At 41.7% G+C, this 144179-nt stretch overlaps 2 protein-coding genes across 3 annotated transcripts; one reads left to right on the top strand and one right to left on the bottom strand.

Annotated features, from left to right (window-relative positions):
- The first annotated feature begins 27192 nt into the window (after nucleotides 1–27192).
- On the top strand, nucleotides 27193–51475 carry TXNDC5 (thioredoxin domain containing 5). 2 transcript variants are annotated; one of them, XM_050312606.1, is made up of 10 exons: nucleotides 27193–27446; nucleotides 31713–31862; nucleotides 34558–34663; nucleotides 35967–36063; nucleotides 37935–38050; nucleotides 40269–40355; nucleotides 43278–43418; nucleotides 46217–46302; nucleotides 49096–49225; nucleotides 49782–51475. In XM_050312606.1, the coding sequence occupies exons 1-10, from the start codon at nucleotides 27235–27237 to the stop codon at nucleotides 49902–49904; spliced, it is 1248 nt and encodes a 415-aa protein (XP_050168563.1). In that variant the 5' UTR covers nucleotides 27193–27234; the 3' UTR covers nucleotides 49905–51475. The 2 variants fall into 2 exon arrangements, with proteins under 2 accessions (XP_050168563.1, XP_050168653.1); XM_050312696.1 differs by having other exon boundaries at nucleotides 27227–27446; nucleotides 46220–46302.
- A 357-nt stretch (nucleotides 51476–51832) lies between these two features.
- Nucleotides 51833–138666, bottom strand: BMP6 (bone morphogenetic protein 6). The gene is made up of 7 exons (XM_050312492.1): nucleotides 138237–138666; nucleotides 76974–77166; nucleotides 63744–63892; nucleotides 62677–62874; nucleotides 55164–55240; nucleotides 52837–52947; nucleotides 51833–52745 (listed from the first exon to the last, which is right to left on the bottom strand). The coding sequence occupies exons 1-7, from the start codon at nucleotides 138664–138666 to the stop codon at nucleotides 52596–52598; spliced, it is 1308 nt and encodes a 435-aa protein (XP_050168449.1). The 3' UTR covers nucleotides 51833–52595.
- Nucleotides 138667–144179: the final 5513 nt, after the last annotated feature.

Raw genomic sequence — 144179 nt, 5'->3', positions numbered from 1 at the left:
TTAACCAGTGCTCTCCCAAACTAGGATATGCAAATATGCCTCTTGCTGCAACATGTTCTAGAATATGCACAGCACTTTTCAGTAGCTTTACCTCTGGGAAATTTAGTTCCGGATTGCTCGAGGCCATAGGAAGTCCTTTATTAGTGGACCCAAGTTTGTCCTTTCCAGATGTTTTTAGCCCTCATTAAATAAATTCCGGTTCCTGAAAATCCTCTCTCCAGATGGCTCTAAATATGTTCCAATATTTACTCTGTCAACTAGAAAGCTTCTAAGCTGAATTACATAAATGGGAAATACCGTGCATCCTTCCAATGCACTGATTTGAAAGAAATTTAACATAATTTAGAAATTGTTTATCAATGTTTAAAATTGTAAAGTAGAATTACAGTAGTACACCTAGATAGCAGCTTCATTCAAACAGCTAATTAGCTTTGGGAATCCTAAGGATGAACTATCCTTTAAACTGTCAAAGTCTTAAGGGTTCAAAATTTTTTTCAGAATAAACAGCCTGCAATGCATTGCAATGGTGGAAACATTTTCTGGAATCAAGAAGCACTTGGAGCCTATAGGACTTTGATATTTATGTCCTGGGCAAGGTTAGAGTTGCTCGTTGTATTGGCCAGTGTAATGAATTTGTTGTCTAGGGTACCTTGAGTGCAGAATACAAATACTGCACAGATACCTAGTGTAAGACAGTATCTTTCTCCCATTTTGTTTAATGCTTTTTTGTGTATCCATGTATCCAGGAGAAGTGGGCCTAAACACTGACTGTTATCTCTGTTTGTGGAAAAAAAAAAAATATATATAGACATATTAAAAAAGTGAGGTGACCAGGATGCATTGTGTTTTGAAACTTTCTTGTGGCTGTGACTTGCAGATGACACAGCAAGTGCAATTTCCTTAAAAACAGCTAGAATTTTATGTAATAAAACTGTCTAATTATTGACTTGCTTCTTAGCCAGATGATGAAGTAGGGAGGAAACAGACAGTGCATCCCACTATAGCAGGTTGTTGTAGTGTTGGTGTTTGCAACTGAGGTGGTCACCATCAGCACAGGGTCACAAAAATGCAAAATCTTTCTTCAGTTGGTTTTTAGAGGATGCAAGTCCCAGAGAACTGTGTGGTGGTCAAACTGGAGCATGGAAAGTCATAGCAGAGTTTTTGCATGCTGCCTCTTTGTCCCTTGAAGCCTCCCCTTTAAAAGAAATAGTAGTCCCCTCTTCATACCCTTCCCAGGTCCAATTTTGCTTTTATCGAAAATTAAATTGAAATTCAAAAACTTAGTTGAATTTTTGCCATTATCTTCAGTCAAAATAAAAAAAGGCTCGAGAAAGAGACCCTGTCGTTACGAGTTTCAGTCCTCATTATATTTTCCCTGTTGACACATAACGGGACTAAGACCACATACCTCTGCAAGGAGGTTATCCAGTAGCTATTGAATTAGTGCTACTGTAGGTCATTGCCTCAGTATGCTCCCTTTGCAAAGGCTGCCATAAAGAGAAACTTAAGCTGAAAACTATTTCCAATTATTTTCACACGGTAAGGAATTATTCTTCATATATGATGTGATTTCCACGTGCACCTTCCTTCTGCTTTCAAGTTCCCAGGCTGGTTTGTCCCACAGAATCCAATAAAGAAAGTGTAATTTCTCCCTAGGGTCTTTTCTGGTCATGTTTGATATCACTTAACATAATGAGCTTTTTACTCTCACATCATAAAAGGTTTTGTTTGAAATTTCTTTTTTTTTCTTCCTTCAACAAAAAGTGTTGCTTACATCCCTTCTAAGGAATGCTCTGAGTTATGTGAAATGTGGACATGTTGTCTGGGCCAACCTCTTATCTGTGCCAGATTCAAAAAGTCTGGTTCAGTACAGTGGCTTAGACTGCATGTTTTTATTGTGTTTTGTTTCTTTTAAAAATATGTATGTATGTGTCCTGTTAAAAAACATTGCTGCCCCCGTCTGGGAACAATGCAACACTCACATCATTTCCTGAAAGAATAGAGTTGGAAGGCAATTATCTACTCAGCAAACAGGCTAAAAGAACAGTTCCTGATATTCTTCTCAAATATTTCAACTTCCCAGGAATCCGGAAAAAATAATTCCATGAGACGGTGTTGTGAATGAAGGTATGACATTTCAGTTTCCTTCACTTGGAATCAGACATCCAGAGGTAATAAATTACCATGCACTTGGCACTGTTGGGAGTGGGGTCTGGCTGTGGCAAATTGTTTTTTCTTCAGAGCAGGAACAATGAAGTGCTTTTACATCCCTTGTCCGGTGACAGGCAAGGCTTCTTTCTTAATAGACTTTCATTAGCAATCACATAGGTTACACATAGAAGAAACAGGAACCTGACAGCAAAGTACCTTGAATCAAATTTATTTAGAAAGGGGAAAGTATAAAATGTGCTATAACAGGAAAATAGATGGGTAAAAAAATGAGTGGTGTAAAAGCACGTTTACCTCTTTCTCATGCGTCTCAATGAATGCAATTTTTACTGACATTATCCTGGTCCCATTTCTGTCACTCTGAAATTACTACATCTGCTGTCCATATTAATTTTTTGTTTTGGTTTGGTTTATTACTGCAAAGGAAGGAAGAGTGAATACATGGAAGAGGATTCAGATACTGCCTTCACAGGTTCTTTGTCAACGTAATCTTCAGTTTACACATTAATTTGTGATTGAATAGTTCTTAGAGGGGATTGCAATTTGGATTGTATGATAGACATTACATTGGCATATAAAAAAAGTGAAGTGCTGCTCCTGGGAAAAGAATTGATGCTCTGGATCTCCGAACAACTCACTTTAGGTATTTAATAATCAAACAAATGGAAAATACATCTGGTAAGTGTGTTTGAATCCAAAGTGAAGCATTTTAGCAAGGTAGCACGAAGAATCTTGCACTATTAAATTTGTGATGTCATAGCAAGAAAACAGCAAGTCAGTGTAAATCAAACATCAAATAGTATTAAACCAGAAGCTCTTAATTGAGCTTGCCCTCATTCTTGCATCTGGGTGGAGTTCGAAGAAAATACTCTTAAAAGGTATATATATATATACTTTATATACTCTAAAAAGTATAGATTCCATTTAATTGATTAAGAAGAGAAATAGTGAGAATATATATATCATATATATATATATATACACACGTATATATTCAAAACTAGCTTTTTTCAAGCATCTAAAATTGGAAAGCATCTCATCAGTAATGAGGTCCAATATCTTTCAGCATGTTTTTTCACGGCTCATGATATGTTTCGTGAACATCAGACTGTCTGGTACTGCCTGTAAAGGGTAGATAGTAAGACCATCCTGTCTTTTACACAAAATGTCACAGTGGCTTTGCACATGAATCAAAAATAATAAAGTTTAAAATTATTTTATTGTTAATAGATCTTTTTTTTCCTACCTGACAGCCCTCGATGCATAAACAGGCATATATAAAGGTGAACTTCTTATTTTCATTTCACTTTCTCTGCTCTTGGCTCATGGTAAAGAGGTGATGAGCTACTAGTTTTCACAATTGTTTTAGTAGAGCCCAACAGGCTCCACCTCCCATCAAATGGCCTCATAGTTGCCACTGGTGATAGGATTCAAGCCTGGCATAGGACTTGATGCTCTGCTTTACACCGGTGCTGTCCCTTTGGCTTCTTTTCAGCTCATTGCTGTGTTGGCAATATAATCCTAAAGAAGTAAAAGGCAGTAAATTATTTCTTTTACTGGAATTAGTGGCTGTTAAGTCAGTAACAGATGTTTAACTGAAAGGTCAGATAATTTACAATGAGAAACATTATTTCTGTTGCCACCTTTCACAATTAGAAGTATGTAGCTTGCCTACCTAATACTCAAAGTGTTTGTGGCCCCATGCAATTATCTAAAACCTGGCCTAAGAATTAGACCCTCACTCCATTATAGGATCATAAAGAACAAAGAGGGGAAAAAACACTCCCAGAGAGTCGAGTAAAGCAATCTAAAAGTCAGTATGTCTTGGTGTTCTATAATATCTATATTGATGTTTTGCTAAGCCCTTTGATCAGAGAAATTGAACTGAGCAGTAAACAGCTAAAGATTAGATAAGAAGACACAAAAAGGGTTCAGCTTGCTTGTAAACAACATGTATTTTAGTATATATCATCTAGAAACCTTAGACAATTTATTATTTACATTTTTTAAAACATGGAATTTATTAGAGAAGTGTGGAATTTATTATCTGTTATTTTAACATCTAGAGAAAACAGGGTTGCCATCTTTTCTTACTGGACTTAATTGAGTCATGAAAGCTCCAAATTTATTTTCCATAAAATTGAAAGAGAAAGAAAATGTCTTAAATTGTGTTTCTTGCCAACAGGTAACTATATTGTGCATCCAAGGGTAGTAGGGGGGGTTTTGTGGGATTGGTTTTGAGGTGCTTTTTTCCTAAGCATGTTAGTGGAATAACTATATTTTGTGATAAGTACAACATCTTGCTTCCGAGAGCATTTGTGTAACTTATGTGTAACTAAGGAAAAGGAGTAAACCAAAACTGTAGAGATAGGAGTACTACACAGATAGATAAAGCATTTGCAGTTATATTATTTTCCCATATTTCTTGCTATTAAGTGCTATAAACAGAGAAAGGATGAAAGCTAATACACATTCAGAAAAAAAAAACAAAAACATTTCTTTTGCCTATCAGATGGATATTCATTTAATTTTTAGATCGGTGGTTGAGCCAGCGTTTAAAATAATTATTTTTTAAAAAAAAAATCAGAATAAAAATTGACTTTCTGGGGGCTGTTGTGTTGTCAACCGGTGGCCGGACACTCAGGCAGACTTTCCCCAATTAGCAGGTTGCGTGCCTGTTCTGGTTGGCCAACTTCGCTGTTTATGCGTCCTACACGTTACCGCAGTCGAGACTCAAAACAGTAAACACCTCAGAACACCAAAAGTGCCAAAAGCCACCTTATTTTTGTTGTTATTTTCTGTAATTATACCTGGGAGGACTGGGGAGTTTTAGCACACTTTTTCCCTCACTTTTTTTTTTCTCTTTTTTATGGCTTGGTTTTTGCATTTCATAAACCCTTGGCAATGGGTACAACAGCTGCCTTTGGACTTGCATGAGACAAGGTCCTCTGGGACACGTAGGTTTCCAGCAATGATCAGTTCCCTTCTTTCACCATGTCATGTGTTGGTGATGAGACCAAGAGAGCTGACATCATGTGTACAGACTCCTTACCTGATGTGGGACTCACCCTCAAGAGCTGTTTCCCAAGAGTCACGTTCACTTCTGTGATTTTCCTCCTCTGGCTTCTGTTTTGTCCTTGGCTTCTTGGTGAGCAATGATGCCCTGTGAACTCTAGCATTTGTCATTACCAAGCTTGTCCCTGAATGTGCTTTTCCTCAACAAGCCTGTATTAAGAGTTGTACAGTTTCTTTTTTTTTTTTCCCCTCTGCTTTTTTTCTTTCTTTAACACGAAAAGGTCAGTTTGGTTTACTTTATGGTAGAAGGTCTAACACTTTATAACGGAAAAGGTGGATGCAAGTTGTTTTCATAGAGTTTAAGTGAGGTTAAGAGGGTTCCCCCAAGGTTTGTGCTGGTGCTTTCTAATGTTTGATTTGGAGGAAGGCACAAGCAGTGGGATGGTAAAATCAACACATGCCCCAAAAATTACTCAGTTACATTTACAAAAGGAGGTGAAGGAAATGTGGAAGGACCTAACAAACATCAGGCAATCTGACACAATGATGGAGCTACAACTGCAGTGTAATGTAATTTAGAGAACAATGTTGACCATTTATATATAGTAGATATTAATTCACTGAAACCAGCTGGGAAAAAGATACAGATGTGGCTGTGAGGAACTGAATGAAAAGATCTTTCCATGCACTGTTGGCTGAAAAGCAAATAGATATACATGGGAAGTTAGGTAGTATTAAGAGAAGAACAAAGAGCAGTACTATAAATAATGTAGTACCTTGATCTATAGTGTGTAATCACATGAACTACTAAATACATTCTGCTTCATCTCAGAAGGGGTATGATTGAGAAGGGAAAAGGACAGTGAAAATCAAATGAAATTTGGAGAAGTATGTATGTAAGGGAGAAACTTTTAGAGGTCTGAAGTGGCAGTCTTCAATACAGTAAATAGTACAGAGAAAGTAAATCATACATCTATTCACATCTCTTTATTATCCAAGAGTAGACAGAAAAGGGATTAAATCTATTTGACTTTTAATACTGAGTAAAGAAATTGGGTTTTTTATATAAACAGAATAATTTGTAGTCCACACTACAGGTTGCCGTTGACCAACTGCTTTGTAGGTGAACTTTCCAGGAAAAATTTTCTCACTTCATCAGAGGATTTCACTTAGGAAACTTTCTGTTGGCTTTCTTGGGTAAATTTCATTGTGACCTTTTCCAACTCTTGAATATTTATCCTTTGCATAACACTTTCTAACACAGAGCAAGGCATCTTATCAGACACTAATCTTTAGGTATGTGTTTTCCATCTATTTCACACTTTATGTTATGTAACAATTGCTATGTAATTCTTATTAGTTAAGGAACTCTAGGAATGCATTAACAAAAATCTCCCGTGTTTTACTGAAAGTGCCATGGGGTGCTATGTAGTGCTTTGACTTGGGGATGAGAGAGAGAGAGAGGACATGCTTTTATTAGGAAAATACAAAGAATGTCATTTTTTCCTGTAAATCAAATACATCCATGCCACTGGAATGACTTTCATGGCTTTAAAATAAATTTACTATGCAAAGGTATTGAAAGGCAAGGTGGCTACTGTCTGTGGCAAACTTGTTGTTCTTGCTTATTAAAAGTTCACTATAAATAAGCTTCCTATCTAAATAGTTTTGCTTTATGTGGAATTTAATAGTCCAGCAGCATGTTTGCCTACAGCTAGTTTTGCTTCTAGGTTTTCTGAAGTGTAATCTTGATTTCTTTTAACACATTTGGAATAGTTGTGTGCTTCTGTGGGGACTGACTTTTGAAGTGTCTGTTGGAGAGAAAGATTGGCTTCTGACTGTGAAAGAAGGGCATGTGGCTGTGGACACCTTGCAGATGAGGAAATTGTGAGGCTTTTCTGGTACTGGCCCAAGAAAAGCAGGATTGCTGTCCTTAGGATTGGTATAAGGAGCATCAAGAAAGCTGAGCTAGGCTTTCCTTTTACCACTGTAATGGTAGTGCTGAACTAACACTAAGGCCCAATTCAAATTAAGTCTTTTCTGGCCAATAGTAAGCTATGACCAAGGAGAAAATACAAACGTCCCCTCCTAAAAAAAAACCAAAAAACAAACAAACAACAACAACAACAAAAAAAAAAAAAAAAAAAAAAGCACACAGAGCAAACCCCACCAACCCCTCTGTCAAAAAGCAGCAACCCCCGTCCTCCAAGTCCCATCTCACGTTCCTGAATCTGATCACGTACTTCTGCTTCAGCACATAAGAGAATTCCATGAGAATTTAAAACTTCAGTCTTGAGCTTCCCACAGGGCAGCTGGCTTAGGCTCCTTCACAGAGCCAGGGTAAACCATAGGTGATGGAAGGTTTTCCAGTTAGCACTGGCATACTCCACAAAGCAGGGAAGGTATAGAAACAGATATAAATTAATAACTAAAAATAACCCACTTTCACCAGTAACAACAGAGAAAATACTTTCCATGCTATGTAAGTAATATATCAGCATTTAAGCTGATTAAAATTTGATAAACTACTAACTTCCATGTTTTCTGATAGGAAGGCTGGGGCCTGAGATAAAGCAGTGTCATGCCGGGAAGGACAAACACCCTAGCATCCAATAACTTTTAAAGCATTTATTTTGTTAAGACTGATCCCCATTTCCTTTGTAACTCTTTGTTTATTAATGAGTTGACTCATCCAAAGTCCAGCAGCTTGTTTCCACACCAGAGAGATGGAATTGCACCTCTGCCAAGTGGAGTCAGAGGCAGAGATAACAGCCAGCAACAACAATAGTCTTCCCTGGTCCCTTTGCCAAGAACAATTGGCAGAAAGGACTCGAGGAGTAACTTATCACCAGCGTGCGGAGAGGCTGAAGCTCTGGAAGCACAGGGTTTGCTGCTTGCCTGCCACAGATAAACAGCAGGATGCAACCAAGAGCCAGGCATGCTTTGCAGGCTTCACTTGGTGGAGGAGGAGGCAGCAGGCACCCATTAGTTAATGTGGTAGCCAGCCAGTTATTTTAAGTAGTCTACTAAGAGTATCAGGCTAATGCAGCAAGCTTTTTTTCAAGTGCCAAAGCCATACTGACAAAACCCTGAAGACAGTTCAGTGTTGAGGTAAGTATTGCTCATGAATGCACACATATTATGGAGTTGGTTGAGGTCTTCTCAGTTGAAGTGCTGTGTTTTTAAAAGTGAGATCCCGTATGATGGGTGATGTGAAATGAGCTCACAACAGTTTGCATTTGACAGTTCAACCTGTTTCTCTCCAGTCTTACTCTGCAAAATTGTGATCACTTTTCATATCAATGCTGCTGTGTTTGATCTGGATGACTCTTTTGCTCGAGAGTTAAAAAAATAGGATCACCTGAGGCAATTTCTCTTACAAAAACTGTTTCAAAATTTGACCTCGTGACTGCATTGTGGTTCTTTCTAAGAGAAGGTCCCTCTGCTAGCTAGTCAGAGAAACTCAGACAACACAAATATGATAACTCTTAAGTTAAAGCTGTACAGCTGATATTTACATGGCTTTTTGGACAAAGAAGATATCCTATTAAACAGCATTTTAAATCTAATTTAAACATCCATAAAGATAAATTTGTATGTGCCCCAAAACTCATCATGATTAATGAAACTACTCAATATGTTTAATTTAACCAAAGAATATAGCAAGTTTTGGAGGTTTAGAGTGGGCAGCAGTGGGAAATTGTATGTTAAGGATTGTCCACCAAAGCTGGCCTTTATACTGCTAAACTCACTTCAGATTAAAGAGAAACTAGAGCCTATTATTTTGTTCTGGATCTTTTATACACCTTAAACCAAATTTGCTTCTTGATCTGACTCAGTGTCAGAAACCACCTTTCTAGTCTGGCTTGGTAGAGATTATTTTCTCTTATTCTTTCCTCTTCCCAATCTATACAGCTAGATTGTATTGAGATCCTTTCACTTCTTTTTCTGCATAGCTATCTTTTCCATAACTTCATCCAAATCTCTCATTTGAGCTTTGATTTTACCATGTGTTGCTCTTAAGCTCTTGCAACATGCCAGTGTCACAGAGGCACATGCTTCCCCCTAAAACAGGTGTTCAATTCAAGCAATTTATTAATTTCATCATGCCACTTCTCACTTCAGATCTCAGAGCTGACATTCATGCACTGTCATATCCAATTTAGGGCTCTAGGTCCTTCAACACAAAGACACAAAATTACTGCTGATTTTTAAACTTTAAATTTCCTGGTATTTTGAATTCTAAAGTTAGGCTTTACTGAACCATTAACATTATTTTTGTTTCACAGCAGAAAGGACGGGGGTAAAAAACAACATAAAGATGGCTTGCAATAAAATTTTTCATAACCACTAGACCAAGATACGAGAAAGTTACTGATTTCTGAGGTATGAGTTCAGGGTGGGAAAATAATGACTTCCTGTGAATCAACAATATTATTATAAAATTTGAACATTCCAAATGTACTTATACTGTAATCTTTGTCCATGAGCCCATTGCAGCCTCCTGTCTTCTCACTCCCACTTTATCCTATCACATCTAAAGTTAGACTGTTAGCTCTAAAGGAAGAGATCACACCTTTCACATATCTCTTTCTTTTTTTTTTGTTTTTAAGAGTTTAGCCCATTTTTGTTTGCTCTATAAATAACTAATAGCTAGTGTGGTGCCAGGAAAGGAAACAAAAAAGCTACATTAGATCACAGGGCAAAATAAAAAAACCAACAAACTTAAAAATAAATATTTCCTTTACAGAATGCAACCACTCTTGGAAGAAATCAACGCATCCAGTGTTCTGTGAATTAAATCCACATTTTTACTGTAGCAGCCCTGTTCCTGACTAAAGAGGCTGCCATGCAAGGGCATTTGGGGTACCTAAATGATGAGGCACAGTAGTGCTATGGGCTGGCAGCCACCTTGCAAGTCGCTGGCAGGCAGTGGCTGCGGGGCCAAGGCTAGAGATGCTCTCTGGGCTGCCAGAACTCCCCATGGGGATCAGCAGTGACCCCCACCTTCAACTACTTGTTGTGGTGCCCTTCTGTTGTGCTGGGTGTTTGCCAGCAGGGTTAGTGCTCCAGTGGGCTCTGTCAGATGAAGGTGTGCACAGCTGTGCCAGCATAAGAGGAAAGGGAGGAGCAGAGAGAAGGAGTGGTGTGTCAGGAGCTGCTCACGTCTTCATTTCTACTTTCATCAGCAAGGTAAGCAGTGACTGAGTGTCTCTTTGTTCCCAGTGTTAGCCCAGAGTCAACATGTCACCAACTTTAATGACTTTAAAAACCCATTGATACTCATTACCCTTAAGGTATTGGGGTGTTCAGCCCATAATCTTACCTCATGTGTTTCTAAGCATTCAGCCATACAAGCCTTAGCGGTGCTGCAACTTGATTGTCATTTGATGTAAAACAACTAATTTTATTTATGATGTGCTATATTGATTTGATTTGCCTTGAGTTTTCACTGTGCCTCTTTCCTTCCCATCTAATACCTACTTAAGCTTCCTTTTTGTGGCATCATACTAACTTTGCCTAAGATTCAGTTCTGCTTTTCATTCAGATTCTAGGGATTTTCACAAGGATTTGAGGAAGCTGGAACATGGCTTTCCATCTTAGAAAGGTGTTATCTAATTTTTTTAAGTGTTGTAGATTTCTTATCTTATCAGTAGCAAAATATAGATAAGGAACATGAACCACACTGGATTCCCAAGACAAATGTAGGAAGTGAGGAAGTTAAACACCTTCTCATGAGGTCAGAAGGGAGTGTTGTCATAAATATCATTTTAGAAAAACATCAAAACGTATGGCTACCTTAGGTGCAGGCAGGACTCTGACTGAGTAGAAGCATGCTTGGAGCTCCAAAATGCTTTTGCAAGCTTTCTGACCTGGAAATGCCACAAAACACCAGTCAGTCCCGAGTGACAGTAGGAAGGAGACCACAAGAGAAATTGTGTTTCAGGATGGAAGAGATTTGGCATTATGGTGCCAAGGCCATCAGTGTTCTCCACTGCAGTTGTGATTACCAATATCTTGGACAGTAGTTTATAATATCTCCATCTATACCGTCAAGATACATTTGGTACCTGATAGCTCTTTTTATCCTCTCACAGATGACTGTGCTGTATTCACACCACAACAATCTTGAAGAGCTTGAGAAACTCTTCTCATCACTCCTAACACTGGCAGCATCCCAGCATTTCACTTTCAGGTGAATGTTACCAGTGAATCTTCTACTGGCACCCTCAGCTTCTTCTCCGAGTGTCTTCCACATGTACCTCAGAGGACTCTTAACAGTCAGCTCATCTTTCTTCACACCCTTTCTCACCACAAATTAGTTAAGACAATACCCAAAGTGTTTAACTGGTAGCTACACCAGATAGTAGCTTTCTATTTTTTTATAGAGTAAGTGACTCTAGAAGTTGGGTAACGTTTCAGCTGCCATCTCACTTCCTTTCTACACAGGCAGACACAGTTGTTTGTGGTTTTTCTCCCCTCCCTGCTGTGTTAATCTACTAACACCTGGGAAATGCACCTGTAGGCATTTCTGAGGCTGAGGAGCAAACAGCACTAAACACACTCACTGCGCTGGCTGGGAAAGGGCACATGATGTTACTTCAAAATAGCATTTGAAAGTGGCAAAGGCAAATAAGCCTTCCTCAAGCTACAGGTCAAGTTGAGGACTATTCTAATTTAATCCAGCTCTGTAGGATCTGTCCCCTAAAGAATCCAAACAGACCAGAAACCTAGAGATCTACAGAGAGTGCTTAACTTCTCAATAAGTATTGCTATTCTGAGCTGCCTGTGCACAATTCCCTCCTATTAATAACTAAATACACTCACAAAAAAGCAATTTTCTTTCTTGATTAGGAGGACACCAAAGGCTTCCCCAGAGTTTGAGACATGGTGCATGCACAGCACCAGGAGAGCCCCCAGCAAAAGAAAACCATGTGTGGGATGGCAGCTTGATTAGGAGAGATGGTTCAGAAGATGGTGACTGGAAGCTGCTGAAACATCAGCTTGAATTTGGCTTCATTTCACGGAGCTTTGCCTTTAGTTCAGGGAAGGCTCCAGTTCAGAAACCATGAGTAGTCCAGAATTAGGAAGGATACTATTTTAGAGAGTTAAAAAGTGTTTAGTTATTGTCATTGGCTGTGCAGGGCTCAGCACAAGAGTAACTTGTCTATATGGTTCAAAGAAATGTGTAATCTAGTGCCCTGACAAGATGTGGGAGGCCAGTGTCATGGTTACATTTCTGATACTGGCTGTAAGCACTTGCTATGGTACCTGAGCATGCAAGGAGGAGAGATACAAACCTCAAACATCTCCCTCTCCTCTGAAGAGATGAGATCCCTGATATTAGGACTGCATTTACAAGGCTCTCTTGAAAATGCCCATTGTGGGTAGGTGAGGGCTGCATGCTCTTCCCAGGCTGTCTCATGGAGTGGAAGGGAGTAAGTCTATTTCCTTGAAGGAGCTCCTGGAAGAGTAAGGGAGAAGATGCTACTTTGATTTCTCTGCAGGTGTTCTTCTGGGACACTGCTGCAAAATTCAGTGTCTGTGATCCTTCATCTCTCTTTCCCAGAGTATAAAAGGAGACTATGATTTTTCCAACTCTTGAAGCAGCTTTCAGTAACTAGCATTTGAAAACACATTAAAGATTAAAAATAATTGCAGGAAAGACTGTTACTTAATATTTAGTTTTATCCTTTATGGAAATTAACTTTTGTGGCCAGTGCTTTGCTGTCTTGAATATTAATACAATTGTGGCATATCTCTATGTATTTATAGAGTTATATATATAGTTAGTTAAATATTGGGATATACATCAATATACCCAAATAAGTATTCTGCTGAAGTCCATTAAATGAGATATTCCAGGTGCCTGATAATTAAAAATATTCCATTAATTTAAATACATGCACTTGTCTGAAAAATTTTAATTAGCTTAAAACCAGCTGATTGAAGCTCCATATGACCCTCTGTATTCTTTGCTACTTTAAGAACATTTGTGCTGTTTGCAAACTTTACCACCTTAGAATTCTTTTTTTCTAGGCCATTATTTTAAAAGCCCTATCTGGAAGCTCTGCAATGTTAACACTCCCCAGCTATCCATGTCTTACCAGTGGTTTATACTGCTTATTGTTTGCACTACAGCCTGTAATAGTATGCATGGCTCTGGCCATGGACTTTGACACGTCTGTGACACATGCTGAACATATGCATAAGTGCAGGAGGAGGCCTCTGTCTGTCCACCATTCCTCTCTACTGACTGTCATGGCTTTGAGTTTTTTCTCAGCTCTTCTTTGATTTCTAATTCAAGACAACATTTTTTGTCTTCTTCTCTCAGTGCTAGTGCCTTCCATGACCACTGAGAACACATTCTGTCAAGGTGTTTTTCAAAATTTTAGTGTATTTTGTAAACTAATCCCTTTCTCCTTTTCCTCTCTATTTCTTTGACAAAGTTAGAAAATCCAGTTCCTTAAGGTATGAGGCACATCAGACAGGTGTCTGGTGAGAATGGCTATAAACATGCACTGTTGCACAATATTACCATGTAAAATGAACAGTTTACACCTCAGGTCCATTTGCTTCAGTGGGATTCCAGGCATGTCAGTATAAGAAATGTGACATGCAATGTGACATCTAAATCCCCACCTCCTTCTTTGCAGTGTCTCATTATGGACAACAGCTGAAGGTGTAAGCAGCTAAAGACACTGTGGTCCTTCTAGACATGGGAGTGACACATGGTGTCACTTGGTGTGCCCTCCAGCCTTGTAGAAGCTTGAACAAAATAAATCTCAAATTTATGACTCTGTTTACCACCAGTAGTAATTGTTGTAATTGTAGTCCAAGAGTAGAAGGTGCTATGTTAGAGTATCTGAAGTGGTAAGTCTCCTTTCACTGTCAGATGCGGAGCATGCAAAGGCTTGGAAGAGTGACTCACTGTAATAAAGCCAATAACATGTGTTGACTTATGGAGTTCTATTAAAGAACTGCACTTCCTTTTTCTGCTATCTGAACTTTATCCACAAACAGAGGTCCCAAACCAGATGTCGTCGTGGCAGAGATGATAGTAGTAATTGCAGATATTACCAAGCTTATTTTTTAGCATGATTTCTCATAATTACATCATAAAAGTCCATGTTTTCATCTTTCCCAACATGGTAGGGATGTCCAAGCAGAGTTGTTTAACAGCTGTAATCTCACAGTAGTTTGAGCATAAGGAACAGGAAACACAAACTTAAAAGAAGAATAAAGCAAAAGTTAATAATATGCTGGAGTGCTCAATAAAACATACTTGCTATTTATATCTCTTGTCTGAAGTAATTTGCAAGTATTCAAAAATTAATCCTCACATCACTCATGTGGATTGAGTATAAATTTCTTTTCAGAGAAGTAAAAGTGCAGACTTGTCACTGCGCAGTGGCTCATCAGAAAGGTCTTGAGCTTATTGTGTCCCACCAAAGCTGGCAGCACTAGAGTCTGTGGTTTGGATATTTTAGCTGATGGTGACTGAGGTAAGCTTGTGCAGACAGTTCTTATCCTCTGAGAGTGCTAGAGGCTTGAGGCAGCTGTCTGTCAGTCATACGCTGCCAATAAAAGATCCACTTTAAAAGCAGGATCTTCCATTAAGAAATAACTTAAACAAGCTTTATGTACACAGCCTTATCCAAAGAACCCCAGATTGCCCCCACTTTGAGATAACAGAGAAAGAAACCTTAGCCAGGACCACATCTGGGTGGATGAAACAAACTCCTGTGTCATAGGTGCTGCCTGCTCAAGGAGGATCTGCTTTGCATCAAACAGGATCCAGAGCCTGTAAACACATGGGATGGATGGCTTATGCATGCATTGAGGTACAGCCAAAAAGTCCTTCTCTTCTGATAGTATGGGCAAAATGGTTTTTCCAGGCAGCCTTAATCCAGATCCATCTCATTCACACAGGGAGGAAAAAAGTGGTTTCAAGGATTCTTTTATGCCCTGTCATTTTAATGCGGTCAATCCAAAGTCTGAGATTCCTTTTTTTGATGAAAGCTTCTTCAGGTCCTAGAATCAGGTATATATTTCCATCACATGAATCTCTAAGTAGAAATACTCCTTTCACATAAGCCTTAATGGTAAATATCACTTCTTCACAGTTTTCACTGCAACACATTGAAGTACATTAGGTACTCTCTAGGCAGGAGACACAGTTCTGTCTTTTGCTTAAATTATTTCAAGTTTACACTAGAATTCATATAAAACATATGTAGAATGAATTTATTATATCTGAACTCACTGTCACACTGACTAAATGTTAAGTGAACAAGTGCTGCATTTTAACCCCAGGTTTCTTCTCCCTCATGCCCCTACCCAAAACATGTTTAAACTTCACCTGTTATTGTCCTAATGTTTGCAGAGCACAGTGTAAAACTCTGAGGTAGTGGCTCAAAGTCAGTTTTTCAAAAGATTTTAATCCTTCTTGAAGATAGTTTTGCAATTTGGATAAAAAATATATCTGTTTCGCAGGGCATCTTCCTGGTGTGAGAGTAAAGGTACTTTGCTTTTTTTTCTATAGGGTGAGACACACACCTGGTTTGTTCTTCCTCATGTGTCCCATGCCAGCAGGAATGGCTGTTAAATGCCTACGTTGCGTTAGTTCAGTGATATGATCTGTTTGCTGTCAGGGACTCTGCATGAAAAGCAAGTGGTTTCTGTTGTTTGAAGAGGTTGCGAGTTCTGTAGTGTAAAAGAAAGTCAGACCCTGAGGCAATTGCTGGTTTTGAGTACATGAAATCATTGATCAGTACAATTAATGCAAGTTCAGTAGGCAATATGTGAGGATCAATTAATTTTTAATTTTATAAAAACAGAGCAAAATTCTCCCCTTTCCCCTTTTCAAGCAGAAAGTTTCATAGTGGAATAGGTGGAAAAAAAGGTATTTAGCTGGAATGTTTGTAGAGAACGAAGCTTCAGAGACGTGTTTGCTGGTGGCTGGCTGCCTTGGAGAGGAATCTTATGACCTTCAACAGAGCATGACAGTAGCCCCTGGTGAAGGGTTTTCAGTTCAGGCTGGGCTTCATAGAAACAGGAGTTTTGGTGGTTTATGCCACTGGCTGAATGTTCCCAAGCTACTCTTGGTACCTCCTTGTATCCTGATCGAATGTCATGTTATTCTGCATGAGAAGGAAGAAGAAAATAAACTGTTCAAAGGTTGGTGATACGATATTCTGAGCCATCAGGAACTTCTATTGCTCCAGACTCTTTGCAAGCTACTGCTGTTTTCCTGCAGGATTCTGCATTGGAGTCTATGTGCCTCAGTGACAACTTCTAACTGTATGGATAACTGGTTGTCTTTCCTTCATTTTCAAAATATTTCTCATCTCTCTTGAGGAAGAATTTGTTGACGTGAATCTAAGTGGGAAGAGAAAGAGAAGTTAACTATGAAATTCTGGAAGAGCTGCCCTTGTGTGTTTGATTGCATAAGAGTTTATATAAAATCTAAGTTGTTCAAAACTTATAGAACTGTAACTGTGTAATGATATTATTTTAATTTTTCTACTTGCAGAGTTTTACCTAATTGTGTTCAAGCTCACAACAAGGGAAAATATTTATTTAATACTTTCTAGCAGAAGGCACACATACTGTCTGTGTATCTTGGCAAGATGGCAATCAAGGAAGGGTTTGGTTTTTATCACATAGACTGAGCTTTCACAGAAAAACTAGCATGTTTAGTTTTGTTAAACTGCTTGAGGTACCTCAGCTTTTCATTGAGAACATCAGCACGGAAAATTAATTTCTCCCTGGCTGAATGCCTAAAGCTACAGTCAATGATTTAGTCGTATTTGCCCAAGGGTTAGATCAGAAATAAAGGGACCTAATACTTTTCTAGAAAACTAAATGCACTAGAAAGATGATCATGTTTCATGAGTTAAGATTAAATTCTGTTCACAAAAAGAGTAACTTTTCTCATTAAGAACGATGGTTTCAAAATCCCTGATAGCTAAAGCGGTTTAGAGCAAACTGAAGTGGCAAGGACATGGCTAATGTAACCAAAATAGAAGACTCTGGTTAGGAACAATTTGGACACATAAGGAGAATGACAGAGAAGCTGATGAAACTGCACTGGTTACAGGACTCCCAAAAACCCTCCAAAGATCCTACTACAGAGCCTCTTCCCACCTTATGAAGGAGAAGTAGTAATAAATTTGTTGAAGACAATGCTTAACATGCATCATGTTTTGATGTCTTTCTTCATCAAGCAGATCATTCAGGGCAAGTTAGAAAGAGCTAATTTGGCTAAAACATTGTCTACCAAATTAGTTATATCTAATCACTGGTTTTTTGCAGTCCTATCATGTTCTCTTTTTCTACAGAAATACACTTATAGCCATTTCCAAACAGTTTGTAGATATCTCTCTGTGTTCAGGGCAATGATGGCACGTTTCTTTGCTAGGTTTGGCCTGCTTGATGACTTCATCTTGTTTGAAGAATTGTTTTTCTTAAGATTTGTGACCTTGTTATTTCCCATTCCTTCTCTCTTTTCCTATCTTCTTGGTCCGTGGGTGCTTCCCTTTTCTTGGTTTCTAGGGAAAAGTCCCAACATGTTCTCTTTGGCCATCTCACTGTGTAATCAAACACTTCCTGAGCACTTTTGAAGCTTCTGAACACCATTCTTTACTCCCTAAGTTAGGGCATGATCTCTTGTTTTAAAACCCAGTACTTTTTATTTGACTTTGATGAAGTGTCCAGCTTACCAAGAAATTGGCATCCTCTAAAATATATGCCACTTTGATGACCTTTACCTTACCTGCCGTGAACAAAACTACCAACAAAAAGGTGTAAGTATTGACAGCCCCTTCTGAGAGCTCCTCTCACTGCAGACTGATTGCTCCCTGGTACGTAATATTTTGCAGTGCAGAGCAGGGTATGCTCTGCGGTCCCTGTTTCACACGGGAGACTCAGGTGGGATCTCCCAGCCAGAGTAGTTTACAGCTGCTCTCATGCTCTTAAGAAGAGCAAGCTTGAAGGGATTGAAGTGCACATAAGGAAGGCATTTGTGTTTAAATCCTAATCAGCTAACCCCCATTTAAAAGGTTGGCTATTTTCTTTATTTTTTAACCTTTCTACATTCCTCTTTTCTTCTGTGAAACCAAAAGTACTGCATTTGACATCAGCTGTTACAGGGAAAAAAGTTAATTAGTGCTCCAAAACCCAAATTAGAGTATGTGACATGCAGAAACTATAAAACAAACATTAAGTAATGGCAACCCCGTCAGTTAGAATTACAGCCTTTCATAGTTTTGGGTCTTCTTTACTAAAGAGACGTGATGTCGCAGTTCATAAGAGAAAAATGAAGGTGAAAAAAATTGCTCGTATTTAGTCCCCTCAGTTGCATCTGCCTTTGAAAGAGTAACATCAGAGTCCAACATTTCTTTGGGTGGATATTGGAGTATGCTGGTCATGAGCCACCAGAAGGGTGCAGGGCAGATCAGGGAGTAAGTGCTGATTAAGAAATAATTAAAACCAATTTTCTTGCTTTAGAGCATGTGGAGCTGGCCAAGAACTATGAGTGAGTGAGTAACTCTGTCTACATACATGTTTTCCAGTTTATTTTTCCTAATCTTGATTCACCTTTTGGATATCTCAGGATATTTTAAAATTCTCCTCATGCCTGCAGCCTGTTTCTTGAGCTTCAGGTTGGTTTTATTTGTGGTATGTGGAGAAATCATAGGGGCTCTGTAATGTGTCAAATATCACAATGGACCAGCATTCGTTATGGCAGATAAAAGCAGCTGCAGGTTACTTAAGAGGGTGTGTGCAGTGTAATGGAAGAGAATTTGACCATGGAAAAAAATAGCCTCCAGTATTCCATCATTAAGAGGAATACATTAAAGCAGCTGCAGAATTAATAGCAGGAAATTCTTTCTTTATGATCCATGAAGTCTTCAATCTATATTATCCTATTCTTCCTAACAACTTCTAATTGCACAAGTGAATTTCCCTGCTTATTAATTTTGCCACATAGTGATTTACAATTCAGAGTAAATTGCCTGAAAACAAAATTCTGTTTCATTTGACTGAACCATAAGAATCAGAGGACCATGGACTGAGTAGCATTCCCACCAATTATATATTCCTTTACTGCAAACAGTGGAGAGAGCAACTATTGAAACCAGGGTTTGTGGCTATGGTGGTCAGAGTCCCACAGAGATAGTGGTCGGCTGACACAATGAGCATACATGTCCTCCAGAAAAAAGACCACTCACTTGCCATGAGACTGCTCTTTCCCTACTGCTGTGCCATTTGCTAGGCTGACAAACTCGTAAGATCTTGTGGGTGGCAAAATGATGTCATTTTACTCAACAGCTTGTAGTAATTTCCACTCCTAACCCTTCATGAGAGGTACAAATTACCAAAGAAAAAGGGCTATAAGCTTACAGATGGCAGTATCGCTTTTCTTTTCCATTGAGATCACAATATCCTTCTTTCTAGCTGAATGACAATTGGGCTGTCACTAAAATTACATAATGCTATGTCCCCTGAGGGGTTGTAGTTTGGGATTCAAAGGACAGCTGTCAAAATACGGCATGCTCTATTCTAAGCTTTAAAAGTCTCTTAGGGGGTTGTACATACATGTTTGTCTTTTTATTTTTTGTTCTATTTTTTGTGTATTGTAGGTAGAGTTAATAACAAGATGTAATGAGACAACTACATTTACAAGGTAGGTTAAATAATACATATAAGATACAAATGGCACACTAAAATAACTAGTGTTTACTGTAAATTATGGAAACCAAAATCAGGACTTACACAAATGGCAGCACTATAATGGCCCAGTGGATTTTGGTAGCCTATACTGAAACAGGCTTTTTTCTTTATTTTGTATGCTATCACATCATACAATATGTTTTTCCAGGTTTTGTCTGGTATCTTGAAGTCAACTGTGCTCTAATAGCATTCACTGCTGTACACTGAGTGCCTGCAAATTATTATGAACAAACATTAAATCTCAGAGTCTCAGTACAGTCTTGGAACGTGATTGGAAGGGAAAACTCATGTCGTTTTAGAAGATTTCTGAAAAATTTCACCAAACAAGAAGGAAAAAAAAAAAATAAAGAGGAGGGGGGGAAGAGGAAAAATATTGGGAAAAGCATCTTGGTTTGGGTAATTGTACTGGTTTAGCCCCGGTGGATGGCTGCCCCCACACAGCTTCTTGGTCACTCTCCCTGAATGGAATAGGAGAGAAAATCAGAAGGCTCAAAATCAGAAAACTCATGGGTTGAGATAAGGACAGTTTATTTTGTAAAGCAAAATATATGCACAAGCAAAGCAAAATAAGAAATTCATTCACGACTTACAATTGGCAGGAAAATGTTCAGCTATCCTAAAAAAGCTGGGCTCCATCTTGTGTAATGGTGACCTGGGGAGACGAATGCCATAGCTCTGAACTTCCCTCTTCTCCTTCTTTCTCCCTCATTGATGACTTTTATTGACAAGCAAAACATCATGTGGTGTTGTCATATCCCTCTGGTCAGTTGAGGTCGGCTGACTGAACCTGACCTACTAGAGCAGGCGGTTCTACATTCTCCCAGTCCTTGTGACTTGGGTGGTGTGACTGGACCACTTGCAGGTGAGGACCAAGGGAAAAATGTTGTCAACTACCTCAGCCATGGCTACCATGTCTAAGGTAACCAGGTCTCCTGTTTCCTTCTGAAAGAGTCCCACATTTTCCCTAGTCTTCATTTTATCACCAACACACCTATACAATCTTTTTGTGTTATTGCCCTTGATGTCCCTGGACAAATTTAATTCTATCCTAACCTGATTCCTGGTCTGTTTGGAAATGTTTTCTATACTTCTCCCAGGCTACCTCTCCCTGCTTCCACTCTCTGCAGGCTTTCTTTTTGTGTTTTAGTTTGTCCAGGAGCATCTTGTTCATCAGTGCAGGCCTCTGAGTGTTTTTATCTGATTTCCTCTTTATTGGGATGCATCACCACCGAGCTTGGAGGAGGTGATCCTTTAATGAATGTTAACCAGCTTTCTTGGGCCCCTCTTCCTTACAGAGTTTTGTCCCATGGTATTCCACCAGACAGATGCTTGGAGAGGCCAAAATGTGCCCTCCTGAAGGCCAGGGGAGTGAGCTTGCTGTGCGCCCTCCTTGCTGCTCTAAGGAACTCCACCATTTCATGGTCACTGCAGCCCAGGCTGCTCTTGAGTTTCATATTCCCCACCAATCCCTCCTTATTGGTGAGAACAAGGTCCAGCATAGCACCACTCCTCGTTGGCACCTCTGTTATCAACACATTCCAGGAACCTCCCAGATTGTCTGTGCCCTCCTGTGATGTCCTTTCAACAGATGTTGGGGTTGCTGAAGCTCCCGTGAGGACCTGGACTTCTGAAGGTGAGGCTGCTCCTAGCTGTCTACAGAGGGCCTCATCTACTCTGTTCTCCTGGTTGGGTGGCCTGTAGCAGACCCCCACTATAATGTCACCTGTCCCTGCCTTCCCTTTAATCCTGATGCATAAGGTTTTTGTTGGCTCTTCATCTGGCTCTAGCAAAGTCCTTGAAACAGGGGAAAATATAAGGGAGAAATGGAAAGCTGAGAAAAATTGAGCAACCAAGATGCTTCTGAGGATCATTTTCCCCATCTGCAAATAGCCCTATATTTCTTGAATATAGATGTATATTCAAGAAATAAGTGTGACAGAGAGGTCTGTGTGAATCAGTGCACCTGTTTCTGAACTCTGTCAAGCAGGGCAGTCTCTTGCTATAGATTGCTTTGGTTTCCAGCAAGAAAATCACATTTATAAAACCCCAGACAAACTGAATGTGTGCATAATATCACCTTTTGAGGTCAGAGTCACAGAAGGGAAGTAATTGTCTGTGACATGAATGGAAAAGGAAACATCTGCAAAATAGTCAAATTCTTAGTTTAGATGTTAGTCCTGTTTTAGAGTTGCATTTAATGTTGGGGTTTAAGACAACCTAGATGTAAAAGTGTTAGAACACATTTGCTGCTTGGCTGTGTGGGAATGGATGAGAAGATGAATGATTGTTTTTATTTGCCAGTCTGGTCTGTGCAGGAGATTTGTGGGATGGTACTCAGGCATGAATGGGAGCTGTTGGCTTGTTTAGTCTAGCAGAACAAAGGCTGAGAAAGGATGCCACTGCTACCTCTAAATACTGTCAGAGGCGAAAAGAGTATTTCATTGAAAGGACAATGCTGGCACAAGAATGTCATGATATGAACGAGTTATAAATAAATATAGTCTGACTATGAAAAAAGTTCATAATCCTAAGAGAGGAACTAACTTTCAGAATGGTGTAGGCAAAAAAACCCAAACTGTCATATTTTTTAAAATAGAGCTAAGACAGTTTACAGATAGGATTGTACAATATTATTATCTGGCAGAATGAGGACTAAAACCCATCCACTCTGAGGTCTTTTCTAGTCCTAGGCTCCCTTGGTCCTACAAAACATTTACATCAGACCTATGCAATGCACGGCCTCCCTGAGTACATTCTGCCCACCAAGGACTTTCTTTGGCCAAGCACAACATGTCAATAAATAACTTGTTTGTCCTGTTTCCCCTCTGATAGCCAAAGCATCCACCAGGAATAAGCTGGTCCTTCTTAACCAGAAGGAGATGGTTGCATGGGGAGTTAAGAGGAGATGGGCTAGGTTTGGGGTATCAGGATTATTTTTCTGCAAAGATTTTGAGATAGACTATGCTTCCAGAACTGAGAGGAAGGACCTTGGGAGACGCTGTACATGCACGGAGGCTGTAGGATTCACTGGGAATCATAATCATCTGGGACTGTTGACACCCAAGGACGAGTCCCTCTTGCTCATAAATAGTCCAGGCTACTTGCTGTGTATTGGCAATTTTCTCTTGGTTAGGAGGTTAGTTTAGATCACTTGTTGCAAACGTCAGCCACCACTTGCAGCTTTTTTTTTTTTTTATGCTTTTTCCCCTAGATGTATGTTGTCACTCAGAATGAGCTGCTGTGAACTCTGATCAGTGAGGAGCAATTGCAGCAAGTATAAGCAGTTGCTGTTAGTGACTCTGTTTGCCCGAGGTCCTGCCTTCTCAGCTGCTCCATAGTGTTTACCCTGGGACAGACATCTGGGAAGTTCAGCTCCTGGATGTCAGTCGTTTTCATCTGGGAGGAAACCCTGGCTGATGAGCTGACTATCTTTGGGAACACATCTGGGGCACAGGAGGCAGAGGCTGCCTGGCTGGAGAAGCAAGAGGACAAGTGATGTTGGTGTGTTGTACTGGGATATAGTATGTGTGCAGAATAAGGGTAAGAGGATTACAAGGTGGAAAATTATAACAAGGGTGAGGGAAGAGGGTCTTTGTGACTGGCTGAAGTCATATTTATCTGCATATCACCCTATGTCTGATGTGCCTTCACCTTATGTGATGGGACATGGGTATTGCTTGGGTTGTTTTAAACCTTTGTGGGTGTTCTGCCAAGTGGCCTTGGAGAGACAGCAGTTGCCACTAGGCTACTGCAAAGCTCCTTCAGCTGTTCTTCTCCCCATTCTTACTGTATTCCCAACACTGTTGATAGAAATAGGAGGATGAGAGCTAAAGAAAAAATTTATTAGCTCTAAAGGCAGAGAGAGCTGGGAGCTGGAGTGAGGTGGTGGACAAATTAGCTGAATTTTAATCAAGATGCAAATCATCAAGTAAGAAACACTGACTTACATAAGCAGTATTAATCCTATTAACCCTTTATGGAGAGGAAAGAGGTATTCCCAGAGAAAGATTTATTCTTATTGGCAGTTTTGGTCTAGCATTACTTTTTGCTAATTGACAAGAGCTTAACTGTAACCTGTACCTGTTCATCCTAGGAATGTTGAACTATTATACTCATGTTTCTACTGAAAGTGGTGCTGTATTTCCATCCTTTTTATGTGGCATGTATCTTAGATGGAAGACTTAAATTCACATGCTCACTAAAAAATATTTCAAAATAGCTTTTAATTAGTCTATTTTTAATTAAGGCGAAGGGATCTTTAATTTAAAAGTCTATTTTTAAATGTACTAAATGTACAGAGAAAAAAAGCAGACCAAAAATACACTCAGGGAAAAGAAACCAGCTTGCTTAATGAGAGGAGGTACTTTCTGTGGTTAGATGGCTCACCTGGTTGTATCAGGTCACTGTTCTCCCAGGTCTGAGAATTAGTCATTCTCACTCTCTGATACTGCCTTTTTGTTTAGGGGGTTTGTCGGATTATTTTTTTTTTTTTAATATGCTGAAGAGGGGAAATAACCTGCACTTGTCTTTTTTTTTATTATTTTTTTAATTCATGAAGAGTCAATCACTTAGTTCAAAGACCCTACTGCTTTGTACTTAAGGTTACTGATATGTATTTAAATTCTGATGATTAGCTACTCTTCTGGACACTCTAGGTTTGTCTTTTTTTTTTTTTTTTTTAAGCTTGCCAATAAGTGTAGTTTTAAGTTTTTGTAGTTGTTTCATGTATACCTCATAAAGAATTTTGAAAGCCTAGTTTTGAAGCAGAAAATAGCTTCTGAAAGTAATGTAAAGTTTTTGAAGAAAAGAGATCTCTAATCTTAATTTTTAGGTTTGGTTTGTTGTTTTGTTTTGTTTTGTTTTTTTAAATAAGTGATTCTTGTTGGCTCTAAGAATGGCCTTTGAAAAGATACTGTAGCATAAAAGTATGCTGAGTGACCAGAGTCAGCATAGGCTCTAAGCTGAAACCAGTCCAGGAAACGAGGTGGGTATTGCACCATGAGTACATGGGCAGCCCAGCCAGGTCCTTCCTTGTGTTAATCCTGTGGAACAGGCGATGTTAGAGTGAAGCATTCAGAGAGGAGATAATGTGGGGAGGGAGTCTGGAGGATGCAGTTTGAGGTGAACTCTACCTGTCTGGGCACATTAGTGCTGCAAGCAGCAACTTGTCAGTGAGCAGAACAGTGCCAGTGTCTTGCTGGTTGTAAGTCCCTGATACTGCACCAGCACAGATCTCTGCAGGTATAAAGGTCAGCCTTGTGTCTGTGTGTATGTGTGCACGATGAATTATTTAGTCTCCTGGCTTTTTCGTAAAAATGTACTTTCCTATTAAATAAGGCAAGTCTCTGATTATTACTCACTTCAATAGCCCCAAAATCAAGGATTTGAAGTTAAAGTCTAAACTGAAAATAACTAAAATTGAAGGATTATAGAAACTCTGGGACCTCCAACACAAGAAAATCATGGACCTATTGGAGCCACAAAGATGATCAGAGGGCTGGAGCACCTCTCCTATGAAGACAGGCTGGGAGAGCTGGGGTTGTTGAACCTGGAGAAGAGGAGGTTCCAGGGAGACCTTGAAGCAGCCTTCCAGTACCTAGAGGGGGCCCACAAGAAAGCTGGAGAGGGACTTTTTACAGGGGCATGGAGTGATAAGGGGTAATGGCTTTACACTGAAGGAGGGTAGGTTTAAATTAGACATTGGGAAGAAATTATTTACTGTAAGGTTGCTGAGGCACTGGAACGGGTTGCCCAGAGAAACTGTAGATGCCCTGTCCCTGGAAGTGTTCAAGGCCAGATTGGATGGGGCTTCCTTCCGTTCCGCACCATACCCCAGCTGCCCAGACCCACAGGCACACAAGCTTGGCAATAACCCACCTCACTGTGTGGCCTTTAGTTTAGTGCCTTCAATTCTCCCTACGTGACATCACTCATTTCAACATGTGCTACTCCTACACTTCAAATTCAGCTTGAGCTTGTCACGCTTTGAGTTAAGGCAAAACCTTCTGGTTGGGACCCAAACAAACAGCAGAGGACAAGGTCGGTTTGCTCAAAAGGTCAGTTGGATGTCCCCATCCCTGGAAGTACCCAATGCCAGCTTGGAGCAACCTGGTCTAGTGCAAGGTGTCTCTGCCCATGGCAGGGGGGTTGCAACCAAATGATCTTTAAGGTCCCTTCTAACCCAAACCATTTTGTGATCCTATGAAATACACCTCCCTCTCATGTGTTATATCAGCTTGCAGATCACATTGGTTATCTTTTAGTATTACTTGCTACTATTATTATTATTATTTACTGATTATTGTTACACTGTTATGCCTTTAACACCCTCAGCAGTGTGAGCACCCTTCCCCCACAAGCAGGCGAGAAGTGCAGGGCAGGAGAAACAAGGGCTGGAGACCTCTTCCCAACTGGGTATGGAGCTGGGATTGAGGACCTAATTGGCCGGGCTTTCTCCCAGATGCACAGTACGACTACTGATCGGGTTGGTGACACCATGCCTGCCTTTTTATCACTGATTTATTGTAAAAAAAGTTTCATCACAGTATATGTGCATGTCTATATAAAATAAATTTTTTAAAAAAATTATTTTAAGCTTTAATATAAACCTATTGATCAATCTAATCAATATATAACATAAGATAGATATGATATGTTATATAAATAATATTATGGCCTTTATAAAATTATTTATTTCCACAAAGGGATGTGTATGTATACAAAAATATGAAATTTGTTATTATTTAAAAATTTAATATAAAATTATAAATAAAACCAATTAATAAATTATTTAAAAATAGATCTAATATGTTCTATAAATAATACTTTAAGGCGTTTATACAATTATTTTTTCCAGAAACGAGTGTGTATGTGTATTAAAAAATATAAAATTTGTTACGATTTAAAAATTTAATATAAATTTATAGATCAAACCAATTAATACATGACATAAAATTAGGTATATTATATAAATAAAACAATATTTTAAAGCTTTTATAAAATTCGTTTATTTCCAGAAAGGAGCGTGTGTGTGTGTGTGTATGCAAAAAATATAAAATTTGTTACCATTTTTTTAATATAAATTCATCGATCAGCGATAATAAATATGTAACATAAAAATAGATATCACGTGATACGTGAACAACATCTTTTTAATAAAACTCTTTATTTCCAGGGAGGAGGGGTGCGGGTGCGTGTGCTGGGGGTGCCGGCGGGAGGGAGCGGGGCGGGCGGGGCGCGGGGCGGGGGCGGGCCGGAGGCGGCGGCGGCCGCCCGCGGATCTGCCCTCCTGCTCGCTCTCCCGGCGCTGCCATGGCTCTGCTCCGCACCGGCCCGGCATGGTGGCGCGTCCTCTCCCTGGCCGTGCTCGGCCCCGTGCTCTGCGGCTGCCCGGGGCGGGCAGAGCCGGAGCCGGAGCCGGGCGCGGCGGCGGCGGACCCGCACGGGCGGCACCTCTACAGCGCGGAGATGCTGCGGCACGGCGCCGCCGCCGCCCCACACTTCGTCATGTTCTTCGCCCCGTGGTGGGTACCCGGGGCGGCGGAGCGCGGCGCGGCCCGGCCGGCGCGGCGCCCTCCCCGCCCGCCTCTTCCCCCGTTGACGTGGCGGCGGGAGGCGGCGGGGCCGGCCGGGCGGGCGGCGGCGGGAGGCCGCAGGTCGCGCCGCCCCGAGCCCCGCGGCCGGGGGCGGTGGGGGACAGGCGGGGGTATGGCAGCCGGGGGGCTGCGGGGCGCGCTGGGGACGGGGAGCCGCAGCCTCGCGTGTGCCCGGCCCGGGCCTCCGCGGCCGCGCTTGCCGCCCCCCTCCGCACGGAGTCACAGAGTCAAATTGGGTTGGAAAAGATCTCTGAGGTCATGGAGCGCAACCGATCGGCGCCCGGAGCCGCCCCGGGGCGGCCGGTAGTGCCCCCCGCATGGGGCCCGCGGTGGGAGCCGCTGCGCCGGTCGGCGAGGCTGGGGCAGCCCCGGTCCCTCGCCGGGCTCTGCTTCGCGCCGTTCCTCAAAGGGACCAAGAGCAGCTGCAGTTTGGCGACCGGCACTTACTTAGTCTGTGACAACCCCCCCCCCCAGATGCTTTCATTGCAGAATTTACGTTCTCTGTGCAGCCATGAAATTTAAAGGCGAGTTTGCAAGTGAGAGCTGTAACTCTAGCGCTGTGTCCCCAAGGCCGCAGGTATCCGAAGCAGAGCTGGAGAGTTCTCAGGTTTGCAAGAGATTTGCTGGGCTTCTGCCCTGGACTGGAACATTTGGCACAAGAATGGTTGAGAGGAATGAGGGAACAAGGCTTTGCTGGATATTCCTGGTGAGGAGGACAGTACTTCTCATCCCTGGGTCTTTCCAATGGTTGTTCATAGTCTTCTCTTTTCTTTGCCTCTTCCCATACCTTTTTTTATCTGACTTAGTGATATCCAGTAGAGGTTATGGAGAGTTTTGTTGTTAGGGTTGTTTGGTTGGGTCTTTTTGTTGGTTTATTTTTTTTCTCCCAAGTTTCCTTTAATTTAGCTAAAATAAAGAGAAAAATGTGCAAAAGCTACGTTTTGATCCAAAGTTATCTGTTGCTACACAGTGCTATTTAGGCATGAGAGTCTTTTGAAATCAACAGCAGAAAAGCATTTCCTTTCAAAACTGAGGAACTATTTTTGTTGTTATTAATGTAGACTTATTTATGCCATGTGAAAATGTTAAGTAAAAGCTTCAAAGAGCAGATGCCTTTGTTCTCTGAAGATCATAAAAGTGGAGGGATGCCTGACTTGCTGGTGAAGTGCCTGAGAGTGCTTTAAGGCCTGAGAAATGCCCATGCAGAGCAGGAGTGCTTCTGTTCTCTTCTGCTTTCAGGTAATATCTGTGGTTGTCCACACTTTGACTGAGTGTTTCACAGGCACCCCTAAAACTGTGCAGAGCCCAGTGTACACTGCACATCCTCAGTATGGATCAAAGGGAGTCCTGGCCTTGCAAACTTGGATCATGCTGCGCCTTTGGGAGAGCTGAGGATCTCTGCCCAGCTTAAGTGTGAGGGAGCTGTGTCGTTTCCCAGACTTCTCTGGATGCTCTTTTCATCCTTAGCAAATGTCCTCCAGATCCCTGGGTCTTGGCTTAAGGGCCCTTGGTCTAGACTCCTGGCTGCTGACAGGCAGCAACAGGGCCAGGTTTCAGGTCCAAGGGGAAGAGAAGGACAAAGGGAACATCCAAGTGCCTGAGAGAGGTGCTTATACACACCAGTAGTTTTATTGTCAGTGGGATCAAGGGGCAGCCTGAGAGCCCTGGAGTTCTTGCCCTGTTCCAAGGTGATGTGCAAATCTCCTAATGCTTCTCACAGACTGCCCTCTGTAGTTACAAGGGAGAAGCCCAGCAAGGGGCCCAAGGTTCAGCTAGGATTGTCTTTCAGATTTATATGGATGCTGCTAATGTTGCATCATCAATGCTACCAGTAAGAGTTGGGTTGGAGCTGATGTAATTCTTCTCTTCCAGATTCTTGGAACAAATGTTGCTGAGGACCTCACTCCCAAATGGTGGCGGTACTCATGTGGTCTTACATTTGTGTCAAATATTGCAGGATACTCCAAGAAGAAAGCATTCCAAGGCATTTGCCATCAGATGTCATGAGGTTTTTATTCATAAGGCTGTCCCACTTGGTAGCTACCCTTGGGGATAGAACGATGAGCAGGTTACTGTGTTGGTGGCACACGATACTGAGTTTTGCGCCATGCCAATTGCGTTTCTATGGAGGAGCAAGAAGGTTCCTGGCTCCTTAGTTGGAAGGAATCTCAAATGAGTAGTTTCACTACGTTATTTTGACTCTTACAGATCTATTCAACATACGTTCTTTCTTGGTAAACCTCTGGAAGTCCACTGATCTGCAGCAGACATGATTACCAGAGTTCATTGCTGAACTCTCATTGAATTGAACTCTGTTGACTGGATTTTACCTTAACTGGATTCTTTTGTGCAGAGCAAGACTGGTCCTGTGCTTCTTATACCATTATACATGTCTACTTTTTTAATTGGGTAAGGATTTGCGCTGTATCTTGCTGTGGAGCTGCCCTTGTTGGCTGCTGAGCTCAAGGTCTACTGGTGGCTTCCAGAAATGTCTGTCTTCCCCACTGACTGCAGAGGGCTTATCAGTATCCGCAGGTTTGATACATATGCTCCTTGTGTACCTGTACATCCCTTCTTGTCCTGGCCCAGGAACTCTGCCATCCAGTGTCGCAGATGAGAAATGCTGATACTGTGGGAGGAATGCTGACCCATATGAGGCAGAACAGCCTAGTACTCTGTAGATTCTGCCACAGCAAAATAATCTCTGAGCACGAGTGCTTGTGGCACGCAGTTGTTCAGAATTAAAATGTGCAGCCTGTCCTGCAAACTCTTACAAATAATGTTCTTCCGTCCATGCCTCTTAACATTAGTGGTGTACAAGAAGCAGGGTTTGGAGTCAGTTTTCTTGATTCTTTTTTTTTTGGGTGGGTCTTTCCTATGGCCTTGTTAGTTTCTTTTGGATCTTCATTTGTGTTTGTAAACAGAGATTATGAATGCTTGCAACTTTCTAGCCCATGCAGGGAGGGAAGAGCATCATTGTTGCCCAGCTCTCCTTACTCCCCAGATGTGGAACCGGCAGCTCCTCCAACCCCACTGATGTAGAGTAGTAGCAGCGAAAGACCGTGTGGGTACCTGGGGCTGCATCCATCACACAGGTGTGTGATGTTGCATGATCTTGCTCTCTTTCGTTTTGATCTCCTTGGGTTTATATATTTTTCAGCTTACAAATTTCAGAAAAAGTGTTTTGAGGACTGTCTTATCTTTCAGATATGAACATTTTTCCTGTTTTATTTGCAATTTTAGCTCATATAATCCAAAGAAGGAAAGGAAAGGAGTGTGTATATCAGAGATCACAGTGTTAAGTATGGACAAGGCAGCTCTGTTGCACTTAAAACACAGCTGGTTAATTACTTGAGATTGCCTTACCTAGTTTTCCATGCTCTGTTCTGTAACACCAGCCAGTATTCATTCAGTGTATGGAATCACTGCATCTGCTAGGGGAAAGAACCAGGGAATCTAAAATCCTCCTCTTAGTTGAAGCTCCATGAAAGAATTGACTATGGAGGGACTTTAGTCAGAAGTTAAATGTTTAATAAATATTTGATTTTAATCATAATGCATTGTATCCCTTGACGATAACAATTCAGAATAAGATCCCCTGGGAGGTCGTATTCCTCCACGTTGTGGGAGCATGTGTGACCCACTGTGCCTGACTGACATTCTGTATCTTAAAGTAAATCTCAAGATTTTTTTTTTCTCATAATGATATCAGGACACCTGGAAAGGTGAGAATCCATGCAACTTTTCTACAAATGTATTCAAAACCATTTTTGTGTAAGTGTAACTGTTTCAAGTGGGAGCAACTTAAACCCCCCCCCCCTAAACTGGACAGCCTTGCAGGAATTTTCTAGAAAGCTGGGAGAATTAGAGTGCTTTTATTAATAAGCTCACTAAGTTCAGGGGGTATTCATAGGATTTGTAATGTAAAAAGGTAGTAGCAAGAAGTTACCAGATCCTTCTGGTTTTCACTTGAAGTGTGTTTGCAGCATGCTAAAGTTCTTAATAGTATTCGCTGTTGCTCAGTGTAACAGGGCTGGAGAATGGAAGACTTCTGATTTAACTGATTTAATTTCTGATTTAAAAATTTATTTTTAAATTTATCAGAATTACTGTTCTGCATATGACTTTTCCATGGATTCATTTCCCTCTAAACGCAAGCAACTGTTAAATGATATCTCGTGCCTTCTGTCACAGGTGTGGACACTGTCAGCGTCTCCAGCCAACTTGGAATGATTTGGGAGATAAATACAACAACATGGAAAAACCACAGGTCTACGTTGTTAAAGTGGATTGTACTGTAGATATTCCACTGTGCTCTGAATTTGGCGTACGAGGATACCCTACGTAAGTAGAAAAGGATGTCTGCTCCTATTTTTCTTTTTTAGTTTTCCACGATCCTCTGCCAGTTTCTTGAAACTAAGTTCTAAGCTATATTGTTGGTGGATTTCTTTGTAGCCCCTTGGATCTGATATGTTCATTTTAAGCCTTTTTACCATGTTGCCAAGTATCATGTGATACATACTACTGTTACTCTTTCATTTTTTTCAAGAAACTCTTTTATGTCTTGGACAATGTCTGTGCTTAAATGAAGTCCAGAATTGTCCTTTTGTTTTCTCTGAGAGTACCTCTTTCTCAAGCAACAGTATGTTACACAGCTGTGATATGCATGATAGAGCTGGTTTCTGGTAATGATACTTTTAAAAATAACTTGTCAGCAGTTTGTCAGGTCATTGCAGCATTCATAATTATAGGTGTTCTGTTAGATTTTTAGTGACCTTAGTACTCATAAAATGATAAATAGTATTCCTTAGCATAGCAGTGGTGATGTACAGACTTTTTTCTAGGTAAGTTTTCTCATATTGATCAAGAAGAAATTAATGTGTATTTTAATGTTATGCTTATCTGTTATAAGGAATGTGTGCCTTATTACCTCAAGTTTGGTAGGCAGAACATGATCTAGAGTATCTATGAGAGGTTGGTGCTTTGGAGTTAGACACGTGTTACCTTTTTAACCGCCAAGAAGGAGCACAAAAATTTTTTTTTCACTTGTGTTTTCTTTAAAGCTTCTTACAAAAATGGATGGGATCCTTTCAACTGCTTTATTAAGTACTCACTTTAGTGAGGATAAGTGGAGAATGTAATAATTTCTAGCCCTTGCACAGCCTGTATTTTTCAGTTTCCTTCCCTTTACTCACTTTGTCCAGTGTTTTTGCTGACTCCAGCAGCAGCCTGAACTTTTCATGCGCTCCTGGCTGCACTCACTTGGATGCAGATGAGTACGACTGAGTAGAAGTTTAGAGTTATTAATAGCGTAGTCCTTGTTGAGGTAGGAATTGTCCTTAAGGGCAGTGCGTGGCTGAGTTCCACTAGAAATAACTTTTCACCGAGCAATAGTGCATACTACAGCCCTATTTCAGTATCTCCAAAAGTGAGCATTGGTTGTCTTGGCATATTTGAATAGATTATGTTGTGGTGCTGCTCCTTCTAAAACAGAAAGAGTGTCAGAGATTTTTAATAAGGAAAAAAAATCAATGGATGTGTAATTGCTGCATTTTTGCTTTCTCTCCCTCCTTTTTAAGGTCATTAAATATATATGAATAGTTAGTGCTTGCTTTTGTCTACTTGAAAAGTAGAAATAACAAGGCAGTCATCTGCTAGTGAGAAATACAGAGATGAAGGGGAGTTCGTGATATCAACTCTCTTCCTGTCTGAGTCAGTTTTAAACTAGTCTGTTTTTAAAAACGTGCAGCAAGGGAAATTTCACAGCTTCCTCAGGCACAGAGATATTGTTGCAAGTCCAGGATGTCCTGATCCCTACACTGCTTTTCCAAACACCTGTCAAAGGAAAGCCTGCATCCCCTTTTCATCCCCCGAGAATCAAACTGGCTGAACAGGTCCCTGCACTCGTTAGTACAGTTGTTTCAGGATTATTTGGTCCTGCAAAATAAATACTCTCAACTGAACCAGAGAAAACTTAATATTGTTTGAAGAAAATAAAGGTGCAGATAGTTTTTTAAGCTGTTACCATTTTTTTCCTTAATTTTAAAAAGTATTTCCATGAGGTGTGTTTTAGATGTCCTTTTGTTTAATTTTTGTTGTTTCCTTATTATTTTGACTTTCTGTCACCACAAGGAACATTCAAGAATACCTTAAATAGAAATGACAGTGGGAGCTCCTATCTCTTTTGAATATATTTGCATTATGTGATTTTTCAACACTTTCATATGTTCATTTTTTCCAACTGTGGAACAAGAAGAGAGAGAAAACATTTTAATAAACACAAGAAGCAGTACCAAATGACAGCTTAGCAAGGGGAAGTGAGGGCTAGTAGTTGAAACTCTGATATTCTTTAAAAAATAAGACTAGTTCAGAATTCAATATTACCCCTTTATCAAATATAGTTCCAATTCTAATTTAAATATTTAATAGTAGAAGCTTTAGGTAGTTTATGGAAAAGTTTTGATAGAAGTTATTAAATGTTGTAATCATGAAGTCTGAATCCCTACAGGCAGTCACTTATCTCCTTTGTCCTATTGACTTGCCTCAGTGTGTTTTTAATCACTTTAATACCACATGAAAAGTCCTACATTCCAAGAGCAATTGGGGAACAAAAGGTGAGAAAGAAATTCCTGGGAAAGTAAGTGCTAAATATTTTTCCTTTGGTGATGAAGAGAGGTGAACAAAACAAAAGGGATGCTTTTTGACAAACTGAAATAGGATTCACAGAACTAAATGCTGCAGTTGTTAATTTGCCCTTGCTTATTGATCAAAGTAATATTAGGCTATGTTGACTTTTAACATGGTATTTCTTTTTTGCTGTTTTAAAAATCTCCTTTAAATGCTTACATGGGAATGAAAAAGTTCTACTCATGACCCTTTAAGCTGAGGGAGATGCCTGATGCTGATGTTAATAGTCAGGAGATCTGTTACTGCAGCCTGAGCGGCATTGCTATGGATTAGCAAAGCACGTTGGCTTTCTGAGAATGTTTCCTGTGTGAAAATTTTTGCCTCACTCTTTTCTCACATTTTGATCCTTTAGCCTAAAGCTGCTTAAACCAGGACAAGAACCTCTGAAATACCAAGGCCCTAGGGACTTCCAGGCACTGGAAAACTGGATGTTGGAGAAACTAAATGAGGAACCATCTGTAAGTGAAAAGGAAATAAAAAATGGAAATACTCTTTTCTGCAGACTTGCTTATCTATCACTTCTTTAAGTTAGGTTTCATTTTCCAGCAGGAAATTGCTCCTGAGACTAAAAGTCAGGTCACAAAATCAATATGAAACAGCTTACACAATAGTCAGAGTAGTAATTAAAACTGTCATCCTGTGACCTGACCTGTGTTTCCTGTATTTAAAAGTACAGTATGTAATGCAGTTTTGATGTTTATAATTTTAACGTTTTAAGATACAGTTCTTGGTGTCAATTCAGTTGACACCTGTAGGCCATAGTGTTTCTAGAATAAGAAAAGCAATTTACCTGTAACAAATTATAAATTGCATTTATGTTGGGCTTACTTACCTCTTCAAACATGGGTGCCCTCTTCAGCTCAGTTACTGCCTTTTAATGTTGTGGCCTAAAGAAAAGGTTTAAAGTAATTGGTTAAGTAAGATAAGCTAATACCATCACTAGGAAAACCCTTGAGTTTAGGGGTTGCATTCACATGTAGTAGCCAAGCTTTGCCTAAAATGAAATTTGTGATTGGTGTTTCTAATCAAGATAAAGCTTTGTCGATTGCTGAACCTCAGAGGCTGTGATTATATTTAAACAAAAGTGGTGTTTTTACTAATTAAACATTACATTCTAAACTATTTTGAGAAATGTGCTTTGAGGTTCGTAAAAAAATTCTTTCCAGCTCTAAGCCTAGTGTCTAGAAAGTATTCACTTGCTATTGCTGAAGTGCCAATGAGTTTGCTGTAAGTTTTATACATACAAAGTGTTTGCTCTATTCCCATTGTTGCTGTCTTCTTGGAGCCATTAGGTAGACAGCATTCCTTCTGGCGTTAGGGAAGCAGAAAATAGTTTCTGCACTAGCTAGTTTTAAATAGCCCAAAGACCACTGAAACTGCTGCGATGGCAGATGTGGCTGATGTGACATGCTGCGGAGGGACTGTTCCGTAATTTAAGTGTATTGATATATGGTGATGTGATGAATGCCATAGCAATTACTGTGCTCTGTGACTGTACTACAGCACAGTGAAAGACTGTTATTCCACTGACTGTGATAGCTCTTTTCACATTGTGGCAATCTTTTTCACATTTTGCTTTCAAGTAGTTGTTTTCTAGGAAACATTAGATACTTAAATCAAGCTAAATAAGGACATTGCTTTAGGAATTTAAAATTTCAGGGTACAGAGTCTACGAGACTGTCACAGGACAGTGTGATACGGTAATCAAATGTTGTGTATTTAGTCTACAAGAGAAATAAAAGTTAATTTTCTCATGAATAGGATCCAGAATCTGCTGTGGAACCACCAAAGGCCCCTGAACCTAAGCAGGGAATGTATGAGCTCTCAGCAGACAATTTCAAGATGCACATAGCAGAAGGTAACTGGGTTTTTTTATAAGAGAAACTTACCTATAGAGACATGAGTAGTGAGAAGTCTGCACTAGGAATGTTAGTTTTCAGGGGACCTCCTTCACACTATTGTTTTCCAGTAATACCTAGTGAAAACGGATGAAACTACAAACTGTGTAAAAATGCTGTAGTTTAATTATATATTGCAGACCATGAGAAAGTTTTAAGTATGGCACTCATAAGGCAGTAAAATTACAGACCTAATCACAGGGAAGAAGCTAGTGGGGCTTGCTCAACTAAACTGTCTCTTTTCCCAAATTCCTTACTCAGTCGCAGCCTTGCCACTTACTTTGTGTTTTTGCAAGTCCCATTTCCTGCTTCCCTGGGTGCTGGTTTTTCTTCCTCCCAGGCTGTTATTCTGAATAAGTATCATCCACCCGCTTCCTCCTTACAGCCCCCATCTCCCTCCAGTCTGGCCCTTTGTTTAGCTTCCTTTCTCCAGAATTTAATGTGGGCAAAACACTTCACCTGTTTGGCCATTTTAAAAAATATTTTGTCTGGAAGCTTTAAAATTAATTCCAGGAGGGATACCTAATACGGGAAATTTTAACCCCCACATGGTGGGATTTTTAGCGAATAAGCAAAACGTTACAATACAAACTTTGAGCTGGCATACCAGCAGATGATCTTACTATCTCTGTCTGTTATCCAGAAAGCAAAGGCTGGATTAAATTAAATGTCTGTGCCAATCTGATACCACTAGTGAGGTACATACTAGAACTTCTTAAAGTAACTATGAACTGACTAGAAATATTTTCAAGTGTAAAAGTGCATTTTGTGCATCTAACTTAAAATTTCCCAGCCTGTGGTGCTTAACACAGAGTTAAATCAAAATTCGTAATAGGTTTTCCTCTAAGCCATCAGGGAGATGCTAAATGTTTATCAACTTCAATATCTTCTCAGATGGTAAAGTTCAGTGTATGTGTAAATGTTTTAATATTTTTATTGTAATATTTTTATTATGTATCCATTGGCCTTCATAGAGGAGACATTCTCATGGTCATATCTGATGGTTGAGCAGGTTTACGACAATCTATAAATCTGTTGTCCTCTCTTGACTTCAGTTACAAAAAGTTCAGTGCTTAAATTTAACAGGAGGCTTAGCACTTACACCTCCAAGGTTGACTTTTGCTCTTTTATTTTGTTTTAAAAGAGCCTTGCCTTGATGGGTGAAAAAATGTGCAGCGTTTTGAATTAATTAATCTTAATTGAAGGAAATTATCTGTTCTGGTACTTTGCAATTTAATGTTATACTAATTTAAACTAAACATTAGTAGGAGATAGCATAGAGACTCTCCTCTGTGTAAAATACCACAAAAATCTACTAAAGGCAGCCAATTCTGAGTAATTGACATGAAAATAGAAAGAGCAGGGCAGAAAAAGGAGAGTGGAAAACTGAACAAAATTTTTTAGGTAAATCATAGCCTGAAGCGTTTCTTAGGAAGCACCATTTTTTTAAGTTGAAGTTTAATACTTTCATTTATGCTGTTATATATCCTTGGTAGTTCTTTCTATGCTATAACAGGGCAACTGATTGACATGGTAGAATTAAACATTGAGGTGAATGGTTAGGCTAAAAATATCAGTTTTAATATCTCATTTGTTGGCTTGAGATTGCGAAGCCCTTTGGATTTTCGGGAAATTTGGCAGTGCTGTGGGACTGCTTACAGTATTGAAAACCTAATTGCTGAAGTATTTTGTCCTGGCCTTTGATTCACAGTGTTTCCTATCTAACTCAGGAAATAACATGATAAATTTGCAGCCTGAGATTAGTAGCTAGTCTTTAATTGCAGCCAAGTTCATTCCAAATGAGTTAATTTTTTTTTTTTTAACTTAAAAGGTAATCACTTCATCAAATTCTTTGCCCCTTGGTGTGGTCACTGCAAGGCTTTGGCCCCTACCTGGGAACAGCTGGCTCAAGCCTTTGAGCATTCAGAAACTGTCAAGATTGGCAAGGTAGGTGGAGAGCCCTTAGTTCTGAAATTGTGGTTTGTGTCAATGAATGTTTCACCCTAGGATCATGGTTTTTGTGCTATGATTTGCAAAGAGCAACTGTTTTGTCAACCCTTAAATCCTCTTATAGTCCTAGTTTCTATTTTAATTTTGAGGTGTTTTTTTTTTCTCATACATCTACAGTTGACAGGACTCCCTGATTTTCAGCAAGGACTTCTTTACAAACACAGCTTGCTCTCTGTATTTCAGAGAGAGCTGGGAATAAGTCTAGTACTTCAGATGCAAGGAATAATATTTTGAGACTTGCTTTTTATTGTATGTCTTCTTTGTCAGAGTTTGATAGACTTCAGTATTTATTTTGAGTGGGAAAGTAACTTTTAATCTGTTCTTTACAGCACTGGATTGCTTAGCAAGCTTTAACCCTACAGGGCTCCTTATGAGATATTTCTTTGTTGGTTTTGGGTTTTTTAACTCTTTACACCCATAAACTTTTTAAGGGTTTCAGAGGGTCCTACACCTTAAAAATTGATATCTTGTCCTGCTTTACTATTTCCCTTAGGGTTGATAACCAGGTTCTGTGGTGTATTTACCATGGGAGCTTGTTACTTGTACGTGGAGTGACTTCTGTGCTGAGGTATGGAGGTGGTCTGGCAATTGTAGTTACTGGCTTTATTTGCTGACCCATACCTAAGTCCAGGTGTTTCATGATGTGAATCCCTCTGTATTTGCCAAGAGTGGAAATCTGACTGTGCTCAACTTCCATGTCCTTAAGCTTTCACAGTTGTTCCACTGATCAGAAAGACTGCATAATAGCGGTGTTGTTAGTTCTGCAGAGGGACTCTCCCTCTGCTGTCTCCCCTGCCTCTGCCCTCACAGCACTTTCAGCTGTATTGGGGGTGATGAGCTTGACTTTTTTTTTAATTATTTATTTTTAATACATTTGAAAATCTGCCAATTCAGGTACGCTGTAGATGTACACAGCAGGTCCACGCAGTTGAACTTTAGAGGAGACATAAATGTATAAGCACAGTTGATCTTCAGGGAAGACGTGAATACATACATATATACATATATACACACACACACACATATACATATGTATGTATATATAGTTTTGGTGGATATAAAATTAGATTGCCTCTGAGACTAAGGTATCAGAAGCTATTTCTTCCTTATTTGAGATCTTTGTTTGCTGTCCTAAGGAATCTGTGCTCAGCTGAAGTATCTTTTTGAAGTTACCATTCTCTGGTACCCGGAGAAAAATAAACAAAGAATTTTAAAAATATTTGTTTTATTTAGTTGTCTTTCATGTTCACAGTTCATATTATTGAGAGTTGTTATTTAATGCAGCCACCAAGACTTGTCTTGATGCCTGGACAATTTTATGTAACTGTATACCTTGTGAAAATATTTGAAACATGTCTTGGCTAACATTGTAAGTCTGTAAGTAAACAGGAAACACAGCTGTTTCTAAGAAGGTTGAACCGTGACCTTCATCTAATCTGGGGGAATAATGTCTTAACACTGTTTAATCTTTAGAATTGATCTTCAGTGATCTGGAGCAAAGTGTTTCAGATGTAAAATTTAAAATAGAAGTGCTGTGTTGAGCAAAGGCTCCTATGCTTAAGTTATTTTTTTTTCTGCTTCAATAAAGATTATAAACTCATAACTTTATAGATTGGTTTATGACGTATTAGAATTGAATGTTGCTATGCACTTGGAGCTTCCCTCAGAGTAAAGTTAACTTTCTAGTTGTTGACATGTCTTCTGAAGTCTTTAAAGAGTAGTCTTTAAAAAAATGGATGAACCAATATGACTTTTCTTTAAAGCTCTCTCACATCAGTGTTTTTTGTCTCATTGTCCATGTACTGATTTTATTAGCTGAGAATACCAAGTACTTTTTAATTGAAATATTTAATTATGTCTTCACTGTTCTTTGTAACTGCTACTACTTCCTTCTAGCCATACCTCCCTCCCCATCCCTCCTTAAAAAAAAAAAATCAAACACACACACACACAGAGCCTCTCAATTATACAACCAAGCCACTGTTTGGAAGGCAGACATAATCATTCTCAAGACAGTACTTGGTACTGAGTTTTGCCAAGCCATGTATTGCTTGTTCCTGTATTTTTCTGAGATTTTAAACAAGGGAGGCTGTGATGCTTGTTGTATGTTTATTTTAGGCAGTGAATAGTTTTGGGTTTTTTTCCCAAAATGTAGGTCGACTGTACTCAGCATTATGAAGTCTGCTCTGAAACCCAAGTTCGTGGTTATCCCACACTCCTCTGGTTTAGGAACGGTGAAAAGGTGAGTCTGCAAGTTCAGCAAAAGATCACACCATTTTTTTCTGAAAAATACATGGACTGTGCTTGCATTCTGGAAAAAAGGATCAAGTGGGCATATACAAAAGTCTGCTTGTGAGAAAAATAATGTTGGAGGTTCACTTGGGTACTGGAAGAGGTAGACTTAGTCTGCAGATAAAAGTTAAGAGTTTTTTGCTCCTTGTGTTTTGCAGACAACTGGTATAATGTTCATAAATCTGAAATTAGTATCTCCAGTTATGCTACTGTGTGAGAATTCTGGGTTTACTTTATTCTAATACTTTGCTTCCTGTGGAACATAAAAAACATAACTGAAAGAGAAATAATAATAAAGTATGTAATTTTCACCATGTGTATCAGAAGGTTGTCCTCTGTAAATGTTGCCCATTTGCAGAGTGATGTCTAGAGATGCAAATTTTCCTTCTTATAAATCTGAACACTTCATATGAAACTGTGAGAATCCAGTGGGCCCACTTGACATTTTTCCTTGCAGCAGTTCAAAGAATTACAATATTCTGAAGTTATGGGGAAATAAAATATTTATAAATACCATGTACATGAACAACAGTAAATAAGCTAAATATAAATCGTGGTGTTATTGATAATATATTTCACAATTTCAAGATTAATTAAATGTATTCAGTGGATATTAAAAACAGGTCCGCAAGAGAACCCAGGACTGTGTTTTTAGCTCTTACCTCTGCTAGGTTGGGAGGGGGTTGTTTTTTTTGTCCCATTCATCTTGCATTCCTTTTTGAACATTTACAGTATTGGAGATGTAAGTTTTGCTACTTAGTCCAGTTTAGTGGCTGTTTCTTGTGGCAGTTTTCTGGCACTCTGAAGAGAAACTGGCTGCAAGTACATACCAATGCATGTGAGGTTTGGTATGAGCATCCCTGCAACATCAGACATTCTAGGGAATTCAAATGAAGCAGCACCTGCATTTTTAAATCCCAGCCTGATTCACAAAGGAAGTATGTGGCCTTGTTACCTCTCAAGCAGCAGTGCCTGGCATATGTCAGAAGCAGAACTGGAAGCTGAGGGAGTGCTCAAATCAAGCATGATGGCATGTCCAAGGCAAGAGGTTTTCAGTTTAACTAAACTTTTGTCTTTGTATGATGTCAGTTGGAAGAATGTAAAGTGTTCTGCTGGGTTTTTTTGAGAATGGTTTCCCACTTGCTTTAATTTTATTTTTCAGACAGCTACAAATGGCAAGATACTTTGCCACAACCATACTCTCTTGATATAGAAAAGTTAGTTTTTCCTTGACAAGCCAGATCAATTTTTCTGACCCTTTCTAATAATTGACATTTGAGTTCCTCAGAGTTATTTGAATCAAGAATGCAGTGAAAGAAAAAAATCACTGCTGTTATATTTGGTAAAGCTGAACCTTAGCTGTTAGTCTGAGCAATGTATTTCAGTTCACATCAAACTGTCTTTTCTCCATTGGCAGCGTGGTATTCCTTGGTGGCATACTGCCACAGCCATCACATGTTCCTCTATGGCCTGATACAATACATTTTAAAAAACACAACCCCAACAACTTTCCAATAACCTGGCCCAGAAATTCCTGGAAATCTCTCTGGCTGCTATGATAGTGTTCAGTAAGGGGGAGAACTGCTTCAGTCATTCAGCCTTGTTTTCCATAATACCATCTTCCCGTGTGTCATAATTGAAGTCTGGTATGACACCATCCCTTTTGGTTAGATGGAGCAGAAACCCTGGGAGGAATCAACGGGCGCTGACCCTGCCCTGCTGAAATGGATACAAACCAGCAGGTACAGGGTTCTTGCATCAGCTTAGATTATTTTCTTAGTGGTTTAGAGCCAGTGCAAGGGAAGGGGCAATACTTACAAGCAACATTATCAATGGCAAAAAAGAAAAACATGTAGAAGGAGCTCCAAAGGTATAGGAAAGTTGAGGTGTCTGTTCTTCCTTCCAGTGTGTGGAAGATTTTATGTTGTTTCTTGAGTCTTCCTCATCTGTAAGTGGAGATACAACTTGTCACCTATGCCTCCTTGGACCACATCTCAAGAATTCTATCCAAAATGGTTATGTAGTACCTCTCAGATAGGATCTTGAACAGAGAAATAAGTATTAATTTTCACAGAGAACCCTGAGGGCAATCACACAAGTTTGGAGAGGGCCAGCAGTGGATTTGAGACTAGAAGCTGCTTGCAAGTGCTCTGATTTCTTGTTCTCTAGAGTTGTGAAAGTAACTGAAATCTGGGGAATCATCTAAAGCAAACTGTGGCCTCTCAGAGATCTGGCTGGTTGACTGCTTTATGTGCAGGTTAAAAAATGGGACTTAATTGAGAGTGGTGTTGTTGGAAATGTTTGCCCCACAGCAGGCACCTGTTGTCTCTTGCTCCCGGGTGAACTTAGGTTCCCAGAGTGTATTGCCTTACTGTTTGGATTTTCTGGAGATGTGTGACAAGCGTATAGGCCAGAGGAGTGACTGCAGTCTGGTGACATCAAAGTTAAGGTTTTCAGCCCTGCCAAAGCACTGGGCAGAGCTGTTGTGGTAACAGAGACCACCACCAAACAGGGATGGATGTGTTATTGTTCATTGCAGTAGCTTTAGGTTCAAAAGAGTAAAACCTAGAAAAAGCTGACTACAGTGAGAGAAGAAGGTCAAAGTGGAGAAGGGTCAAAATTTTACAACTACATTTCTAAAATACCTTTCCCTTTGAGAAAATTTTAGATTGTTCCCTTTTGGAATAGAAGAATCTAAGGTAAAACCTAAAAACATGGAGTGAATGGAATGTCATAGAGAGGTTTAAGAACTAGACAATCATATTTATTATTAATATGTTTATACTTGGCGATCTTACATTTTTCTGATAATTATTTACTTGCTAGATTAACTGCATATACACAGTCGCACAGACTTATTTGATAATTGTAGGGTGACCAATACAAAGGGAAGAGGGACTTCGATTCCTTAAAAGAATATGTGGATTCCCAACTACAGAACTCTGGTAAAGAGCCACCAGCAGATAAACCTGCTGAAGCCCCACAGCCACCTGCAGAACCCACCCATGTTGAGGTAAGTGCTCCAGTACTTTGCAGTGATGTTAGGTGTTCAGACTGTTTTAGCAACCTATCCAAATCTTCCATGTGTTTTTCTCTCTCTGATAGATTGACAGTTTCTGGATGTAAACTGTACCAAATATTTTCTTGGTTATCTTTCAGTTGTTAATGAGTGGAATCAGATCATAAATCCTAGGGATACTTTTACTAAACTGATGAATTAGAGAAGGAAAAAAAAAATCTGGCTCCTTTTTTATGGTTGCAGTAAATTGTTTATTAGATAAAGTGGCATAAATGTGGTCTTTTTGGTCCATGGAACTTCTGGTCTGTACAACAGCATATTTCATCACTATAAAGATGAACATTTCTTGCAAGATTCTCACTTGAACCAGGGAGATGGTGCATGCTGCTAAGCCCCTAAAAAAAGCCTGGGTCCTATACTTAGTGACTATCTGCAGAAACAGTGAACGAGCAAAGATTATGAAGACCAGTCTAGATATGGTAAGGTAATGTGTCCTGAAGAAAACTCCTTGAGTTTGGAGACTTATTCTAATCTTGGTTGTAGAAACTGCAGGCTTATAAAAGTTGCCAAGACGTTGGAAGGAATAACCTTTGCGTAGTTGTACTTCTTGTAATTTAGTTTTCTGACTTTCTTTAATCCCTTTGGCATTTCATTTGCCATTTTGTGAGATGAATGAAAAATGGACAAGGCTGATTTTCAAGCACAATTTTTCATGAAGTGTGGAAAAATGTACTTTCTGCCTAGAAATTAAGGGATGGGGATTTACAGTCCCTTCTGATGTAGAATGAACTTAAGTAATTAAGCATCAATAATATTAATATAAATACAGTTTATATGTAGCTTCTTACAGGGAATATTACCTTTCCCAGTTGATTTTTCCAGCAGCATTACCCATCTTGCATAAAGTGGCTTACCAAACATTATAAACCACATAGATTTGTAATTTTCATACCCTTCAGTTTTTGTTGGGGTTTTTTTGTTGTTGTTGTTGACCTCATATTTGGAAGATCCTAACAAGCTGGTGTTAGTACAATGCAGAAAGTAATTAGTCATCTATTTTTATAGAAATAACACAAACCACATGTGACGCAAATTCCCACTTATGCCTTGCATTCACCAGCACACACACACACAAACAGGAAAGGATTGTGGAGAGATTTTTCTGCCAAATAGTAGTAGACAGACACAGTGTAGGACTCAGCTTGTCCTTACAACTTCACATTGCAGCTTTGGATGCCACGGCTGCCTGGTCGCTCAGTTTCAGACCCCTTGATACTGGTTTTGTTTTCATGAGTTTTGAAACAAGGGGCCAGACCATGTAGCCAGCAAACATTGACTGCATTTGCCATCAGCTGACCACAGCTTGGTACCACAGGCAACAAAAGCAATGAGTTCCAACTCCAAATTTGTGTCCCAGTGTTGGGCCCTTACACAGATTCCCCCATGTCTTACACAGGCCAGGTACTTGCCAGCCCTTTTATGGAAGCTGTCCTTTAATGTCCATGAGAATTCTCTTCTTCCAGACATGGCTAAAATTATTCAAAAATGATCCAGGTGGGTTAAGGTGGTGTGACATTATGTGATTGCATAAGATGTCTTCTTTGAAGAAACCAAGCTAAAATTGAGCTTTCTGGTATTAAATTTATTTTTGTGGCTATATAGTTCACATCAATATTCTGCTAATAATCTACAGATTTTTAAAATTTGGTTTGCTGTGTGAATCATGGGAAAGATGTTACTTATGGGGTTTTTGAATGTCATATCTTATATTGTAAATTAAGTTTGGAACATCAGTTTTAGATATCCATTTAGGAAATTCAGACTAGAAGAATACTTATTTTCTGCTTTTTGCTTAATTTAATTATTTGTTATTATTAAATAATTAGAAAATATAATTTCTAATTTCTAAATAATTCTTTAGAGGTAATAATATTTCAACTTAATGAAATAATTTCATGAACTCAGATCTTTACAGAAATGTTTAAAGGTGCTGGGTAATTTGTAATGTCAAATTTCATTTTGGCTTCATAAAACTTACTGGGTGATCTTGTTTTTTCTTCTCCTTTCCTTTGAACTTGAACTTTTATGGGCATGAGATTTATTTATTTGTTTCTAATCCCTCCCACCCTTAAGGGTTTCACACAAAAAATGAAGTTTCGGTTCTGTGCTCTCATATAAGACTGTAAGCAACATTCTATCTTCCCATCATTCCCTTGCTCCTGATGTTATCAGGAGTAAAAATTGTTCCTGGCATCCATAGAAGTGTGGTGTTATGATGTCCTCTTGACAGGCAAATCTGTATTTCTGGTAACAGTTTTTTCTGTGTATGCAATGCAGGGATATAGCGGACAGGGAGAACAGCTGTTGAGACATCACTAATGTGCCTTGAATACCTCATTAAAATCTCAGATGGCCATTAAGTGCTTGAAGCCAACTTCTCTAAGGGCTGTTCCTTGAAACAAAGTGTATTAAAATTAAGGAGATTTTTTACAACAACTTAAAATTTGGATACAGGCAAATCCCCTGAAAATAGGGAAGCTCTGTTTCTCCATTAATGGATGAGATGTGGTGTGAAATACAGTTTTCTCTATATTTCTCTAGGGGAGGAAAGTAGCTGAGAGGTAAAAGTGAGGTCTGCTGCTGCCACTCTTGTTTATATTACTAATAATATTATCTTTTCCAGTTTCAGTTTCCCTTTTAGGCAGGTAAAAGCTAAATTGGCTGATGTTGTATATACAAGAAGTTTTGACCTTTTTTTCTCTCTTTTCTTTTTTTTTGGTCTTTTTTTGAAGCAGGCTGCAGTGCTCTCTCTCTCTGAAAAAGACTTTGATGCAACCATTGCTACAGGGATCACCTTTATTAAATTCTACGCTCCATGGTAAGAAGTTTGCACCTGTTGTTGTTCAGGATTATTGTTGGTCTAGGCTGTGGGGGCATTAGTTGCTGTAGGTCTTGGAGTTGTGTGTAGTACGGTATCTGTTGTCTGGATATAAACCGTGAATTAACTGAAGAATGTGTGTGTTGGCAAGAGTTACAGCAGAAAAGCTCAATCTGGTTTTAGCTCTCTTGGGATGCCTCTCTGTGGAAAGGCTGACAGAGAAACTTTACTGTGTCAGCGTCAAGGCAATGCTGGGGAACAAGGAGAATGAAGCTTGCTTTGCAGGCTTAGCATGCTCCTATCCCTTGATTAGGATAAGGTGAGGGGAGTGTATCTCCAGTGTTGAGAAAGGAAAGCATACTGCATTTTGAGCCCTTTCCTGTCACAACCAGCTCTCTTGGAAGCCTCATTTAAGCACCTGATTTTTGATACAGTCTGTTGAGCTGTGGATAATTGCCTGTTAACTCTTCACACGAGACAATTTTAAGATGTTCTTAAGAGTGGAGGTTCATGTAGTATGTTCTTACAGTGACCCAAGGTAGAAGTTTCCAATACAGATGGTGTAGGTGTAGACACCCAATGGAAGGCACTGGAGGGGGAAATTAAAGTAATGTCCTATCTGGCATCTGCCATTACTGGTATATACAGCAGAGCCTGGGACTCCAGCTGGGTTAAGACCTCAGTATTACAAACTCGTAGTACAAACATTTCTGCCTTTTTCTTACTGTTCCCATTGTGAGAGAAAAAGAACGTTTAACAGTTCTCTCTCTGGTTTATAGAAGTCATCTTATTTGTGCCTCCATTGAATTTAATGAAACTGGCATGCCATCTTGCTCATCCATTTTCTGGTCTCTTAGCCAACAGAAGGAAGCCTAGTGTAGGGGAAGAGATTAAAATTAAGCTGTATGTCACTGTGTGGAAGATAACACATCTAGCATCACTAGCCATCCCATTAATGTAGTATATAAAATATAAAAAGATCTTTTGTTTGGGGTGGTAAAAGACCCCATTACAAAGCAACACAAGCAAATGCAATCCATATTTAAATGTGCTCAGGCGTATCAAGATATTAACTCTGACAGTAGGCATGCATGTAGGCAAGAAGTATTGTAGGCAAGAAGTACCTAGGAATGTTTCATTTTATGTAAGCTCAATGATGCAGTCTTTTCCAGGTTGTCACCCTTTTCACCACAGTGTGGTTTGCTGCTTGAGAGCCATTTCTATGCTCTCTTCCATCTGAAGGAACTGCTTTTGGATGCGAGCAAGGATTTTCCACCACTTGGTTAAGAAATACCCTGCCCACAGCGCACGCACGCCTTCGTGTTTGCTGCTCTCTCCTCACTCGCTCCATCCCCTCTGTGCTCAGTGAGGGACTGGGACTGAATCTGTGCCTGTGCTGCTATTGCGCCACCAGCTGAACTGGCTGATAAATTCAGTTTGCACCTGTGCACAGAGCAACTTCCAGTCCGATTTCTGAACCCAGGGCTTGTTGGCATATCTAGGAGTTCATTATCTGAGAAACTTTTTTTGGAAAATTTTGAGATAAAGAAATGCTCCCTTTTTTATTAGTTTTTATTAATAATACCATCTCCGCATCTCATGAGATTTTCATGGGATGCTGCCATATCTCACAGATAGGATCAGTGTTGGATGGCAGGCTGAGAAACGGTGGTGGTTCAGAATGTAGAGTCAAGTTCTTAAACCAGTGCATGCTCCCTGGCTGCAATGTTCAGAAAGCTACTGTTTAGCAAAATGCTTCCTATATTTATATAGCTGGTATCCTAGTTTTAGCTCTGTAAGTCAGGCTTATGTATACAGTTGTAGTACTCCCCATATAAATGAAATTATTCTCTTCCAAGTGGATTAACTTATGCAAGGCTCAGCAAAGACTATTATGTTGCTTGCTAGTTCTGTCTGTCAATTAGTTTTGGATAAATATTAATGTTAACTTGCATAGTAAGTATAAAATCATCCTGTTCTAGTAGGTTTTGTGCGTGGTCAGAAATGCTTTCATACTGTCACTATGTATTAACAAGGTGGTTTAAATATACACTGGCTTGCATTAAGAAAACTTTTGCTGAGACATCTTTCATTATTTTTGTAAATGCCCTGATCCAGCCTCAAGGCAATTATGGGGCTGTTTTAATAATCCAATTAAGGTGCAGCTGGGTTAGAACAGAATGAGCAATGCAGCTTTAAAATCTAAAGTGCTTTGGGAATTCTTCTTGAAGGCAATAAGAAGTTCACGTTAGGAACTTGGCTAAGCCAAGTTCAGAATATAAACAAAATTACTATGCATTGGTCAAGGAGGCCATTAAAAACAGCGAGAAATTTAATAGGGAAATTAAAATATCATTTAAATAATTAAACTCAAGCTATGTAGCTTTATGCTACCTGAAAACTTAATTTGTACTACAGACATTCTGTGCCTTCCTAAAAGCATGTTTGTTTCCAAGAGATCCCTTTTTTTTTTTTTTTTTTTGTTCCAGTTAAATATTCTCTCTGCTTGTCTTTATTTGGCTTCATATTTCTCTGTGGGGTAAAATACTAATGCACCGACATCTAGAATACCATTCTAGGCAAGACTAACAAAGGCCAGAAAGTACTTCACTGCTTAACTTAAATAAAATCACTTCTTTTCTTAGCTCATTTACTGACATAATAGTGCAAGGGACTTGGAGGGCCAAATCACTAGCGGATAGGAAAGGCAGCTAGTTAAAGCAATTGCAGCAAGACAGTAGAGATAAACTGGAAAGTATATCTGCTAAACAAATCTCCCTCTTTTGTTTCTAGGTGTGGTCACTGTAAGAACTTGGCTCCAACTTGGGAGAACCTTGCCAAAGAGCAATTTCCAGGTTTGACTGATGTCAAAATAGCAGAAGTAGACTGCACTGTGGAACGTAACGTCTGCAACAGATTTTCTGTAAGTGTGAAAGATCTGAAATGAATGAGATAATATGGGGTACCAAATGTTGCAGTCCAAACTGGCTGCTGCAGTCCAGGTGCCTGCTGACAGTGATGTTTGTTAGCCAAAAAGAGGCAGTTCAGAACAGCACCTGGGTGACACCATTTCTCTCCTGGGCTATTCATTTGGATGTGGTCATTCTCATTACTGGATAAAGCTGAAGAAGCCCCTATTTTAAGAAGCCTCCCTCTGTGAAAGCACCAGGGCAGTCTTGTGGTATCTGATGGAAAGTTCTGTTCCTAGAAAAAAAAAAATCTTTGGTGCTGGTAGGCAGACAATTGAAGACAGAGCTGCTGTCCCAAGAGCCTAGAGGAGCATGTATTATTCCATTCACTTAAAACGTTGAGACATTTCAGATTGGCATTGAAAGTTCTGCTGTGGGTTTGTGTTTTTTTAAATTAAAATGGCCTATTGTCTCAGAGGGCTTCAGAGGCTTTTCATAGTCGGGTAAACATGAGTGATGGATACAAGTTTGAACATTAGTAAGTTCCCTTTCTGTATGTGTCTTTTGAAGGTACGTGGTTATCCTACACTTCTGCTTTTCCGAGGCGGAAAGAAAGTCAGTGAACACAATGGAACGAGAGACCTCGAATCACTGCATAGTTTTGTCTTGCGTCAGGCAAGGGATGAACTGTAATAAAAGTCTGGATGCTCTGCCCCTGGCTGTCTTTGTACAGTGGCTGAGGGATTTCTATCTTTGCTAATTTTCAAATAGTGTATTTGGGGGGTGGGGGTAGGATTGGGGCTTTTTTTGTTTCTTTGTTTCTAGGAAATTGAATGTACTAAACATTGGTATCTTCCCCTTGTGTGTGTGTTAAAGACTTACTACCCTGCGTGTGAAGGAAAACAAGTAGCTACTGTGCAAATGGGTTATATTTTCAGCATTGGTAGTATTACTGCATTTCTGCATTCCTGCAATGAAGTGTAAATGGTTTCCTTTGAGACTAAAATACATTAGGAAAACCAACTGACGGGCAGCAGTACAATATTTCTATCTTCAGGTTAGATTTGGTTAAAAAGTAATCGTTACAAACTGCTCACCATTACTAGAGAGGCAAAAGCTACAGCTGCCCTCTACAACTGTCCTTAAATCCTATTTGTGTTAATATAGCTGCTGAAAGGTTGAAAACACACACACCTTTGGAAGATACCAGGCCCCCATGAGCTGGTTGTTTCCTGTTAATCCTCTCAGCGTGGGAGGTCTAGCCATAGTGGAAGTGATGGTACTGTAACATGTGCCTGAACATTACTGATGCCACCCTGTACATGTGTCAGGTGGATTTTTATAGGCTGCTGCCATCCAGCTCCAGAGGTGCAACTATGCTCTACTTCTATAGAGCCAGAGTGAATAATAGGTGCTGTTATACCTGCTCCATTAATAGTAAATGGTCAGTTAGACTTCCGAGCTGATGATGTCTTTCCTCGCCTGAATCCAAACTTTGTGCTGGCCTGCTCTTTATTCAGAGTACTTGGAGAACAACAAGTGGTACAAAGTTAATACTTTTAATACTTTTTTTCCATTCAGCTGTTCTACAGTAGTGTAAAATAGTTCCCCCTTCTTCTTGAGCCTTAACCTTTTTCCAAGCAGTAAGCATTGATGAGTTTGAATGCTAGGGCCACGCACTTTGTGGTATCTTGGATTATAATATGAATCTATTCTTTGGTGCATAAGATGTTCCATGTTAGATTTAATTGAAAGCCAAAGAATTTACATTGCAGAGACTGTCATGATACAAAGGCAACAGCAAACCAAGGACCTGAATTCTGCTGTCTTGTGCACAGAAACTCATGGAATGAGGATAGCTACAAGCTAATTTGACTAATCTGTCAAGATACTGGGTTTCGTCCATCATATGGAGTAGGTTGGGTTGTTTTTCTTTTTTATTAAAAAAAAAAAAAAAAAGGCAAAACATCTATGAACTTTTCAACCAGTGAATTTCTCCCGGTACTTCACTTCACTGTCTGTCCAGAACTTTTGATTCTGTTCAATCTAAAAATGTGTGAAGGTGAAAAAGTCACAGTGAAAGCTAAGTGTTGTACAGGCAGATGTATTGGAACAATGTGTATACTTCTGTCTTACAGGAAGCCTTTATTACATTTTTAACAACTTTCTAGTGAAGCACAATCTCATGAGTTTCTTGTATAAAATCAAAGTGGTACAATTGTTTACACTGAGATTTTTCTAAATAAAAACTTTTTAAAAAAGCAGTCTTTCTATAAATGATACAGCACAATGAATATACAGTGACAAGTGCAATAAATTATAGCTTGTATTTACAAGAAGCCTTTTAAATGCAAGTAGAGGTAAGTGCATTTAATACAAGTTTAATATTGATCAAAACAATTTGCTAGTAGCTTCTGCTAGACAAACCATGGTTACACTGTGTATCCTTTAAACCAATTTGTTAGTCATGTGAGTTGAATGGAAAGGGTTGCAAATGTTGTTGACATTCTGTCTTCCTGTAAACAAACTGTCCAGCTAGAGAATGAATGGCCCCTAAACTTTTACATCCGAATTACAGCTTTAGAAGTGTCCTGACTTCCTTCCTGGGCAACTGGTAGTAGATGAGGCCACCTCGTTTGTGGAGGGGAAGGAAGTTGCATAAGAACGAGTGTATGAAGTTGTACTGCTCAGTCAGAGAGTGAACTGGTAAGACCAGCCAGGGTCTGAGTTCATGGTAGTGTTTCTAACACATGGTGCAGCCAAGCCATCTTACGCTTGCAGGATCAGAGTTAAACAGTGCTTGGAGCATAAGAGAACTGAAACATTTACTTTGGCACAATTTTAGATGCTTACTGTCATGACAGCTGTCAGGAGGAGACCATCAGCCTAGGCGTAGTAGCTGGTCCTTCTGGACAAAACGATCTTGCACGAGACGTATGCTCTATGACCACAGTGCCAACACCACTTTCTTTAGCTTCTCTGCCTCTCCCCCTTGTCTTCCCTCCCCACTCCCAAGAAAAAGACCTTACTTTTTTTTTGGGTGTTGTTAGCCCATCTGGTAAAACTGCAGCACATGTCCAAACAACTGCTAAAGGCCAAGCTGCTATGTGAGATTTAAGACCATCCCAGCCAAATAAAGCGTGTGGGCATATTGCTGCTGCCGCTGAGCTGAGCAGCCACCGCGGCGTAGGGTCAGTCTGTAAGAAGTCCAGCAGTTTGTTCACACCCCAAGGGGTGGTCCCCACACCCCGTCCTCCCACAAGGCACATACGTGGTGTTCTGAAACGTGGTACATCACATGCTTTTTTCTCCAAGCTCCTGAAAGCAGGGAAGGTTGTATCAAAGTTCATGGTAGCATCACAGAGTCCATGTGAAGACTGTTTGTCAGTGACATCCACAAGCTCTTACTACCATATTCCTGTATTTCTTCAAGATTACATTAGAATTATCATCAAAGTAAAGAACAGATATGGCATTTAGTTTGGTAGGTGCACAGCATGGTTTGGGAACGTAATCAGGATTCATAAGATGAACCTGTTGCCAAGAAAGAAAACACAACTGAGACAATGGTATCTTGTTTACAAGTTCACCTGGTGTTTTGGCACCGAGCTGGCTGGAGACTTACCAGAGTTTGGACAATGGCATGATTGGTTGCGTTCATATGGGCATTGAGTGGGAATGAGCACTCCCCATCACAGTAGTTGGCTGCGTAGCCCTTTGGAGCGATTATCCAGTCCTTTTTAGGGAAACAAATAGAACATGATTCAACAGACAACTGCATGCAATTAAGAGCATCTGAAAATTTTCCACTAATTTTTTTCTTGAGGGTGAAAATGTGTTTTCACTGAAACCGTTAGGCCTTTGGGCTTTGGGGTTTTGTTTTTTGTTTTTCTTGAGCCATCACTTTTCCAAGGATACACTGATTTTAATGTCCAAAGAATGGTGCACATGTACGTATTGCCATGAACTAAGAGAGTTTTATCCCTAAAATTCTTGCTGGGTTGCCTTGGGGGATTGTGGTTTGGAGGCCTTTATGTTCCAACATTTCCTGCAGGTTAGGCCCTCTGGCTGAACTACCTTTCCTAGGTTGAGTCACAGCCACAGCTGGTGCCCCCTCATGGAAAAAATCACATCCATGCATTCACACAGGCACAATTCAAACCTGAGGGAGATCCACAACAGGAATAAAAAAACCTGGTGTGGTGCCTCACAGACACTCTATGTTATACACCCTTAAACAGGGACACTAGCCTGCTAAGGCCACTGTGGGAAGTCTTAGCTGTGTAACAGCATCTACATATCTGCCAGACTTTTCAAGGAGTGCCAGGACAGCCAGCCTGAGCTGCATGTGCAAACAGGTGGCCTCAGTGGCACTCTGAGTCCCATGGTAAGGAAGAAGGTGACTCTTCACCAAAGGGCTCATAAAAAAATTACAGCTTCTCTGCTGCTGACACGAAAGAGCCAAAGGAAAACAAAAAGCAGCAATAATTAACAGGAGATATTTTGCTTCCTTTGGTGTCAGGCTCTGCAGGTTATCCTGCAGAAGAACATACTGGTATGCCTCATGTGCACAGAATTCTTAGACAATTTCCCCTTTACCAGACAAGAATTATCTCTGTTTGCTCGAATTTTGCTAGAGTGGGCCTGAGCAGCCAGACACTGTTGCCGTAGCTTTGCTAGCCAAGTTTGCTACCATGAGGATACCTGGGCATAGCAAAAACTCCATTTTACTGTACTAGTTCACCTATAATTTGCTCCTGGTAAACTAAGCTGCTTTTCATAAGAAAATCATCCTCCTGCTAGAGAAGCCAGTACAGACTGTGTAATTAAATTTGTGGTTTAATGTGCTGTAAGAATAAGAGAAGTGCTCTGCTTAAAAAAAAACTAATGGATGTTCTGAAGAAAATTGGAGTGCCAAACAACTGCAGGGGGCTGCTGCCCTGCCTTGATCATCTCCCTGCAACAAGTAGGACCTGGATTCCAACTCTACCAACGAGCCCTGCTGGTTTGTGGCTTGCCTTCAGCAGCATTGTACCTTTCTACAATTAGAAACATGAAGGCACTGCCTTCAAGATCATGAATTTCACAACTGGAATCCGCTTCCTGCCCAAAAGCAGGGCAAGTTAGCTAAGGAAGAGGTGGAAAAACTGCTCACAAGAGAAAAGCCACTCAGAAGTAATGGGGAATGGAGTCTGCATGCAGCCACAGTTGCAGCTAGTGGGCTGGAGTTGACACAAGTTACAAAAAATGCTGCTGTCCCATTAGCTGAGAGAGGACTTCCACATCCAGGGGCAGCACCAGGGGCAGCCCTGGCATTCTGAGTTATAACCAGGTCAAAACATGAGCTGACAGAAATGGGACCTCCCTCACAAAAGTGCTGAATGAAAGAAAAATTTTAAAATTTTAAAAAAGAGAAGGTGAAGGCATTCTTTGAAATGTGATGTTTGATTACACTGTGGCCTGGTCCTAAGTACTACTACTCTAAACAACTTTCTGGCCTCGTAGTGTTCCAACTACACCCAGTCTTCAGTCTGCCTACCACAGGCAGTGCTAATGGTGGGGCAGGGGTGGAGGATTTCAAACAATGGCCCATTTCAAACAGTGGCTGAACACAACAAAAAAAAAATTTAGTTAAAATCTCTGCTTAACATCAGATTTTTTTCCTTATCATTAGAGGTACACAGATATAAAGCCTTGCCCGTACCGTGACTCCTGTGAGTGACAGAGAATGACTGTATACTTGAATCTCATAAAGTATCAAGCTTCCTCTGGATCTTATCAAGTGTCACAACTATCAATATTTATTTGCCCTACCCTGTGACTGGTTTTAGTGAGAAGGCACAAGGGACATTTTAAAGCATAATGGCAGACTCGAGTGGAATTACCGTGACACTGTTTAGATAACATTTCATAACAAAATGTCCAGTTTACCCAGAGAGAAACATCACACACCTGCCATCCCAAGTCTTGGAAGCTAACGTAAAGCTCATGCTTTCTGCAAGCTGTTTTTAAGTCACTGCTGTTGTAATCTGTTAAAATAAAAAGAACAAAACAAGAATTTAGAAAGTTAAACAGGCAGAGCATTACTGCAGGGCACAGCTGGCCAAGAGTGTGCATGCTGTGGGCTCAGCAGCGAGAAATGATGAGCTCCCTCAGCAGCCAAAAGGATAAGGGTGTTGAGGGACATCCAAAGCAGGGCTGAAGCTTTTAAGATGCCTTTGGGAATGGAGGAACCCAAGTAACAGTGACTCAGTTATAATTACTTCAGCTGCCTTCAAAGTGCTTGTAAAACACCTCCAGTAAAACGACTTCTTAAAAATAAATCTACTCCTTCAGCCCGGCATAGGCTACATCCCCACTGGGTGCTCAGACTCACCCCACTTCCTCGGCTGCGGTTTCCAGTGTGTGCCGCCCCGGGTCGTGAGCTCAAACCGCACGCACTTACTGAGAGAATTACAGCCCCAGGAAGGTTAATCCTCACCTTGTGTCCCTGTGGCAGTTAGCAGGAGTCCTTAAACAGCTAACAGTGTCCCATAGGCAGGGAAGCCATGTGCCCATCCCCAGCCTTCCCCAGACATCACCCCATGCACCACGTCCGCCCTTGGACCTTTACCGACCATGCTCTGAAAAACCTGTTTCTCCCTTCGATAAGTTGCTTATTTGCAGGTGACACAGAACTTGACATGCTCTCACCATTCACTTGCCCCTTAGTGCCAATACTTCACCAAAGAGAGGGAACGCAGGGTGCAAAGCCCTGACCAGAGACCTTCTCCCTTGCCGTGACGCAATGTATGAGGATGTTTCAACTATGCAGGAGCTGCTCGTGATGACCCCACAAAGTACAGCTTTTGACAGCGAGTGGAATTTCCCATTTATATTTGGAAAGAGAGGCGGCTCCACATGTGAACACCTGGAACCACAGAGGAGCTGAGCCGTGACAGAGGGGCCTTTCACCTCCGGGTGGCTGCACGAATCCAGCCCTGACGGGTGGTTGCTGATTTTGTCACACCTCAGGTGGCTGCTGGACCTCAGCAGATCAGCCACAGAAACCACCTTTGCAGCGGAGCGGCTTTGCCACCAGCTACAGCTGCTGAACCCGCGCTGTGCACTCGATGGGAAGCGTGAGGGGAAGAGACGGCAGCAAATTCAGCCGAGCAGCGTGGGAGCCCATGTTTTCCCGGTCCATGTTCTCCTCCCATGCCTTTCCACAGGGGCCTCCTCCTCTCTCACCTCATTTGCAAGTAAAGACGCTTCTGTCAGCAGGCAGATGCCACACGATGATGTGCCTGCCTCCCACTGCCCTGGACCTTTTGGCTTACCAGCCCCCTGGTGCCCCTAACATGGCTTGAAAGGGCACCCTCCCAGCGCAGCTTCCCCCAGATGCGGCAGCTGGGATAGAAAAATATTTTTAGTGACTTTTTCCTTGGCTCTGAATAAGCCTTTCTTTTTCTTCCCTCCAGCACCTCCCCCCCCCCCAAAGTTTGGGAACTACAAATGCAAATATTTATTCAAAAGAAAAACTATAATACTAAAAGCACATCCAACTGACATTAAGGGCAGCACAGCAGTACAGCTGGGTACAGTTAACACTGAGGGCTGAAAAAAACCCTACACCTCAAACCCAGCCTCCTAACCACCAAAGATTAGAGAGTTGTTTTTAGAAGCAGCTTGGGTTTTAAACTCTAAGGATTGCATTTCAGACTTTCAATAGCTTTGCTTCAATCATGGATTTAATCAGGTGAGCAGAGCTGGTTAACAGCCTGCTGCAGTATAAACATTCACTTTTTCAGGAGCATGTGGTAGCAAGGACGGAGGAGAGTCTCTCTATTCAAGCTTTCCATTTTCAAACCAGACATACCCAGAAGAGACCAGGGTGTGGTGGGTTTTTTTCAGATGAAGCTTTTCAGTCCCTGGCTCAGCCTAGGAGCAAATTTCTAGCATGAGATGTTTTGAAATGATCTGGTCATAATGAGGGGGAAAAAAAGTGAGCAGAAGATACTTTTAGTGATCAAAGGCTTTCCTTTAAGTACCTGAAAACACAACTTAATTGTTCTTCAATGGGAAATATGTAGTTTGCTTAGAAGAAAACCATCTGTATTTGGGAGTTACAGTGGAGTTCATCTATTCACAACTGAGTGGGCAGAATGATGCTACATTCCAAATCCAGCTACAACATACCCAAATCTGCTACAGGAAAGGGGAGAAGGCAAGGGAGGCAGAGAAAACAGGAGTAGGAAGGAAGGCTGCAAGCAATCACAAGTTTAAGAAAACAGAAGGGTGGAAAAAAAAAGCTGCTTAACAAGCTACATGAAGCAGAACATGTTCTGAACGTGTCCTCTCTCACACTGCCCCCAAAACCTTGCCTCAGCTCACTGGTTGGAGTCACCTGATTCACACTCTGCATGGAGCCCTGGCTGCTCTCCATCCAAGGCAGATGTAGACAGTTCTATCTTCTCACTTGCCCAGACTGAGCCTTTGCTTCCTGGAACATCAACATACTAAACATCCCCTCTCCCTGGATTTGCACTCTTCCCTGTTTAACCCTCACCCCAAGATTCCCTGCCCTGTTTTCTTGTTATGTGTTTGCCTACTATGTCTACTTCATAGAAGCTACTTTAGCCCAACTTCAGCGGTTTTACAAACCTTTAAGCAACCTTAGCAGTGACTTTCTGAATTGGAGAAAAAAAAGGCAGCAAAACAGATGCAGACAGTCATAACCCACTCCCTACTGTTAGGGGCTCGGCATATGCCCTAGAGCCACATATATTAAATGTACATCCAGTTATGGCCCTGAAAAAAAGAGGAATACACACAGTCAAGGGGTTTTGGCAGTAAGCTAAAGCTCACTGAGCTACTGAAGTTGGCTTCCACAACACAACTTCTCCAAAGCCTGGAAAGCAGCATCAGCTACCCCAGACCAGCATGCTCAGCTGTTTTAGCCCAAATTGCCATTTGAGGTGGTGCAGCAGTGCAAGATCCAACTGGCAAGAGGCAACAGGGTTCATGGTCCTTCCTACCAGCCCTGCAGCAAGGAGCGAGGAGGGCCAAGAGCAGGCAGCTTGCAGCAGGGGGGATGCTACAAACAACTTCCATGGGGCCAGCTTACACCGCCACAGCACAATTTGTGAGCATTGTTTGCCAGAGACCCTTAAAATCCCTGAGAGTTTAGAGAGCTGCTTTGGGAATTCCTATAGGCTCATTGTGATTTTAGCGAAATCATCTCTATTTTTTCCTCTGAACATACCAATTCAGAAACACTAGCTTGGCATTTACAAGGCACTGCATTTAATCATACTGCTAACTATTTTGCCTAAAACAGAGATTTAAAAAAACCCAAACCCCTAGTTCTGCACTTAAAAATAACTCACAGAGCAACACAGTTAAAACAGCACAGTTAAGATGGCTTGTCTCTGCAGCTTGTTTGCACTGAATGTTGTCTGCCTTCACCAGGCCCCAAGTTGGACTTTCTGCGAGCACAGATGTTTCTCTTAAGGCTGGACACTGGCATGTGTGTTCCTGAAAAGGGCAAGAGAATAGCCTGACCCTAATAGTCTTCCTCCTACAGATACTTATGCACTAACCCTAGATTTCCTATAACCTCTCCCACGTTAAGTGCTGGCAAAGAACATATAAATATTTACTGAGGTCGATCCGAATGAGAACACTCTTGCTGCTCCCCAGGTGCCAGTTTACCAAATTCCACACAGTAATTAATTGCTTCTGTGATTCAAAATAGCTTTGACAGAGGTCTCCAAGGCCAGCCCCTTCTTGTTGGTGTTTGACTTTGGTGATTTTCCCGGATAAAGCTGGTGTAAACTGATCACACACTTAATAACAGCCCACTTCACATGAAAGTGATCTGCTTGGGTGGGAAGAAGGGGAGATGTTGGGCTGACATGAACTCGCATGTGAAGGCACATACAGAAATGCTGGCCACGCTGCTCCGGTCTGCATCCAAGCACTATGCTGAAGGGAAGATGGGCTGCAAGATAATGAAGTTTGTTAACAAGACCCTTGCCATCACAAAAGCATTTGGTTTTATTTGCCTTCAGTGTTTGTGCATACTGCCCTTTGCGATATTTGGTTCCCGTACGCATGGGAAAATCTGTCTGGTGCTGTGCGTGTCTGCTGGATGGAAAGGCCACTTGGAGGGCCTCTTCATTTATCATGGAGCACCTCACACAAATCCCAGGGGCCCTAGGATGGTTAAAGAGAAGGACCTGAAAAAGAGTTTTGCTTGAGTTTCACTCAGAGCAGCAAGCACAGCCCAAAGTCAGGCGTTTAAATGGTCTCCATCAGGAAGGGCTGACGGGAAGGGATATGCCTGAAGGCTGACTTGCAGAAGAGAAGGATTATCGCCATCAGACAAGGAGACAGGCCTGTGCAGAAACCGTAAATCATGGAGTTGGCTGTATGGTAGAGAGTCACCATCTGTTACGCTGAAGACAGTCCCCATCTCTTCAGTTAACCAGAGGGTCAGCGTGGAGTCTGAGAGCACAAGCTCAACCCATTTCAAGATTTGGCTGAGTGAGGGGCTCCAGACCTTGCAGACAACAGCAGAGAAACACCTGCATGCTCCTCCCACCCACCTCGTTCCTCCACGTCCTGGGCCAGAGTTGGCATGTGATCCTCTGCCCCAGCAGGTGAAAATACTCCCTTTTCTTCCTGCTCGTCCTCCTTCGTCAAAGAACTGAGCTTGGCTCCAAGAATGTATTGATGCAGGACTCTGTGTCAAAGCAGTTTATAACCATGGGGGTTATTCAGTTCTGCTTTATACAAGCCAATCATAATTACGTGTTTGTAATACAGGGAAATAAGATACAGATCACTGAGAATCTCATGCCACAGCCATAGCCTTAGTATCTGAGCTCTTGGTACTGACTGCAGGACAACAACTGCATGTCAAAGGGAGCATAGTGGGGTTCCTTTCCCACACACAGCAGCATGCTTTCACCTAACCCCCAGTTCACCAGATCCAGTACCAGCCCAGCAGCACACTTCATGCACTCCAAACTGCAGGACTTGAAATGCTTGTCATGTTTAGATAGTAAATGGGGCTTCTTAAAACATATTGCCCCAAAACAACTCAGAGTATCTTTAGGAAACTGGGTTCTTTTTTGGACTGAAAAAAGAAATCCCCGTGCATCCACTAACACAGAGAAAGGAAGTTTCAATCTACCGAGGAAACCATCAACACCAAACCACTGCCTTGCTCTCAAGGAGAGAAACTGCTCTCAAGCCCTTGTAGGCAGCTAGCAGTCCTTCCTTCCTTCCTTGAGGAAGAGCATAGACCAAAAATTTGACAAGAAATAAGATACAGCAAGAGAGAAAGATGCATAGGCAGGGAGATGCAACCCAGTTCTTCACCTGCTTTGAGTCCAGATGCATCAGGGCACCCTCAGAAGAACTAAGCAAACTTCGGGGTAACCCCAGGGCCACGGATGTAGAAACCTTCACAATTTAAAAAAACCCTGTGATCTCTTTAATGCTCAAAACCCTTATTGGTCATTGGTGCCTCTTGGGCTGTTAAATTAACCACTTCCTAAAGAGAACAGAGCCTGAGAGTATCTCACTTAGAATGGAAAACAAGCTGATGTAGTTTCTCTTTTCTAAACACAGAAACCAACCAAACATACATCTTAACTTTAAACGCCTCTCCTTTCCCCCACCTTAACAGTCTCAACTATTGACTACAGAAATGCCAAATTCCAGGTTTTAAATTAAAGCTGGCTTTAAGCTAGAAGAGCCCAAAAAAGCCCTTGAGACCACAGAATGCCAGCTATTTTTTCTCTTTTTTGTCATTTTAGAATTTTATGACCTGGTGTGTGGTGTAGTCAAGAAAGCAGCAATATAAAAATGTCCCCTTTTGCCCAACGTATCTGCTCCCTCTGGAGCTTTGAGTCACTTTGCCTGATTTAATAATCTGAAAATTTTGTTTTAGCAAACTCATCACATGGGAAAGCAACTCAGCGAGCAGCCGTGATGCCTAGCTTTAAATCTGCAGCTTGGACACCAGAAGGAAACCAGGACTAAAGCAGGTTTCAGAAATTTGGACCCCCAGAAGGTGCTGGCAGAGGGCTCTCATGCTAGATTAGATGTTAACTCCTCCAGCAATGCCATGCTGGCACTGGCCAGCCTCCCCTGGGGAGGCCAGGCTTCAGGACTGACTCTTTTCTCCTGCCCTTAAAATCCATGAAGGATTTCACACTCACACTGGCCCTTGCACAGCATGGCATGGGAACCCACAGCCATGCTGCAGTGTGCACCACGAGGACACGCAAAGGCCACTAGTGGCCAACTGCTGCTGGCATGCCCTAGCCCAGAGGGTAAGTCCATCAGTATGATGGGCTGGAGCAATTTGGCTGAATCAACACATGGCCATGCACAAACCCTGGCCACCAACCCTGGAAGGGCTCCCATTCTGGCTCTGCTCCCTGAAGGCTCCCAGCACCATGGCCAGCATGGAGCAGCCTCAGGTGCAGCGTGGCTCACCCACAGCCCAAGCATTCAGGAGCAGGCGAAAGCCTACAGATTCACACCAGCTAAGTTATGGCAACGCTGGCTTATCTCCCTGTGCTGCGTCAGGATATAAACTAAGAAATACAGCTGCCTCTCTTCCTTGGGGCATAGTCATTTCTAGAGACGGGAAGGGCAGGGATCCTATTGGAAATGAAGGGGGCAGCATAAGCAAATTAATCAAGTAACTTGGAACAAGCTAAAACGTTTGAGAAGGAAGAAGGTACTCAATGAAGAAGGACTTGTAGCACTGTGATGGAAGGCAGAGTGGCTGAAAAACAGACAAGAATTAGAAGACAGGAGACTCTCTCAATTTTTATAAAAATTTCAGAGGTACTGTATTGCCCCACCAGCCCACAACAGCACTCATAAGGCTGCTGTAAAACACCTGCAACATGCAACCTTTCCACAGCAAACAGGAAAACTTCTTTGCCTGCCTGGAAATGTGCTTTACCATGTAAACACTGATTGTCGTGGTTTTGCCACAAGGTTAAAAAAAAAAGATCTCTCTGCTGTTCCACCACACTTTTTCCAAAGAAATCTGAAGGAGGACTCTGCTGGGAATGCATTTGTGCCATACCATAAATCTCAGTGTACACAGAGATTGAATCTTTCAAATATTGCACTTCAGAGGGCATAATCCTAGACAAATACTGCTTAGCAAGCAACCTACAAGCACAAGAGTTGTGGCTAAAATACCTCACTCCCTTGAAGTAAATGGATGGAACTTCACATGGGGGTCTGGACTCCACCCTGGATTCAAGAGGACTCCTGTAAGTCTATTACGTGAGATCTCCTCTACCACCCCCTTGCAGATGTAACCTATATACCCCAGGGAAGAGCATCCCACCTTACGAACCCCTTCTTGCTTCTTTCAGCTCCAAAGCAACCGGAAACACTACAAGTCATCCCAGCTCGTGCTGCATGATTACCTGTGTTACATGGTTACCTGTGACACTTGACACCCTGGAAACGTCCTGAGTTTGGGTGGAGCGGTTCCGACTCTGCTGCCTGCGCCTGCTCGTCGCTGACCTAGTGGTCCGGAGGTGAACTTCGCTCACTTTGAAGAAGGCCACCATGAAAGGCTGTTTGTCGTAAGGGCCATCTCGCCCTACAAGGCCTGCTTCTCTAGGATTTACGCTGAAACCTTCAAACCAAACGGTAAAGTGAATGTCAGAAAAAAGAGTGCAGGTGGATTGTTCCTTTCAGCATCGCAACATCCCCACAAGCAGTGTCTCCTTTCTTCGTGCTCTTCTTTAAACACTAAACATTCCTTTCCTGCCACCACAGCCTATGGGCATTGTTATGACAGCACTCCATCCTGGACAAGAGACTTCAGTGAAGCACCTGGCTCTTTGGCACCTCTTTGGCATCTCTATTCCAGTTTAGGCTTTTTTTTACTCTACACAAACAGTTATATAAATAAACTCTCAATTTTTTCTACTCTATTATAAAGAGTTATATAGATAGATATATAAAACACGAAGACCAGAGGTGTCATGAATTACTTCTGCTGCCTGTGAAACACAAGAAGCAGACATGAGATTAGGAGACCTCTAGGGAAAGCAGAGGGCAAAGGGATGGTGTGCTTTTGTCAGGAGCACAGAGATGGGCTCTCAGCCCAGCCAGGGAGGTAGAGGCTGGCACTAATATTTCCTCAGGGAGAACAGAGGACAACCCCTCTACTCTCACTTGACATCACAGGTGTAGCAAATTCCAGCATGAAGTGACAAAAAGAAAACAAGGTTGGACACTACCCCAATCCACCTCCACCAGCTCATCCTGGTACTGTCTAGAGATACCTGACCTCACTTATGTGGAAAAATATGTCCATCATGGGGCAGCCAATAACTGACAGTCCACCAGCTGTGCCCTCAGACACCCTGCTCGTGGTGTTGGCTACAACTGCTTAGGGTGCTCACCCTCCCACATCCCAACTAGGTTCCGTTAGCACCGCTTCTGGACAACATCCAAGGGACTCCAGAGGTGAGTAGTGTTACCTGGCCTGTAACCTACCATCCTGGGTCACCACGCTCAGCTGCAGTCCCATGTTGTGCTGAGGGCTCATCACCCACATGTTACTGGTGGCAGTGACATCAAACTCCAGCCAGCCCTCCTCCGATGCCCACACTGCCCGCGTGTCCAGCAGAAACAGGTCAGAGGCTCTGCAGAGAAGAAGTGTAATGAGAAGACCGTGGTGACAGCGATTTTATCCCCTGGCTTTTGTCATTACAGAAAAAAAACAAACTGTAGTAGTTATAAGTTGTGTTAATGGCTAGAAAAAAAAAAAAAAACACTGCCCCAAATCTGCTTATGTGTATCCAGAGTTCTGCCATGAGATGCACGTGCTTTCACATATGAAATTCAGGATTACATTTGCTAAGAGGAAAGCAACCCTCCTCCTCAGGTCTGTCCACTTCTCCACCAGCAAGGGATTAGTAAGGCTTTCTTCTTCTTGAAGAGTGTAATGATAACCCTGGCAAGATAGTGGTCAAACTACTAGCATGTCCAGGCATTCAGTGGCTTTTGTCTTAGGGGTTTCATGGTATCAGCCCACCACATATAGGTCTAGCACAACTTACCAAAATAAAAAATAAAAATAAACTAATGGCCAAGTATCACAAAGTGAAGGAAAAAGAACCTCTAAAGGCCTCTAAAGACATTTCTCTAAGGCTTATCAACAAGGATTAGAGTGCCTTGTTCCAAGGTTGCTGGCTCATGGACTTCGGCTTCAAATTTTAGGTCTATACCTTTTTGTAGCATCAAATACTCACCCAAACTCAGTTCAGTGAACTTAGCTGCAGAGGCACACAGAGAAATCCCATGTACATTTTCTTGCTGTACTATAGGCATAAGTTTCCTGTGCAAGAAAGCTGCAACTCCTATCCTCAACCTGTGGCTATCATCACAAAACAGATACCAGGTGTCAATCCCATCTTCACCTGTCTTTCCTCCCTGCACTTTTTTTTTTTCTAACAGGAACAATAGAAATGAGAAAAAGAGTACCTATCCCTCCTACCCATCAAAGGTTAACTTCAGAAAAAAACCATTTTGATTGAGTTACATTTTAATTTTGGCCAACTGCTATGTCATGCTGCCCAGCAGCTTGGCTTGCATGAGATCACACATGGAAAAATAAGCACTTAAGTATATTAGGGCTCCTAGTGCAGCTATTTTTACAGCACGGAGGTTTTCCTCCACCTCACTGGTAGCTGCACACTCTGTGGTTGACTCAACAGCCTTTCCCATAGGAGTCTTTGCCACCACTACTCCAATGGAACAAGCGTTCAGGTTCAACTCTGACCTTCACCTCCAGCAGCAGCAAGCAGCTAAGGTTGGCCAGCTGCTACATGTTTTGGAAACCTTAAGGTTGAGAGATTTGGGCTTTCCCAGGCAGGGTTTGTTTAAAGGCAACTTGCAAGCAGCAGCTGCAACCACTCTCCCTCTCCAGTTTGATGAGAGGAATGAACTGCTAGATCATTCCCACCTCCGAACACAGCTTACACATCGGGCCTCGCCAATGCTTGAAACAGACTATATCTGAAAAGGGGTTTTCTTAGCACCTGTTCTGACCTTCCCCCTCACACCAATTGCTTTCTGATCTCTGTAACAGGGTAACTCTGTGACAGAGCTACTCTAACTCCTCTGTACAGGGAGCTCTGTAAGAGCAAACCCTCCTGAACACTCTAACACATGGGAGTAGTCAGATCTACAAAAACACAAAGAGAAGGATGAGAGCTCATATTCCCATTGCCTTGCACTTTGGGAAGGCATTTGGACAGCAGGGAGCTGTAAAGCCAAAATGGGCCACATGGCATCATGTAGCCCATTCCCCTGAACTCCAGGCAGGGTCAACTGCATCCCTATCATTCCTAAGAGGCATTTGCCTCACCTCATCTTATAGGTCACCAGCCTCAGGAGCTCCATCATCTTCCCAGGAAATTGAATGGGTTTCACTTGAAACATTTCATGGGGTTTTTTTCTTGTTTTTTTTATCTTTTCCCTATATTATCTAACTTAAATGTCACAATATCCCCTTCTTACTAAAACAATATTTTCAGTCTCTCCTTATAAGCCATGTTTTAAAGACTTTGACCATTCTCATTGCTCTTTATCGACTCAGCTCAGCTCAAGATCTCACTGATGCTGAGTACAGTGGAAGGATAATATTCATGTGTCTCACAGACTGTGCCTCTACTCATACATCTCAGAATATGATTTTGGCTTCTTCACAAAACTCACGCTGTTAACTCATGTTCACCTTGTGATCTACTATAATCCTTAGACTCATGCTGCTGAACCGCAAAGGACCCAGTCACTTCCTAGGGTATATTTATATCACTGATTTTTCCTGTCCAAATGAAATTGTCCTTTCTCCCAAATCACATTCCCTTCCCAAACCCCAACCCCCACCCCAGACTGAACCTCCACCATTATTAGATTACTTAAAACACAGACTTGCCTTTCTGTGGGTGTCCCCCATTTTAGTGTCCTCCACAAATATAATCAGCAAACTGCCCAGCCAAAGTGCAATCATACCAAGCAAGAATGATCTGCTTTATCCCAGTTTGTCACACTCACTTTGGAGAGATTTCAATTCCTTTGTAATATGAAGAAAAATGGACAACTGGGCTTTCCAGTCCAGTTAACTCTTTGCAAAAAGTCTCATACAGGACTGGTTTTCAATCAGCTCTGATATTCATAGAATCATAGAATCAACCAGTCAAAAAGACCTCTGAGATCATCAAGTCCAACCCTTGATCCCCTACCACCATGGTTACTAGACCACGGCACTAAGTGCCACACCCAGTCTCATCTTAAAAACCTCCAGGGATGGTGAATCCACCACCTCCCTGGGCAGCCCATTCCATTCCAATGTCTGATTACTCTCTCTGTAAAAAATTTCAACTGACTTTTTCATTGTTCGACTGGATGAAGCCAATGCTGAAGGTTCACCCCTCAAGTACTTAAGGTCATAGTAGATGTGTAGGTAACACACCTGAATACTTTCTGCTTAAGCCTGTTTTCAATTAATATTTGTCACCCAAACCTCACCAGGCTGCACAGAATTGCATACAGTTTCTTACTAGTTTTCATTTTGGCATGAAGATTTTAAAAGAATATTCAGTCATCTATTTCCAAAGAAAAAAATTAGGGAGGAAAGAAAGAATTTACTCACACAAAAAAGAATTCCAGCTATTTATCTGAGTCTCTAAGTAATCCCTTTATTTTTTCCAGAATAGAAATCTTGTATGTCCGTCTCCCTTTAAGAAAGTCACCTCAAATTTGGCCAAGCAGTAAGTATCTGAAAAGTCCAAAGCCCAAAAGGTTCAACAGAGACTCAGAGCTTAGCAACAAAGTTCTCTGGACTTCTTGTATTCAAGGAACATACTTTCCCCTTCTTTCCCCCTTGGTAAACCAAATACCATGAATCACCTGAGGGGAATCTGCTCTTTCCTACAAGCCACGTGTCTGAGAAGAGATATCCCTGCTACTTCTGCAAAAAAAGCTCTATGGTGTCTGATCTTGGAACAGAGACTGGGAGATCTCCCAGGCTAGCCTTTGGTCAAAGGGAAAAGGAGGTCAAAAGGAAAGAATATCTCATCTCTCTCTCTCTAGTCAAGAGGAAAGAATATCTCATTAGATAGGGAAAGGTGGAGGATTTTTTGTAGTTCTCAGGGGCACACAGATGTGCAAGGTATAGATGGAGAGACACTGAGTAAAAGGAAACATTCTGCAGAGAAAAGCCAGTAGAAAGATGGCCACCACACCTCTGTGAATTAGGTCCATTTTTCCCTACTCAGCATCTCTCTGCTTCTAGAAGTAGTTGGGAAACTACTCGACATCTTCCTGCACTGGTGGCTCCTAGAGGGCTACTGCTGCCATTTGTGGAAACACAGCTGCCAACAAACATGCAGACAGATGTCAGTGATGAGAATCTCCCACTTCCACTCTTGCCCCAATGCTCAGAGGGAAACACACCTACACAACTGCAAATTTTTTCTTCCCCCAGTTCTGCTTTCTGAAGACTATAGAAAATCCATTTATTCCATTCCTTTCCTAATAGGACTGCAAACGAAAGACAGGAAACATGAGGGCTAAAGCTGCTGCACAGCCTTATTAGTCCTTACTAGTCCTCAGGCTGGATCATTGGCTGATTTTGGCAGGGACTGTTTTTGCCAAGGGCGTTTGCTTAGCAGGTCCACACCCTATGGCCCAACCTGTTACAAAAGTTGAAGTGCACACAGCAGATGAGCAGGGGTTTCCTGCAAGCCAAACAGTAGTGGTGGAGAAAGAAAAAAATAAACATCTGAAAGAGGCAACTAACCTCCTGGAGGAAGTTGATCCTCACCAGTATATGCATGATAAGAATGAGGCCTTACAGCCATGTCCAAAAGAGAAATAGGTTAGGAAGCAGTCAGACATCGTGCTGATCAGCGCTAAACACAAGTAAATGCAAGCCCACAGTCAAAGAAAAATCTAAGAGTGGACAAGAAGGTGAGAAACGGATCATATACTATGCAAGTCACATAAAACAAAGTATTGAATTTCTAGTCATTAAGTGATGACATTGATCCCATGCAGCGAGGCAGGCAGCGACTTTCCAAGAGGAAGCATGCAACTGAGTACATGGTCACCTTAATGGAAGGATATTTGAAAACTTCAGCATTTGAGAAAAACAGAGGCAATATGGAACCTGAGAGAAACAAGAAGGGAATGTGAGGAACAGGAAAAACTAGAAAAAGAAAGGCTGGAAGAAATGTTTGAGCCAGCATCACTGAAGAGACAGGAAGGAGCATAGGCTGAAGAAAGCAGACTCAGTTTAAAGGTTTCATGTCCAAGCAACCTCAGATGTCAGGGACATCAAAAGACCTCTAGCACTTCCACAGGTCTTTAAAATTCAGTGTACAGAAGATAAATTCCATCACCAAAAGAGGTATTTTCTTAACACTCTCTGCCTAAACCCACCCTCTGGGTTCTTACACAGTTACTGCCATCAGTCTCATCTTTATTTTCAGAGTGCTTAACCATCTGGGTAAGTTCAGTTAATGATTTCCATAATAAGGCTGCTGCAGGCATAACATGTATTAACATTAGATTATTAAAGGGAAACAAGTGAATGGGAGATACCGAGGCCATGAGCTTAAACAACTTTCCTGATACAAGAGAGGATATCAAATAGGAAGATGCAAATTAGAAACTCCCAGCTCAAAACAGGAGCTCTTTGTTCTGGATCAAGGCCCTGAAGTATGGACTTGAGTACCTAGAAATAAATGGGAGTGTTTCCATGGCCTTCAGAAGACTCTGGAGAAGGATGGAAAAGCAAAGGTCAACAGAGCAATCACAAGTGGCTGCAATAAACAGAAAGGAGTACACAGTTTACCGGAGAAATATGGCCTGTGTAACTCAGAAGGCAGGATTTAGCTCCAGTGTCCTCAGAGTGAGCCGATTTGTCAGATATAAATATCAAATATAGCTACTATTCTTAATGCCAGCATCCCAACTACGTACTCAGGGCATTTATAGGAGGAACAGCTTGCATTTAACTTCAGTGCTTTTCCCCCCTCTAAGATAAATATTTTGTTAACTGAAACCTCTGTGTAAACCTTTCAACAAAATGTCTCTAGGTGTTAATTCTCTTTAATTGAACACTAATTAGATTAGAATTCAGTCAAATTAGTAACCAGGTCAAGTGGTTTCTCTTACTTACTATACTTAGTGAAATGTTCACATTAAAATAATTTTTCTGTTCTGGATACACATTACAACATGGAACTTTGCTACAGGAAAAACACCAAAGCTATAAAAAGCTAAATTTAAAGAAGCATCTGTTGAACTAGTTTTTTTAGTTTCCCACCCTCCCTGGCCTTCTTTCTGTGACCAGGCAGAAGTTTTACCAGGGAGACAGTGAGAACAAACAGAAATCTCACCTTCAAAATGACCAAGTTAAAGGTCTTGTATTTTAATTACATATCTTGGAACAACATTTTTGGCCCAACTTCAAAGCCTGCAATTACCCAGGTGTTTAAAGGATTGTTACGCATCAACAGCCATTTACCAAAGCATTAATTACTATAAGTCTCTAAAACTTTCCTCAGCTGAACCTTTTTGTTTACTTTTCTTCAAAGACAAGTTGACATAATAGTCTAGACTGCCTAGCAGCAGTTTCTCAAAAGGGAATTTTGCACTGAAGTGTGGAATCTACATTTTAATTAACGCGCTTTCTAAATACTCCTCTGCCCGCCTCAGGATCAGAGTCTTTAGTTTGCTCTGACATCAACTTTCAGTAAAAATTATCCTTCGTACAGCAAGCTAGCAAGATTATTCCACTACCCACTATCGAAGGAGAAATAAATCTACTCGCAACTGGCTCAGTCTTAGTTAAACAGAACTCCACTTAGATAAAACTTTGAAATAGCAGCCTTTTCAAACCTGTACATCCACCATCTTGCAGTAGATGCAATCATTGCTTTGAGTTTAGAAGTGTTTATTACTTACAGAATGAACCTTACGTGGAGCTCCCACAGGATGAGGTACTGCCAAGCGATGCAATACAAAGCCTTAACAACTTAGTATATCTAAATGACCAGTAGTCCAAAGATTCAAATGCACCATACAAAATTTAATTAATCAGTGCTCCTTTCTACAGAGACCTGCAGGCAGGGAAATGCCAGCCCCTGGAATGAGCTGCCATGGAAAGCAAAGGCAGTCTCTACTGGAAAGCAAAGCAGTCTCTTATTGTTTCGTGAGAAGTAAGGCTCAGTTTAACAGTCTTGAAGAAGTTATGCAAACTGTGGGCCAGAGGACCAGGAGAGACATGCACATCCTACAAGAGCTTCTTGGAAACCAGGAAGGAAATACAAAGAAATGTCAACTTATAAATGAAGTTCCTTCCAAGGTGGAATAGAAGACCAGCAGCTGGGCACTAATTTGCAAGGATTGACAGCCAGCAGAGGAAAAAGCACAGAATGGAGATGTTGGAAGACACTCTGAAGGGGGTCTGCAATTCAGGACAGATAGAAGAAAGCCATCCTGGATGCATCCAGACATGGGACACACAAGAAGGGATAGATATGCTCAGCCTCACACCTCCACTGCTCTGTCTGATAAGAGTTGCCCTGTGCTGAAAAGGCTGCCCTATGTCACTGTATGCCTCATCCTGGCAGCAAAATATGCAGGGGCAGGGAGTTAAATCTTTCAGACTCACTGGAAGACTAGCAGGGTGAAACATGGATTTTAAGGCTGAATGTGGCAAAGACTGGAAAATCAGAGCCTAGACCTACAGGATGTGGTCTCCCTACATCAAGACTATGGGAAGTTCATCCTACAGGTCTGTGATAATCCCCAGTATAGTCAACATAGATATCTGAATGCAAAGGTGTCCCCCCACTTCCAGCTTAACATCTTGAGCTTCACAGATCTGAGGAATGAACATTTTACCAACAGGAGAAGTGAAAAAAAGAAAAAAATCATCCCAAGTCACAGGGATAGGAGATATATTTCTTTTTTTTTTTTTTTTTTAATTACAATTCTGTAAGAAAAAGGGGTATTCTAGCAGTAGTGAAGGCTACGGTACTTCAGAGTTTAAATGCAGTTTGAGGCATGAAGATAGGGGAGAGGACAAAGGGGTAGTCTTTAACTTTGTCCTTAAAGAAAAGATATAAGGCACTGATATGGCATTCTTCAGTTTTGATAGAAAATGCCAGCTGGTTATGGAACCAGTAAGTTTCATCCAGAATGATTTTCAAACTACTCTAAACCAACCAGCCTAAACCACAACAAATCACACACCCACAGTGGAAGCTGAATTGAAATGTGGGCAGACGCTTCTCTATAGCATCATGGAAACAGCTCTATCATATACAAATATATACACACTGTATACAAATCTGACCCCAACTTGAAACAGATTGATGCTAGCTTTGTCATTTGTATTACACAACCCATTCCAAAACTCAGTTGAGAACGGTTATTTATTTTCTAAGCTATAAACAGTGCCGTTGAATCAATTTGCCCTTTAGGTTAGAAGCTCGGATCACATTTGTATAAATATCCTGTTGCAAAGAGGAAGACTTTATTACCACTATAACTGGCAGCTAAAAGCCAACGAGTGCCTTAACCCTTTAGGAATTGTGTTCAGTACAACAAGAACATGGTCCCCAGGCAGTCGCTCTGCAGGGCTCACTTATGTCCACACGTGTCTTATCGTGTAGGAGGAATCTTCCCAACCGTCATGTCCTCATATTTCATTCTGGGTGCAAACGAAACTGTTTAATAAACTTTGACCATTAAGGTACCGTATCTTCCTTTGATCACTAACACAGGCCACTGTGTTTTTCATAGATCAGTTGTTTGGACAGTGTGGGAGTGTTCTGAGGTCTGCATTAGCAGGATATTTACACTTGAAAACATACTGATGATCCAAACCAAGGACTAACATCTTTGATCAACCATAAACTGCCTTCCCTAGTCCTGACCTGACACCTCTCTGGGTGAGAACATGGAAGTTTCAAGAACGAAACTCTTTAAATAATGAGCTGTTTTCAGGGACAAACTCATTTCTCCCCTTCCCTTGTAAAGGTCTCACTTACATGGCAATCCACTCCTAAGTGGTATCAGAAATCACAGAGGGCTTTGCTGGTTCTTCCACAAAATCAGTGCTACGCTTTAGAATCAAGCCCAGCTTCAGGGCTTAGCTGTGCACTGGCTCTTGCCTGTGTAGCTCTTGCCTGATGAAACTAAACAGTCTGTCAGATACAGCCAAGGTGGGATAAGCACCTGGAAACTGATACCACTTGTCCTCCTAAACTGGTGCTTTGGCAAACACCCCTGTTTTCTGCATATTTCAAAGGAGGAAAAAAAAAAGAGAGAGAGAAGAAAAAAATCCCACCCTAGTGTTCAAACAGCCTAGTCTCTTAAAACTCTGGGGGGTCAGAAGCTGAAGGGCAGCAACATCCGGCAGATGTATCATCTGTTCCCTCTCCCAGTGTCAGCCCCTACAACCCACAGCCTGTTTCCAAACCCAGAGTCATCCCCCTCAGAGCAAACCAGATGTCACCTCAGCCCTATTTGGTGAAGCCTCTTCTCCACACAATCCAAAATGCACACAACTGATGGCTGGCCACAAGCTTGACCCATCCTGAGGATTTCATTAATCTCTTCGCATCATCCCACTGACAACTCCAGCAGCTTGTGTTATGACAAAGTGTGGCCGTTAACTGCGGTTTGGTTAGAAAACAAAAGCCTAGTTTCTAGGCACTATTTTTCTTACCTTACAAAAGCATGGAAGGAATGGCGAGATGAAAATATTACTGACACAAGTGAGTCAGTATTAAAAATGTTTTCTTTTTTAAGAGAGAATGTACTTAGACCACACTGTCTTCAATGTGAGTTTTACTGCCTGGAGTCCTCACAAGTATTTTTTTCTTATTTCTGATGGCTTTGAATGAGGAGAGGGTCAAATTTCTACCCAGAGGTTTTGTGCTATTTCAATCATCATTGATCTCTGATTGTTCATGTTCTCTATGCTTACATGCCTGTCTAGGAGACAGTCTCGAATGGGCCCATGGTCCTTGTTTTCAGCTTTCTCTACAGTGGCAAAAATCAGTTTGATAATTCAGTAACTGGTAGAAATTTTAGCCTCAGGCTTGGTTCTGTTTTTAGCCATCAGGGAACAGCCAGCAGTGCCTTGCAATTCCGTGCAACAGCTCACATCTGGGCTGGAGTCACACGCTCATGCTTTTACTGTCCAGATGAGCTTTTTTTTCCCCTTTGCTCAAGTAATACTGAATTGAGCCACTTCATTACACTTAATTGGAGCCAAGGGATACTTCTAGGCTCTGAGCTTTGGTGAAGATTTGTATTTACTAAAGCTTTCTCTTATCTCCTGCCCTGCCAAACTTGTTTCTTTGAGAGAAGTGGGCAGGTTTCCTTTTTATATATATATTTTCCCCCAGAGATGCTTGCTGCCTTTCTCCTGTAGACTGCTGGTTTAAATCCATACATGCCAGTTGCCCACTTAAAAATTATTTGCACCCAAAAGTATTTTAGTAGCTACCAATAACCGCCTCAGACAACTGTTGACCTCATAAGAGCCAAGATTAACATGGTGTCTTTGAACTTTCTCTGAATACTGCAGATGTTGACTGAACAGGCACCTTCTGCAGCCTTTAGAGATGAATTTTCCTGACCAGAAGGAATATTTGTCAGCAGAAAAAGATGAAAAACGGTGCTACATCAACTCTTCTGTCTCACCTGCCATTTCACCAGCTAGACTTCAAGATCTGTACAGACTCTTCCTTATGCAATATAATGTCATAAAATGTCAGGAAATATGAGGCTGTTATTCAAAACCATTAGTCCAAAGGAAGCATGACACAAGTTTTTTAGTAGGCTTTTTTTAAGTCAAAGGCAGCTGTTATTTTCTGGCTTATAAGATGTCTGCTAAAATTCAACGGAAGATTTACAAATATTTAGCAAGTTCCTTCAAAAGCCAGTGCACTCTTTTCCTTATAATTTAACCTTCCAGTGTTCTGAACAGCAAAAGAAAACATTGCATTCCAAATTAATCCACTGAGGCAAAAGGGGGAGAAAAAAGCATTTTGGACTTTCTTCCCCCCCAAATAAAAGCAAGTAAGTGAATTGATGATCAAAACCCAAAATTGCTCAAAGAATAGAGTTCCTTAAGGCACGCCAGAAGAATCTGAGGTATTTTTCCTCTTCATGCAGAGATATTCGTGAACAGCTAAATACCACTTTTTAGCATTTGTTTTCAAGAATGTTTACAGGCCCAAGTCCACCCAGGTCAGCAATGAGAGTGAACATTTGAATCCATAGCAGCCGTAGCCTATGGAGTCAGACCTCAACTGACTATAACACTGAGTAATAAGCAGCTTCTGCTATCTTATTTTAACAGTCTTTTAACATCTGCATATATTTAACACAGAAGGGGTCATTTATATGCATATATATATGCATATATATATATATATGTATTCATATATATACAGAGAATACAAACCTATGTATGTACTTATACAGAAGCACACACGTTTTCGTATGTGCTTTTATATTTTACCAGTAAATGAAAGAGTCCTTTAAGCTGAAAGGAAAAAAGGGTAGAAAAGGGCATGTCCTTTTTACAGCTGCAAAACTCTTTGAGCCATATCTTGCCCACCTCTGTGCAGATGATGTGACAATTCCCACAGACTCATCTGAAGCACAAGTTGCTTTAGCCAAACATCTCCCTCCCTCCCCTCAGTAAAAATAAATAAATAAAGCAGAAAAAGAAACAAAAAGGAAGCCTTGAGGGACTGGATGAGTCAGAGGTTAGTAATGAACTCCAGACACTCATCCCTGGGTCAGTGGTTCACGCCTAGCCCATGTCAGGAGGGACAGTGAATTGCTGGCAGTCTGGATCTGGAGGAAGCCACTTTATGATTCCCAGTCCCAACAGTGGGATCCCCTCAGCATGGCCGCCAGCAACGGCAGAAGGAACATGATGAAAGGGAATTGGAAGACCCAAACTACTTGCCAGCTTTGGACAGAGACCACCCTGGTGATCCCCACCCAAGCTGCTGCCTCTGCTCTGTCCATAGGGAAGTCTCTAGCACCCAGTGATGCCCAGCACATGCAGATGCCAAAGTGCCCAGTGCCAAAGGACACACATCTCAGCTTCATAGCGCAATCTGATTTTGGCATGCTTCTGGTATGGGATGCGAAACAAAGACACAAGGCTCCAGCATCACTGCTGCACACAGGCACTTTGAGAACAGAGTTTGTAAACTTGTTAGAAACAGGGTATATTAGGGGCTGTATCCTGTACTTTATTCTCTTTCCTGCAATGCCTTATTTGCTTGCTCAGTTCACTCTGAAAAAAATGTTATATAAACATAGGAGTTGACAGTTCTCCTACTCTGTGCCCTGCTTTGGTGACCGTCACAAAGCAGAGTATTAATTGCTTCCATAGACACATGGCAGAGGTTTTCCTTTAGCTCCAGAGGTGGGATCTCTGCTTGTGCAATCTAAAGCAGACCAACGCTTGCCATTTTTTATTCAATGTGGCTCTAAATGAACAATACAGCTAACATCTATGAAATCTGCATGACCATCTGGAGTTCCATCAGCTCTTGATGTAACAAGTGGGCATTGATGTTAACATCCTAAGCAGCAAGCACGTTACCCCTGGAGGCACTCCAGAAATCTCCAACTCAAAGCACAAAGGGAAGCACATCACCTTGATCTTTTGTGAGGGAAACTCACACCTTGTTCCCCATCACCTATTCACCCAAGTATTTCTCTCCAGTTCCCCAGAGGCCACACTCCCCACAGAACAACCACAAGCTATTTAATGTTGCCTTCACAACTGCCAATCATCAAAGGCACATTGTACCCCAAATGGTACCAATGGAAAGGCTGGAGAAAGAAGGAGCAGAAAGGAAAACACCCATGAAACCTTCACAGAGGAAACAAATGGAGCTATTTTTTAGGCACTGCTGATTTCTTTTTTTTTTTTTTTTCAATGCCTGCAGCAGAGGAACAGTTACAGTCCTAACAAGTAATGAAACACTTTTGTACCACAGCATTAATCTGACATTTAATTGACCATATATTTCCATCTTTTAGCCTTACATGATTCATCCATCTGAAACATTACAGGTTTTAAATTAATCACTCCATTTACACTTTTTTGGATTTTTTGTGTCACAGTTTCTACTATGCCTCTCTCACTTTTGGTTCTCTCAGTGCCACTGAAAGTCACAGAGTGATTTTGTACCTGCATATACAAAATGTATGCTGAATTTTCTTCTGCTTTATTTATTTTAATTTAAGCTCAGCTGAGAGCAGGTGAAGTCTGAACTAATTACCAGTATTTTTAAAACAGGCTATGCTTTTTGTGCTGGTAAGACTAAGTTGAAAGGGAGTATGTATAGTTCGGTACACAAGAGTAATGCCAACATCGGTTTAAAAATCTACTGCTTCTCATCAGATTCTTTCTCTATTTAAAGACAACACAAAGGCTGCAGCTAAGTCACACCCTGGGCTATAATACTGTGAACTTTCTCTGGCTGGAATCCATTTGCACTCTACCATGTCCATTTCCCATAAGGAAAGGACCATTCAATAACATAACCCTGTTAACATGAACAAACCTGATATTTATTTTCAGTCCTCTCAACATTAATGCAAAGCTCAGTCTTCTCCAGGACAGCAGCTGGTGGCACAGAGCAAGACCCTCCTGCATACCTGTTCTGATGTTCCTGAAGCACTTGGTAGATGCTGATAAGGAAGGTTTGGTTTTTAAAGCTTCCCACAACGCAGTCCTTGTAGATCCGAAACTCAGCGGCTGTGACGGCCTCGCCCTCAGGAATCTGAGACAAATTAAATTTGAATTCCTTGTGGTGCCTCTGGTGAGGTGTGAACTCCTTGTCATACTCAACTGCAGATGGGAAAAGGAAAGGAAAAAAAGAACCATGACTAAAATTTAACAACAAAAGGTTTCCACATGCTGCCACCAAGAATCTTTTTTTTTTTTTTCTCCAAAGATAGCCTTGGCAGGTGCTAGGAAAGCTTATGCAATCAAAGCCTTAAAAATACAGTACTAAGAGAAGATGAATGTTCCTCTTCTCTAGCCAATTCCTTTGGGAATTTCTATTTTTTAGAGAAAAGACAGCTTTGACAGGTAAAATATGACTGTGAATTTTGCCCCTGTGTAAAACTGAAGCTGTGACCACCCCCAGCATTTTCCACCTGTGGATCTCCACATTCTTTACAGCATTTCCATAAGTCTCTCAGCCCTCTTCCAACAGAGGAGACAAGTATGTGCTATTTGGCTTTAGCACATACAGGTACAGATTAAGCTATAGCACCAGGTCAACTAATACCTTAACTGCCCTAAAATGTGCTGTTTTCTGGTTTCCTGAAAAGCCAGAAATAACCATTGGACCACCTTGTGGGAGAATACGAGCAACACGATATTTTTTTTAAGGGTTAAAGTTAACCAGAGCTCCCCTTCCTTTTGAAGAAGCTTATTTGAGAATGAGAGAGCTGAGGAGTGACCCCTTTTGGTTTCTGGTCTTAGACTTCCTCAGGTACATTCTCAGGTATAGGACTTAAGACGGACATAAAACAGAACTCCTTATTTAGGCCTCAGAATTTGTGTTTTCTCTTTTTGAGGTTCCCTTTAAAAACTCTGCTTCTAGTCCCACTCTCGTATTACTTGATTACATCTTGGTTAGTCTGACTTTGATTAATTGTTTGTTATTTTTTCTAATTTTCTTAGAAATTGCTTAAAACATTAGCATACTATAAAAACATACAAAATTGCATCCAAAAAACTGTTCCCAGCAGTGCAATTGAAGGAGTATATGTCAGTGATGAATAACTCACCATTATATTATCAATAGGAACATGAGTACATTCAGGGGCAGCAAGGGAAGAAGAGATCCCTTTTCATGTTTGTCTTTGTGGTCACTTTTTGTCGTTCCCCCCCAACTTAATACATCAAACCGCAAAGGCATCCATGAGCCTACCCTCACAACGTCCCCATGAGGTAAGCAGCAATCCCTGTTTTACAGCTGGGATACTGAGTCATCAGGAGGGTGACTTGTCCAAGGGCAGGTGGCAGAGGCTTGCAGTGGAGCCAGGAATGACAGCCAACGTGCTTGAGGTTCATCACTTTACCCACAGGTTACCTCCCTGGAGAGCAGACATCTCCCAGCTGCTGGAAAGAGCCTGTGGAGACTTTCCTCTCTACCTTTCCCAAGTGCCTGTCCCTCCTCATCCCTCAGTCCCAGTTTCATATGTCCTCTCCCTTTATTTTGGCAGCCCTTTCATGTGAGCTGCCTCATCTGGCTGGGTCCACATCCTGACTCCCTGCAAGACAGTTAGTCACATCCTTCTCTTTGAAGCTTGCCTGGAAATCTTTTCACCTCTGCATGACTGCTGCCGAGCATTCTGTGGGACACCACACTTGGAGATGGTGAGTTAAGGGCTGCCACAAGGCAAACAGGCAAATCCTCAAACTGCTGCCAGAGTCAGATGCCTCTGCCAATTTTGTCAGTCTTGCACTGCATCTGTCTGAGCAGCTTAGATGCCAAACAACTCACAAACGCATGTGATTGGACCCTGTAGCTTCCAGAAATGAGGTGGTGACACCCAGCATCTCGTCAGAGATTGCACCAAGGCAAATGATGGCACCACTCAATTCCAGTGCCACCTAGGAATTATCCCTCTTCCTATCAGTTATGAGGTATCTGGGCTTCCCTTTGTAAGTACCTGCCCCTGCTTTTAATGGGGAACAACTCTGGCAACACCGGACTGGTTGTCGTCACTTGCATCTACATCGTCCAAGAAGGGGCCTGAGCTGCCCGGTGACTCCCCATCCTGAGGAGAGTCCCACGGGGTGCACCTCCCAAAAGAGAGTAGACACGTACTTTGAGAAACTTGCAGAGCATCCAATCAACGAGACAGTGCGTTTGGCTGCTTGCAGCAGGATGACATGCCCAACTTGGCCTGTTTACTTGCTGCTAAAAGACGAGAGGATGTAATTAATGGTGAGGGAATGTCTAAATCCACGGGTTTGCAGAGGCACACATATGAAGCAACAGTTCTCAATTTAGAACTTGCTACATCCTCGCTCACGGGTGCAATGACCAGCTGAAACCCACGTCCCCTCCCATGCTGTCACGGGGGTGAGTTGACCTGCAGGCGAGGTGCAGCGAGGCAGCTTTTCCCCAGGCTCGCAGATGAGGATGATAAAGGAGAAGCAGGAAGAGCAAGGGGAAGGACACAACCAGGGTAAGCAACAGAACTCCATCAGGGTGCCAGAAAACTAAAATTACACCAGAGACAGCAAAGGAATAGTCGATGCTTCCTGTCAGCTATTGCCCCACATCAAGATGTGATGTGGCCTCTCCAAGTGCACAAGGGGGAGCCTAGAGCCGTCCCACACAGCACAGGGCTCAAAATGAGCCCAAACATCACTGGTTTTGTGTTCCTTTCTCACCTCAAGTCAGCTCCAGTGACCTAACCTCCACTCATCTCCACTACAAAATATACAGCTTAAAAGTGACAGAACTGAACTCTAGTCCTTTAAATCAGTATTTTTCCCATACTCCTCGTCTAAAAAGTCAAACACAAGCCACAGAGGAAGAAAACTCCACCAAAACATCTACCACAGAGTATGACAAGTAGCAGCAGGTATGATGCTTGACTCCAATTGCCCTTTCCCGGTTTATAACTTGCCTGATATATTTACAATAGTATTTTCCTGTTTTTTAAAACTTTCTTCCTTTATCCCTGCCCTTGTCCGAATATGCCACACAATCACAGAAGCTGACTAAACTGATTACAGGGGAAACATTCTGACTGATTTCGTTATCAGGCTTGGCAGAATAAACAACCTGAAATGCACAAACAAGGAAACCTTTTTTTAATCCTTCAGATTAAGCAATTCAGCTTTTTCTGTAATAAGAAAGGCACATTCAGCAAGAAATACTGTTAAACTGCTGGTGTCCTCCTCCACTGTGATCCATTCAGAAGCAGCCCAACAACATCGTAGGATGGAAAAAAGACTACATTAAGCATGTATGAAGCAAGTATAAAAGTTTAATGAGTTGGAAAGTTTGTCTGGCTATGTATCTTCCCATGATACAATGGAGGGTGGGTTATTTTTTCTTTGTGGGAGTGGTGAGATATTTAAGTTCTATATACTCATTGTCACCCCATCAAGTTAATAATCAACTGTTTTTCATTCAGCAAGACAGCTTAAAAATATAAAATGCCAACAGTTCTTCTCTGGGAGTTCTTTTGCTCCCTGGAAACTGTTCATTTTTAACAAAGAAGTCAAGTTTTAGAACAGTAAAATTTGGAAAGGCAAGATTCAGGGTGCTGGTTCCCAGGATTACCCACTCTGTATTGCTATCGTGTTACAATGCATCATATGACCTCGCATTCAAGATGCAGACAGAATACACCAAAATGCAAGGCAACAGCAAAAAGCAGAAATCGTTTCTCAAGCTGATTTCCAATTATTATTTTTTCCACACGATTTCTTTCAGGTCAATCTGACCGGTGACATGTGAAATCCAAAGCTAATTTCCGTTTGAAGGTGGACATGTGCATGTTCCAACTGCGCAAAGCTCTTTCAGAGAGAGAGAATCAGGCCGCTCACAGCTGGGTCAGGTTGGAAGGAAGCAGCCCCTCCCCACAGGGCTGGCCAGAACATCAGGACCAAGCCAGGCAAAACTAGGGTTTGCAGGGTCATGACACGAACTATAGCCGTATAAAACTCACGTTCATGATTTGACTACATTATCCTGAGCATTACTATTCATTTGCTAGAATAAGTCCTTGGAGACTACAAATCCAGGTATGCACATATCAGGGGGAGTTCGGAAAGGAAATATCAAACAGATTTTAGCCCATCATGGGTATATGTGCTTTGAGCCAAAGGGACTGCCCACTCCCCCATGCAGGTCTCTGCCCTCGTGGGTGTGAGCTGTGGACACCAGGAGTACTCACCCCTGAGTTTTCATTACAGCTTATTTCTGAGCAGAGCAGCTGACTGTGCAGAAACAGTTAACAGAAAAGCCTGCCAGTAGCTCTTTACATTCCCCTTAACAAATATTTTTAAATACTGTACAAACACAGCACTATTGTTGAGCAGTTAAAAAGGCAAGAATGGCAAAATTAGGGTTACTGTGGTTTTTAATTTTGTGTATTCTAATTCTAACCCAGTGTTGCAATAGCCAATTTCAGCACAAAATGTCCTTGGTTTAAAAATAACATGCTGCTTACAATGCTTGTTACTTTAAAAACACTGCACAGAAAAAAATTAATTAGGAAATTAACACATCTATTTTGGTAACTATACCATCCTACTTCCATTTGACTGTGTTGCACAAACCTTGGACCAAAGGAAATGTAAGCCTAATGACAGTCATGGAAAGAAACGCTTCTTCTGCATAGGAATTTTCAGCATTTCTTTTAGTATCTAAAGTAAACTGGTATGCAGAAATAACAGGTCAACAGCCTTTCCTGAGGAAACACAATTTTCACTCAGAACGACAGCACCAAGTGTCATGATACTTGGTGATTTTCTCCCATTCTCAGTTGTCAAGAAAAGTGTTAAGTCTGGTGCTCACATGAGAGTCAAAATGGTGGCTGAAGAAAGTTTCTAGCTCATAGTCTGGGTAATAAAGCCAAAAATACTAACATGTGGGCTCATAACCTGCAGTTTCAGAAGTAATTTTTTAAAATAAATTTTTAAAATAAATAATTATGATTTCCGTGATAACCTGGCTCCTTGGAGGGCACAGAGAAGAAGTAGGGTTGCAAATAATTGAGATATGAGTATTTAGAATGGATACATTCTGTATCCATCCTGACCCTAGCACAGGTGAAACTTCTGAAAAATCTTTTATATGCCAAGATCTTCAATGATGACTTGGTTTTGCAGGACCATTGCTACCACGCTCCAGAAAAAGTAACCAGAATTAATACCCTGCTTATGCAAAGTGAGTTTTGTATAAATGTTCATGAATTCAGTTTGAGTAAGCCATTCCTACTCATTTCTTCTCCACCTTCATACCTGATCCCCTCTCTAATAAAATGAGAAAGCACCTGAAAATTAGAGTTGTTAACAGGAGATTCACCACAACAGCTACATAATCAGTGCAGAGGCAATTTCTCTGTATTATGGCACCAATTTCTGCACTGGGTCAACAGCATTTATCACATCTGGAGCAATGAGGCAGTGGATTAGGCCTCAAATACTTTAAACATTACTGCAGCTCCATCAGTAGCCTCTAATAAATGGACCATGTACATATATGACTGATCTATTGCTGTGACCTTACATCATCAGAATTTCTTCAATAGTAGCTGACAATACTTTGCACAGAACAAAATTCAAAATTTATGTAAGCTTAAAAAAATCCCATCAACCTTGGCCAAAGTTGTCGTAAAAGGAAGCAAAAGCTGAGGGATGTCCAACTTCAGTGCAAGACTCAGTATTCATTTGGGTCTTACAATTTGCCTCCTATTTCACAATAGATCTACATGAATGGGGTCTACAGCACATCCTCTGAAGAGATGCCCACAATATACCTGAAGGCTTCTCTGTATTTTCTGAATCCAACAGGTCAATCTAAAAAAAGACACCAAGTCTCCCACCCCTGACCATTTTGTCATTACTGTAAAGACCCGAGAAAAAGCAAAACTTTCCCATTCTCAAAACTAAGTTTTATTAACAAGCCATTTCACAAGTAGTGGGTAAGAAAATCCTTTTAAAGAGAAGAAATTCAGATAACACATTAAAATACAAGGTGTGAAAACAAATCCTTCCCTGCCTGACATGCACAAGAGTGGGTGAGAACCTTTCTTCCCATCTTGCTCTCATCCCAGCAACTTCAATTACCTTCTATGATCACAGCAACTCTACACAGCACTCTCAGACTCTCCATGAAAAGCCTCTTTCTTTCCATCACCTCAACTGTGGCGACAGACTCATCCCCTACATCAAGTCGATTCCCTACTGCTCCCTCTGCTGCTGTTCTACGTGCCAGGTCTCCCCAGATTCCTCTCTCTTCACCCACTTCTGAAAATCAGAAAAAGCAAAAACAACTATTTCCAAAAAAGGAGTAGCCCCTCTGCTTCCCAGATGTCTCCCCTGGATTTGCAGTACAGCATCCCCAAAAAACAAAGTTTGTTCTCATAGGTAAGAGCATGTAAAAGTTCGCCAGACCTCACTGATGAACTTTTCCTACATGCACTTTTTAACCACTAAAAAAAATCAAGATACCTATGGTTCAATCAGGCATTGCACCTTTTCTTGATCCCTCTGGGTCCAGTTGAGGTCATCTAGAGACAATGACTGGCTGTGCTACCATAAATCTAATGCAGTTGGTAGTTAATGCTTAGACATCTCTAAAATAATTAGAAGATTCAAGGCCAACAAACTCCCAAAGGGTGCTTTCTTCAAAACAGCTATAATATCATCTCTGGGCCGACACAATTTAAAGTGGAATTATTCCACTAACTTCAGTGGAGTGATGCCAGTTTACATTCGATGAAGACCTGGCTTTATTCTCCATAGCTGTGAGTGCCAGAAAATAATGACTCAGAAAAATAACCCATCATTAATCCAATCCCAGTGTAATTACAGAGATTAAATTTAAACAATAGCAAATCACTCTCTAAACATAACACTCTACAGAAAATCTTCAAAGGAGGGGGGACTTTTACTTTTGGACAAAAAATACAACTGAACTCTTCTTTGTTTCTTTGTACTGGGAATCAAGCTGGAATCAGCTTGTAAAATCAGATTAGAACAGTTGCACAACAGCTTCCTTTCAGGATTCTTGAATCAAAAGCAGTCCAAAAATCAAAATAATGCACTAATCAAATATATAATACTCATGGGACACCGGAAAGTACTAAGAAGGCATTTTCACATTTTCAAGATGCCTACTTGTATGGCCAGTAAAGCTTTTCCACTCTGCAATGGGAAGAGGAAGGAAGCAGTGAGACTAGCCTTGCTCTGGCACATGATGGGAAGAGTTAAACCAAAACTGAGAAGGAAAGCCCTTGGCAGAATGCTCTGGGTGTGTTAAGTCTGGGAGACTGACTGCAGGCCACCAGCACCACTGACACTGACTTTTGGGCTTCCTGTGCTGTCCCCCAAGCAATAACAGAGATCACTTTGCAACCACTACCGCAGCCACCTCCTTCGCTCCTTCCCCACAGCTTCCGAACACAAATGTTAACAAAACCGGCATTTTCCTTGCATATGCTGGCACATATGGCAGGTCCTTGCACTGAAAACAGTGTTGTATCTTAGGAAAACAAAACATCTTTCTGCTTAAGAGATGCCAAATTGCTTTATCAAAGGCACTACTGTTTGCATTTTTGTGGCAATATTAATGCCGTTCCCACTGGAGAAGTTGATAAAGACTCTGACTGCAAAAACACCCCTGTGGAAGAAGTGATCTAAAGCTATTTCTGTATTGTGTGTCCAAATAATTTATGATTAAAATAATATTATGCTTTCCAAAAAAAAGTTTATATTTCACTGCCACGTTTCACGCATGCAGAGCCAGATTGCAAGGAAGAAGGCAATGCTGTCAGCCCATCGGCAGGGACACACGATCAGAAGTGCTTTGCCATCTTTTCACATGGTGGGAAGAGGATCCTCCTACCTCTCCTTGGCTCTACATTTGCTCCTGTGTCCTGCTCACACAGCAACTGCCTGAGACACTTAGAGCTACCCATGGAAATCTTACTGTAGCGTTTCTCACCCTCCAGGTTTGCCACAGGTCACGCTGCATTTCCTGTTGGCACGGCCACTGGCACGCATCTCCCTGGAAGCACAGCTGCCCTGGGTGCACTGACTCGGGCTGGAAATGTTTTCAGGATTTTTTAAATGGTGTATCAGTTGCCCAGCATATCTTGTATCATCTTTCAAAATTATCTGTCCTTCTGCAGGAATTTAAGACAGTACAAACCCATTCACTTGCAAGCTTGAGCCAAATTTCAAAACGCAGGTTGTGCAAAATGGGAAAGTTTTTTTTAATTTATGGGTATTTACCTCTCTGCTTTTCTCACAGATGAGGTTTTATGTCTATCCGTATGACTGTGAAACAACCAGCAGCAAGTAGGAAAGCAGGCAACAGAAGAATGTTTGTAATTTAAGGTGCATGCTTTCATTTTGTTGAGCACTCATCTCTTGGCATCACAGGCAGGTTTCAGCTTTTCATTTAATAGCCCAGCTGAGAAAGATATCTCCTGAACACAATGCAATCACTCCCTGTAAAAATACTGCCCAGAGTGCTTAAGGTTTTATAAATTATTGAAAAGGTTTAATCCAGCACACTCAAGACACCAATACAGAGAAGAAATCAGCCCTGCTTCAAAGTTTGCCATGCTGTCCCAGAGCCTACACCACCACTGTAATGGTATTGCCACTGCTGACAGGACTTGTGACTCCAGCAAAAACCACCACATGCTGTCGCCTCACTTATTGTTTAGTGTTTTACACAGGGCTCCAATTTCAAATTACTGCATTAAGCAGTGTCCAGCCAAAAGACCACCAAAGAGCATGGGCTTTGGGGAACTCGCAGGGTGCCCTGCGAGAGAGCATGAAAGATACCAGACTTGTTATCAGCCAGAGAAAAGAAGACACAAGAAAGTAGGAAGCACTGCACCTAAGGAGGGCAGAAAGTGACAGCAGGGATAAAAAGAGTAAAATCATGGCCTGGAGATGCCACAAGTTCCCAACCTTTAGCATGACTACAGAGCAAATGCTCTTTGGGACAGTCAAGGTGAGAAGATGCCACAGCTCTGAAGACTGAGGAGAGCAAATGCATGAAGTGCTTGAAGAAACATGAATTGTTTTAAAGATTATTACTCCTGGCCATGTGTATTTGTTCAAGAAGCAGCACGGTTTGGAAGTGAATCCCTCCTCACTGCATCCAGCTACTAACTGACGGCTTGGCACGCAGATCTGGAGGAAGCGGCTCCAACATATCACCAGGACTCTCAGCCACCTCTGGGGTTGAGCATCATCACAGCATTAGGACAACTCTCTGTGCCAACTGAAAAAACACAGAGCCTTGGAAGACACTGAGATACACAGAAATACCAGAGTACCTCTGCTAAACCTGCCATTTTCTCTTGCCACCCTTCTTATTTATTTCTCCTTCCTCCTTGTCCTTCTGTCTTGACCATCTTGACAAGGTTCAGGTAAGACTCTCTCAGGCCCGGAAAGTTGGGAAAGAGAGTGAGGGACGAGCAAAGAGGGATGAAAGAAGGAAAAGGAAAGTCTCACCACTTCCACAGCCTTCTCCAGCAATGGCAGATGGGCCGTGAAGACCCTTAGAGTTCTCATTGTGCAACCCCAACACATCTGGGGAGTGCTCAGGAGCAGCAACCATGAAAATGGAAAAAAACCCCAAGAAACAGAAATCCCAGAATATTTTACTGCCATTACAACAATATGAGGTAAGTGTCCCTCTTTCTGAGGCAGTAACATCTTGCAAAACACTCTCTCCACACTTGCCCTGTATCATGTTTTGTCTCCAGCATGCACAGAGTCAACCAGAGGGAACTCCTGGCAGGCCTTGCTCATAAAAACCCAGTTCTGCTGCCCTACCACACCACTGACATCTCATTCTTTAATCTGTCCACTGTCCATGCCAGCCAGGTGCAATTTGGGAGGTGATATTTTTATCTCTGAAATCTCATCTGCTGTCAACCAACATAACGATGCTGCAGAAAGCCAAGTAGCCATCAGACATTTAAAAATTTGCAGCCACTGGGCGGTTGGAGCAGAGGGCACAAAATGGTCATTAATAGTTTTACCTTTCAGCCTTTCAGCTGCTCAAAACACAGCTCTAAAAAGAAAAGAAAATGACATCACACAGCTTTAACAGTCTGCTTAGGAGTAAAGAATTTCACCCTTTAAGAAAAAAAATTAAACTAAAAAAAAACAAAAAAAAATCAAAAAAACTTGACAAAAAGCTCTAGTTTGACTAACAGCTTTGCTCCAAGCCTTCCTTTTTCATTATTTTTTATATTCCCATATCCCACAGTGACCAGAAGCATACTTGGAATGTCTCTGTCCATCTGATAAAGCCATCTGCAGCTGCAGCCCCACGCCAGGCCTGTGGGGGACACAGCTCCTCTTCCCAGCTGCAGAGCACGGTACCCAGCCTGGCCGAAAGCCAGGGAGATGCAATGCTTTGGGAAAGGTGGGAGACTCCCAGTCAGGGCGGGAAATCCTAGGGAACAAAGTAAGACTTGAGGAAAAGCACCATTAAAAGAACTATTAAAAGAGGATTTGTGGAATAATCCTTAGTTCCACATAGCTGGCCTGACTTTAATACAGTAGCAAAGCTGGGTAATTCACCTGAAAAACATCCAGCAGGAAAAAGGACAGACTCTGCCAAGTACTACTTTTTTTTTTTTTTCCCTTTCTCCCCAACCCCCGTCACTTTCACCAAATACCCAAAACAATCCTTGGGCTATAGGCATTTAAAAATCAGAGTTACACACAAATGGTGTTAAAGTAATAGCACAAAAATTGACTCCAAAAGGCCTCCGGTTAACAAATAGGAAATTAATAAACATCATTGTTTCAAAAAAACAACCTGGTATGTTGGCATTTCTGGCTTTCAGTTTATCTTGACCCTTTTCCTTAAGTTATCAGGTTCCTGGAGACAGAATTTAAAATGAACAAAAGCGAATCTGTTAAATTCTCAGCAGAGCCGCTTGCCCACGAATTAACTTTTAGACATTTGGCTTCTATATCTTCACTCTTTGCAATCATGTCCTGGCTGTTTGGCCATCCCAGCATTTCTCTGCCCCACCCAATCCAGCCTTGTCATCACTGATTTTATTTTTCCGCTCCTTCTCTCTTAGTAATGCCCTCCTCTCTTGCCTTAACTGGTCACATGCCATCCTTGGAGAAAAACATCAAAACTCTTACAACTCTAAGGATAGATAAATATATAGAGAGAAATCAATTTAAATAAGTACCTACAACAAATTCCAAATTTTCATCTTAAAATACGTCTTTTATCTTTTGTTGTGGTTGAAGTGTTTTTAATGTTGTCAACAACTAAGTTGCCTGGACACAGATTTAAGTTTATGATTCAGTTTATGTTTTAGTTTATGACTTTATGTACACTGGTTAAAAAAACCCTTTTTTTCCCTTAAATCCTTTAAAATATATTTTTCTTTTTTTAAGTTACTGTAGGATGGTAATGCTATAGATTTGACAGTATTGAAAAGACTCTATGGAGACAGCTGCCATACCTAGTCATTTTTTGTGTTTTCATACGAAAACCATCCACCAACCATAAGAAAGATTGGAACACGTTAGCACATCAAAACACTCTTTCTACAAACATGTAGACAGTAGAGAGATCTGACAAGCATCAGACCCTTTTAATGCACATTTACTAAACCTTTTTCATACTTGCACACTAAGCCACCCTAGCAAGTGGAGTTGTGGCTTGCCCAAGTGAATCTTTTTACTGCTGTTCTCTCATAGACACAGCAAGACTAAAGTTTTTTAAAACATTTGCATGCCAAAAAAAAAAAAAAGGCAATTAATTATATGGCATGTCCTAGTGAAGAACTTCCTCCAGTCAAAATAGGAGAACAAGAACTTCAGCATTGTATAATTGATGTTATTAGCTGCAGCTGCTATCATACTCAGAGAAGTCTCCAACTCAGAAACAGCAGTGACAAAGTGCTCCAAGATGAGTAATACTATGCTTGATATTAAGGGAGGGGGATAAAAAAGATTCTAAAAAATGTGCTCTCTGGTACATAACAGTCTCTTAGAGAATTGCCAGGCAGAAAACACTGCAGGACACCAAAAGGAAAACACACCACATTTAAAGTGTTGTCTCCATTAAACTTAAATTGAGGGGGGGAGATGTAGGTTTTTATATTTACCTAACCTACATGAATGTTAATGCTCACATGTGTGTTGCAACAAAGACTGGGGACTTTGAAAGCTCTAATCAGTAGGTGCATGAGCAAATATTTATTCTGATCCATTCCAACTCTCTGTGGTTTGTAAATCCCTGAGAAAAAAAAAAAACCAACTGCAGAACAAACCAGTCTAGACCACAGATTCTGGCTACTTTACACTAGTTAGAAAATTACAGAAAATAAGCCATCTAAAGTAGGGATTATTTTGTGGACTTTTTCGTTTCCTGAAGACCTGCGACTACCTGATATATGTGCACTTGTTTGGGTAGCTGAAGAGAATTCTTTTGAGCATTCTTTAAAACATAATCACTGCAATATAGAATTCCACATGCTTGATGTCTTGGTGAGGTGTTGATGTATATAACCTTGCAGACTCTTTCTGACCCACGCTTTTCATCTGAAGACATTAAAAAAAACCCCAAGCCAGATAATAATGCCTTTGTATTTCAAGATCCTGAAGAATTTCTAGAAACATTATTTTTCACCCTGGTACTCAAATGCATGGAAAAAATCTTTCCATCAGAGGAAAACCTGAGCTGGAAGATATTTTAAATAGAAGGTTTATCTTACTGGGGATAGCACCCATTCAAACTGTTAGAAGATCTTTCCATCTAATATTAGAAAACTTTGTCTACAGGATGAAGACAAAAGTTTCTGCCTTCTACTGCTGCCATGTGGAAAAAATCAATAGGTTGAGCAACTCTGCTTTAGGCTGAGCCAGAAAGAGTCTGGGTGAAACAGAACTCTCAGCTTCTACTGTAGGAATTGAGATAAGGCTGAGGATTTTAAAAAATGTTGGTAAAGACAAAATGTTTTCTAATAAGTATTTCCATTAGAAATGTTTTTCTCAGATTTATGCTCTTAATATTTTGGATTTTTTTTTTTCAATTAGGGAAAACAAAAACCGAACAATAACATTTTTTTTGTAGTGGGAAGAAATATTTATATTCAAAACCAGGATTTTATTCTATCGACAAAAAAAAAAGCTGATGCTGAAAACCAGCAAAAATGATACAAACCTTTCTGAGTACATATTTTAACCTCATATTTCTGGTTCAATTTTATGAAAAGTTTCTTTTCTCTGCTATTGCCTTTCTGCAGCAGCAGGGCTAGCTGCCCTGCATCCAATGCACTATTTGCCATAGGACCTACCCAAGTTGCATTTCACCCAAAATGCCACTGGGCATGGGCAGAGGTCTGATAACTGACAGCTTGACTGACCTGAGATAAAGTTATTACTACCTGTGATTTACAGTCATACAGTTGATTTGGCTCAGCGTGTCACAGATCAATCCTGTTTGAGTACTGTGGGATTACCAAGAGTAAACATCAAGGTCTTTAGACAGGTAACTGAAGCAGTAGGATTATTTACTTTTTTAAAGAAGTCAACTGTCCTCTGCACACGGAAGAAAGTGTGACAGAAAGCCTTTGAAGAGACATTCAAATGTGATTTCTGGAATGGGAGCTCCCCTTCCCTGTCTCTGATTGCCTTCAGGAGGGGAACCATCTCAGCACATGGACTGCTGCTGCTCAGCACCTTCCAGGAAAACAACCTTCCCATGGGCAATCGGGTTATTTGAATGCTCTGCAAATCAAACCACCTCCTTTTTGCTCTCCTCATTCAGTATAAAGCTCCCAAGCCCTTAGAGTAAGTCCCAGCTCCCGGCTGTCCTTCAGGCCGTCGCCACCATCTTCACTCCACAGTAGCGCTAGACCATGCAAACGCTATTCCAGTCTCAGTGTCTGCCAAAGCCTATGGTCACTGCTCTCATGGACCCTTGTAAAGCCCACTCCTACACTTTTTTTGGATAAGATGCAAAGGAACACAGTGAAGGTCTCTTTTTACCTCCTTCTAGTATTCTATATACAGCAGCTTTACATTTAAGTTTGCAAGGGATCTCCAAACATTCTGAGATTTTGCCTCCTCCTCCCACTTAAAATCCATTTTAAAAATCACATTGCTTTCAGAATTGATGGCATGGAGAAAAGACAAATATGAGCTCGTCTATCTATAAATAAATACAAGTTTAGATGGATTTGCTAAGGCACTTTAGTTTTGGTTACATTGCTAACAGTAAAATGTGCACCGATAAACTTTCTCGACTGCTCCATATTTAAGGGTGGAATCAAGTACAAGCCAACTCACTTTGAATAAAAAACAGTTTTGCTATTTTAAAATAAAACACATCTATACATCTGTAGATGTCTCAGGGTGAGCACCTTCACCCACATTACAGTAGAACCTCAGGAGTCCTACAGAAATAGAAGCAAAAATGAAAATGGATACAAAATAAAAAAACAGAGAAAAATTAATGTAAGAGTTAAATGCCTCTGCACTTACTATCTGCTGATATAAACAAATAGCCAACTCTCAAGTTAACATTCTGTGCTCCATACTCCTGGTGTCCTGTATGCAGAAGCCTGCAGAGGAGGCTAAAGCTGCATTTCTATGTAGCTCAGGTAAGGCTGTGGGATGTATTTTCACTATATTCTTCCTCAAAGACATGTATTTCTTGTATATGTAACTTTGAGGTTGCATTTTCTGACGTGGAATAGTTTCATTTTTAAGACCAAAAGTTTCTGAAAGGCTGCACACTCTTAAATAACCAATATGGGCGGAATCAAAATACTTTTGGACAGATATATGTTACATTCAGAATACAGCAAGTATTACTTCTATCCCTACCTTTCATTCCTTCCTGTCCAAGGACACAGAGTATACAGGTCTAAACCTACTGGCATTAAGCAACAGCAAGAAATTGCCCCTCAGAACCCCTTTCCAGTATAGCCACCTTTGCTAAGAATGTTATGGTCTTGCTTCAATTCCACATTACTAGAAGTAGAGCTTCAATAGGGAATATCACTGAATAAGCAGGTTTTTGCTTGTTTGTTTTGGTTTGTTTTCCTTCATATTAGAAATACTTTACAAACTTTATGGATACCATAACAGCTTAGACGCCTTGCAGGGAAGCATTAAAATATGAAGGTCACGGGAACACACCTAGTTATCTTGGGATCCTGGGATTATGATAGGGCAAGAAATGGAGCTTCCATTTCCAAAACCTCAACACTTCCGAATGGATGCTGTTTAACATCAGACTGGAAATAAACCATAACAAACTGAACCAAAAATACTGAAATTGTTTTGTTGAAGCAAAAGCTTTCATGCTAACAGTAGATAAAAACTCAAGCTTGCAAGAAAACAGAAGACACAAGATGAAAATATATTAATGCCCTAATTTCACCTCCATTTATTCTGAAGTTGTATAACTTGTTATTTGTTTAATTAAATCAGTCTGCTCCTGAGAAATACTTCTGTTTCAAACAAAACTGTACTTTTCAGCAGAAAACAAAATTTTGTCCCAAAATGCCCAGCCAATCCCATCTGTGACCCTAGCTGCAGTGCTGGGTGCTCCCTAAGGTTGCTGTCTCCACTGAGGGATCCCCACCCCCACAGGTCAGTAGATCAGCAGAGGTGCAGAGATATGTAGAGGTCAGTTCCTCCAAAACAGCACCAATCCCTTGTCCAAAAAATTTAACAGCACTGGGCTGTGTGGTGGTACCTCTGTACTTTCCAGGCACTGATACCACAACAGGTAGAAATATAATCATCACCACTGAGACAGGCTAGGCCTTTGAGGTGCATGGAGCACCATGTGTATTTCTTCTCATGGATACACCCAAAAGGAGACCTTTCCAGAGACACAGGTAGGGTTTTTCCAGCAATTTAAGCCCAGTTTCACAAAACCCTGAGTGATAAGAGGGTGGATCACAGCGCTTGCATTGTGTTGCATGAAACTGCCCGTAATAGAGGGCAGAGCAAGCTAAGAGAAGGAGGTCAGGGAAACCCGACTGGTTTCATCAAAGGTTCCTGCTTTATCAGGTAGAATCCAAAAGTACACTTAAACCATTTCAGGCAATTCACAAAGCACTCAGCTGAGCTGAAACAGTTATCAGAAACATATAAGGTTTTGCCTCTGTTTGGGCAAGAAGGCTCAACCACAACCACACCTGACACTCTTGAGTTCTTTGAAGTACTGCAGTCAAAACAGTGCCCCAACTAAAAGCTCTGTAGGACAAGTTCAGCGATGTAATAGCCACACGTTTCATAAAACTGCAATAGGTAGACTCATGAAAACCTCTGTCCATTCTTAAGCCGTTGTTAAGAGTCCTGTGAAAAGCCCTTTCAACAAAGAGAGTTCTCTCCAAGTTATTTCATCTACTGCAGTTTGCTTCCCCCCGTCCCCCCACCAATAAATACCTTGGAAAGACCTTGAGAAGCCAGAATCTAAATTATTTTGCAGTTTCCCTCACAATGCTCTTCTCTCTACAAGATGAAATATTTTGCTGGCATGCGTAACAAATATATATTTTTAATACCAGTAGCATGCTGGAGAAGCAAGGCAATTTAATGCTGGAAAATATTCTCCTTAATTTTCCTCATTTCCCAATAATATTGGCTGAACTTTATTCGGCTGTTCACTTGGACCAACTCACGACTGACATCTGCTTTTTAGTCTACGTAGGTAATAGAAAGTTTCCATATATTTCGAGTTCATTTTGCATTCCTGTAGATAGCGGAAAACTGTAACATAATTTTGCATTTGCAGAAAATAGCATTCACTTCACAAGGTACAGCAGTAAGTATTCAGAAAGACTAGAAAATACATGATTAAATACTGCATAATCTACTTAGCTCAAAATCTATTTCAACTCTCCACTGCTTGTTTAGTATAGGTGCTACATTTTTATCTAGGTTACAAATGTAACAGTGTAAAAAATGTGTTTTCAGGCCATTTTGCTAATTTTTCCTGCAGATGTAACTGTGTTTTATAACCAGGAAAGAGCTCTGCAGCAGGTGATATCATCAAGTATCAGTGCAGGTGAATTAATAAGGGAGTGAAACCTTCCTCCTCATTCGATCAGCATATGCAGTAGCATAACCACAGATGAGCTACAGCTCTTATGTTTCTTTCTCCTGCCTATTGGCTGCATCTTTGCCACGATTCAGAACATCACGTGCATGTGGGTTTTGCTCCAACTGAGTTGTTTCCTTACAAGTGTATGATCCCTTGCTCTCTCACACACACTCAGTAAAGCAACAGTAGTGGGATGGGGCATAAATGGTTACATTCATTTTGGTGATGAGAGAACTGGTAGCAGGCATGTCTACACAGAAGTTCAAAGTCACTATTTTCTTGTACGTCAAGCTTGCATCCACATCATAAAGCTCTCAGATCCTCCATACCACCAGTTATTATCTAGGGGAGGACACGGCTTTGTATACAGTCAACACAAACAGTGCTAGACTAACTCCATCGGGAAGTGAGAAGCATTTCCATGGCAGACATACTTCGTTCACACCTCTTGCCTCTCACGTAAGAGATCGAGACAATTTAAAAAAAAATAAATTCACATAAAGTTAAATCTTCTTTCCGTCTAGTTAAATGGACCAGAACATTTGCATACTGCATTGTCAGAGACCACTGGTCTCTGAGAGGAGATGATTTGTGCCTCTCTCTTTAGCACCCTGAAAAGTCAGAGAGGGAAACAGGTCACTGCTTCCCTAGTCACCCCCAGCATATTCACCTGTACCATCAGGAGAGCAGTGGCAAAGAATGAGAGTTTTGGAAAAATGAACTTCTTCTGCATGTTCAATTTAGCTTTGAACAGTTACCCAAGTAGAAAAGGGTTTTTTATTATGTTATTATTATGTTATATAATTTTTTAAATGTTATATACAGACTCAGTTGAAAAGCTCATCAGACAGGATCAACAGAGCTGTGAAAAGTTTCTGACAGGGAAAATGTGAATTTTGGCCTCTTTTACATGTGGTCAAGGCTAATGAGAGGACTGATGCAGGATACAGAAGTTTGACAAGCCACACCAGTGATCACACAAGTGTTCAGGGTGATTGGGAGGTGCTCACAGTGCCAACTCTGTGCAATCCCGTAGCATGCTATGAGTGCCAGGACATGGGCTGGGAGCATCGGCCCAGATCCCAGGGGGCCATACTTAACTTCTGAATGCAAGTTTTAAGCAAGCTTAGACACATATGACGTGTTGGAGTTGAACGGGGTTAAGCCACTTGCTTAGACTTAGCCAACTATGCTTTGAAATAAAGCCATTTAAGACTGAGACTGTTCACTGCAGTATTTTCAAAGCTTTATGCTACTGCACTCAAAAGAGCTGGGGGTGGAGTGAAAACAGAGAAGACAAATCCCCTTCCATAGGGCAGCTGAATCCAAGGTTTAGTTCTACAAATAGTTTAAATCCCCAGGAAGAACTTGCAAATGCCCAGCGTAAACTCCCCATTCTTTGTCTATTGAACTTTTCCACTCCCCTCCCAGCTCAGATGAAGCCTCAAATTCAGATATAAACCCAACTTGCCAGCTGCAAAAGCTTAAAAGAGATAGTCACAATAAATTCCTCCTCAGGGGAAAAAAAAAAAAAAAAAGATACAAATCTCTTGCCATTGGCTTGCTTATAGATTCTGAAAATCCCTAATGGGTGGTGAGTGGGATGTGGTCAGTACTCAGCAGTGTCTCCTGCACATATATGCTTTCTGTGAAGCCCTCCAAGGAGAACAGTGGTTGTCTGCATTTGATTTCTGAACCACATTTTCATTCTTTTCTGCCTGTACCTAACCACAAATCAAAACCAATATCCATGCTGCATATTCTTTTCCTAACTTGAGAGCTACTCTTCCACTTTTCCTCAGGACAGGTCATCTGCTACAAAGCAAGAGGGATGCAAACAGCAGGACCAACAACTTTTTTGGAGGGACTGACAGACAAATTTGCACTTGTAGGGACATCAATTTATTTCTATCTGCAAAGAATTACACACTGAAACCACTTCTGATAGCCCAAGTTAAACTGCAAAGAAGAGGGGGGTAGGGATGGGGTATGGGGCGTAGCCCTTCCCAATGTATGGATCAAAGACAACAGTGTATATCCTGTCATTGCTTGAAAGCACTGGAATTTTTGCCAGATTATATGTGGTTTTCAAAAAAAAAAATACTCAAAAAAAAGACTCTGCTTTCTTTACTGTCTCAAGATTTCAGAAGTTTAAGAAGCATCATAAATAATGAGAAGCGGGTGATGCTGGTTTTTGTGGTTCAGCCAATTGTCCAATTTCCCCTGTCTCTCAAAGTAAATAAAAACAGACAACTGTAGTGTTGGTGATGAGGGGGAAATATCAAGGTCTTTCTTAGCCTTTCTGTTTCCTAAGAAAACAAACTAAAAAAAAAAAAAAATTGAATCCCAGAGTCTCAGCTGAGCTATTTGTTGCACTGAGTTCAGAGTAAAATATTGTGACACATTGTCTTAAGTCTCGAGACACTGAAAAGATCTCCAAAATAAAGATGTAAAAGATTCATAATCATGTTCTAGAAACATCCCTCCATTGGGCCTTGCTGATCAGAATACTTCCTTTGACATTCAACAACAAAAGCCGTGAGAGGACCTCGACAGATGATACACCTTGAAGAACAACACTGATCTTAAATTTTAAGACGTTTAATTAATTCTGCTTCCTTTTACTAAATCATTTAAAAAGTAAGCCACAAAGCAGTATTTAACTCACCAATTTAACTCATCTTCCCACTGTTTCATACAGCCACAAACTCAACGCTGATATAATCTATGCCTTTCTGAAATTCTGAAAAACGTGCCAGTACTCTAGGTTAAAAAAATGAAGAATGTTACCACCATAAAAATTTGTTTCTCTTAAGATTTTATACTGCAGAGACTATTGCATTCCTTTAAAATTATGACTAAGGCAAATTGTCCTCATGCCACTCCAAAAAAGGCAGTATATTAAGCAGTTTCTTAGCCAGTCTTTTCTGAATTATTAAGAGTCAACAAAGCATGATAAACCCTTACAAAAGTAACATCACTGACAAGATAGAAGAAGACACCAATTTCTTTTAGTGATACATTTTAGACATCCACCAATGCCAAAAGTCACCAGAGAAGCTGTGTGGTATGTTGAGAAGCTGATGAAGGCTTTTTTAACTGTGGGCATTAGGAAGGCACCCTTCCTAATAGCACCTGCTATTTTTACCACTAAAATTGCAATATTATGGGGTAGAAATCGCCATCCTTCTGGGTAAGGGCTTTTGAGAGGTTTGGTTTTGGGGTTTTTTGTTGGGGTTTGGGTTTCTTTGCTTTTGTTTGATGGGGTTTTTTCAGTTTCAGTATATGATAGGAGGAATGTAGAGGGTAAAGTCAGAAATGGGAAGCTCTTGAGGGAAAAGTAGCAGCACTTTCTTGCTTGACTTAAATTGGACACTTGCTCTCCTCTCATAGCCCAAGACTGACATGTTTGTGTAATATAATTCATCCTGGCAACCTTTGAGGATGCAAGAGCAAAGACTGCCAGGACCACTGTCAAGAACAATAGGATTTCAGAAAAATATGTTCTTCTAGGGGGTTTTTTGAGCTCTCCATCACTAGCAGTAATGGCCCACTGTTTTAATTGAAATGGTTGAATATCAAGAAGTCTCAGTTACAGACATCCACAGGGTTAATTTTGTATTCTCAAGGACTTCAATTTAAAAAGTATTAAACATTAATGGCTTGCAATGTTTTGAGCCATAGCGCTGACCTGACCCATTAAAACAGAGCAATCCCTATGGGTGAAAAGCGTGTAGTCTTTTTAACCTGACACTTCACACTTCAGCAGTAATGAGACTAAAACCCAAATGAAGTCATGTGTCGCTTTGACTGGAGACAAACAGAGCTAACTCTGCTTTACTTGATGACCTCCCATAGTGTGGGAAGGCTCAGCCTGGAATTTTTCACATACATATCTTAGGCATTGAAGCTCTTGTGACATTTTTCATTGTACAGTATTTTATGCTCTCATTTGAACCCTTTGATGATTCTCTCTGGGATTTTATTTTGCCTTAAATGGTTCTGCAAATTCCTTTCTGAAACAAAGACTGCTAAACCCGCTGTTGATATCATGTTTGTTTTCTTTCGTCATAATGAAGTCTCAAGTAATTGATTCATAGTCATTCTTGTTACATGAAAACTTTAGCATGACCCTCAGTGGGAAAGATCTGGTTTCATTCCAGAGTATCTGATGCATCTGCACAATTAAAATGCCATCTATTTTGAACCATTTAAAACAGAGATAAGCTATGAGAAGAGAAGGAACCTGTGTAATGCAAAAAACCATTAGCATCTCAGTGTCTGAACTCTGTAAAGTTATCATAGGGAAACAGTCTCGTTTTTGAAGCTAATTACTGCGTAGATAATAATCTCATCTGCTGAATGGATCCAGAGCCCTTCTCATACCTGTATATCAGTATATGATTTCATAATCCAAAAAACATGAGACATGAAATACACATTGTTAGAGACATTTAGAATGAACTCATTTGTGGCAGTCTGGCACACCAAGGCCAAGTGAGTCAGCATCAGACAAAGGCCAGTTTGTTGTAAAGGAAAATATACATTTCTCCCTTCCTGCTTGCAAAGCAGGAAAATAATAGGGCACTAAATGCCATGGATGGTTTAAAAAACATGAAGTTTTTATAATCATCACAGAAAGAAAAAAATAAGAAGACCTCAGTGACAGCTTCCACTAATGCAATCACCATAGCATCCATGCTGGCCTACACAGAAGTGATGGAGGAAGAAAAACCCAGTGCAAGTGAAGTAGGTTAACAGATTTCTTATCAATTAATTGAAAACAGTGAATTTTTTAAAAAACAATGCTTTTGAATGATACAAATAGGTGCATGTGGCATAACACAGTCTGTGTGCAAGAAGCTTTCCACTGTATTTTTGTTTCTTTTAAATGAAGCGAGCGAGGCAGCTTTGCTCTTCTCCTGATCCAGAGAGGAGTTTCAGGATGTTCAGTGGGTGATAGCAGACTCCCCTGCCCTGAACATCACATGTTTTCCCAGGGTTTTACCAATCCTCCCTCCATTACTCCAAAATGTTCCCTTCTTCACATGACATTAGCTAAGCAGGCTTAGAATTGTCCTTCAGAGTTTAGACCAGCAAGGCAGACCAAGAAAAGGAGGAAGGCAAAAACTTTGTCACGACAGAAACAAGAACAATCTCTCAGATGAATTAATGAATCTTTCCCAATTGTTTTGTGAAACACTCAGAAGACAGAGCAGTCAGCTCCCCAACCTGATGGCAAACAAGAACGGCTTGTAGGAGTTCAACAGGAAAGCCAAAAGAGGGATGAGCCAAGAACCACAGGTTCAAAGGGCAAGGTCCCCAATGTTTCTTAGGGGAGATTACATGATTTACATAAGGTCAAAGGGGAAGCCAAGGTCTGAGCCACAATCCAAATTCAGATGTTTTTGGAAGCCTCATTTTTGACACAGTTTAGAGTGATTCATCTTATCAGAAGAAAGCTTGGGAGTCTGCCTCGATGCTCCCAAATTAAAAAGTGCTCAACTAACCACATGCCCCGCAATTTCTCTTTTCCTCCTCCCTCCAGGGATAAGTTTTTCCCAGGACTCTCAATCCCAGTGAGCAATAAACAAAGCAGCAGTGGTACCAATCTACTGCACCCTGGGAAAGCACAGAGTAACTGGCTATGGAGGGAGTCTGTAGCCCACATCATGACCCTAAGCTTGCCCCAGCACCAGTCTAGTATTAGCATAGTCAGGCTCTGCGATAAACCCACCACCTAAGCTCTTCATGCCAAAATGGGAAGACAGGTTGTAACAGACACCCACAGCTGCAGTAGTACAGAGGATACCTCAACATCAGCACGTGGCATCAGCACTGAAAACATTGTGTGGAAGAAGTCCTCCTCCTTCTGAAATGCTATCTTGGCATGTCCAAGCAAGGCCTAGGTGTTATAGCTCTACAGAGCAATGAGTACACGGTCCTGGGGAGCATAAAAGTCACCCAAGTGCTGAGGGCTAGTTGCCTTTTTACAACCCTGATGTATTGAACATTGGAAAGATTTCTTTTTTTCCTTGGGACTTTTTTGTGTGGGAGGAGGAAAAAGTGCTTGTTCTTAGGAAAAAATCTGTAACAGATTTTTGATGTGAAAGACTCTCAAGCATTTAATAAAGTGGAAAGTTAGTCTTTTTGGGGGGAAAAAACCACAACATTCATGGCCTTCACACATCTGTGCCAAAGCTAGACCTCTTCAGAAGTAAACTCCATGTCCATCAGTTAAGGATTAGGAGATTATAGGGAAGAGTGGGGCAAAGATTATTCATTACATCTCTTGACTACTATGCAGCTAATACAATTCAATGTTTACTAATAGTATTTTTAGAGGTCATGCCTGAGTACAGCAGAAGAATCAGGTGTCATTCCCCAGCATGGGGCCAAGACACAGGAGAGGAGGTGTGACCATGGTGTCTTGCTGCATTCTCTCCTTTTTAGCCTGCAGAACTGCAAATGGGGACAACTTTACCCCCTGTTTAGTCTGTATGCTGCCCCAGGTCTGAAAGATCACACCACATCAGAGGAAAAGCCTCCCAGGATGTGCTCTCAACCATTACTAGGAGGGGGAAGGTACAGCTGATGCCTGAGGAAAGAACCACATGGGGTATGAAGAGATACCATGCCAGAAGCCCAGAGACAAGGCCCAAAATTCTTGTCTCAAAATGCTCCACATGACACATAAACACACTAAATGCCACTTCAGCTCTCAGCTAGATCAAAAGCAAGACGAACTTTTTGGCACAATAAAAGAGAAAGCAAGCAAGGCTTTATCATATGATTCCAATCACAGACAAGAGGCCTTTCAGCCCTCCAGAGATTAGTTTGAATGAGCAGCGTAGGTTTGGGGAGGAATAACTCCCCATTTCTTAGGAAGTTAATCTGCCTAATTTTGGAGGGGGTTGGTGAGAGGGCTCTCCTCCTCAGAAGATAAGCTGCTTTTATAGACTTGGCAATTCTTACAGCTGCCAGGGTATTAACAAGGCTCATACACACAGCGTGATCGTCTCCACTTTCAGCAAATGCAAAGCTAGAGCTGCTGGCAGCCCCACTTTACAGCCATCACTCGCCCAGCAACGATGGGGTCACCCCACTGACAAACAGGTTCCCAAAGCAATACCAGATTGTTTGCATTAGTTTACATGAGACTTCCATTTGTGGTTTTTTGACGGTTTGGGTGCTTTTTTTAATAGGAGGCAAGGAAAGTTTCAGCATTTCCTTCAAGCATAACTACATTTCTGACATGTTAACTGCTGCTCAGAAAGCCTGCAATTAGCCAAGCCTAACATCATTGCTCTCTCCATGTCTGTCACAGAAATCATCATTTCAGACCAATTAAAGGAGCCCCTCACCCAACTGATGAATCTGGTCAGACTCCTTTGATACAAAAAAACCTTTTGTTGTGGATATAATTACTTCAGGGATGATGCTGGCCCTTCTCACCAGTTGGAACAAGGCTCTTCTTTCTTGAACAAAATTTTACAGACAGAGAAGGTCTGCTTCGTGCCCCTGACAGAAAGAATATAAAACTACTTCAAGAGCATCCTTGAATGTCATCCATCCCACTTGCTGACTGGCTCTGCTTTATGAACAAAATCCTGCATATGAACCAAACTCCCCAGTTTGTATTAACATCTGAAAGGCTACTCACACTGGAACCTCCTCACGTGGTTTGTGTCTTGCCATGCTCCTCATAATCATCTTTCACTTACCAATGACCTAATATTTTGGCCGCATCTCATGATACAATCTCTGAACCATGGGGGTTAGAGACCGCAGCAACACGCAGGTCTCTGAACACACCACCTTCCCACACCTCCTCTAAACAAGAATGACACCTCCCAACATAATTCCATCCCCAGGTGCTGCTTTCCAGGCCAAAAGCTTCCCAAAAAAACTGGATGACAACTTTTGGAACAGGTTCTAAGAGAGTCAACTCAGAAAGATGCACTCCTTGGTCTTCTGCTTGTTAACCGAGTGGATCTTGTGAGTGAAATGGAGATTGGTGATGGTGGCAGGTCTAAGGGTTGCACTTAATGATCCTTGCGGATCTCTTCCAATTCAGCATATTCCGTGATTCTGTGATTCTCTGTTGTTTCTATCACCATTTTCTTTCCCCATATGCATGGCAGAGTGCTCCCAGGATGACCACCAGAAAGAAGAGTGACCCTGTTAGCAATGTCCATTCATATCAGAGGATTCAGTACATTGTCCAAAAACAGCATCTGCACTTACTCGGTTTGGATACTCTCTGTAATTAGGCTATCAGGAAAATTTGTTCGTGACTTCTCTTTAGCTGCCTGAAGTAAATAAACCCCCCCCCGCAAATGCTTTTGCCTCCTGCAAATTCTCATCAGTATCTCTTGATCCAGATTACGATAATCCTCAAACTAGATGGGGGGTTTCGGAAGCTGCTGTCAAAATACATAGGGATTCTTCTTCAGCAACATATCACCACTTCATAACTTGGTTGCAGTATCTTCCACAGAGAAAACAAGTTTCCTAAACAATGTACTCTCCCATAAATTGTTTGTATGCTAGAAGCCACTCCAGGGAGGTGACTATCTTTGTGTTATTCCTTTGTTACTATTGTTGATATACAGAGCAGCTGTGGAAGGGAAGTGAGGTACAAAGTCCTAATATTTATTTTGCCTTTTCCAAAATACATGTAATGTTTTACTCTAACTTGCCTGAACAACAGTAGCATAACAATAAATTTACATTCTGGCTTTGTGCTGGACCTTTTCAGCCATTTCCTAAAACTATCAGCAAGTATGTTAGAAAAATAAATATCCAGGCAACCCGTGGCTGGGCAAAATCCACTTGTACCCTGACTCAGTATTTAATCATGTTAGATCAGAGCATCAAAGCCCAAATTCTCTCCCTCTTTGCCATGGGGAATAGTTGTGCAGGTGCGCCTGAAGATGAAATTTACTCCTAAAATGTTGGTGAAGGGGAAACAATTTTCCTTTCATCTAGACTTGCTTCTCCTTAAGAAACACTCAGACCTAACCAGGCAAAAACCAGTTTCACAGTGTGAGTTCTCACAGGTTTCTCCCTAACAGGTTTCAGCATCTCAAAAACCAATGACAAAGAGCTCAGCTTAGGTCTAGCAACATAACAATCAAACCCAAAGCTTTTAGGGATGTAAGAAAACAAAAACAAAGCACTCCATAGCAACTGCAACCTAGGTTTGAAAAGCACAAACATCTGGTCATTTTAATATAGATAAAAGTAAGAAGAATGACAAGGTGCAGCCTTACTCAAGGTCTATACCTTTCTTCTGCAAGTGGGGGTAGTTTGACCTATGAGAAAAACTGCTGCTTAAGAAGGACCTGCTACAGTTAAGGCAAAGGAAAAATGATCCCATTAACTACAGTATCACTCTGGAAACCCAGATTTGGCTGCTGTCCCAACAAGACAGTTGGGAACAAATATCCCAGGAGCAGCACAGCTTTCCACCTTCTCTTGGTGGTACCAACAGCAGCAAGCCCAAACTTCTGTTCCCCTCACACCACCTTCAGACAAGGGTGCTCAGATCCCCATTTGCATCACAGGGGTGCAAAACTCAGCAAGAAAGGTAAAACCAACAGTTTCAAGGGGAAAGACACAAAAAAACTTTAGCTAAAGAAGTACCAAAGAACTACCAATAACACATAAATATACCACAGTACATTTACTGTAAATTGAAGAAGTCTTATTTTCCTCCTCCTCCAAAGGCTCATAAGAAGAAATGAGAAAACTTCCTACAGGTTAGTTAAAGGCAGCATGTTCCTGTACAAAAGGCAGATGTTAGCCTGGTGGTATTTCTTTCCCTGAGCCTTGCATCTGAACCGTGGGGAATGCTGTGCTGAGAATGACTCCTTCAGTTTACTGGAGAAGCCTAAGCAGAAAATACCACTGTTTAATCATGCTCTTTCCTATACGTGACACACCTGCTTCTTCCTGTGACTAATCCCCTTTTCTGTTGTGGAAATATCTGGTTATGAAGACAGCGTGGGCACAGAGAGGCAGCTGACAGCCTGCGGCACTTGCTGACAGTCCATAAACATGGGTAATGGGAAGACTGGTAAGAACAAATATGCTGCCCTTCAGTGACAGCATGATTAAGTAGAGGCTGCAAAACACTGGGTCTAACCCAAAGGCCAAGAAAATTAACAGAAGTTTTTCTGGACAAAGGTGCTGATGGCAGCCTTAGCAAGGGCTGAGTTACACATGCCTGGCGTGTCTCCCTACCTTGCCGCTTGCAAGACCCCTTGCCACCAAGGATGATCACAGGAACCCAGTACCTCCAAGCCATGCCATGTGGGCTCAGTTTCTAGTTCTCTTAAATCTCACTCTGTAGAGGTTCTCATTTGAAGTCTGGGTAAGTGAAGCAAAGCAAAGGAGCACCCACCTGCCTGCAAGCTGGCTGCTGTCACAGAGAGCCTGTGACTGAAACAGCGTCATGACAAACTACACCACTTTCTAGATTTCTGTTACAGATGGAGGGAAGAGGTATTTTGCAAGATTATTTATGGATGGGATTTTTCAGAACACCTGAAGCCCTTCCAAGGAGGTCTCTGCAATCCCAGTCAACAAGGGCACTCATTAGTTCTCATCTATGCGTGTTCTTTGTCAAAAACTGTAATTCAAATCCTACATTACTTACGACCCAAGTCAAGATACTGTCTTCAATGTTCATGAAAGCACGTGCACATTTCACACACAACACAACACAGAGAGTGAAAAGCTTGCTCTGCCTGATGAATCCGTATATAAAATGTTCTCTGACCAGACAATCAGGATGATAGAAAAAGCTCACTTAACACACCAACAAAAAAAAGGCAGTCACAAAAGAAACACCGTGAATTATGCCTTTGGTTTCTTTTAGCATTGTTAAAATGTGCTTACGCCAGTCTTTAAATAATTTTTCTGATCTCCCATTACTGCCTGGAGGCATTTCTCTGAAGAGTTCTTTCTTTCCCATCTCCAGTAACACTCTATGTTAAAAATAGTGGGGTTTTAAGTATAAAAACTGAATGTAAGATTTAGTTCATACATCCACAGTTGTAAAAAATTTCTTCCTTTTCTTAATGACAGTAACTTCACTATGATGCAGGTATGCGTTTCCAGCAGTTTCCACAAAGATTTCTCCTTATTGTCACTGCTGTGTTGAAGCATCGCCCTGAATGTTACAAATATCTCATCAGGAGTTGATTCATTCTCAGTAGGGACAGTGATGGGAAGGGAAGTGGTTGTTCCCAGTTCAGGTTCTGGAAGAAACATCAACAACTGGAAGCCATCTCAGGAGTCCTTCTTGCCAACCCTGGTGGAAAGGCTTCTTAATAGACAACAGGGATGCAGCCACCATCTTCCCAGGTGGAGAGAGGAACAGCATAGCAAAGTGTGCATTTCTGCTGCTCATTCCAAGTCTGTCTCACAGGACTGCTAAAGAGGACCAGGTAGTGGTTTAACACTCCTGTATTACAACGCAACACCTTCATTTTTCCTACAGGGCTCACTCCTGCCAGCAGGTTGCAACTTGCTTTTAATCAAAGGCAGAGGGAGGTCCAGTAGCAACCTGGAATCATCAACAGGTCAAAGCATGTATTAAGTCTGGGCAAGGATGCCTAGTGGGAGTGTTAATAATGCAGAAACATTTTATTAGTGGTCTGCCTGTGTTTCTTTGCAGACTGAGCTGCTGACAGTTGAGGTTGCAGCATTTAGGTCCAAGACTCCAGCAGATGTCTCTCCAGGAACTTTGCACTTGTACGGGCTGCCACCAGGAGATTTTTCTACCATTGTAACCTTCATCTGAACATAGCTGTACAAATCCAACTGTGAAAAAATGCAAAGTGTAGCAGCAAAACAACAAGTTTCATGGCTTAAAATACCACTTTCACACTTTTTCTATGAATTTGTTGTGGGTTTTTTTTAATGTAAATCCAGAGACAATAGAACCCACTGTGCTCTACAATTTCCTTCTTCCCATTTCCTTTTGACTTTACCTAAAAGTTTTATTAGATGGTAAAGTCTCCTAGGAAAGGATTGATCCTTATGTAGAGTGCCTTGCACAACAGGAGAGGACCAATTCAGACCAAGGTTTCCAGATGTCACATAAACCAAACAAAACAGTATGTTCATAAATGTCAATACTTGGAGTAGCTCTTAAGGGATAAAAGGTCAGTTTTTTCACATATTTAGTCAGGAAAACTGCACTTCCAGTTTTAAGCCCATAAAAGCAAAGGTACTCCCTGAGAATTGCTTGATGGTGCAGGAGTGGCAAGATACACATTCATAATTTTACAGCCATCAACTGACATTTTCTTAGCTAATTAGGATGCATACAACCAACATAAATGAAAGATACTAGAGCATTCATCAAGCTTTAACAAGTTTTTGGAATCAAACTGTTTGGAAATGTAGCTTCCAAGTTCATATTTAATATGCTATAATGTTTCCAAGAGGGAACAATATTTTCTGCTCTAATTCTATTATGTAAAAATATGTTTTCTCTGCCAGTAAAGCATATGGGACAGTTCTTCTGTTGTTAATAACGAAGTCATGCAGTACAAATTTTCACATTTAGTATTCTGAAACTAAGCCCTTTTTGGTAAAAAACCTTGGCCAAGAATAATCCTAAACAGAAGTGAAAACAATTGCTTTCCCATCATCTTCTCTAAGGGTGAACTTCTATATGGTATTTTTAAATAGTCATTGAAACACAATGATCGTGGTCGACAAAGTTTCTTTGTGCAGATATTTCACTGAAGACAGTAGTAATAACTCTGTAAGAGGAGGGGTTACAGAAAGAGGCTCTCAGGAAGATGCATGGTTATGCTTCTACAGCTAAAAAGAACAAAGCAGTGCTCTCATCCAGTTGAACCTAAATGCTTCATCAGTCCATGAATGGGTCAATCCTCCAAAATGGTATTCACATGCATGGTTTTTCAAGTTGTATACATTCCACTCAAATTTCAGTGAGTCTTTTCCGAGTACGTAGGTTTAAATATCAGCTTAAGCTTTTATGGAATTCAAACCTAAATCAGAAGCAAGTAGGTTTCCAAGACAAAGAGTAGTTCTCTGTCTAAGTTAACATCTGGGCAGGACTGGTAAGTCTACATGAACTGAAAAAAGAAATCAGACATCTGATTTATTAGGAATAAAAGTGTCTCACTTTAGGATATAAAAAAAATCCTAACTCTTACTGTTTAATAAACCTTAAAAAGCAGTTTTGTCCTAAACAACATCTTTACAAATGTGAAAGCCAAATACACCTTTCTAGCCTTATAATGTTTTTCATGTCACATTACTGCAAATGCCATAAGAGTGAAGAAATTACAGGAAAAACTTGCTGCATAACTTGTTTGTTGTTGCCAAACTGCCTCTCACCACGCTAACTCTGAAGAGTTTATTTCAACAGCAGATAAGCTATGAAACAAACCAACTGCTACACCAGAAACAGAAAAGAGCTCAAAGCTACTGCCAAATATCCAAAGTATGGAAATGAGTTAACTAGCAAATGCCATCCCTGTTCTTGGCCCTCCCAACTCAGCAGGCAAAGTAATGGCATTTCATTTTGCATGATACCATGCAATTCCGTTATGTTCAGCTTGAACCCACTTAATACAGCATGGGAGATGCAGATCACTGACAGTGACATCAAAAGGGGAGCCCAAACAGAAGTGATGCATCCCCACTGCCAAGAAAAAGCGACTTTCATTTTTGACAGCTAAGCGGAAAGATATTTCGAATGAGAAATCAACCACTTGCAAAGCAGCATCCTGCTCAACAAGTGAAAGAGAGCAAAGGGTCCATCTCTGATCCAACTGTGTGAGGAAACTGGGCAGCAGGCACAGAGGAAAGGTGTGGATTTGTCTCCACAATGACTACTTACACATCATTCTCTTTCATGGGCACTCTGACCCCAGACCAGAGGGTGGGTGCCACCACATTCCTGCCCCAACACTCCTATCAGGGATCCTTGCAATCCTCTGGCTCCCGTGCTGCACAACTACACACACACATTTGATGGCAACCCAACCCAACTCATCCCACTCCACTCATTCCTCCCCTGGCCCTGGACAGGCAGGACCCCCAGCAGTGGTGCTGCCCTCTGGCCCTGCTGCTCCTCTGCCACAGGCAACCTCTGCCACACCCTCTGCTGAGGATCTCCAGAAATAAGCCAAAGCAGAAGACTACCCTTCAGGCTCCCTGTCACTTCTCTCCAGGACACAGAGCTCCCTGTGAGCTTGCATAAAATTCACTCTATTCAAATTTGATTCCTCAGTGTTTCTTCCTTCCACGCCAGAGTTGCCCCCACTCCACATGCTCAACAAGAAGCCAGAGCATGGTGGCCATTTATTTTGCAAGACCACACAGTTAATTTAACTCAGGATTAGGGGCAACCAGTTGAGCCCTTTTACAAAAGAATCACACAAAACGCAAAATCATTTTATCACTTGTCTCTTTATCCAGCAAACCCTTTGGTTTGGCATCCAATCTTCCAGCTGCTGCTCTGAGAGTCTGCACTGAAAAAAATTAACTTTATTTCTCAGAGCTGTAAAGTTGTCACAAGCAATTATCTACCCAGCCCGGACTTGACAAAACGATGATGAAAGAGCTGACAGGCCCCCCAAGTTAACAAAGCTGGGCCTGACCCTCAACCAACCAACTCCTCGAGCATTCCCCTGTCCAGGAGCCATCTGAAACCTGCTGTTATAAAACTTGAAACAGCATTTGGAAAACAGGCAGCCCTGCATTTATTGGCCTCACACAACTGAAGCAAACAGGGCTGTAACAACCCTGGAGCCCCCTGGCAGCATTCGCTTGCCCTGCACTCCTACAAAGAAAGGAACTGCCATAAAGAAAAATTAAAAGACAAAGCAGCAGATGGAACATATTCATGGTTTTGTGAACAAGTTAAGAAACAAACAACTTTGTTAGAGAGCAAGTGGAGAAAGGATTCATCTTTGGAGTTTCCCCCCCCCTTCAAACAATCCACAGAAATCTGTCTGCTGAAAGGGAATATGAATGGGAAAAAGTCCGGCTTCTGAGCCAAGGATTGGTTGCAGACGCCTGGGGATTTTTGTCAGCTGGCCAAATAGGTCGCTCTGGCTTGTTTTCATTCTTCCTTCTTCCCACTACCTGCGATCAAAAGGTTTTATTTCAGTAGAAGACAAATCTCGGCACACCAGGGAACACCAGGGGTGGATGGCAGCAGCAAGTCTGAGCTCCTCTCCGGGATGGCAGACAGGGAACGTGCCTCAATGTTTTAATCCGGGGAGCTCACTTAAGGACCTCCAGCTGGACAAAAGCTATTCAGATGGCAGGCGCTCAAAGCAGAGCATGGCTCCAGCCACCACAGAGGGACCCTGGCATGACTAACCCTTGTCTCAAGTGCTTTTCCATCTTATTCCCAGATCATTTTAGGAGAAGCTGCAGGTACACTGGTCTTGTCCACTCATAGCCGAGCCTCCAGGGCCCCGTGCCCCATGCCCAGGCTCACTGCAAACCTGTTGAAGTGAGCCCCCCTCTGCAGCAGCAGGTGCCGCCCGGGGGTCTGCCCAGGGCTCCGTGCAATGGCTGTTACCAAGGGAGCCCCTGCCAGGGGTGTGAGCCGGCGGCCTTCCTCAGGGAGTTGATAAATAAAGGAAAAACAGACGAAAGAAGGGAAAAGCAGCTGTTTGGAAACGAACTGTAAAAACATCTGTAGTGCACCACCGACCGCTTCTGGCTGTAGCCACAGAGGGTTTTAAAGGGCCATGAAGTTGCACTGGAGGACTAGGACGAGGTAGCCCAAGTAGATGCACACCAGAACCAAACGGCACCCCCAAACAAACAAAAACAGAGGAAAATGGAGCTGTGCCACCACAGTGAGCCCTCTGCAATTCAGGGCCAGGCAAAAGAAGGAAAGGGGAGTTCAAATATAAACAAGAAAAAATCCTTAATAACGCTGCACTGCACCTCCACCAGCCCTTCGCAGGTGATGATCTCCTTGGTGAGTGGCATCAAGGGGCGATTTAAAGAGGGCTTTGCAATGTTTTAATCTGCTGCTGGAAGGCTGGCAGCTGCACTACTGGAAGTGGTTAGTTCACACACAGATGAACTCCTTCGCTGCCTGCACTTGACTAGCTGACAACATACCAAAGAAACATTAAAATCAATCTATTTGGCTTCAGTGCATATCATTCCAACACAATTTTATGCATTTGCTTCAGACTTAGCAGGAGGGGGAGAAAAAAAAGTAAGAAGGTTCAAGGGTCTAAGTAGCTCAATTTATTTTTCAGTAACTAAGTTACCAGAGACTTGTAGGGAGATTGTATTTATTTTCTGAAGGAGGCTCCAAGTTGGCAGAGAGGTCTGTGGAAGTACATATTTCTTCACGTTCTCTTGATCTCAGTGTGTGGAGATTCACTTAACAGCTGTTTTATGTGCAAATATTTTTTCAGGCATGTCCTCCCCAACCATAAACAGATTTTTAAAGGAAACCCTCTTAAAAGAAGTTAAGAGACAACAAATCTCTGAGCCAGTTCTCACTCAGACCTGAAGGTGAGAATTGAGGAAAACCCAGAGGGTCTTCACAGCATAGAAGGTTGAGGGGATTTTGTTGTTGTTGTGGGATTTTTTCTTTTTTTCCCTTTTTTTTTTTTTTAAATGTATCAATGCTGTTGTGTTCCTTTCAACAGAAAAAAAGCCCAGTGCTCTGCCTTCTGCACAGTTGTACTTCATTCCTTTTTCTACATATACATGCATTCATATGCATTCTCATGTGCAATATCTATATTAGGTCTACCTACATTTAATCTTAGAATACAAAACCAAGGTTTTCTGGCAATGCAGAAAGCAAGGGAGATGGTCATCTTGCACAAGCTGGAATGAAATCACGTAACCATTTGTCTGCCACACAAACTAGGCACATCAGTAGATCTGTATACCTGTGTACATACAGGCAGGGATGGAGAGTTTGGGAAAGGGCAAGGCAAACCCCTCCTACCATTTTCTTGGGCACAGATTTAACAGAGAACATTTTGGGCTACTGTTTATTAACACATTTTAGCATTTACAAAAACCACTTAAAAGTTCTACATCATACAACTAAATTGCTTCTGTTAACTTCAAGTTCACTAGAACAAGAAAGAATCCATAGGCTGGGCTTCAAACCAAATACGTAATTTGTGACTAATGATAAACCGTCAAGAATTCCACCAAGAAATAAAACACACAAAACTGTTTTTAAGTACCTAAAGGAAATAAAAAATAATTAAAAAAAAAAATCCACCAGAAGAAGAGGAAGGAAAGACAAGCCATACTTTGAAGGGAATAACAGGTGGCACCAGAAGAAGAACCTCTGAAGCCATCCTAGCTCTGACAGGGGAGTCTCACAAACTATATCCTTTGATGGAAGAGAATTTAGAGGTTGCTGTCTGCCTTTCAGCTTCCAGCATGTCATTCTAGACATCACATCCTCAGTGGGTGTTGTTGGCCCCTCACTGTGCAGAGTGAAGTGTCTGTGAAGGCAAGCTCCAGGTCAGATCTGCTAAATGATCTAGCTAATAAAACAGAAGGACGAAGGTTGAAAATCAGTATTAATGCTGATGTTGTGGTTTTCCAGGACAGTTAATAAAACAGAAGGACGAAGGTTGAAAATCAGTATTAATGCTGAGGTTGTGGTTTTCCAGTACAGTGAATCCAGCTTTAAAACTCCTACTACCATATAAAAAAAAATGTGATAAAGAACCAAGATACAGAAAAAATTTCTTCTGGTGGTTTAAGCTTGCTCCACTCCTTGATACCTATTCAACTCTGTACTGGCAGGCAACTGGCCAAATCATCTGTCAGTCTGTGCCTCCCACAGGCAACATAAGGCCAACATAAAAGCACCAAGGTAGAATTAAGTCCCATGTCATCTGTTCACAGCTGATCCAGATCACATCCATACTGCAGAGTGATCTGGTCTGAGACAGGAACCTGCGGCCAGACCACGGATCCATAGCTGAGTCATTGCCTCACATGAATGAGGAGGCAGGACAGTTCACAAAGCCTTGATGAAATCTCCTTCCTGCCTTTAACAGTGCCATTACCTCTTCTGTCCCAAGCTGTCAGCCAGTAATTAGGATCTTGCAGGTTGTTCCCATTAGGAGATGAAATTGGAGCCAGGTACCGAACTGGCAGAAAAACAGGATTTCCAGTTGTCAGAAAATATTCGTTTCTTTCGACTATGGTTTTGGGCTAAACTGGATGAACATTTTCTGTAGCTGGTGTTCATGGTTAAGATCCTCCAGCAATACCTGCGCTGGAATTGGGAACCCAAACAATCCCAGCACATCCTGCCATAGGGGAGGGCTGCCCCATGCAACACATTTCACCTGGACTCTAGATTCAGCAGCAGCTCAGCAGCCCAAGATATTTCAAGTAAAACAATCTACTGTCAGCTAACTGGCAAGTCCTCCTTGCTCCTGGCAAGTATTTCCTTGAGCTAATACACCTGATTGACAGAGAATTTATCCATATGCAAAGTCCTGCTGTCCTGAATAGAGCAGAGGGCTCTGCTGAGCTCTCTCCAAAGCACCTTTCACATCCCATAAACTGCAAACCAAACTTGTATCATCTATGTTTTGAACACACAGAAGTAATAAACAGTCAAAACAAAACTCAAAGTCCAAGATAAACTGTCAGAAGTATCTAAAGAGAAGCGTGCATGGAAGAAGTAAATCCTCCACCTTGGAATCCCATCCGCCTAGTGAGTAAAGAGGAATGATATGTTGCAGACAGCTCCAAGGTGAACTAGAGAGAGTAAGGGCAATTCTATCACACTCTCTTTTCCTGACAGTTACTATGACAGGTGTCTTTCCAATTTTCAACTTATGAAAGGAAGAAAAACAACAGAAACCTCTTGAACTAATGCTCTTTATTTAGTTTGAAGTACTCCTCCACCCAAGAAGCACTTGGTGGTTCTCAGGGTTAGTAATCCTTCAAGGATTCAATCAGCCAAAAGATGTTATTCCATTTTTCAGTTGTCAATGAGTAGCTTGTGAATGCCCCAGATGTGCTAGTTGGAATAATTGACTCCACTCTTGTCTGCAATCAACTTCCAAGGCCTATCAGCTGCAAACAGACAGTTCACAGCAGCAGTTCACTCCTGTCCCTCTCATTTGTTTAACGGACACTAAATCTGCAGCTCAATTTCATTCACATATACAGCCCTACTAAAATCTTGTGCCTCTTAGGCTTAGCATCAGCAACATGGACAGTTTAGAGGCTAATGGACACAGGTTGTTTCTCTCTCCTGTTTTTGTCTATCAGTTGTCCAATACGAGTACTTTGTAATTCAAATTTCCCTTTCATTATCCCACACTCAGTCAAGTTTTAACCCTTTCACCAATATCCTGGCAATGTACTCACTTGTTTGCAGACAACACTTTAGAAGGAGGCAGAAATACAGTCAAACAAATTTATTTTGTAAGAACAAGTATCTGTAAAACTTTTTTTCCTTTTACCCAACTCCACATCCTTCTATTTAATTGTTGTCAAAATAATTAAAAAACACTTCTATTAGTAATATCATGCATCAACATGATTCACATTTTCCAAATATTTAGAATCCAGGTCCCAGCAATGCCAGTTTCAGTATCTGTCTCTCACATAAGTAGATTCCCAGTTTGTCTACGCACTTGACTGCAAAAAACCCCCCAAAAAAAAAACCAAACAAGAAACCCCTCACAAAGGAAGTAAATTCTTGCAGGATCTCAAAAGCACACAGAAACACAGCATTGCACCCCAGAATACAAGGCACAGTACATGGCCCAGTGTCAGTCAAAGGAACTCCATTGCAGGACCACTGCTTTGCAAAGGTGTCAGGACTGTGTGGTGTAGCTGGGTGCTCAGCTCCTCCGGCTGCCCTGTGTCCATGGGTCACTGATGTCCATGGGTATTATTACAGTTTGTGCTGGCAGTAGCTTTCTGAGTCATTTCAGGATTTTCTAAGTCAGTTGTAAGATCTCCCTCCGGCCTTGAACTAGAACTTGGCATAAAAACCCCCTGAACTAGGACTGGATACTTTTATTCAAAACAAAACAAAACCTTGAAACAGATGTTTGCACTCCCTCCTCCCCACCCCCCAACTGTAGGTATGTCCAAACCAAACAACCTCGCCTCAAAAGGTTACCCCTTGTTTGTGCTCTCATAACTTACAGCCCATATTGATAAGAGGTCTGTAGTTTACCACTTGGGTATCTGCTCAACAGAAGTAGGGGTTAATGGTACCTACTGTTTCTCATCAGATTAACACAACTTATCTGGTGCACAATTTGTCCAGCAGACCAACAGGAAGGGGTTTCCTGCAGCCACAGTGCAGCTGATGACCTTGAACCACCAATATTGCACTTTGCCTCATTTCCAAATTGAGGAGCTTTATGATTCTTATAATATACTTTTACTTGTTTTCACATATGCCAAATCCTTGAGTCAGCCACAAAACTAAATGCAGTTCCTCTTGGTATTAAATTACACATATGGAGGTATCTTTCAAGGCTTCTACAGGAAAACTCAGAAGAAAAAACAGGACCCAAAAGCAAAGAACAAAAATATTAACCAACTTATTCTTCTCAGTCAAGACAACAACCTGAGGAGTTTGATCTTTGTTGCTCGTTTCTGCTCGAGAAACACACACACAAAAAAATGGCTGGCAATCCACTCCCTATGGTTTTCATGGGGGGGGAAAAAAAAAAAATCACAAAAACCGGTTGTGGGTCCCTGACGGTCTGATCACAATTCCTGCTCTGGAAGCAGGCTGCTTTTAAGGCAATACTTGAGCAAAGCTTCTCAGAAAAGAAAACCAGCAGCATGGAAACAAAGGGACAATTTCCAGTAAAATCTCCCAACACTGCTCAATGACAAGCTCAAAAACTGAAGGATCTGCCTCCTTTTCATTTGTTTAATCAAAATACAGTCAAGAAAGGCTGATAGAGGGCTAAGGCTGATCCTTCAGTCTGTGTTGTGGCACTTAGCAACTCATGCTTATTTACTCACATGCATCAGCTTAACCCCGTGCCAAATGAACAACCACCTCTTGGGTCTTCTGGGTCTCCAGAGAACTGTAAAGTGCTCTGGAGAGTAGGTATAGCCACAAGCAATCACTTCTGTTGATCACTGACACGGTTCATCATCAAAAGAGACAGAACACGAGAGCTAAATCCTTTGCTAAATCCATCTGCATGATGAATTCGCTCACGAGCTCATCCTGGACGCAAGTAGATGTCCTTGTAGGTGTAATCTCAGAGCCTACTCTAGGTTGAAAACCATCGTTCCTTTCACCTGTGGTTACCTCTGTTCCTCAACTTTTAAACATATGAACACTGCTGTCAAGAAGTCAAGGAATGGGCAGCATGTCTCGTATGGTTGATCAGCTACCTGCTGTTTGCACCACAAACTGGAGAGCCCTAACAGAGTCAGACTCATGAGACCACAGAAACAGCTTTTTAATAGACCAGACCAAAGACTCAGGCAACCCAGCATCTTGTCTTCAAGGGTGGCCAGTAAGAATTGTTTAGGGACAAATGTAAAAGGAGAGACAATACAGAAGGATCTGCCCCATCACTCAGTCTTCCAGCGATCAAAAACACAGCAGCTTTCTGGTCAAAGAACATCACATTTATCAGTTACCAACAGATGTATTACCTCCATCCTCTTTCAAACCATTCACTCCTCTGGCCTCCACAACATCCTTTCGCAATGGCTGATGTATTACAGAGGGAGTCTTGGGGGGGAAAAGAGGGAGGAAGAGAGGGAGAAAAAAAAATCACACTTATAGGACAAACAGAACAGGGACTGATAATAAGACGCACACAGATAGACTGTAAGCCAACAAAAAGTTGGTAAAACAATGAATGCATAAGAATGAAATTAATGACAAAAACACGTGTTCTGAGATAAAATTTGAGAAAGACAGTGAAGGAATTTTTTTGAAGAACTGTGCAAGAAAATGTTATGAAAAGGCAAGGTCAGCAACATAAAATACTTACACAAGACTGTATGAAAAGAACTGATTTTTCAATTATTTTTAAAGAGAAGCAAAAAATTTGCTCTGAAGTATTGCGATCTGGTTATTTCCTTTGCACTCCACAAGCTAACCTTCAAAAGATGATATTTTTTTACCCCTGATATTACTCAAAGTGCATGAGATGCATGTTTTCTGCATAATTTGTCAGGACTAAACAGATTAATCTATGCCCACTCTGTATCTTTCAGCTGGTTCTTTCATTATAATCCTACTCACACAAAAAAGAAGAGGGCAACTGTTATGCAGAAATCCACTGACAAAAAATGTATTCAAGAGACCAACTAGGTAGCTCCAATTTGTAAGCTGATCTCACTGCAAGAAAAAACCTCCAAAATGAAGTTAATGAAAAAGGAGATTTTCCATATTTTAAACATTTTCTTCAATCAAAAATGGCTAGGGGCTCTTAAAAAACGAAAAAAACTTTTACAAATATCTACCACATAGGCCAGTAAAAGGATGGAAAAAAGAATCTTTCTTAATCGAAAAGACACTTTATTTTTTAAGTTTCTTCCTCTTCCCTTTTTCATTTCTATTTCAATAGAAAGAAGAATAATGAACTTAGAAAGTCCATAGCACTTTAGCTCTTTTGTTAAAAAAACTAAAATGTTAATTTTTTTAAAAGACTGACCAACAATAATGCTGAAACTCAGCAATGCAACTCATGACAAGTCATACTTACACAATACCAAAATCATTATCTTATCAGAACTAATCAAAAAGACACCTCTAGAAGTGAGAAAGAGAAGGGGTTTTGGCAATTTGAAGCCAAATTGCATCTGTTTACTGCTGGTAGCTACTGCAAACTCAGACTCCAAAAATCACTGCATGCTGGTGGCTTCCAGCACTTCCAGGAGAAGAGGAGGCAAGGAAAGGTCAAGCCCAGCCCTTTCCCTCCATCCACCTGCTACAGCAGGGGTTGAAATAATTCTATATCCATGGCAGGGATGCTCAGGCTGGTGCTGGGAAGGGGAGGGGACCACGCTGGCACCCAGTTCATCCCATCCACCCAGGAATCTGTGCAGAAATGTTCCCACCTACTGTTATCTGACTCACCTGTTTCACCAGCCCCACATTTCTCTTCCCTCTGCCATTGACCAGTGCAGGGTCCTGGCCCCAGACTTTGGCCACCTTTTCCACTCCAGCTTTGCTTACCACTGGTCTAATCTCACCACCACCAAACGTAAATGTGATTTACCATCTGAATTCTCACTGCCACGTATTTCAGAGGAGTCTACAAGCATCCACACTTGCCCTGGCACCTGCCATCTCTCACCCATGAAGGATAAGAGTTCATCAGTGCAAACCACACTGTGTACGAAGCCAACCTTGAAGGCATATTGGGAACACTGGCTGTACTGTGGTAGAGGTGACTGCTTCTGTTTCTGGAGGGATCCAGAAACAAAGTCTAAGAATGAAACCTCAGCATTTATGTAATCAGCAAAGAGAAGGTTTAAATGGTAAAACCCGAGACAGTACGGGTGCGACGTGGCACGCAACCTCCCACACTCATCCACAAAAATGCAACCATCGCAGAATTACTTGATCAAATTACAAGCCCTTGCAGTGCTGAACAGACAATGTTGCTCCACCAAGGCATGGACTGTCTTCAATTGCTGCAGAAAGCCCTCAGCAAAGAAACCCAGAGCTGAGACAAACATCAGCATTACTCTAAGAAATGAGAATGCATTTTCATTTCCAGTCTTCTCAGGCAACTTTTGTCCATCATTCAGCCCACCTGGTCTCAGTGACTTCATGGTATGGACATCAAAATCAGTATTCATAGGAGGAAGGACAGAAAGCCCATCTAGCAGATGAGGGAAGAATGTGCTCCTTTCACCTGCAGGAAGTCCATAAGCTCCCCTGAGGAATATATCACCAAATGCCAAACCATCCCTACGGCCTCTGAAGATGGCCACAGTAACCACCGTGGGCAGGAAATGACAGGTTACCTTCACCCCAGTGACTCCATATCACAAACCCCACATGAACTCTTGTCATCCTCCCAAAAAAATAACTTTAAAGGGAAAGGCTCCTTTCTGTCCATGTTTGAGCTTTGCACTGAAATAAGATTGGCTTACTCTTCTCCGCTTTAGCTGACCAACTTGATCCCCTACCCCCATGCGCTCCAAAATGTGAAGTCATGCTGTATTCTGCTGAGATCAACTATCTATACCAGTACATCAACTGACAATGGAAATGATCCCTCTGTTCTCCACTGAGAGTTCAAAACATCCATTCATGAGTAGATATCCAAGTTCTAAACCCAGACATCATCAATGTCTCATTTTATTTTTCAGTTTCACCAACCTAGAAAAGATTTCCATGTACACATGCCTTCCAGGGACATGGAAGCAAGATTAGATATAGAAGACTATTCTGTGTATACAGAAATAAAATTTGTCCAATTCTTACTTTTCCTAAGAAAACATATAGATCTCTAAATGTGACATGAAATACTGTAAAAATGCATATTCCTGCATAACTGAAGCACAACACACTGTATTCTAAATTACTTATTTAATGTGGGTAGCCACATATTTTTCTGGTAATCTCTGTGCATTTTGTTACTCTGTCCTCCACCCCTTTTGTTATTCCTGTCATCCCATCAGGTCCTCTTAGCAGTCAAGGGCAGAGCTGCCTTCTCTGTTATGTATTGGTACAACGCCCAACACAGACTTCTCATTACGAACTCCAAGCCCTGCTGTAAAAGAAATAGCAATTAAACCCATGAACAAATAGATAAATTTCTGAAGAGAATGTGCAACTTACATAATGACACAAATTCACAAAAATGCTGGTTTCGTGTCAGTCAGCACTACAGACACCAACTCCCTCGAGACCCTCCATATTTTATAGGGCTTTTTATGGTGTGCTGGGACAGAAGTGAGAAGATAACAGCCTAAAGCCAGCTCTTAACCAAATGCAGATTCACCTATGGAGCACAGACCAATAATTAGCAAGTTACATTAGAAAACAGCTGGGGAAACAAAATGAGTCTTGGTGCTAACGAAACCTCAGCTCACCTGAACTTAAAATAAAACCCTTCAAGAAAAGACTCTTCAGCTAGCCATCATTTTTTTTATTACCGGTATGTAGGACACTCCCTGCTACAAATTCCTGCTTCTCTGGGTGGAGACTGATCACTTCTGAGCCATTTCTTCACTGAGTCTGAACCACCCACATCTACCAGGAACGTTTATTGTGATGAATAGACCTATTAATACCAGCTTTACCCCACCCTATACTGCTTCATAATATGGAAACTCGATGGATGTATCTGGTTTTGGTTAATATGCCATGACTCTCAAGTTTTACAATGGGAAGGCAAAAGAAACACATTATGCATTTTATTGTAGTATTTTGGCATGTTCTCCATAAAATGGAAAATTCAACTTATCAGGGATGTAATTTACAGTCGTTGCTTACCAAACCTTACATCCTTCACATTTTTCCACAAAAAAAAAAAAAATACCTTAATTCCTTGCTTCCTTTCCACGACAACTTTAGGTCCTCCCAAGCTCAAGTAGAAACCACATCCAAAATGACAAGGAGTGGACAACTGTATGCGAGGCTCTGTATGGCAAAATCTTTTAGGAGCGGTTTTGAACGTGGCATGGACTTGCTCTCACCTCACCTCACCTTTAAAATCCTGGCCACAGCTAACACCTGTGGACTCTAGAAATTAAATGCTAATTTAAAAATCAAGGTTACTGAAACCTGAGGAATATCCATGCAGGGGTCCCTCAGAGGAACCACACCCAAAAAGACCATGGCTTAGATTGCTGTGAGCTATCTTACAATTACAGATCACAAATTATGGAGCAAAGAATACAAAGTAAGTGAGACAGGACAATCATGGTAACAACAGAGCCAAGTCCAGGCAACAGAAGTGGGGAATACACTGAACTGCTTTAGTTGTGAGGTAAAGGTCAGGCACATTAAACCTAAGAGGAGAGAAAGAAAATGCAACAGCCTTTCAAACCACATACACCTCGTTTAAAGTCCAATTCCTCAGGAAAATCAAAGAGTGAATTTCTTCCTCTATATAGGACCGCTGAGGCTGCTTCAAGGTAGGAGTCAAACACCACTTCCAGCACTTCACCAACATGGCTTCTGGACAGGGATCCCCAAAGCATAGGACCTCGGGTGGGCTCTGTATAGAAGCCCTCTCATCAAAGTTCCTTGTCTGCCTCCATGGTGCTAGAATAAACCCCTCACTTTTCTATGTTTCCTGGCAAGGCAGGAGATGTTTGAAGCTCACCTCCTCAAGGAACAAGGACTTTTTGGTGACAAGACCCAGAACAACTTCATTTTCAACATTATTAGTGGGATCGGGTCCTACCTCTCCCTCCCAGCAAAGCAACTTCCTAACTGCTTTGGCAACTCTTGCTCTTCCAGGTAGGAAGCAGCAAACACTAAATGCAGAGAAGGGCAGGAGGAGCCGCCACTGCTCCACATTTTGGAGCCACAGAGACCAGCCAGGACCCGGGATCAGGGGAGAAGGAGCATTGCAATGACTCCACTTCCCCATTGCAATGACTCCACATCTGATAGTGCCATTAGCACAACTGGCTCCCAGCCAACAAAGCAAAAAAAAGAGCAACTGGATGCTCATGAGGAATGATCGAACAAAAATTTAATGTCCAAATAAACAGAACAGAACATCTGGCAGAACGATGTCTGCCATCGTCCAGCCACACGTACCGATGGTCCCCAGCAAGAGCTCCAGGACTGCTGCAGTGGGGAGAAGCCTCAGGCTGGTTCTAATACAGACCCTGTAAACAGTTTTGGGCCACTTCTTGGCAGAGCTCTTCAATTTATTGTAAACCACCGGCACTCGCCAGAGGGAACTATTGGGAGGCCCATAAAAATTGAGTTTCCTCTCATAGTGTCAACTGACGACGCAGTCTGTGCTTCCTGACCTCAGTCACTGTATAGTGCTACCGCCTGCTGTTGCTGTGTGACAGTAAGCAAGCTGACACCTAATTGTTAAATTCGACCAAGTGTTTTAATTAAGGGAAGAGTGTCTTTAAAATAAACTCTTAGGAGGCTTTGGCCCACAGTCAGGAAAGCACTTAAGTATAAGCCTTAGACTGCCCCTATTCAGGAAAGCACGTGCTTAAGTGCTTTCCTGAATGCAAATATATTCCTGTCCTGGGGCCTTAAAAGTGCACTAAATAATAAAATTTATTGCAATTTGACTTCACTGTTTTCTTGAAATATTTATTTAGCTGTTTCTTTATTAAGAGTAGAGTCACTTAAATGTTGTGTCTATTTAACAATCCTCACTGCTTGCTGACTGCATTCCAAGAGACAATCTGTTAATGCTGTTTCAGTTAAACTCTATGGTTTTTTTCCCTGTTATCATGAAACTGTCTCATTTTCTTGAAAAGTATCCCAATTACACCAGTTACACTTACAAAGGCCCACATACCACTTGAAATAATTTGCATGGATTCGGAGATCTTTGAGTCCGTTCTCCATCATACATATAATAAGGATATAAAGTCAAACTTTCTCTAAACCAATAGTTGTGTCTGGGATGTTCACTAAAAATGACACTGAGTCATTGCTTCGACAAATACTAATGCACATATTTTATACCAATATAAAGGTCACAAGTCAGACCACAAAGAAAAATTTCAACACAAGCAGATTCTTCCTTTCCAGCCAATACACAGTACCCGTGTTTTTGCATCTCTCACAACCTATCTCCAACACCTCCGCACTGCAAACTTTAGATTTTTGTAATAGAAAGCTGATGGTGTTGAGCACGAGGTGAAGAGAGCGTGAGCATAGCATACGTGCATCCACACAGCTCCACTCTCACAGCAATGAGGCACCATTACTAGTGTTTATGCAAGTCTGAATCGTGCAGACTAGGAAAGATAGAGTAAGAGGTAAAATAATCAAGAGCTGCATCAGCAAGAGCTGTGGTTTCAGTCAGATGTTAGAATTATTTTTACAAAACTAGAATCTCTTAGTCATCACCCTTCAAATTCATTTGCCTGCACGGGCGAGAACCAGGACCCTCTTCCTGGTGCAGTTCATTCCTCCTTTCCCAGTGTTTTTCCTCTCCCCAGTGTTTTTCCTCTCCTTCATGCCCACGATGTCAGGTGTGTGCAGTGATTGGCTGGATGTGACCCACCCATGACCAACTGATGCATTTACTACAGCACTGGTGGGGTCTTCCAAATTTTGCTTGTGATTGTACCCAACATTTTAAGCATTGTTTTTTTTCAGGGGTCTTTCCCAGTTGTGCTTCACGTGAACTTCAGCCTCAGATAACCCAAGGCAGCTTCCACAGCCCAGATGCCTCAGAAAGCAGTCCCACATTTTTTTCCTCCTCAAGTACAACTTGGGTTTATTCAAGCAGAAAGGGCAGAAGTAGCAATGTGTGCCCTTAATGCTACATATAGTGGCAGGCAAATACCCTGCAACCCAGCCAAAGATGGTCTGAGTTGCTGGCTAATGGACTTAAAATCTTGAATCGAAATCTGGAATGGCAGATTGCATGGAATTCTGCTGAGGATTCCCCTCTTTATCTTGCTTCTTTGCATCCCAATTAGCCTGAACACACTCACATGTTCAGAGGAGCCCTGCCTGCAGCAGAGGGCAAGGCAAAATCAATGGACACCTCTGCTGTGACAGCTCTGACACTGAGCACACAGCAGACAGTGGTAAGACAACAATAAGGAAAACCCCATCAGAAGATTGTGGCAGAGCACTGACAAAGTATACTTCAGCAACTAGCTCTTGTTTCCATGATTTTCTGAAATTACTTTTCCCACCTTATCTTTGGGAATTGATACCAACCTCAGGTAACTTCCCACAGGCAGGAGGGCATCAGGGAAAGAAAATTACATGGAGACAAACCATGAATCCCAGGCAGGAGACTGAGCATCTCCTTTCAGGCCACTGTGACCTGGCTCAATTCACCGTCTCTAACCTCAGCTGTGGTTTTGTTTATACGTGCTAAGGGCAGGTTTTGCTGTCCTTACTCCTCAAATAGCATCAGTGAAACCTATGGGACTCTGCAGACTACAGCCTTTTCTCTAGATAATTGTTGCCTCTGAATCTGGCACAAGGTTGCACTTCCAGTAGGAGAAACACATTAGAAAGCCACTGTTTGATATCAAAGCCTCCCCAACAGTTTCTTAAGAGTCCTTTTTTTCTTTCTTTTTTTTTTTTTTTTTTGGTAGATTTGTAGAGTTTTAGAAAAGTTTCTTAATTTTAAAATAATATGTTTATTTTACTATGATATTTCTCTCTCTTCTTAACTGCTGGGAGGATCTGTAGTACAAATCCAGGTTTTCTTCCATCTCAAATTGGTACAGTCCAAAGCCAAGAATACATATGTTGCTAGCTGGAAAATAAAGTGCCCTTGATTCCTAACTTTATTTTGGACAGTTCACTCCAAGTTATTAAAAGCCAGATTCAGTAGTGAGAAAATATATATAGCTTCAACTGTTTTGTGTGGGTTTAAAGTACTATTTGCATTATGAGTAAGAGATTCAATAATGCATATATTTACAAAAAAATAGTTTTGACATTTAAGTTAACTTTTTGCCAAGCTGGTGCAAAAATGGAAATGTAAAAAGCATAAGCACAGAAATAAGCCCCTATGCTGTAAGTCTGCTATTTACAGGTAACTTTTTTTCTTGGCAATAATACCTGAACGGTATGTTTTATAGCACTAGACCTAGCCACTCTGAGTCAATTTAGTGTTTATGGAACATGCCAGACTGACAGTTGAGATTTAAACTCTCCATGCCAGTGAGAGTTGAGCTGGGGTAGGGACTAGGAGTGTTTCCAGAACCTGGGCCACTGATGGACCTTGGTTGTGCTCTGCAGACACGACAAAATCCACGATGACACTAGTCCAGTATGCAGTAATGTGAACACCCAACCATTTTTCAAGCCTCAAGAGGCTTCTGAAGAGGGCAGCACTAACCTGTGCTGCACAAGAGCACAGAGTGAAGCACCTACCACAACTCAAAGCCCCAAATAGCTACAAAACATCCAAAACTTTCAAGCTGAAGCTGTTTGAAAGACCAAGTCTATCTCATAGAAAAAATTTATATTACACAGCAGACGTAGATTACCTCTCAGAGCTTCTAGGCAGCTTGTCAAGGCCCCTGGGACAGGACAAGTGGCAGAGAGCCAGAGGCTCATGGAAACGTGCCTTGCAACTGCAGAGAAGCCAGGTTGTCTGTGTTGGTGTCACAACCTCACAGCAACACGTGTGCAACCAAGCTGGCCAAGGACCAAGCAAATCGCTTGGCAAAAAGCCTCCACAGCATTGTCAGAAGTGAACCCTCATACAGAGAGCGGAGACCCCACCATCTCAGCTCTCCTCAAAGCGCTACGTACATACAAGCCTGTCACACTTGAAGGTTCCCTAACAACAACTCCTCTGATCAGCCATACATGGTGTTTAATATTCTGTCAGCTATTCTCCACTACTTTCCACCTGAACCATCTAGCTCCTTTAGCCTTCTCTTTTGTCAGAGTCAAGGAGGAAAAAGAAATCTCTTTAACTCTTGGAGAGGTGATACGCAGTGTGATGTCAAGCACATTACTCAGCTGCATTGTGGCAAGCCACAGGAGCCCTGCTCTGCTAGCTCTGGGGATGACCACACAGCAGTAACTAAATAATGGATGCGATGGACAGAAGAGATTGGAAACCATCTTTTCTACTACAGTAACCAAGATCGTTCTTTAGTTCTTTTTTTCCCTAGAGCAATTAGTCAGCTCAGGGATGTCAAAACATATAACCGGGCCACAAGACAAATTACAGCATAAGTGCTGCTACTTTGCCAATGACCTAACAGGCTTGGCCCCAAGATTTCTAATGTTTGCAGTTTCACGTTCCTTGTTCAGTATTACAGTACTTCTAAAGACATTTTAATTAAGATGAAGTGACAGGCAAACCTACCTGCATGGATCCTTTATATATATAAAGGCACAACAACAAAGCCCAGATGACCAAATCAATGACACGTTGTTATGAAAAAAAGAGAAATATAAAATATATGTAATACATATATATTCATCAAGCCTTTGGTCACTGATTCAGACCCTTTTGCAAAAGCTCATGACAACTGGCTCATTAATACTCTGTCTCAGCTGAATTGTCTGGCAATCAAAAAGCAATCTTTACATTCTAGTTACCCTACGACATCATAAATGGATGAAAATACATAAACAGAAACGATTAATCAGAGTTGAGGATAGATTTGATCCTTATTGCAGCCTCATATGTTACATATTTTTTTCTGCCGTGATCTCACTAGCAATGCATCACTGTTTTTAACCACTCTGAGCACTGATTCTATGTTCAGCAGCTGTGTTTGTTTACAGGGCTAGAAATTAGCACAGGACAAATGGACTTCATCCAACTGAAATTTTATTTTGGCATTTTCCACTACACTTCACAATATATTGGTCCTCATAGACCAATTATGTATTTGCCACTGACGCTGACCAAGGAGAGTGCATAAGCAAAGATGGCACTCACTAATATTGCACAGGGATACTTTTTATTGCTCCAAATGCAGGCTCTCCAATTACTAAGCACAGTTCAGATGCTAGTAGCCAGGAAAGTCCACTACTGGATTGTCCATACTTTTTTTCACTAGGAACATAGGGAATGTCATCATAATCCATCCTGCACTTTGCACCCTGCCAGTTCAGTAAGAGTGATGAAATGCAATGATATTTTATATTTAAGGGACCTGCCAGTGCCCTTCACTCTTGTAATCGAGCTCCCAAAGCCAGTTCCAAAAGACTGTAAACCAAATTCAGGCAAGTCAGCCCTAACATCATTTTCCATTTCAACATCCATATGCTTTTTCATAGGCAGGTATTTAAGACCAACAAAAGAGCAGCCCTATGCCCCTATGTACTTTTCATCTCTTTGACCGTTTCCTTGGCACAGCATTGGGGCGTTCTTTGGTTTCCCCCATCCTGCTCTAGAATAAACAATTAAAGGGAAGTTACTGAATTCACTGGGGCATGGTAGAAAACACTCCTGCCTGAGTTCTCACACACATGAAGGTAAGTATAATTTTAAATTTTGCCCAAGTTCCTCAGAATACTTTTGTAAGCAATTCCTATTTATGCTAGAACTCACACAACAGATAAACACAGCGTGCATTAAGTTGTAGTTTAGAGACTGTTTATGTTTTCCTCACTGCTAAAAATACACTGGTTCTATCTTTAAAAATGCATTATAGAAAAACTACCAAATAGTCTCCTGGGCACCAAACAATTTCTTCAGGCAAATATCACAACTATTCTGTCAATTAAACCAATAAGCCCTGATCAAGAAGCTCTCTAGAGAAAATAAAGTTAAAAGTACTGTGGAACTTCTTGAAATACATGTTTTCTTGGGGACTGAAAAAGCCTAGGAACATTTGTAGGGCATTTTGGTTCTGAGGAACTGCCTCTCACTACTTTTAACTTTGTTTTGAGCAATGAACTCTGATAATTTAAAATAATAGTGATGATGATGTTCTGACATCACAAGACGCATGAAGAAGCCTGTCAAAATAATATATTGCACTTTGCCATGTAATTATGTTATGCTGGAGCAGAGTGTTGGAAAACTTAGTATAATCATTAGCCGAGCGCTGAATGTTTTGATTGTCAGACAGGTTGTATATGATGCAAATATATGACTCAGAAATGATTTCACATAAACATTTTGGTAACAGTAATCTGACTCATAACCTCCAACATAGAAAATAACAAGCTGCACAAAACATCTGTGCGCTCTGAGCAACCCCAGCTTGTAGCAACCTTCACAAGTCTCACAGCACAGAGAAACCAGAGGGTCCTGTCCCTGAGGATCTGAAGCTGAGAGGTGTTAACATTTAGGTTCCCAAAAAGAGTCAAAGAAGGAGTAAAGGAGGCTGTCATTCCCACCAGGGATCCCTGGCAAAGAGCTATGATACTTTACGCCATCTGATAGTCTGCCCAGTGGGCATTGCTTGGTTTAGGTCCACAATTTATAGGACTGAGATGGGAGGAATAATTTGTTGCTATTCCACCCCGAAGCTTTGCCATGTCAAGTACAACACAATGCACAATTCTTCTTCTATTTATTTTCTCATTCATTAGGAGATGGACAGCTTCTTTCATGACCCCTTTCTGAAGACAAATATGCAGTCTTGAGTGACAAGGAGGATTTACCATTTGTTATTTCAGAGGAGGTTTGCCATGTTTATTCTGGAAAGTGCCATGAATTAATGAACTATCTCTTCAAGCCTCAGTGCATCGGAGCTGCCAGCTCTCTGGCTGCCAGAAGCAACAGACTGTTTTGGGACCCCATAAAATTGTTTTTACTGAGACTAGAGATAGCAAAAGTATCAGGCAGACCCAATCCCAATAGCTCATGAAACATAAAGGAGTCATTATGCCAAATTCAGCCATTACACTGCATTTTTATTGGGGGCTTCTCAACAAAACTATCAGTTAACTCAAAAGAACATCTACTATTAGCTTTCCTGCAGCACAGATATTACCAAAAGTCAACCAGACCTTTACTAGGCTGTCCCATAGTTTCAAGTGAAATGTGCTAGCCTGTGACCACTTTTAATTTTCCTATTCAGGTTTTTATGGGTGCCAGCTCACAGGCATGTACAAGAGGCACACTTCAACACACGTATTAAAACCAGAGCCTGTGCATGTGCTCATGCTACCACCCACTGCACCTGGGTGTCTCTCGTGCCATTCAGTCGGAGACCCAGAAGGAAAACTTGCAAAAGCCAAAACTTAGAGGATGCAGTGGGCATCATATAGAAATGGATGTCTGGTGGTTATTCGTATTCAGACAGCACCCACGGAGGTAGAGGCATTACTGATGTTCAGCTGCTCACAAGCATGTCTGAAGAGCCATATCCCTAGTGGGGCATGGTCGCAGAAGGTGAGAATCTATAGCCTCCAGCTGATTCATGCTGCAACCTGAAAACAGACAGGTTCCAAGCAATAAGACCCTCCTGTTTCACCAGCTGCACGAACCACTAGAGGACCTGCCAGGTCAGTAAAAAAGTGCACAGTGTCATGGTTAGACTGCAGGACTTGAAGCATGAATTTCAGAGACTTCATCACAGCTCTGGTCCAGTCATGCCCTCTGAGCCTCAGCTTAGTTATTTGGAAAATGAGTATAATAGTGTTTTACATTCATCAGAGCACATTGGGAGACTTCAATGCTTATGAAGTGTTTTGAGGTTCTGAATATGAGACAGGGTAGTATCTTTATGTTGTCTAGCAAGTAATGAGCATTACACATCCTGCAGAGTGGAACATTTTTGGACAGGACAGCTGCTACAATCATTAAAGTGTAAAAACTATCACATGCAAGAGACAAGACACAGACATCGCAAAGTGAAAATCTATTGTAGTGTGTTAAACAAATGTATTTTCTCTCCAGCTATCTTCCATAGTATAACAAGTTGGAACTTTCTTAAACATGAGAACTTTTTAACTTTTTTTTTTAAGTCTCCCTTCTTTTCTCTTCACTCCCTTCCCCCTCTGCCTTTTTCCCTTTGCGGGTTACCAAAAAAAAAAAAAAAAAAAAAAGAGCAAGCCAAGAGATTCACAATCACCAAAGCCTGCAGAACATACAGTGAATTTTGGCAGGACATGCATGTTTATCCTTTTCATATGCTGTTTAAATTATTTTCATAAACAAGTCATTATCTTGCATAGCCACTGCCTGGTCCCTTTCATGTCAAAGATGTTTGATGTTACAATAATTAAGCAAAAGGGTCTGCATGCTTGAAATACTGTCTCAGGATGACGGTTTGTGGGCAAGAGAGGCTGCTGTTTTTCTGAAATGAAGGGGTTTTTCGCCAAGATTCATCATTTAAGATGAGCACCTGGAGTCTATACTTATGGATCAAATATTTGTGCAGATATTAAAACATGAACTTAAAACCAGGCTTAAATTTTAGAACTATGCTCCTACTATTTTGCATCAAAATTGTGCATGCAAGTCAAGGCTCACAGAGAAGCCTCTCACTGCTTGCAGGCAAATGTTTTGAGAAACCAGGCTGGGCATCATAACAAAGATTCAGGTACATTAAAAACTTATAAAGCCTCTTCCTGCACCAAGAAGTGTGTTTATCACAGCTGATCTGGAGCACACCACCAGCATGTGGGCATAAGAAGCAAAAAAACAGTGGTAAGTGACAGAGCAAACACTTTCTCCCTTTTTCTTTCAGAGAATCTGGTGATTCAATCTCTGCTCATCTGGATTTGGCCAGAGGGAACCTGTGCCTCTGTGACATGAGGAATTAAAGCTCTGACCACTTCTTTACTCCCTGATGCAGAAACCTAATCCAGATACTTTTAACTCAGTTTGAAAAGTATGGAAGTTAGGCTGCAGTAAGTGTTTATATCCAAACAACTTTGTATTATTATAGAGCTCACAAAGACAGAGGCAAACAAGTCTTTTGCATCTGGTACATACTTGTTACAGTTCAACATTATTTGGAGAATTTTATTCCTTGTAAAAGGACTAGAATTGACTGCGAACAGCTTCACTCCTCAGGCTTTCTCTCTCAAATGGTTTGGAAAGACCAGGAGATACAAGGATGCAAGAAGGCACATATGTTTTCCACCAAAGCTGCTGACCCTTTCCTCCTTCCAACGCCTCTTGGCTTATGGGTCCAACTATCACAACCTGCCCACAGGCTCTAAAGAGTTCTCATTTTTTTAAGTGCTTTGTTGCCTGGTGTGGAGCTAAACACTTGTGCTTCAATAGACATTATGTCACCCCTTAGCCCTTGTACAAACAGAGTGTCTAATACCTTGACCACATACACCACACGAACACAACGCAGTGAGCAACAAGATAAGAACACTGCATGTAGAGCAGTACACCTCACCATGAACATCTGTGTGAATGCTTTCAACATGGCATATTTTACAGCCTGCACTTGATAAAGCAAATTGTGGCTCTCCATTTGACAAGATTCTGGGTTGATCAAATATAAATATATATATTCTTTAAAAGAGGGCTTCAAATAGCCAATTCATGCATCTCTCATACTGCACACAACCATTAAATTACATGGAATAACACATCTTTGGAATACTGTTTGAAAAAGACTCATTTACTATCAGGAAATTTGACTCTTCAGAACAAGTGTTAACACAGCCTTGATTAATTTATAAAGCTATTCAAGCCATGAAGTACATCTGCACATTGAGTATATTTCAAATACTGTGCTTCTGTTTTCATTTTCAAAATGTTTTTATTTATACACTAATATTTGACCTATGAATGTTCCAAGTTTATATGGAGCCAGCTGTTCTAAATTCTGGTTATACTGAGCATTCGTGCAAAACATCAGGTGATATCATTGGATATTTTTAAGGGGAAAGTTCACAGGAAAGCAGTTATGTATTCTTGTGATTAACACCACATTGGATCAAAACAGTCATGTCTAGCTCTCTGAAAATACAGCTACTATTTTAGTTAGCAGAACACTTCGGCTCTGTCTACATTATCCTTTTTTGCCAAAAGTTCCCACTGTTGCTGCCACTGATTCAATTCTGTCATTGTACTATGATGAACACTGCAACATAAAATAAAAAGAGCTGAAGGCAGCACTGTCAAAATCTTTGTGCCCTTAACAACAACAAAAAAATCTCATTACATCACCAAAAAAACCCCAACCAACCCAAAAAACCAAACAAACAAGAAAATCCACTCCAAAACTCTACCCAGCACTACAAGACTGTTTCTTAAGTAACTGAAAGTTCAGGAAATACCAGCCCCAATCCATAGCAGGTTTTAGGAATCAAAGTCCATTACGAGGTATTAAACACCCCTGCAATCCCACAGGGACTCAGCTTCTCTAATTAAGTTCTTTTTCTCCTCAAACAGCCCTGCGGCAGCTGCAGCCCCATGCCCTTCCCAAAGCCACTGCCTTGGGAGCCTGCTACAGGTGCAAAGCACGGGGCCACAGGCGCCTCTTGCTGCCAGCCACCCCTAGTGCAAGTCCTGCAGCCCCACAGAAGGCAACACTCCTCATCCTCTGCCAAACACGACTGGAAAAAAAGATGGAAAGAAACAACCTGCTGAAGGGTTTTCAGGCACATCTCCTCACTCTCAGCATAGAATTCCTGGCACAAGTGCCCTACCAACACTTCAAATCACAGGTAGGTTGGGCTGAAAGGGACCTTCAAAAATCATCCAGTTGAAACCCTGCCACAGGCTGTAGACCAGGTTGCTCAAAGCCCCATCCAACTTGACTTTTAAGACCTCCAAGAAATGGGCTATCTACAGCACGTCTGGGCAACATGTTCCAGTGTCCCACCACTCCTATTGTAAAAATTTCTTCTTCATATCCAATCTAAACCTACTCTCTATCAGTTTAAAACTGTTGCCCCATCAAACAGTTGTGACCCAGTACCAGCCTCCAAGAATCAGGTGCACAGAAGACGACTTTCCAGTTCCCCATCTCCCAGGCTCTGAGGTCTTGATGCTTGCTAAAACAAATGGGAATCTCTCAACCATGAGCCATTTTTCCATTGGGGCGATAGTGTTTTCTCTCTGTTTCACACCGCTATGTGAATGGTCAAAAGTAAATGCTAAATGATTAGTAGGGGGACTGTACTTGACTGCATAACTGAGCATCTGCTGGGATACAGCAGAAACACACAATGGGACTGTTTACATCCCAAGCAACTCATACCTTCCTTTAACCCACCACAAGTCAGCAATGAGGCAAGATGACCTAAAAAGAATCGTGCCTCTGGGGCATGGAAAGTCTAAACACCACCTTCCTTCCTCCTAAATCACAAACACCACTTAAAAGTTTATATTTAAAACTATGAGAGAGAGTGTCATCACTGCAATGCACCGGGCTAGACCCAGCAAGGATCCGCAGCTCCTTGGCAGAGGTACAAACCTGCAGCAAGCAGTCCCAGCAAGAGCTCAGCACAAGACATCCATGACAGCTGCCCAAGGGATTTTCTGCTAAAGCTGTGTTGAGCTGGAAGAAAACTGCCAAAAGAAAACCTTTTTATAAGAAGTGGCTTAATTTCAATTTTGTTTTGAGGAAAAGAACTAGGAAGTTCTGCTTTTATTTCTACCAAAAAAAAACCAAAAAACCAAACCAAACCAAACAAACAAAAACCAAAAACAAAAACCCAAAAACACAAACAAACAAAACCCCAAAAACAAACAAACCCCAAAAAACAAACAAACAAAAAACCAAAAACCAAACAAACAAACAAAAACCCACACAAAAACATAACCCCACACCTGGCTTTCTAATTCAAAATGCAACTTTTCAGTTATTTACAGATAAAAAAATTGGCCTGAATTAATCCAGACTCGTTTGGCAATACTAGCTTTTTACAATTACAATAAATTTTTGTTGTTGCTGTAAGGAAGACTTGAACATTTCACACAAATTTAAGACTGTAAATTTTCAAGCTCTGAAAAGCTTTCACAAGACAGAGAATACTCCTACTAATGCCACACAGTCTGGTTCCAGTAGCTTAGTCCAGATGACAGTCAGACCTGGATACGTTGCTTACAAAATCATGACCCTCCATTCATTTCAACAGTACAGGTTTTGAAGAACAGCTTCTCCAGGGGCCACACATCTTCCAGGGCTGCTGGCCAAAGGCAGAAGGATGACTACAGTCCCCCAAATTCCAAGTCCAGAGGAGCTAAAGACTTCTAAAAGACCATTTGCCCTTTTTTAATCATGTCGTCAGGCAGCTCACAAGCAACAACTACTTCAAGGAGATGACATAAATGAGGACCTCGAGCTGCATCAGCTGAACAGCAAATCTAAGGCTGCTCTTTGACACTTGGGAATCTGTCTTGGCATTGAAGCCCACTCTACGAGATTTTGCAGAAGTCAGTAAAACTCATTCCCATCATCAGCTTCATGATTTCTAATATTGGCCTGCTCTGGACACACGTGGAGGATGCTGCTCACATGCCGAGCAAGCGAGGCTGTACACAGCCAGCTGGCAGCACAGCCAGATCTGCAGCATCACACACTCTGGTTATTCCCTGTGAGTAGATGTCTTGACCTTTACAACACGTGGCCAAGAGTATAAACAGATGGGATGACAGTATGAATGGTACGGTCCCATCAATCTAATCATGCAATGTCCCTGATACATCTTGGTCACCTAATTTCATATCTTCCAACAGCAAGCATGGTACCCAGAAAAAGACAGGTGGCCAATCAAATCCTTCAGCTGAAAAATTTCACCTCCTTTAGAAATGCATGTCAGGATCCTGAAGCGCTGCTTCCCTCCTGTGAAAAGCCATGCACAACAAAGGCATATTGCTTGCGCCTAAGGTGTTATGGATTTGTGCAAGATCATTCCTAGAGGGAAATCTGGTAGGTGACAGCTGCCAAAAAGATGAAAAGCCTGTTTGGAAGACATCATATCCATAAGGTGCTCCTTTACAGGCAAGGGGAGAGAGAGTATTTGTACAGCAAGTCCTACATTTACCTCCAAGCAGTTCCCTTGCACTGAAAGGGAGCACCCATGCCCCAGCAGACACTTGAAGTCTTGAAGGGAAGATAGGGATTGCCTGAAGTTTGGGAATTCAAAAACAAAAGAGGCTTTTCACCATGGTCCCAACTCAAATCGTGTGGAAAAGATTCAGGGTTCACTGCAGGACTGCCTGGCAAACAGGTGAGCTTCCCCTCAACCTTTTGCATGAAGTCCTCCCAAGGGACCTGTGGGTCTTATGACAAAAGGGAAAATTCTCTCTCCAGAAGTACAGAGATACAGTGAATCCATCCTATTAGTCTCCTGCAAAAAGATACTCAGCTGAAGAACCAGGCAACACACCCCAAAAGCACACTTTTTACGATCCCTGTCTCTGGAGGGTTTGGTGAGTTCAGAGTTTTCCTGCACAGCTATCCAGCTGCCAACAGCCCCAGATTTCAGTCATGGCAAAAACCCACAAAGGCTGCCACTGAATTCCTCATTTTTGATTGTGGGAAGCACATGGCTTTTTTTCCCCTCCGTGTGGACGCCAGGAGAGGAAGGCATGGGTGAGGACCAGAAAAGTTTCTTCCCTGTTTTGACACACAATTGCTCAACAGCACCTTTAATTATACAGGAATAATTCCAGACACAGTTAAAGTAGCAAAGTCTTTGAGAGTCTTGTTTTCTGCTGCTACCTATGGCACGCACTACTCTGAAGACATCAGCCAGCAAAATAGAGGATGAAGAGTAGATCCCCTTCATATCAGCACTGATGTACCTAAGGAGACCAGGGAGACTTTAGATCTGCCACAGCCCCTGACCCTAGTCTGCAGCTGGATTTAAGCAGTGACACTCCTCATCTCCCTGGAAAGAGGAAGAAGGTGGTTGTTGTGAGGAATTTGATATGTCTCTCATTAAAATGGTAGTAAAATATAGGGATGCTAGACAATCCCGCTGCCAATCCAGCATCACTGCCTCAAGAGGGATCTGGGTTGTTTTGCCAAGAGGAGATAATCCTATCTGATGCCATGAGGAAAGTACCTTATCCAAATAGGAAACACTAGTAGTACTGTGTCAAGACATGCCACACACTTATACCGAGGCTGTTTCAAAAAGGAGAGATGAAGAGTTTCACAAAAACACCTGCTGGCCCACAATGCACTCCCCTGCCCTCATCCCCACAACCCTGCTGTAAAGCCATTCCCATGGCGCAGAAGCTTGGTACCCTTTTTGATCGAGGAATATCGACTAAAGAGATCTAATACACAGATGTTTCCATACGTGCTAGCTATCCAGACTTCCTTTGTGAGAAATGAAAAGGAACAGGCACTTTTTAGGTGCCTCATCCTAGTGAAAATACCCCAAACAGACACTTTTAGGATCATCTTCCCAAAACAGGAACCAGGTTACCAAGGACAGATTATATTTTCTCTCCAAGGACATCACTACCTTTGAGACTGAGATAAGCCTGCACTGCCTGAATAACCTAAGACCTCACCAAAAGTCCCTCAGCTTTGCAAGACCTTGACAAACAGGACTCATACCTTGAGCATATATCACAATATAGCCTTCCCCGGGCAGAAAACACATCTGCTGTATCTCCAGACTGAAGGATGTATGTTGGTCAAGAAGGGCTGAACACTGTGCATTTAAGATCAGCTGTGACTACAAGCTAGTGACTCCTTTTGGGCTATGGGGTTGGAAAAATTAAATGCACTCTTAAAAGAACATCAACACCTGCAAACTTTCATGAGCTAAGTAGGACTTCTCTGCACAGCCGACCAAGATGATGGCTTTCCAGCATGAGATGGATCAAACTATTGTCTGGTTCTGTGCTGAAGAAGAAGCAGTATCAGTACCTGAAGGCAGGTCACCCACACTGACTTCACACCTACACAGCCTCATACACCTGCACCTGATATACCCAGGTAATACCACACACTCTTCATCCTGAGAGAACAGCAAGGGCCCTTCAGTAATGGAAACAGAAGTCTTTAAGGCTGAACACAAAGTTCTTCAGAATTCAGTTTGAAATGAACAGAAGTAACTATAGGAATGGTCACATGTAGAAAACCCCAACTAAAATAATTCTGGCAGCATCTGCTTATACGCAGACCCCAGCTGTGGGTTTTCAGGGTTGCTTGACCTGTACTTTGGAATAGTCAGTGTGCTCAAGATCAGGAAGTCTTCCCTGTCTGCTGTGATCCCACCACCTTTTGCTGCATTTCTGACTTCATCTGATAAGCTACTTTGACAGATCGCAGGCTGGCTTTCTCCTGTCACACCTTCAGTTCCTATATTGGAATATAACCTCAAGCTTCCTCTAGTTTTCTGACATTAATTATTGTTTAGTAGAAGAGTAAATGTCAATGCACAAGTGAAAGACCCCAAAAAATCCCCGGCATGTCAGAGAAGCTACAGAAAACAGCCAAACAGCTGTTCAGTCTCAGCCCATTGACTTGCCAACACTCTGGTAACAAACAATCACACTAAATGACATTATGGTTTATGACTTGGAATTTGGAAGTTGATGAGAAATTTCTGCAGTTGATTCATGCTTCCTGAGACTCATAACTAGCATTTCAATGACACTATTTTACTACATTACATGAAAAATTTTCCTTGTTGTTACATAAGTGTCTAGATCCAAACTATCAGAACTGATTTAAATTATATGAGTGGTGGGTGTGTTTTCAAAAGAAACACATACTTTTAGGTCTACTATCTAATACTACTCTCTTGGCACTTTATAGACAGCTAAATACCTTCTGAAACACCACATGCTCACACTTCTCTCTGAAATCAGCTCTTCTGCGAACCGCCTAGCCCCTTGCAAGCACCTTGTTTCACATTCCTCAAATAAAACATGCTGTGGGTTTTGCTTACAGACAGCTACAGCCAGCACCACACTTCTTAAATTCACAGCTCCAAGTATAGGTTCTAAAAGTCCCCAAGGCAAAGAACAGAGATAGCAGCAACAGCTCTGTGTATTCAGAGAGGTTTGGTGAGGTTAGAAGAGGAGAATAGAGGCAGGTGCCCTTTGGACTCAAAACCTATACAATATTTTCAGGTTCTGAGCTAGACCCAGACCATGCTGGTTTCACTGATGGATGATTTTGAGGATGTCTCATTCAAAAGCACCAGAGCTCTGAGATGTCAGCACCACCTAAACATCCCCAAGCTAACTTTAAAAGGGGAATTGAGACCCTGACAGGTACAAAGCCTGCATTATGTGGTGCCAGCAGGGCTCTGCACTCCTGTAAGGGATGAGCACCTAAGACAGTTCAGCTGTGCCCACACGAGTTGCAATTACCTCGGCTTCAATGTAGACAAATCCTTTAACAACATTTTGTAGCACTTCTGACCTACTTTCTATCAGGTAAAAAAATCAAACAGCTCTTGTTCCAGATACATTCAGCAGGCACAAAGCTATTGAACACATGTATCAATGCTGGGAGCTCAAAGAAATTTCCTACTACAATAGCATATCCCTGCTCCAAATAAGTAAACACACAACAAATTGGGTTTTTTTTTTTAAAACGAGTCAAGCTGTTCACAGGTGTTGTCATTCTGCCTCACAGCTCTGGCAGCACTGGTGAAAAGGCGGTCTTCAGCTGACCAGCTAAGACATTTGAGCTTCACAGGAATTCCCTAAAAAAAGGAACTGCAATTTGCCAACTGAAATATTTTCACTCTCCACATTAGGCTGAATCTAATTACACTGTTTCCTTACAATTGCATAGTATCAAGGGCTCCTTCAAGTGAAAAGCTTAATGGCTTTCCTACTGAAATGCCCACCCTGGAGCCCTTCATATCAGTATCTCACTGACAGGATGATTTGTTTGAAGAGCAGGTTGATGTCCAACAGAACTTATTTCAAGATTTCCACATGATACACATTTTTATCATGTTCCTGGGCTCACTCACCAGATTAACCTACACCAAGTCACATATTCATCACCACACTAGCTCTGATCCCCTTAAAAAGAAAACAAAAAAGAGAAGATGAGGGCACCGTGGAGTAGGCTACATGTACTTTGTTCAAGCCACAAAGACATCTCTGTGCTGCTGGACCTTGCACACAGCAAGCCCAACCTGCGCTCTGGCATGACCCCAGCTCTGCTGCCCAGGAACCAGAGCAAGGAAAGTTTAATTCCGAACGACGGACTCTGACCACTATCATCAGAACAAGGTCAAAGGGTCAAATAGACTATTAACAAAATCATTATTATTTTCTCTTCTTCCCCCCCTCCCTTCAAGGTTTTGCATGCTGGTTTGTTGTTTGTTTGTTTGTTTGTTTGTTACTGTTTGCGAGAGGTTCTGCCCTTCCCCGAAGTGACCTGCCCTCCTGGCTGAAACCCGTGCAAGCACAAGGTGCGTTTGCCCGACCGGCGAAGATCCCGGTCCCGCCGCGCCCCATCGGGGAAGAGCCGCCCGCCACCTCTCGCCGGGACACGGGTGTCCGCGGGACGGGCGGTCTGTCGGGTGGGTGGCTGGGTGGGCTCCACGCAGCCCGGCACTTACTCACTCACTCACTCACTCACTCACCCAGGTTGACGAAGCTCATGACCATGTCGGCGTCGTTGAGGAAGGCGCTGTCCTGCGGGCTGGGCAGCGGTGGCGGGGCGAGGGGCGCCGGGTGGTCACCCCGCTCCGCGCCCGCGCTGCCCTCCGCGCCCTCGGCCAGGGAGTGGTAGAGGTCCAGCATGAAGCGCGGTGCCGCCGTCAGCCGTCCCGGCGGCGGGGCCGGCGGCTCCCGCGGCAGCGGCCGGGGGCGGTGGGGCAGCCCCAGCACCGACAGGATCTCCCGCTGCATCTCCCGCTTCTCGTGCGACTTCAGCCGCCGGTAGAGGAAGCCCGAGGCGGCGGCGGGCGGCGGTGGCTCCCCGCCCTCCGCAGGCAGCGCGGGCTCGGCGGGGCGGCAGGCGCCGCTCAGCAGCGCCCAGCAGCAGCACAGCCAGGCCAGCCGCCGCGGCATGGCGCTCGGCCGGGCGCAGGCAGCCGAGGTCCCCGCTCCCCGCTCTCCCCGGGGGCTGCCCAGCGCCCTCCAGCCCTGCCCCCCCGCGGCAGCGGGGATCGCCCGGGCCGGCGGGGGGCGGCCAGGCCGGGGGGGCTCAGCGCTCGCCCCCGCCGCGCATGGCCGCCCGCGGGGCACCGCGGTGCGGACCCCCCCGCCGCCGCTGCCGCCGCCGCTCAGGTGCGGCGGGGCCGCCCCCGCCCCGGGCCGGGCGCTCAGTTCGCCATGCCCCTGCCCGGGGGATCCGCGCCGGGCCGCGGGCGCTGCGTGCGGGGGGAAAAGGAGCAGGGTGAAGAGCTGCAAACTTTTCCCGCTGCCAGGGAGCAGAGCGAGCGAGCGGCTCCTGCGGCTGCAGCCCCGGTCCCCGCGGGCTGGCCGGAGCGCGGCTGCGGGCGGCGAAGGCAAATCACCAGCGCGCCCGCCTCTCGGCGGGGCGGGCGGCCGCTCCTCCGGGGCGGGGAGCGGGCGCAGGTAGCGCGGCCCCGCGGGGGCGGCCGGGCGGGGCGGGTGGCGGAGCAGCAGGTTCAGGAGCGGCGGCTCCGTCGGTTGTCATCGGTTTGCTGCGCTGGAGCGGCGCTCCGCTGAACAGCGGCACCAGCCGCCACTGCCGTGCGACTCTGGGGGCTTGTTTCGTGTTAAAAGGAAGGTTTCGGCCACCCCTCCTGCCCCCAGGGTGTTGGCTATATGTATATAGCGGGTGTTGGCTATTTGTCCTGAAACTAGGTGGAGTGCTACCTGCTCTAAATCTGAAGAAGCTTTACGGTTCTCTTTAACAGGTTACAGCATCCCACACCACTTCTTCTGGAGTATCTTGCAGAACTGATCATGGAATATTGGTAAATGTCTAGGTATGGCTACCCCCTGCCAGCCCTGATCAATGGCGTACCTGTCTGCATGCTGTGGGGCAGGTTATACTGCCATAAAATAACATACTCGTTCCTACAGTAAGGTTGCAACTCATATCATCACTTCGATCGGAGGAGGCGGGGGAACAAACCTGCCACCCCACACTATAATAAGAGCAGTTTGGTTGAGCGAGAAGCTGTTCTTCCATATCCTGATCTCTGACTTCATGGATCTCACTGAGGTTGGATGACTAAACCCAGGCTAGTCTCACTGAAATCAGTGCAATTGCTCTAGGTTTGAACTGGGATAATTTCAGAGGAGTTGGCCCTGAGAATAATATCTGGACCATTTGAAGTCACTGGCAAAATTTCCATTAACTTTATTAGAATCAGAATCTGGCAATAAGCTCATATTCAGCTTCCCAGAGACACAGCTGAGAATATTCAAGACAGAATATGTTATTTTCAGAAGTGGAGGTTACACTGAGTGTTCAGTTCTGTGAAAGCAAGGTTACAGATGTTTGTTTTAACTGCACCAGTCAAGGAACACTGTAATACTGGGTATTTTAGAGCTTGTTTTGGAAGGAAAAAAGACATCTTTAAGGGGATGGAGTGGGAGAGAAGAGTATAGAAGTTACTTTTGCAAATGTTCTTTTTTTTTTTTTTCAGTTTGTGAAGACACTCAGAATTTGAAAATGAGGGTGGATGTGACAGCACAGATTCAACATGATCTATAGTGGATCCCATTACCTTTGTGAAAGAGGTCTGTGTCACCCACTGAAGACTCAGTAAGGCGATGTCTAGGGAAACCTTTGCGCTACTGATTCATGTACCCACTTTTCTCAGCATATAGCAATGGGGTTGGTTTTATTAAATGGGGAGATGAGAGCTCACTCCAGGAGAGGAGATGAGCAACACACCTCTCCTTCTGCAAGACAGTGTGGGATCCTGCTGGGAAAACCCAGGCTCCCGGGAGGTGAACCTGATGCACAAGTTATCCCCTCGGTGGGCTGAGGGGGATAAAGGGCAGTTTGTAGCCCCTTAGGAGGGACATTTAGAGGCTGGGAGGAAGTGCGGGAGCCCTGACAGTGAGGGTTGTTTCCTAGGCAGGTAATTACCTTGCAGGTGGTGAGGGAGGAGAGCAGCCACTTCTCACAGCCATTCACTTCCCAGTCTCTGAGCCTGTTGGGCTGTAGTTCACGTATCTGTCTCCAGAAGAGCTTTGTAGCCTCCGCTTCCTGTTTGGACAACAAGAGAGGGAAGTGCCCCATTGTACGGTTATTGCTGAGGATTGAAGCCTTCCATCCGAAGTGTCCCCTGCTCCTCTTAAAGTCAAGAAGAGGTGTTGCACATCCAGCAATAGACAGTGTTAAAATTCCAGGGCAGCTCTTGGGTGTTCCTGCTTCTCTGATGCTCAAGTGTGTATCACCCTTACATTTTTAATCTGAAAGAAAAATATTTGAAGTATTGCCATGTGCATAGGGACTACTGCAACAAACAGCAGCTGTGATAACAGTTGGCAGCATTCAGGCACCCGATTTTGATGGAGTCTGCATACAGGGACACACAGCACACCTTCCAGTATTTCCTGTTAAGTTACCTTATTCTTGAGGTTAGCTCCCTTGAGTAGCTAGAAAGCTAACACCCTGCTTATGAAGTCATTACACCTTTTGTTAAGTTTAAGTCTTTTTTTTGTTTGTTTGCCTTTTGGGGTTTTTGTTTGTTTGTTTGTTTGTTTTAGCAGTTCTTCCCAGAGTTGTACCTTACTTATGCTTGGAAATGCCTCTTGCCTGTAGATGTGAATGCTTCACTGTGGGATTCAGCTAACACTATCAGACCTAGGAAAGTTATAGCATCATCTCAGCAGCTGGCTGAGGGTGAAAAGAACTAAGTCTTCCTACAGAGATCACCTGCAGTGACAGCTTTCGGATATTCCTGCCATCTGGAAGGACAAGTTTCTCCAAAGGATTTTAAGATTTTGGATGAGAAATGCATGCCTAATTCTCTGGAGGAGTGCAAAGAAAGGGTGTGTACTTGACAACTGCTTCAGGCTGAGACATGTTTTAATAGTTAGTTAAACATATAGCACTACTGGCAGGATTTTTTGCTTGCCAAGAAGCCTCCGTAGCATATTTGACATCCCAAACTCAGTGATAACATGTAATTTCCCTCGAACTTTCACTGTCATATCTTCAAAAATGCTGCGAATCCAGGCTTCTGGATATCGCTCAGGTCATCAGTTTTCTCTGCTCATGACGGACATCTGGTGGCAAAGTGGAGAAACTGGGGTCGGTTCCTCGAAGTTTCGCTCATTGGCAAGTTAGCAATAAAACATTTTCTTTCTCTCTCTCAAAGCAAACAAACAAAATACTTTAAAAAAACAAACTAAAATAAACAAAAAAACACCTCACACTAAACCCCAAAATAAAAAACTCCAATATAATGTAAACAGGTCTCCTACCTCACCCAGAACAATCCCTATTTAATTTTCTGCCCTTAAGCCACCCTTTAGTCTCTATTCAAAACACCGCACCTGCTAAGTGCTCTGTGAAGAATGTCTTGTACACGTGACCCTGAACAGAGCCTGTACCCTACAGGACACCCATTCCAAGTGTGGTGTAGTGCCAGCGAGAATTAACTGCAGCAGTTAAGTTTTTCGGCAGTAACAGTGTTTAGGCTGTATGCAATTAAAGGCTGGACTGCCTAATTCCAGTCAAAAAGGATTCACTGGGTTTTCAGTTGTCTGCATTTATCAAATAATTCCTTGCTCTTATTTCAGCGAGTTAGGTTTCTTGGTTGTTTTATGCAAAAGTTGTGAGGAGCAAATCCAGATATATGAAGCACTGAAATGGTAGAGAGGTAATTAACTTCAGTTAGAAGCTTTCAGAATGAAAAGAACCAAACAACAACAAAAAACAAATGAACAACAAAATACAGAGTTTCTATCACTGTGCCTTAAAATACACCACCTCATCTTTGCACACGAGGAGGTCTACACAAAATCTTCATCATTCCTCTTAGGTGTACAGCTTCCCAGGTACCAGGATTACATGAGAATAATACACCATAGAATTTAGTATTCTAGTAATCCCTTCTCCATCTCCTGAAAACAGAAAAGTCACAGCTTTGCATTCATACCTTCCCTCGAGATGAACCATTGGCTGCCAAAGTGCCTGCAACAAATCCAGGCTCCTATGCTTACGGGGTCAGCAAGGACACTGCAGTAAGGGCAGCTTCAGTCCTCACACTCATTTTGCCAAACAAAGCAGGTATTTTTTTAAAGCAACGTGGAAGAGATGTAAGTAATGACATTTGCTTTCTAAAAAAACCCAAAGCCTATATTGTACAATAATGACATAGCTGGAAGGAACTATTTGCAGTGCTGCGCTTGGAGAGGTTGAAAATGCAAACATGCCTCCTAATTTTAGTGTACTGGTTTCCAGGGTCTGCTTGTGCAATGAGAAAGAGTGGTTGAGTATAATCTTAGTTCAAAGATCGAAGCAGGCTAAAAACGGCATTTGCTATGAAAGCTCAAATTTTTCCTTCTGCTTGCTGAACGAACTTTCTCCACTGCAAGTAGGGGCAGTTGAAAATAGTAACATCATTTTATTTGCACATAGCAAACCACTACTTTCTTTACTCAGAAAGCTGATCTAAAAATATGCCATGATGATTTCCCAGATCAGAACATTTTAAAAAATGGTTATAAATATTAATTCAGTAACACAACTGGACTGCTATCCTTGCAAAAGCAAACAGTTAAAAGTGAAGTAAGTCCCAGTATGCAATTCACAAACAATTCCAACTCTGTTCCAACCCTGGCCACCATCCCCACCCTATCAAGGATGTACTTACGTGTGAACAATTATAGCTTAAAGTTTAGTTGAAGTCAACAATATCTAGTATTAAGGGAAACTGACCTGAAATGGCAGCAATTAAGTAAATATTATTATTATTTATAAATATTATATATTTAAAATAGTTTAATTGTTGTTATATTAATATTGTGTATTGTTAATATGAATATCATTGATGTAATTTCTCTGAGTATTTTCATGGTATTTGCTTTTCATTTTATTTTTTGTTAGTAAAGCTTTTTCTGCTTTAAAATCAGGAAAGTAAACCATCGACTATAAAAGAGAAAGAGCAAAATCTGGTCTGGGCAGGCTGAAAATTGGATTTGGTAAACTAGAAAGGTGGTTACTTTTTGTATGCAGAATTGAGACTGATGTAAGTGAAAGGTCAGTAAATGTAGAAATACATCAGCCAGCATAAGGTAAGGGTCTACCTTTCACCTGCATACAGTGAAGATATGATTTGAGTAAGAACAGTTGTCTGTTATTATTGCTGTCAGAGGTAATAACAGTAGTCAAGTTACGATTTCTAATCCATATAAGATGGATTGCAGGCATACCTGTGCTGTCATCAGACCTTCTGCCACTCTGCAGATATGGCCTCATCTGTTATGTAACAATTACACCCATATGAAAGACCCAACACCATGTCCGGCCCACATAGGCAGCTTCCCCATGGACATGGGCCCATGCTAGAGTTTGTGTCCTCCAGTGGGATGTCAGGTTCTTCTGAATGATGAAAAGTAGAGAGGTACCTGACTGTGAGTATGTGAAT

This window comes from Myiozetetes cayanensis, unplaced genomic scaffold, assembly GCF_022539395.1.
Source record: "Myiozetetes cayanensis isolate MyiCay16 unplaced genomic scaffold, myiCay2020 scf1, whole genome shotgun sequence".
Classification (NCBI taxonomy): Eukaryota; Metazoa; Chordata; class Aves; order Passeriformes; family Tyrannidae; genus Myiozetetes; species Myiozetetes cayanensis.
This window is presented reverse-complemented; position numbering and strand designations above follow the sequence as displayed.

What these genes read in the sequence shown, in the direction of transcription:
- TXNDC5 (XM_050312606.1), top strand. Translation starts at nt 27,235, where the DNA reads ATGGCTCTGCTCCGCACCGGCCCGGCATGGTGGCGCGTCCTCTCCCTG. An exon ending in ATTAAATTCTACGCTCCATG is followed by an intron (nt 46,303 to 49,095) that starts GTAAGAAGTTTG and finishes TTTTGTTTCTAG; the next exon opens with GTGTGGTCACTGTAAGAACT. An exon ending in ACGTCTGCAACAGATTTTCT is followed by an intron (nt 49,226 to 49,781) that starts GTAAGTGTGAAA and finishes TGTCTTTTGAAG; the next exon opens with GTACGTGGTTATCCTACACT.
- BMP6 (XM_050312492.1), bottom strand. Translation starts at nt 138,666, where the DNA reads ATGCCGCGGCGGCTGGCCTGGCTGTGCTGCTGCTGGGCGCTGCTGAGC. An exon ending in CTTCAGGAACATCAGAACAG is followed by an intron (nt 63,893 to 76,973) that starts GTATGCAGGAGG and finishes TCTTCTCTGCAG; the next exon opens with AGCCTCTGACCTGTTTCTGC. An exon ending in GAGCGTGGTGACCCAGGATG is followed by an intron (nt 62,875 to 63,743) that starts GTAGGTTACAGG and finishes TTTGGTTTGAAG; the next exon opens with GTTTCAGCGTAAATCCTAGA.